The sequence below is a fragment of the Haliotis rufescens genome, unplaced genomic scaffold (assembly GCF_023055435.1).
Source record: "Haliotis rufescens isolate VD_foot unplaced genomic scaffold, xgHalRufe1.0.p SCAF_149, whole genome shotgun sequence".
Lineage (NCBI taxonomy): Eukaryota > Metazoa > Mollusca > Gastropoda > Lepetellida > Haliotidae > Haliotis > Haliotis rufescens.
The window spans coordinates 193,471-337,649 of NW_025963834.1; the positions used below are offsets into that span (position 1 = coordinate 193,471).

At 39.9% G+C, this 144,179-nt stretch overlaps 2 protein-coding genes and 1 long non-coding RNA gene across 3 annotated transcripts; all 3 read right to left on the reverse strand.

The window, feature by feature from the left end:
- Positions 1-1,206: 1,206 nt before the first annotated feature.
- Positions 1,207-3,281, reverse strand: LOC125379931. The gene is made up of 3 exons (XR_007220968.1): positions 3,263-3,281; positions 1,563-3,155; positions 1,207-1,504 (listed from the first exon to the last, which is right to left on the reverse strand). It is a non-coding gene; the product is annotated as an uncharacterized LOC125379931 (long non-coding RNA).
- Positions 3,282-5,335: 2,054 nt separating this feature from the next.
- Positions 5,336-111,911, reverse strand: LOC124123099. The gene is made up of 20 exons (XM_048395829.1): positions 111,895-111,911; positions 110,778-110,842; positions 109,877-110,161; positions 101,478-101,622; positions 100,697-100,722; positions 49,647-49,691; positions 47,102-47,167; positions 41,927-44,140; positions 39,955-39,958; positions 35,826-36,211; positions 34,244-34,247; positions 30,295-30,485; positions 28,713-28,716; positions 24,569-24,954; positions 22,987-22,990; positions 19,038-19,228; positions 17,261-17,264; positions 13,312-13,502; positions 11,551-11,554; positions 5,336-7,792 (listed from the first exon to the last, which is right to left on the reverse strand). Exons 2-20 carry the CDS (start codon positions 110,806-110,808, stop codon positions 5,677-5,679), a joined length of 6,297 nt encoding a protein of 2,098 aa, XP_048251786.1. The 5' UTR covers positions 110,809-110,842; positions 111,895-111,911; the 3' UTR covers positions 5,336-5,676.
- A 4,182-nt stretch (positions 111,912-116,093) lies between these two features.
- Positions 116,094-121,821, reverse strand: LOC125379932 (multiple epidermal growth factor-like domains protein 6). The gene is made up of 4 exons (XM_048395830.1): positions 121,768-121,821; positions 120,377-121,561; positions 119,777-119,888; positions 116,094-119,573 (listed from the first exon to the last, which is right to left on the reverse strand). Exons 1-4 carry the CDS (start codon positions 121,814-121,816, stop codon positions 118,550-118,552), a joined length of 2,370 nt encoding a protein of 789 aa, XP_048251787.1. The 5' UTR covers positions 121,817-121,821; the 3' UTR covers positions 116,094-118,549.
- Positions 121,822-144,179: the final 22,358 nt, after the last annotated feature.

Below are 144,179 nucleotides of genomic sequence, written 5' to 3' on the forward strand. Positions count from 1 at the left end.
ACATCCAGATATTACGCAAGCCACGGTCCTATTCTGTTTCATGGTGTATTGTACACTACGTCTCGGGGCATGGGTGGCGTGTTTGTCTCAGATATATACAGAAGCCGGTATCCTTCTCTGTATCAAGGTGTATTGTACACTACGTCTCGGGGTGTGGATGGCGTGTTTGTCTGTGATATCTACAGAAGCCTATATCCTACATAATATTGTAGTACTGGACCATTGAAACACCATGCTAAGGACTGACGCTTTATTGTCTTCCTTTAGTCGTTATTAATTAAACCCTTATTATAACTTATTATAAACAGACAGACAGACAGACAGACAGACAGACACAGTGGCAGCTACTGTAAACAATTGCCATCAACATTGCTATTTATATATTTTATTCACTATAGAACAAGTTCTTAGCAAAAATGAAACAAGTAGCTGTTAACCCATAATGTTTCTAAATATACAAACATTATCATGTCATTGCTGCCGTGTGCGCCATGGATATATCATAAATTCAGAGTTGGTCAAACATGACATTAACACAAATCACTTACCTGTTACTTAACCAGGGAACTAAACGTAGTTCGTTATTTTTAATATGAACGATTTACAAGGAACAAAGCGGTATTCTCTTAAGTATGTGGATACATTTAACAATAAGATCAAACTTGTTCAAAGAGCAATGCGGCTCTGGTCAACTAACACCTCTCTGGTCTTGACTGGGAATAAACAAATTCAAGTGAATGAGGTAGCAGTGTCATGATGGCAGAAACCAGACATTCACTTTACACGTCCGGATTCGAACTGAGACCTTGAGTGAGTGAGTATGGTTTTACGTCGCTTTTAGCAATATACCAGCACTATCACGGCCTGGGACACCAGACATGGGCTTCACACATTGTACCCATGTCGGGAATCGAACCCGTGTCTTCGACGTGACTAGTAAATGATTTAAGCGCTAGGCTACCCGACCGCCCCGACTGACGAGTGAACGTCATAGATGTAACTAATGTTATATTTGGGATAAAATTTTCTTAGTAAAGTACAGATTCTAGTACTTTTTTAGTACTTTTTCGGGGTTGAGTCCCGTCCGGGATTCGAACCCACACCTGCCAGGGTGAGGCACCTAATCACCAGCACACAAAATCAGCGTTTTAACCCACTCAGCCACCAAGGCTTCAACTAAAATGAAAGTCCTACAACTGGTCACGTACTTTGAGTACCCCCCTGACAAGAGTAGATGTAGATGAATTCGAAGCACAGGAGGAAATGTATTCAAGCTTTCAATTATTTATTGCTGATTGTAAAGTATACACAAACTGTTGTAACCAAGACATAAAAAAATGATAACATTCTGGTTCTTGCTCTGGCATATTGTAACGATTTCATAACATACAGCATATGCCAAAACTAAAATGAAATATGGATTTCACAAATCCCTTCGTATCAAACACCATCTGCTGTGAAAGGATATGACATTTAGTAAATTGTTTAGCGTTGGTTCTGTTACCTTGTTATGCACACACTTAGAGTTAGTTCCCCTGCACACTTATCTAACGTCATGTAACCTTGGTATGCACACACTTAGACTTAGTTACCCTGCACACTTATCACACAAGATAAACACCTGATTTAATTACAAAGTATACCTAAACTACAATAACACAATATGGCATAGACAATTTGTTTGTTTCATCGCAGCTCCTTGCGCGATGTTGAATGCTTATATATGGAACAGAGTTGCTTTCTACTATTTTTATTTGTTGATTTTGTTAATAACATTGGAGTTAATAAGTAATATCATTTCTTGTTATATGTCCAAAAACTTAAAACAATGAACAAATGGGACGAAATTGAGTAGTTATGTGTCTATGACCAAATCTAAATATTAAAAGTCGGGAATATTTAAAATCATTGATGATAAAGCACCATAAAAATAAAATAAAATGTAATACAACCTGCAATTCTTAAACTGTCAATTAATCACAAGAAGCACGTCCTTGTTATGCACCGATACGGGGTCAATAACCCTGCAAGGCTATCTAACCCCTAGGAGAAACATTTTAATTTATGACAACATTGACATGATATTTTCATTGCCAAAACATGCATACAAATCAAATTTGATGTACAAAGCTAATACACGATTACACATTATGTTAGGCACAGAACGTTTCTATACACGGCTTGGTACTTATATTTGATTCTCAGCACAGAAGCTTTTTTTTTCAGAATAACGGAATCTGATACACCTGCTTCTGGTATACATCACATGGTTGTGTGAGAGTGCTGGGCAATTAACGCCATGTCATAAAGACGCCAAATAAAGATTATTTACATTGCATAGCTAACTATCCATTTACAAGTATCATCCTGTGTGTTTTTGGAAGCATGGGTAGAACATAGAGTGAAAGGATAAATACAATTGTCCAGTGGCAACAATTCAGTAACATTGTGTATACAGCATATGACAAAATCATCTAAAGTAAATATGAAGTATAGTATATATTATGTTAGGAAGCCCCTATAATGTATCAGGTACTACTGTTTGTTTCGTGGGTGTACACAATGCTGGGTATTCACCATCAAGAAGGAGTAAACTGTCTGGTGGTGGCCCTGGTACCTTGAACATGGATTCTTCCACGGAAGCTGTATTTCACACATTGTGATACAGCTGCTTCTGTTATACATTTGTCAGTGTAATGCTTTTGTTATATTATGTGTCATTGCAATTCAGATTAAGCTTCAAAGTATATACAATATTTAGACTTATACATTATTTTTTACAGCACAACAAACAATACAACGTTTAACATTTTTTTCCGGTGTTGCATACATATAATGGCTATATACGTAACTAATCATAGACTATCGTTTTTACATAACTGCTCATTTACAAAAATACAGCCTTATCACTGCTGCATTCATCGCTGGTGTCCAGCCCTTATGACAAGTCACACGGGAAGTATATTCGCATGTTTTGTTTCAAACATATTAAACATATGTAATGCTTCTCACACCGGAACCCGTGCACAATCCATATTGGTATGCATCCCAATATAAAAAAATGAAAATCAGGTTCTAGTTCCGTTATTTTATCAACACTTATCGTCATGGCCCCACACGGGCCGCCATCATCACCGGTGTCCAGTCACACCGACCTCGGACGTTGATGCAAAGGATGGGAGCAGATACTCAACACATAGCTGGAAGACATCATCACGGCTACACACAGCCGCCATCATCACCGGTGTCCAGTCACACCGACCTCGGACACAAACACAGACTTCTAGAAAGTGTTCAAACTTTGTACATTATGTACAATTCACATGTACATATGTACAATACATGTACAATATGTAGCGTAATTCAATTCAACTACTACTTCAAAACTATAGAGGGCATGACAATAACACAACTTATACATCCAGAAGCATTTAACTTCCGATTGTCACAAGAGTGGTCCTTGTTAAAATCTACGATGGTATCCAGTGTTCAGTGTTCGGCCTGTAATTGTTCTAGCGCATGCGGTGTACACTTTTTATCCGACAACAGCATGAGACACTTGTTTCTGCGATGCATCACTTGTCATTTACAGTCTTGGCAATTACATGTAGGACGACCTTCCATGTTATTAACTATCTCAAACAGTTATGTACACAGCAGAACTTGCTATTCATTTATGAATATAATTGCTTTGCAGCTACTTTATGCTGATATTGTCTTTGAAATATATTCCACAAAGTACACAAAGCAATTATTGTGGCAAAACAAATATACCAACGGAAAAGAAGTGACTGTGCTTCACATAAAGTTAAATAAATATATATTTATTCTAAATTAAATAATGCACAGTTTACACGTGCACACACTTGGAATGTTTTCGTGTTTGTTGGGCCGGGGAGTGATACACAAGTTAGTGTTTTTGATCAGTGAGTGAGTGAGTGTGTATGGTTTTACGCCAATTACAGTAATATTCCAGCAATATCACGGCGGGGGACATCAGAAATAGGCTTCACTGTTGTTGTTTTCAAATGTGAACAGCACACAATGCTATCTTGTGCTCATGAAATACTTTTGATATCCGTAAATGAAGGCCGTTCACGTGTGACCTCACGTCAGCAAGGCAGACGTATTCGGTTGGTGCATCTACGTAATCGATTCCAAACTGCCAGATTAACAGCTCAAACCGTTCCCAACCGGTTGAGGGAGCACAACATCCGCTCCCGACGTTCCAGCGATATGCCAAATTTTGCTTTCGAACTTGGTGTAGACAGCATCTGAGATTTAGAGTAATGAGTGAGTTTGGTTTTACGCCGCTTTTACCAATATTCCAGCAATATCACGGCGGGGGACACCAGAAATGGGTTTCACACATTGTACCCATGTCGGGAATCGATCCCGGGTCTTAAGCATGACGAGCGAACGCTTTAACCACTAGGCTACCCGACCGCCCCCTGAGATTTAGAAGAACGGAATGTTCACAGAGTCCAGGTTTTGATCTTGACAGGTCTGATGGTCGTACACAGGTCTACATGCGTCCAGATGAACGTGTTAGCGACGCTTGCATTGCTCAATGTCATTAGCTTAGGAGTGGAAGTGTTATGGGATGTCGATGCCTCACAACTCATGGGAGAACGCAACTCATCAGTTTGACTGGCAATTGGAACAGCGTACGCTACCGGAACGACTACATTATGCTCTACCCCTTGTGCAAATACAGGTACACACGTCCACGTACCGTGTGTGCCGCTCCACACACGTGTTGTAACATACTTTTTGAGACGGTATACCAATGACAATGTCATGGCTGTCTGTTGGTGCAGACCTCTGCAACACTGTGCCCAGCTTAGTTGGGCCAATCTTTGGTTGACATTTAAGACCGCATTCCCCAGGTTGTTTTAAATCATCGGGTGTCTTTAACGCTTTGCCTCCTCTCCATTAACGCAAATGATATTTATGTGGATTTTTTAGGGCGTGTCGCTCTGTCTCGTGTTACTAGGTATGGGTTTTGTCAATTATTTTTTCGTGATAAAACATTAATCAGACGGGTGACTAAATAGTGTGCTGTTATTTTCAATAGCATAACATTTACACCACTTTACATGAAGCACAGTTACTTTTCCCTGTTAGTACACATATATGTAGGTGACAACTCTTACATATCGTCTATGAATGACTGTTAAGGGTAAATATAACTCTGTGAAACTGTTGATTCACTCGGGACAACGTTCATAACATAATACCCATTATATTAATGAAATAAGTATTATCTAGGAATGAGAGTCGAGGGCACAACTACTTGCAAATAAGCTTCATCGCATTATTTCAAGACTCTCCAATAAGTACTGGACAATGTCGTCGTTGTTGCCCCGACGAGCCAGGGTGGTGATACCTTCTTTTGTGTTTGAGAGCAGAGAGAGATCTGCCTTGTGAGAGACCAGTAGCTGGAAGACATCCTCACACAGCCTCCATCATCACGGGTGTCCAGTCATACCGACCTCGGACATTGATGTCATAGGATGGGAGCAGATACTCCACACACTGACTCTTCGCTCCTCGACAGGCCAGATGTAGTAAGCTATCTCCAAATTGGTCTGTCTGAACAAGGTCAGGACTTTGTTGTGAATATTTCTTCAGGTGGACCATTCTAGATTCCACAAGTGACTTCATCAGTTTATTTCATGGTGTGATGCTTTTCCCTGAATGTTCCTCTCGTCCTAACTCCTTGATGATTCCCCTGCATCCTCCCTTGAGGGCCAGAGTATACACATCATCTCCTGCCCTGTCTGCCAGTGTCACATCTGCTCCTAGGCCTTTAAGATATTTAAAAACAGCAAATTTTCCCCCCACAGCTGCCATTGTCAACGGTGTCCAACCAAAGTTATCTATCAGGTTAATATTAGAATATGACACAACATGCTTCACCATCTTCAAGTTTCCTTTCTCACAAGCCAAATGGAGGAGACTATCTCCATCATTGTCCACCATGTGGACGTCAGCACCATAATCAACTAGGAAGTCAACTACATCTTTGTGACCTCCACACACAGCTAGCATCAGTGGCGTGTGACCATTCCAACCTCGTGTGTTGATGTCAAAGTCGCCGATAACATGTCTAACAATGTCAATGTTTCCACCTTCACTGGCTGCATGGAGTAAAGTATCATTGTCATCACCAGTGAGTGATGGGTTAGCTCCCTTGGAGAGAAGTAGTTCAAATGTATCCTTTTTCCCACTGTAAGCTCCTTTCATTACTGATGTCCACCCTCTCTTCCCGTGACAGTTGATGTCCATCTTTGGCAGAAGATCTTGTACTAAGGCCTTATTTCCACCTTCGCAGGTCAGATGAAGAATGTCGTCTTTGTCGTCATCAATCAGTGTGATGTCAGCTCCCTTTGACATAAGGAAGTCAAACACTTCTCTCTTTCCTCTCCAGGCTGCATTCATTAGTGGTGTCCGTCCAATATTTCCTCTTATGTTTATGTCAGTCTTTGGCAGTATATATTCTACTAACGGCTTATTTCCTCCCCGACATGCAAGATGAAGAATGTTGTCATTGTCATCATCAGTCAGTGTGATGTCAGCTCCCTTTGACACAAGGAAGTCAAACACATCTTTCTTTCCTCTCCAAGCTGCATTCATTAGTGGTGTCCGTCCAATATTTCCTCTTATGTTTATGTCGGTCTTTGGCAGCAGATATTCTACTAATGACTTATTTCCTCCCCGACATGCAAGATGAAGAATGTTGTCATTGTCGTCATCAGTCTGTGTGATGTCAGCTCGCTTTGACACAAGTAAGTCAAACACAGCTTTATTTCCAATCCAAGCTGCATTCATTAGTGGTGTCCGTCCAATATTTCCTCTTATGTTTATGTCAGTCTTTGGCAGTATATATTCTACTAACGGCTTATTTCCTCCCCGACATGCAAGATGAAGAATGTTGTCATTGTCATCATCAGTCAGTGTGATGTCAGCTCCCTTTGACACAAGGAAGTCAAACACATCTTTCTTTCCTCTCCAAGCTGCATTCATTAGTGGTGTCCGTCCAATATTTCCTCTTATGTTTATGTCGGTCTTTGGCAGCAGGTATTCTACTAATGACTTATTTCCTCCCCGACATGCAAGATGAAGAATGTTGTCATTGTCGTCATCAGTCTGTGTGATGTCAGCTCCCTTTGACACAAGTAAGTCAAACACAGCTTTATTTCCAATCCAAGCTGCATTCATTAGTGGTGTCCGTCCAATATTTCCTCTTATGTTTATGTCAGTCTTTGGCAGTATATATTCTACTAACGGCTTATTTCCTCCCCGACATGCAAGATGAAGAATGTTGTCATTGTCATCATCAGTCAGTGTGATGTCAGCTCCCTTTGACACAAGGAAGTCAAACACATCTTTCTTTCCTCTCCAAGCTGCATTCATTAGTGGTGTCCGTCCAATATTTCCTCTTATGTTTATGTCAGTCTTTGGCAGCAGATATTCTACTAATGGCTTATTTCCTCCCCGACATGCAAGATGAAGAATGTTGTCATTGTCGTCATCAGTCAGTGTGATGTCAGCTCCCTTTGACACAAGGAAGTCAAACACATCTTTCTTTCCTCTCCAAGCTGCATTCATTAGTGGTGTCCGTCCAATATTTCCTCTTATGTTTATGTCAGTCTTTGGCAGCAGATATTCTACTAATGGCTTATTTCCTCCCCGACATGCAAGATGAAGAATGTTGTCATTGTCGTCATCAGTCAGTGTGATGTCAGCTCCCTTTGACACAAGGAAGTCAAACACATCTTTCTTTCCTCTCCAAGCGTTGGTTCTGTTACCTTGTTATGCACACACTTAGAGTTAGTTCCCCTGCACACTTATCTAACGTCATGTCACCTTGGTATGCACACACTTAGACTTACTTACCCTGCACACTTATCACACAAGATAAACACCTGATTTAATTACAAAGTATACCTAAACTACAATAACACAATATGGCATAGACAATTTGTTTGTTTCATCGCAGCTCCTTGCGCGATGTTGAATGCTTATATATGGAACAGAGTTGCTTTCTACTATTTTTATTTGTTGATTTTGTTAATAACATTGGAGTTAATAAGTAATATCATTTCTTGTTATATGTCCAAAAACTTAAAACAATGAACAAATGGGACGAAATTGAGTAGTTATGTGTCTATGACCAAATCTAAATATTAAAAGTCGGGAATATTTAAAATCATTGATGATAAAGCACCATAAAAATAAAATAAAATGTAATACAACCTGCAATTCTTAAACTGTCAATTAATCACAAGAAGCACGTCCTTGTTATGCACCGATACGGGGTCAATAACCCTGCAAGGCTATCTAACCCCTAGGAGAAACATTTTAATTTATGACAACATTGACATGATATTTTCATTGCCAAAACATGCATACAAATCAAATTTGATGTACAAAGCTAATACACGATTACACATTATGTTAGGCACAGAACGTTTCTATACACGGCTTGGTACTTATATTTGATTCTCAGCACAGAAGCTTTTTTTTTCAGAATAACGGAATCTTATACACCTGCTTCTGGTATACATCACATGGTTGTGTGAGAGTGCTGGGCAATTAACGCCATGTCATAAAGACGCCAAATAAAGATTATTTACATTGCATAGCTAACTATCCATTTACAAGTATCATCCTGTGTGTTTTTGGAAGCATGGGTAGAATATAGAGTGAAAGGATAAATACAATTGTCCAGTGGCAACAATTCAGTAACATTGTGTATACAGCATATGAAAAAATCATCTAAAGTAAATATGAAGTATAGTATATATTATGTTAGGAAGCCCCTATGATGTATCAGGTACTACTGTTTGTTTCGTGGGTGTACACAATGCTGGGTATTCACCATCAAGAAGGAGTAAACTGTCTGGTGGTGGCCCTGGTACCTTGAACATGGATTCTTCCACGGAAGCTGTATTTCACACATTGTGATACAGCTGCTTCTGTTATACATTTGTCAGTGTAATGCTTTTGTTATATTATGTGTCATTGCAATTCAGATTAAGCTTCAAAGTATATACAATATTTAGACTTATACATTATTTTTTACAGCACAACAAACAATACAACGTTTAACATTTTTTTCCGGTGTTGCATACATATAATGGCTATATACGTAACTAATCATAGACTATCGTTTTTACATAACTGCTCATTTACAAAAATACAGCCTTATCACTGCTGCATTCATCGCTGGTGTCCAGCCCTTATGACAAGTCACACGGGAAGTATATTCGCATGTTTTGTTTCAAACATATTAAACATATGTAATGCTTCTCACACCGGAACCCGTGCACAATCCATATTGGTATGCATCCCAATATAAAAAAATGAAAATCAGGTTCTAGTTCCGTTATTTTATCAACACTTATCGTCATGGCCCCACACGGGCCGCCATCATCACCGGTGTCCAGTCACACCGACCTCGGACGTTGATGCAAAGGATGGGAGCAGATACTCAACACATAGCTGGAAGACATCATCACGGCTACACACAGCCGCCATCATCACCGGTGTCCAGTCACACCGACCTCGGACACAAACACAGACTTCTAGAAAGTGTTCAAACTTTGTACATTATGTACAATCCACATGTACATATGTACAATACATGTACAATATGTAGCGTAATTCAATTCAACTACTACTTCAAAACTATAGAGGGCATGACAATAACACAACTTATACATCCAGAAGCATTTAACTTCCGATTGTCACAAGAGTGGTCCTTGTTAAAATCTACGATGGTATCCAGTGTTCAGTGTTCGGCCTGTAATTGTTCTAGCGCATGCGGTGTACACTTTTTATCCGACAACAGCATGAGACACTTGTTTCTGCGATGCATCACTTGTCATTTACAGTCTTGGCAATTACATGTAGGACGACCTTCCATGTTATTAACTATCTCAAACAGTTATGTACACAGCAGAACTTGCTATTCATTTATGAATATAATTGCTTTGCAGCTACTTTATGCTGATATTGTCTTTGAAATATATTCCACAAAGTACACAAAGCAATTATTGTGGCAAAACAAATATACCAACGGAAAAGAAGTGACTGTGCTTCACATAAAGTTAAATAAATATATATTTATTCTAAATTAAATAATGCACAGTTTACACGTGCACACACTTGGAATGTTTTCGTGTTTGTTGGGCCGGGGAGTGATACACAAGTTAGTGTTTTTGATCAGTGAGTGAGTGAGTGTGTATGGTTTTACGCCAATTACAGTAATATTCCAGCAATATCACGGCGGGGGACATCAGAAATAGGCTTCACTGTTGTTGTTTTCAAATGTGAACAGCACACAATGCTATCTTGTGCTCATGAAATACTTTTGATATCCGTAAATGAAGGCCGTTCACGTGTGACCTCACGTCAGCAAGGCAGACGTATTCGGTTGGTGCATCTACGTAATCGATTCCAAACTGCCAGATTAACAGCTCAAACCGTTCCCAACCGGTTGAGGGAGCACAACATCCGCTCCCGACGTTCCAGCGATATGCCAAATTTTGCTTTCGAACTTGGTGTAGACAGCATCTGAGATTTAGAGTAATGAGTGAGTTTGGTTTTACGCCGCTTTTACCAATATTCCAGCAATATCACGGCGGGGGACACCAGAAATGGGTTTCACACATTGTACCCATGTCGGGAATCGATCCCGGGTCTTAAGCATGACGAGCGAACGCTTTAACCACTAGGCTACCCGACCGCCCCCTGAGATTTAGAAGAACGGAATGTTCACAGAGTCCAGGTTTTGATCTTGACAGGTCTGATGGTCGTACACAGGTCTACATGCGTCCAGATGAACGTGTTAGCGACGCTTGCATTGCTCAATGTCATTAGCTTAGGAGTGGAAGTGTTATGGGATGTCGATGCCTCACAACTCATGGGAGAACGCAACTCATCAGTTTGACTGGCAATTGGAACAGCGTACGCTACCGGAACGACTACATTATGCTCTACCCCTTGTGCAAATACAGGTACACACGTCCACGTACCGTGTGTGCCGTTCCACACACGTGTTGTAACATACTTTTTGAGACGGTATACCAATGACAATGTCATGGCTGTCTGTTGGTGCAGACCTCTGCAACACTGTGCCCAGCTTAGTTGGGCCAATCTTTGGTTGACATTTAAGACCGCATTCCCCAGGTTGTTTTAAATCATCGGGTGTCTTTAACGCTTTGCCTCCTCTCCATTAACGCAAATGATATTTATGTGGATTTTTTAGGGCGTGTCGCTCTGTCTCGTGTTACTAGGTATGGGTTTTGTCAATTATTTTTTCGTGATAAAACATTAATCAGACGGGTGACTAAATAGTGTGCTGTTATTTTCAATAGCATAACATTTACACCACTTTACATGAAGCACAGTTACTTTTCCCTGTTAGTACACATATATGTAGGTGACAACTCTTACATATCGTCTATGAATGACTGTTAAGGGTAAATATAACTCTGTGAAACTGTTGATTCACTCGGGACAACGTTCATAACATAATACCCATTTTATTAATGAAATAAGTATTATCTAGGAATGAGAGTCGAGGGCACAACTACTTGCAAATAAGCTTCATCGCATTATTTCAAGACTCTCCAATAAGTACTGGACAATGTCGTCGTTGTTGCCCCGACGAGCCAGGGTGGTGATACCTTCTTTTGTGTTTGAGAGCAGAGAGAGATCTGCCTTGTGAGAGACCAGTAGCTGGAAGACATCCTCACACAGCCTCCATCATCACGGGTGTCCAGTCATACCGACCTCGGACATTGATGTCATAGGATGGGAGCAGATACTCCACACACTGACTCTTCGCTCCTCGACAGGCCAGATGTAGTAAGCTATCTCCAAATTGGTCTGTCTGAACAAGGTCAGGACTTTGTTGTGAATATTTCTTCAGGTGGACCATTCTAGATTCCACAAGTGACTTCATCAGTTTATTTCATGGTGTGATGCTTTTCCCTGAATGTTCCTCTCGTCCTAACTCCTTGATGATTCCCCTGCATCCTCCCTTGAGACTATCTCCATCATTGTCCACCATGTGGACGTCAGCACCATAATCAACTAGGAAGTCAACTACATCTTTGTGACCTCCACACACAGCTAGCATCAGTGGCGTGTGGCCATTCCAACCTCGTGTGTTGATGTCAAAGTCGCCGATAACATGTCTAACAATGTCAATGTTTCCACCTCTACTGGCTGCATGGAGTAAAGTATCATTGTCATCACCAGTGAGTGATGGGTTAGCTCCCTTGGAGAGAAGTAGTTCAAATGTATCCTTTTTCCCACTGTAAGCTCCTTTCATTACTGATGTCCACCCTCTCTTCCCGTGACAGTTGATGTCCATCTTTGGCAGAAGATCTTGTACTAAGGCCTTATTTCCACCTTCGCAGGTCAGATGAAGAATGTCGTCTTTGTCGTCATCAATCAGTGTGATGTCAGCTCCCTTTGACATAAGGAAGTCAAACACTTCTCTCTTTCCTCTCCAGGCTGCATTCATTAGTGGTGTCCGTCCAATATTTCCTCTTATGTTTATGTCAGTCTTTGGCAGTATATATTCTACTAACGGCTTATTTCCTCCCCGACATGCAAGATGAAGAATGTTGTCATTGTCATCATCAGTCAGTGTGATGTCAGCTCCCTTTGACACAAGGAAGTCAAACACATCTTTCTTTCCTCTCCAAGCTGCATTCATTAGTGGTGTCCGTCCAATATTTCCTCTTATGTTTATGTCGGTCTTTGGCAGCAGGTATTCTACTAATGACTTATTTCCTCCCCGACATGCAAGATGAAGAATGTTGTCATTGTCGTCATCAGTCTGTGTGATGTCAGCTCCCTTTGACACAAGTAAGTCAAACACAGCTTTATTTCCAATCCAAGCTGCATTCATTAGTGGTGTCCGTCCAATATTTCCTCTTATGTTTATGTCAGTCTTTGGCAGTATATATTCTACTAACGGCTTATTTCCTCCCCGACATGCAAGATGAAGAATGTTGTCATTGTCATCATCAGTCAGTGTGATGTCAGCTCCCTTTGACACAAGGAAGTCAAACACATCTTTCTTTCCTCTCCAAGCTGCATTCATTAGTGGTGTCCGTCCAATATTTCCTCTTATGTTTATGTCAGTCTTTGGCAGCAGATATTCTACTAATGGCTTATTTCCTCCCCGACATGCAAGATGAAGAATGTTGTCATTGTCGTCATCAGTCAGTGTGATGTCAGCTCCCTTTGACACAAGGAAGTCAAACACATCTTTCTTTCCTCTCCAAGCTGCATTCATTAGTGGTGTCCGTCCAATATTTCCTCTTATGTTTATGTCAGTCTTTGGCAGCAGATATTCTACTAATGGCTTATTTCCTCCCCGACATGCAAGATGAAGAATGTTGTCATTGTCGTCATCAGTCAGTGTGATGTCAGCTCCCTTTGACACAAGGAAGTCAAACACATCTTTCTTTCCTCTCCAAGCGTTGGTTCTGTTACCTTGTTATGCACACACTTAGAGTTAGTTCCCCTGCACACTTATCTAACGTCATGTCACCTTGGTATGCACACACTTAGACTTACTTACCCTGCACACTTATCACACAAGATAAACACCTGATTTAATTACAAAGTATACCTAAACTACAATAACACAATATGGCATAGACAATTTGTTTGTTTCATCGCAGCTCCTTGCGCGATGTTGAATGCTTATATATGGAACAGAGTTGCTTTCTACTATTTTTATTTGTTGATTTTGTTAATAACATTGGAGTTAATAAGTAATATCATTTCTTGTTATATGTCCAAAAACTTAAAACAATGAACAAATGGGACGAAATTGAGTAGTTATGTGTCTATGACCAAATCTAAATATTAAAAGTCGGGAATATTTAAAATCATTGATGATAAAGCACCATAAAAATAAAATAAAATGTAATACAACCTGCAATTCTTAAACTGTCAATTAATCACAAGAAGCACGTCCTTGTTATGCACCGATACGGGGTCAATAACCCTGCAAGGCTATCTAACCCCTAGGAGAAACATTTTAATTTATGACAACATTGACATGATATTTTCATTGCCAAAACATGCATACAAATCAAATTTGATGTACAAAGCTAATACACGATTACACATTATGTTAGGCACAGAACGTTTCTATACACGGCTTGGTACTTATATTTGATTCTCAGCACAGAAGCTTTTTTTTTCAGAATAACGGAATCTTATACACCTGCTTCTGGTATACATCACATGGTTGTGTGAGAGTGCTGGGCAATTAACGCCATGTCATAAAGACGCCAAATAAAGATTATTTACATTGCATAGCTAACTATCCATTTACAAGTATCATCCTGTGTGTTTTTGGAAGCATGGGTAGAATATAGAGTGAAAGGATAAATACAATTGTCCAGTGGCAACAATTCAGTAACATTGTGTATACAGCATATGACAAAATCATCTAAAGTAAATATGAAGTATAGTATATATTATGTTAGGAAGCCCCTATGATGTATCAGGTACTACTGTTTGTTTCGTGGGTGTACACAATGCTGGGTATTCACCATCAAGAAGGAGTAAACTGTCTGGTGGTGGCCCTGGTACCTTGAACATGGATTCTTCCACGGAAGCTGTATTTCACACATTGTGATACAGCTGCTTCTGTTATACATTTGTCAGTGTAATGCTTTTGTTATATTATGTGTCATTGCAATTCAGATTAAGCTTCAAAGTATATACAATATTTAGACTTATACATTATTTTTTACAGCACAACAAACAATACAACGTTTAACATTTTTTTCCGGTGTTGCATACATATAATGGCTATATACGTAACTAATCATAGACTATCGTTTTTACATAACTGCTCATTTACAAAAATACAGCCTTATCACTGCTGCATTCATCGCTGGTGTCCAGCCCTTATGACAAGTCACACGGGAAGTATATTCGCATGTTTTGTTTCAAACATATTAAACATATGTAATGCTTCTCACACCGGAACCCGTGCACAATCCATATTGGTATGCATCCCAATATAAAAAAATGAAAATCAGGTTCTAGTTCCGTTATTTTATCAACACTTATCGTCATGGCCCCACACGGGCCGCCATCATCACCGGTGTCCAGTCACACCGACCTCGGACGTTGATGCAAAGGATGGGAGCAGATACTCAACACATAGCTGGAAGACATCATCACGGCTACACACAGCCGCCATCATCACCGGTGTCCAGTCACACCGACCTCGGACACAAACACAGACTTCTAGAAAGTGTTCAAACTTTGTACATTATGTACAATCCACATGTACATATGTACAATACATGTACAATATGTAGCGTAATTCAATTCAACTACTACTTCAAAACTATAGAGGGCATGACAATAACACAACTTATACATCCAGAAGCATTTAACTTCCGATTGTCACAAGAGTGGTCCTTGTTAAAATCTACGATGGTATCCAGTGTTCAGTGTTCGGCCTGTAATTGTTCTAGCGCATGCGGTGTACACTTTTTATCCGACAACAGCATGAGACACTTGTTTCTGCGATGCATCACTTGTCATTTACAGTCTTGGCAATTACATGTAGGACGACCTTCCATGTTATTAACTATCTCAAACAGTTATGTACACAGCAGAACTTGCTATTCATTTATGAATATAATTGCTTTGCAGCTACTTTATGCTGATATTGTCTTTGAAATATATTCCACAAAGTACACAAAGCAATTATTGTGGCAAAACAAATATACCAACGGAAAAGAAGTGACTGTGCTTCACATAAAGTTAAATAAATATATATTTATTCTAAATTAAATAATGCACAGTTTACACGTGCACACACTTGGAATGTTTTCGTGTTTGTTGGGCCGGGGAGTGATACACAAGTTAGTGTTTTTGATCAGTGAGTGAGTGAGTGTGTATGGTTTTACGCCAATTACAGTAATATTCCAGCAATATCACGGCGGGGGACATCAGAAATAGGCTTCACTGTTGTTGTTTTCAAATGTGAACAGCACACAATGCTATCTTGTGCTCATGAAATACTTTTGATATCCGTAAATGAAGGCCGTTCACGTGTGACCTCACGTCAGCAAGGCAGACGTATTCGGTTGGTGCATCTACGTAATCGATTCCAAACTGCCAGATTAACAGCTCAAACCGTTCCCAACCGGTTGAGGGAGCACAACATCCGCTCCCGACGTTCCAGCGATATGCCAAATTTTGCTTTCGAACTTGGTGTAGACAGCATCTGAGATTTAGAGTAATGAGTGAGTTTGGTTTTACGCCGCTTTTACCAATATTCCAGCAATATCACGGCGGGGGACACCAGAAATGGGTTTCACACATTGTACCCATGTCGGGAATCGATCCCGGGTCTTAAGCATGACGAGCGAACGCTTTAACCACTAGGCTACCCGACCGCCCCCTGAGATTTAGAAGAACGGAATGTTCACAGAGTCCAGGTTTTGATCTTGACAGGTCTGATGGTCGTACACAGGTCTACATGCGTCCAGATGAACGTGTTAGCGACGCTTGCATTGCTCAATGTCATTAGCTTAGGAGTGGAAGTGTTATGGGATGTCGATGCCTCACAACTCATGGGAGAACGCAACTCATCAGTTTGACTGGCAATTGGAACAGCGTACGCTACCGGAACGACTACATTATGCTCTACCCCTTGTGCAAATACAGGTACACACGTCCACGTACCGTGTGTGCCGTTCCACACACGTGTTGTAACATACTTTTTGAGACGGTATACCAACGACAATGTCATGGCTGTCTGTTGGTGCAGACCTCTGCAACACTGTGCCCAGCTTAGTTGGGCCAATCTTTGGTTGACATTTAAGACAGCATTCCCCAGGTTGTTTTAAATCATCGGGTGTCTTTAACGCTTTGCCTCCTCTCCATTAACGCAAATGATATTTATGTGGATTTTTTAGGGCGTGTCGCTCTGTCTCGTGTTACTAGGTATGGGTTTTGTCAATTATTTTTTCGTGATAAAACATTAATCAGACGGGTGACTAAATAGTGTGCTGTTATTTTCAATAGCATAACATTTACACCACTTTACATGAAGCACAGTTACTTTTCCCCGTTAGTACACATACATGTAGGTGACAACTCTTACATATCGTCTATGAATGACTGTTAAGGGTAAATATAACTCTGTGAAACTGTTGATTCACTCGGGACAACGTTCATAACATAATACCCATTATATTAATGAAATAAGTATTATCTAGGAATGAGAGTCGAGGGCACAACTACTTGCAAATAAGCTTCATCGCGTTATTTCAAGACTTCTCCAATAAGTACTGGACAATGTCGTCATTGTTGCCCCGACGAGCCAGGGTGGTGATACCTTCGTTTGTGTTTGAGAGCAGAGAGAGATCTGCCTTGTGAGAGACCAGTAGCTGGAAGACATCCTCACACAGCCTCCATCATCACGGGTGTCCAGTCATACCGACCTCGGACATTGATGTCATAGGATGGGAGCAGATACTCCACACACTGACTCTTCGCTCCTCGACAGGCCAGATGTAGTAAGCTATCTCCAAATTGGTCTGTCTGAACAAGGTCAGGACTTTGTTGTGAATATTTCTTCAGGTGGACCATTCTAGATTCCACAAGTGACTTCATCAGTTTATTTCATGGTGTGATGCTTTTCCCTGAATGTTCCTCTCGTCCTAACTCCTTGATGATTCCCCTGCATCCTCCCTTGAGGGCCAGAGTATACACATCATCTCCTGCCCTGTCTGCCAGTGTCACATCTGCTCCTAGGCCTTTAAGATATTTAAAAGCAGCAAATTTTCCCTCGACAGCTGCCATTGCCAACGGTGTCCAACCAAAGTTATCTCTCAGGTTAATATTAGAATATGACACAACATGCTTCACCATCTTCAAGTTTCCTTTCTCACAAGCCAAATGGAGGAGACTATCTCCATCATTGTCCACCATGTGGACGTCAGCACCATAATCAACTAGGAAGTCAACTACATCTTTGTGACCTCCACACACAGCTAGCATCAGTGGCGTGTGACCATTCCAACCTCGTGTGTTGATGTCAAAGTCGCCGATAACATGTCTAACAATGTCAATGTTTCCACCTCTACTGGCTGCATGGAGTAAAGTATCGTTATCATCACCAGTGAGTGATGGGTTAGCTCCCTTGGAGAGAAGTAGTTCAAATGTATCCTTTTTCCCACTGTAAGCTCCTTTCATTACTGATGTCCACCCTCTCTTCCCGTGACAGTTGATGTCCATCTTTGGCAGAAGATCTTGTACTAAGGCCTTATTTCCACCTTCGCAGGTCAGATGAAGAATGTCGTCTTTGTCGTCATCAATCAGTGTGATGTCAGCTCCCTTTGACATAAGGAAGTCAAACACTTCTCTCTTTCCTCTCCAGGCTGCATTCATTAGTGGTGTCCGTCCAATATTTCCTCTTATGTTTATGTCAGTCTTTGGCAGTATATATTCTACTAACGGCTTATTTCCTCCCCGACATGCAAGATGAAGAATGTTGTCATTGTCATCATCAGTCAGTGTGATGTCAGCTCCCTTTGACACAAGGAAGTCAAACACATCTTTCTTTCCTCTCCAAGCTGCATTCATTAGTGGTGTCCGTCCAATATTTCCTCTTATGTTTATGTCGGTCTTTGGCAGCAGATATTCTACTAATGACTTATTTCCTCCCCGACTTGCAAGATGAAGAATGTTGTCATTGTCGTCATCAGTCTGTGTGATGTCAGCTCCCTTTGACACAAGTAAGTCAAACACAGCTTTATTTCCAATCCAAGCTGCATTCATTAGTGGTGTCCGTCCAATATTTCCTCTTATGTTTATGTCAGTCTTTGGCAGTATATATTCTACTAACGGCTTATTTCCTCCCCGACATGCAAGATGAAGAATGTTGTCATTGTCATCATCAGTCAGTGTGATGTCAGCTCCCTTTGACACAAGTAAGTCAAACACATCTTTCTTTCCTCTCCAAGCTGCATTCATTAGTGGTGTCCGTCCAATATTTCCTCTTATGTTTATGTCGGTCTTTGGCAGCAGATATTCTACTAATGGCTTATTTCCTCCCCGACATGCAAGATGAAGAATGTTGTCATTGTCGTCATCAGTCAGTGTGATGTCAGCTCCCTTTGACACAAGGAAGTCAAACACATCTTTCTTTCCTCTCCAAGCGTTGGTTCTGTTACCTTGTTATGCACACACTTAGAGTTAGTTCCCCTGCACACTTATCTAACGTCATGACACCTTGGTATGCACACACTTAGACTTACTTACCCTGCACACTTATCACACAAGATAAACACCTGATTTAATTACAAAGTATACCTAAACTACAATAACACAATATGGCATAGACAATTTGTTTGTTTCATCGCAGCTCCTTGCGCGATGTTGAATGCTTATATATGGAACAGAGTTGCTTTCTACTATTTTTATTTGTTGATTTTGTTAATAACATTGGAGTTAATAAGTAATATCATTTCTTGTTATATGTCCAAAAACTTAAAACAATGAACAAATGGGACGAAATTGAGTAGTTATGTGTCTATGACCAAATCTAAATATTAAAAGTCGGGAATATTTAAAATCATTGATGATAAAGCACCATAAAAATAAAATAAAATGTAATACAACCTGCAATTCTTAAACTGTCAATTAATCACAAGAAGCACGTCCTTGTTATGCACCGATACGGGGTCAATAACCCTGCAAGGCTATCTAACCCCTAGGAGAAACATTTTAATTTATGACAACATTGACATGATATTTTCATTGCCAAAACATGCATACAAATCAAATTTGATGTACAAAGCTAATACACGATTACACATTATGTTAGGCACAGAACGTTTCTATACACGGCTTGGTACTTATATTTGATTCTCAGCACAGAAGCTTTTTTTTTCAGAATAACGGAATCTGATACACCTGCTTCTGGTATACATCACATGGTTGTGTGAGAGTGCTGGGCAATTAACGCCATGTCATAAATACGCCAAATAAAGATTATTTACATTGCATAGCTAACTATCCATTTACAAGTATCATCCTGTGTGTTTTTGGAAGCATGGGTAGAATATAGAGTGAAAGGATAAATACAATTGTCCAGTGGCAACAATTCAGTAACATTGTGTATACAGCATATGACAAAATCATCTAAAGTAAATATGAAGTATAGTATATATTATGTTAGGAAGCCCCTATAATGTATCAGGTACTACTGTTTGTTTCGTGGGTGTACACAATGCTGGGTATTCACCATCAAGAAGGAGTAAACTGTCTGGTGGTGGCCCTGGTACCTTGAACATGGATTCTTCCACGGAAGCTGTATTTCACACATTGTGATACAGCTGCTTCTGTTATACATTTGTCAGTGTAATGCTTTTGTTATATTATGTGTCATTGCAATTCAGATTAAGCTTCAAAGTATATACAATATTTAGACTTATACATTATTTTTTACAGCACAACAAACAATACAACGTTTAACATTTTTTTCCGGTGTTGCATACATATAATGGCTATATACGTAACTTATCATAGACTATCGTTTTTACATAACTGCTCATTTACAAAAATACAGCCTTATCACTGCTGCATTCATCGCTGGTGTCCAGCCCTTATGACAAGTCACACGGGAAGTATATTCGCATGTTTTGTTTCAAACATATTAAACATATGTAATGCTTCTCACACCGGAACCCGTGCACAATCCATATTGGTATGCATCCCAATATAAAAAAATGAAAATCAGGTTCTAGTTCCGTTATTTTATCAACACTTATCGTCATGGCCCCACACGGGCCGCCATCATCACCGGTGTCCAGTCACACCGACCTCGGACGTTGATGCAAAGGATGGGAGCAGATACTCAACACATAGCTGGAAGACATCATCACGGCTACACACAGCCGCCATCATCACCGGTGTCCAGTCACACCGACCTCGGACACAAACACAGACTTCTAGAAAGTGTTCAAACTATGTACATTATGTACAATCCACATGTACATATGTACAATACATGTACAATATGTAGCGTAATTCAATTCAACTACTACTTCAAAACTATAGAGGGCATGACAATAACACAACTTATACATCCAGAAGCATTTAACTTCCGATTGTCACAAGAGTGGTCCTTGTTAAAATCTACGATGGTATCCAGTGTTCAGTGTTCGGCCTGTAATTGTTCTAGCGCATGCGGTGTACACTTTTTATCCGACAACAGCATGAGACACTTGTTTCTGCGATGCATCACTTGTCATTTACAGTCTTGGCAATTACATGTAGGACGACCTTCCATGTTATTAACTATCTCAAACAGTTATGTACACAGCAGAACTTGCTATTCATTTATGAATATAATTGCTTTGCAGCTACTTTATGCTGATATTGTCTTTGAAATATATTCCACAAAGTACACAAAGCAATTATTGTGGCAAAACAAATATACCAACGGAAAAGAAGTGACTGTGCTTCACATAAAGTTAAATAAATATATATTTATTCTAAATTAAATAATGCACAGTTTACACGTGCACACACTTGGAATGTTTTCGTGTTTGTTGGGCCGGGGAGTGATACACAAGTTAGTGTTTTTGATCAGTGAGTGAGTGAGTGTGTATGGTTTTACGCCAATTACAGTAATATTCCAGCAATATCACGGCGGGGGACATCAGAAATAGGCTTCACTGTTGTTGTTTTCAAATGTGAACAGCACACAATGCTATCTTGTGCTCATGAAATACTTTTGATATCCGTAAATGAAGGCCGTTCACGTGTGACCTCACGTCAGCAAGGCAGACGTATTCGGTTGGTGCATCTACGTAATCGATTCCAAACTGCCAGATTAACAGCTCAAACCGTTCCCAACCGGTTGAGGGAGCACAACATCCGCTCCCGACGTTCCAGCGATATGCCAAATTTTGCTTTCGAACTTGGTGTAGACAGCATCTGAGATTTAGAGTAATGAGTGAGTTTGGTTTTACGCCGCTTTTACCAATATTCCAGCAATATCACGGCGGGGGACACCAGAAATGGGTTTCACACATTGTACCCATGTCGGGAATCGATCCCGGGTCTTAAGCATGACGAGCGAACGCTTTAACCACTAGGCTACCCGACCGCCCCCTGAGATTTAGAAGAACGGAATGTTCACAGAGTCCAGGTTTTGATCTTGACAGGTCTGATGGTCGTACACAGGTCTACATGCGTCCAGATGAACGTGTTAGCGACGCTTGCATTGCTCAATGTCATTAGCTTAGGAGTGGAAGTGTTATGGGATGTCGATGCCTCACAACTCATGGGAGAACGCAACTCATCAGTTTGATTGGCAATTGGAACAGCGTACGCTACCGGAACGACTACATTATGCTCTACCCCTTGTGCAAATACAGGTACACACGTCCACGTACCGTGTGTGCCGTTCCACACACGTGTTGTAACATACTTTTTGAGACGGTATACCAACGACAATGTCATGGCTGTCTGTTGGTGCAGACCTCTGCAACACTGTGCCCAGCTTAGTTGGGCCAATCTTTGGTTGACATTTAAGACAGCATTCCCCAGGTTGTTTTAAATCATCGGGTGTCTTTAACGCTTTGCCTCCTCTCCATTAACGCAAATGATATTTATGTGGATTTTTTAGGGCGTGTCGCTCTGTCTCGTGTTACTAGGTATGGGTTTTGTCAATTATTTTTTCGTGATAAAACATTAATCAGACGGGTGACTAAATAGTGTGCTGTTATTTTCAATAGCATAACATTTACACCACTTTACATGAAGCACAGTTACTTTTCCCCGTTAGTACACATACATGTAGGTGACAACTCTTACATATCGTCTATGAATGACTGTTAAGGGTAAATATAACTCTGTGAAACTGTTGATTCACTCGGGACAACGTTCATAACATAATACCCATTATATTAATGAAATAAGTATTATCTAGGAATGAGAGTCGAGGGCACAACTACTTGCAAATAAGCTTCATCGCGTTATTTCAAGACTTCTCCAATAAGTACTGGACAATGTCGTCGTTGTTGCCCCGACGAGCCAGGGTGGTGATACCTTCTTTTGTGTTTGAGAGCAGAGAGAGATCTGCCTTGTGAGAGACCAGTAGCTGGAAGACATCCTCACACAGCCTCCATCATCACGGGTGTCCAGTCATACCGACCTCGGACATTGATGTCATAGGATGGGAGCAGATACTCCACACACTGACTCTTCGCTCCTCGACAGGCCAGATGTAGTAAGCTATCTCCAAATTGGTCTGTCTGAACAAGGTCAGGACTTTGTTGTGAATATTTCTTCAGGTGGACCATTCTAGATTCCACAAGTGACTTCATCAGTTTATTTCATGGTGTGATGCTTTTCCCTGAATGTTCCTCTCGTCCTAACTCCTTGATGATTCCCCTGCATCCTCCCTTGAGGGCCAGAGTATACACATCATCTCCTGCCCTGTCTGCCAGTGTCACATCTGCTCCTAGGCCTTTAAGATATTTAAAAGCAGCAAATTTCCCCTCGACAGCTGCCATTGCCAACGGTGTCCAACCAAAGTTATCTCTCAGGTTAATATTAGAATATGACACAACATGCTTCACCATCTTCAAGTTTCCTTTCTCACAAGCCAAATGGAGGAGACTATCTCCATCATTGTCCACCATGTGGACGTCAGCACCATAATCAACTAGGAAGTCAACTACATTTTTGTGACCTCCACACACAGCTAGCATCAGTGGCGTGTGACCATTCCAACCTCGTGTGTTGATGTCAAAGTCGCCGATAACATGTCTAACAATGTCAATGTTTCCACCTCTACTGGCTGCATGGAGTAAAGTATCATTGTCATCACCAGTGAGTGATGGGTTAGCTCCCTTGGAGAGAAGTAGTTCAAATGTATCCTTTTTCCCACTGTAAGCTCCTTTCATTACTGATGTCCACCCTCTCTTCCCGTGACAGTTGATGTCCATCTTTGGCAGAAGATCTTGTACTAAGGCCTTATTTCCACCTTCGCAGGTCAGATGAAGAATGTCGTCTTTGTCGTCATCAATCAGTGTGATGTCAGCTCCCTTTGACATAAGGAAGTCAAACACTTCTCTCTTTCCTCTCCAGGCTGCATTCATTAGTGGTGTCCGTCCAATATTTCCTCTTATGTTTATGTCAGTCTTTGGCAGTATATATTCTACTAACGGCTTATTTCCTCCCCGACATGCAAGATGAAGAATGTTGTCATTGTCATCATCAGTCAGTGTGATGTCAGCTCCCTTTGACACAAGGAAGTCAAACACATCTTTCTTTCCTCTCCAAGCTGCATTCATTAGTGGTGTCCGTCCAATATTTCCTCTTATGTTTATGTCGGTCTTTGGCAGCAGATATTCTACTAATGACTTATTTCCTCCCCGACTTGCAAGATGAAGAATGTTGTCATTGTCGTCATCAGTCTGTGTGATGTCAGCTCCCTTTGACACAAGTAAGTCAAACACAGCTTTATTTCCAATCCAAGCTGCATTCATTAGTGGTGTCCGTCCAATATTTCCTCTTATGTTTATGTCAGTCTTTGGCAGTATATATTCTACTAACGGCTTATTTCCTCCCCGACATGCAAGATGAAGAATGTTGTCATTGTCATCATCAGTCAGTGTGATGTCAGCTCCCTTTGACACAAGGAAGTCAAACACATCTTTCTTTCCTCTCCAAGCTGCATTCATTAGTGGTGTCCGTCCAATATTTCCTCTTATGTTTATGTCGGTCTTTGGCAGCAGATATTCTACTAATGGCTTATTTCCTCCCCGACATGCAAGATGAAGAATGTTGTCATTGTCGTCATCAGTCAGTGTGATGTCAGCTCCCTTTGACACAAGGAAGTCAAACACATCTTTCTTTCCTCTCCAAGCGTTGGTTCTGTTACCTTGTTATGCACACACTTAGAGTTAGTTCCCCTGCACACTTATCTAACGTCATGACACCTTGGTATGCACACACTTAGACTTACTTACCCTGCACACTTATCACACAAGATAAACACCTGATTTAATTACAAAGTATACCTAAACTACAATAACACAATATGGCATAGACAATTTGTTTGTTTCATCGCAGCTCCTTGCGCGATGTTGAATGCTTATATATGGAACAGAGTTGCTTTCTACTATTTTTATTTGTTGATTTTGTTAATAACATTGGAGTTAATAAGTAATATCATTTCTTGTTATATGTCCAAAAACTTAAAACAATGAACAAATGGGACGAAATTGAGTAGTTATGTGTCTATGACCAAATCTAAATATTAAAAGTCGGGAATATTTAAAATCATTGATGATAAAGCACCATAAAAATAAAATAAAATGTAATACAACCTGCAATTCTTAAACTGTCAATTAATCACAAGAAGCACGTCCTTGTTATGCACCGATACGGGGTCAATAACCCTGCAAGGCTATCTAACCCCTAGGAGAAACATTTTAATTTATGACAACATTGACATGATATTTTCATTGCCAAAACATGCATACAAATCAAATTTGATGTACAAAGCTAATACACGATTACACATTATGTTAGGCACAGAACGTTTCTATACACGGCTTGGTACTTATATTTGATTCTCAGCACAGAAGCTTTTTTTTTCAGAATAACGGAATCTGATACACCTGCTTCTGGTATACATCACATGGTTGTGTGAGAGTGCTGGGCAATTAACGCCATGTCATAAATACGCCAAATAAAGATTATTTACATTGCATAGCTAACTATCCATTTACAAGTATCATCCTGTGTGTTTTTGGAAGCATGGGTAGAATATAGAGTGAAAGGATAAATACAATTGTCCAGTGGCAACAATTCAGTAACATTGTGTATACAGCATATGACAAAATCATCTAAAGTAAATATGAAGTATAGTATATATTATGTTAGGAAGCCCCTATAATGTATCAGGTACTACTGTTTGTTTCGTGGGTGTACACAATGCTGGGTATTCACCATCAAGAAGGAGTAAACTGTCTGGTGGTGGCCCTGGTACCTTGAACATGGATTCTTCCACGGAAGCTGTATTTCACACATTGTGATACAGCTGCTTCTGTTATACATTTGTCAGTGTAATGCTTTTGTTATATTATGTGTCATTGCAATTCAGATTAAGCTTCAAAGTATATACAATATTTAGACTTATACATTATTTTTTACAGCACAACAAACAATACAACGTTTAACATTTTTTTCCGGTGTTGCATACATATAATGGCTATATACGTAACTTATCATAGACTATCGTTTTTACATAACTGCTCATTTACAAAAATACAGCCTTATCACTGCTGCATTCATCGCTGGTGTCCAGCCCTTATGACAAGTCACACGGGAAGTATATTCGCATGTTTTGTTTCAAACATATTAAACATATGTAATGCTTCTCACACCGGAACCCGTGCACAATCCATATTGGTATGCATCCCAATATAAAAAAATGAAAATCAGGTTCTAGTTCCGTTATTTTATCAACACTTATCGTCATGGCCCCACACGGGCCGCCATCATCACCGGTGTCCAGTCACACCGACCTCGGACGTTGATGCAAAGGATGGGAGCAGATACTCAACACATAGCTGGAAGACATCATCACGGCTACACACAGCCGCCATCATCACCGGTGTCCAGTCACACCGACCTCGGACACAAACACAGACTTCTAGAAAGTGTTCAAACTATGTACATTATGTACAATCCACATGTACATATGTACAATACATGTACAATATGTAGCGTAATTCAATTCAACTACTACTTCAAAACTATAGAGGGCATGACAATAACACAACTTATACATCCAGAAGCATTTAACTTCCGATTGTCACAAGAGTGGTCCTTGTTAAAATCTACGATGGTATCCAGTGTTCAGTGTTCGGCCTGTAATTGTTCTAGCGCATGCGGTGTACACTTTTTATCCGACAACAGCATGAGACACTTGTTTCTGCGATGCATCACTTGTCATTTACAGTCTTGGCAATTACATGTAGGACGACCTTCCATGTTATTAACTATCTCAAACAGTTATGTACACAGCAGAACTTGCTATTCATTTATGAATATAATTGCTTTGCAGCTACTTTATGCTGATATTGTCTTTGAAATATATTCCACAAAGTACACAAAGCAATTATTGTGGCAAAACAAATATACCAACGGAAAAGAAGTGACTGTGCTTCACATAAAGTTAAATAAATATATATTTATTCTAAATTAAATAATGCACAGTTTACACGTGCACACACTTGGAATGTTTTCGTGTTTGTTGGGCCGGGGAGTGATACACAAGTTAGTGTTTTTGATCAGTGAGTGAGTGAGTGTGTATGGTTTTACGCCAATTACAGTAATATTCCAGCAATATCACGGCGGGGGACATCAGAAATAGGCTTCACTGTTGTTGTTTTCAAATGTGAACAGCACACAATGCTATCTTGTGCTCATGAAATACTTTTGATATCCGTAAATGAAGGCCGTTCACGTGTGACCTCACGTCAGCAAGGCAGACGTATTCGGTTGGTGCATCTACGTAATCGATTCCAAACTGCCAGATTAACAGCTCAAACCGTTCCCAACCGGTTGAGGGAGCACAACATCCGCTCCCGACGTTCCAGCGATATGCCAAATTTTGCTTTCGAACTTGGTGTAGACAGCATCTGAGATTTAGAGTAATGAGTGAGTTTGGTTTTACGCCGCTTTTACCAATATTCCAGCAATATCACGGCGGGGGACACCAGAAATGGGTTTCACACATTGTACCCATGTCGGGAATCGATCCCGGGTCTTAAGCATGACGAGCGAACGCTTTAACCACTAGGCTACCCGACCGCCCCCTGAGATTTAGAAGAACGGAATGTTCACAGAGTCCAGGTTTTGATCTTGACAGGTCTGATGGTCGTACACAGGTCTACATGCGTCCAGATGAACGTGTTAGCGACGCTTGCATTGCTCAATGTCATTAGCTTAGGAGTGGAAGTGTTATGGGATGTCGATGCCTCACAACTCATGGGAGAACGCAACTCATCAGTTTGACTGGCAATTGGAACAGCGTACGCTACCGGAACGACTACATTATGCTCTACCCCTTGTGCAAATACAGGTACACACGTCCACGTACCGTGTGTGCCGTTCCACACACGTGTTGTAACATACTTTTTGAGACGGTATACCAACGACAATGTCATGGCTGTCTGTTGGTGCAGACCTCTGCAACACTGTGCCCAGCTTAGTTGGGCCAATCTTTGGTTGACATTTAAGACAGCATTCCCCAGGTTGTTTTAAATCATCGGGTGTCTTTAACGCTTTGCCTCCTCTCCATTAACGCAAATGATATTTATGTGGATTTTTTAGGGCGTGTCGCTCTGTCTCGTGTTACTAGGTATGGGTTTTGTCAATTATTTTTTCGTGATAAAACATTAATCAGACGGGTGACTAAATAGTGTGCTGTTAGTTTCAATAGCATAACATTTACACCACTTTACATGAAGCACAGTTACTTTTCCCCGTTAGTACACATACATGTAGGTGACAACTCTTACATATCGTCTATGAATGACTGTTAAGGGTAAATATAACTCTGTGAAACTGTTGATTCACTCGGGACAACGTTCATAACATAATACCCATTATATTAATGAAATAAGTATTATCTAGGAATGAGAGTCGAGGGCACAACTACTTGCAAATAAGCTTCATCGCGTTATTTCAAGACTTCTCCAATAAGTACTGGACAATGTCGTCGTTGTTGCCCCGACGAGCCAGGGTGGTGATACCTTCTTTTGTGTTTGAGAGCAGAGAGAGATCTGCCTTGTGAGAGACCAGTAGCTGGAAGACATCCTCACACAGCCTCCATCATCACGGGTGTCCAGTCATACCGACCTCGGACATTGATGTCAAAGGATGGGAGCAGATACTCCACACACTGACTCTTCGCTCCTCGACAGGCCAGATGTAGTAAGCTATCTCCAAATTGGTCTGTCTGAACAAGGTCAGGACTTTGTTGTGAATATTTCTTCAGGTGGACCATTCTAGATTCCACAAGTGACTTCATCAGTTTATTTCATGGTGTGATGCTTTTCCCTGAATGTTCCTCTCGTCCTAACTCCTTGATGATTCCCCTGCATCCTCCCTTGAGGGCCAGAGTATACACATCATCTCCTGCCCTGTCTGCCAGTGTCACATCTGCTCCTAGGCCTTTAAGATATTTAAAAGCAGCAAATTTCCCCTCGACAGCTGCCATTGCCAACGGTGTCCAACCAAAGTTATCTCTCAGGTTAATATTAGAATATGACACAACATGCTTCACCATCTTCAAGTTTCCTTTCTCACAAGCCAAATGGAGGAGACTATCTCCATCATTGTCCACCATGTGGACGTCAGCACCATAATCAACTAGGAAGTCAACTACATCTTTGTGACCTCCACACACAGCTAGCATCAGTGGCGTGTGACCATTCCAACCTCGTGTGTTGATGTCAAAGTCGCCGATAACATGTCTAACAATGTCAATGTTTCCACCTCTACTGGCTGCATGGAGTAAAGTATCATTATCATCACCAGTGAGTGATGGGTTAGCTCCCTTGGAGAGAAGTAGTTCAAATGTATCCTTTTTCCCACTGTAAGCTCCTTTCATTACTGATGTCCACCCTCTCTTCCCGTGACAGTTGATGTCCATCTTTGGCAGAAGATCTTGTACTAAGGCCTTATTTCCACCTTCGCAGGTCAGATGAAGAATGTCGTCTTTGTCGTCATCAATCAGTGTGATGTCAGCTCCCTTTGACATAAGGAAGTCAAACACTTCTCTCTTTCCTCTCCAGGCTGCATTCATTAGTGGTGTCCGTCCAATATTTCCTCTTATGTTTATGTCAGTCTTTGGCAGTATATATTCTACTAACGGCTTATTTCCTCCCCGACATGCAAGATGAAGAATGTTGTCATTGTCATCATCAGTCAGTGTGATGTCAGCTCCCTTTGACACAAGGAAGTCAAACACATCTTTCTTTCCTCTCCAAGCTGCATTCATTAGTGGTGTCCGTCCAATATTTCCTCTTATGTTTATGTCAGTCTTTGGCAGTATATATTCTACTAACGGCTTATTTCCTCCCCGACATGCAAGATGAAGAATGTTGTCATTGTCATCATCAGTCAGTGTGATGTCAGCTCCCTTTGACACAAGGAAGTCAAACACATCTTTCTTTCCTCTCCAAGCTGCATTCATTAGTGGTGTCCGTCCAATATTTCCTCTTATGTTTATGTCGGTCTTTGGCAGCAGATATTCTACTAATGGCTTATTTCCTCCCCGACATGCAAGATGAAGAATGTTGTCATTGTCGTCATCAGTCAGTGTGATGTCAGCTCCCTTTGACACAAGGAAGTCAAACACATCTTTCTTTCCTCTCCAAGCGTTGGTTCTGTTACCTTGTTATGCACACACTTAGAGTTAGTTCCCCTGCACACTTATCTAACGTCATGACACCTTGGTATGCACACACTTAGACTTACTTACCCTGCACACTTATCACACAAGATAAACACCTGATTTAATTACAAAGTATACCTAAACTACAATAACACAATATGGCATAGACAATTTGTTTGTTTCATCGCAGCTCCTTGCGCGATGTTGAATGCTTATATATGGAACAGAGTTGCTTTCTACTATTTTTATTTGTTGATTTTGTTAATAACATTGGAGTTAATAAGTAATATCATTTCTTGTTATATGTCCAAAAACTTAAAACAATGAACAAATGGGACGAAATTGAGTAGTTATGTGTCTATGACCAAATCTAAATATTAAAAGTCGGGAATATTTAAAATCATTGATGATAAAGCACCATAAAAATAAAATAAAATGTAATACAACCTGCAATTCTTAAACTGTCAATTAATCACAAGAAGCACGTCCTTGTTATGCACCGATACGGGGTCAATAACCCTGCAAGGCTATCTAACCCCTAGGAGAAACATTTTAATTTATGACAACATTGACATGATATTTTCATTGCCAAAACATGCATACAAATCAAATTTGATGTACAAAGCTAATACACGATTACACATTATGTTAGGCACAGAACGTTTCTATACACGGCTTGGTACTTATATTTGATTCTCAGCACAGAAGCTTTTTTTTTCAGAATAACGGAATCTGATACACCTGCTTCTGGTATACATCACATGGTTGTGTGAGAGTGCTGGGCAATTAACGCCATGTCATAAATACGCCAAATAAAGATTATTTACATTGCATAGCTAACTATCCATTTACAAGTATCATCCTGTGTGTTTTTGGAAGCATGGGTAGAATATAGAGTGAAAGGATAAATACAATTGTCCAGTGGCAACAATTCAGTAACATTGTGTATACAGCATATGACAAAATCATCTAAAGTAAATATGAAGTATAGTATATATTATGTTAGGAAGCCCCTATAATGTATCAGGTACTACTGTTTGTTTCGTGGGTGTACACAATGCTGGGTATTCACCATCAAGAAGGAGTAAACTGTCTGGTGGTGGCCCTGGTACCTTGAACATGGATTCTTCCACGGAAGCTGTATTTCACACATTGTGATACAGCTGCTTCTGTTATACATTTGTCAGTGTAATGCTTTTGTTATATTATGTGTCATTGCAATTCAGATTAAGCTTCAAAGTATATACAATATTTAGACTTATACATTATTTTTTACAGCACAACAAACAATACAACGTTTAACATTTTTTTCCGGTGTTGCATACATATAATGGCTATATACGTAACTAATCATAGACTATCGTTTTTACAAAACTGCTCATTTACAAAAATACAGCCTTATCACTGCTGCATTCATCGCTGGTGTCCAGCCCTTATGACAAGTCACACGGGAAGTATATTCGCATGTTTTGTTTCAAACATATGAAACATATGTAATGCTTCTCACACCGGAACCCGTGCACAATCCATATTGGTATGCATCCCAATATAAAAAAATGAAAATCAGGTTCTAGTTCCGTTATTTTATCAACACTTATCGTCATGGCCCCACACGGGCCGCCATCATCACCGGTGTCCAGTCACACCGACCTCGGACGTTGATGCAAAGGATGGGAGCAGATACTCAACACATAGCTGGAAGACATCATCACGGCTACACACAGCCGCCATCATCACCGGTGTCCAGTCACACCGACCTCGGACACAAACACAGACTTCTAGAAAGTGTTCAAACTATGTACATTATGTACAATCCACATGTACATATGTACAATACATGTACAATATGTAGCGTAATTCAATTCAACTACTACTTCAAAACTATAGAGGGCATGACAATAACACAACTTATACATCCAGAAGCATTTAACTTCCGATTGTCACAAGAGTGGTCCTTGTTAAAATCTACGATGGTATCCAGTGTTCAGTGTTCGGCCTGTAATTGTTCTAGCGCATGCGGTGTACACTTTTTATCCGACAACAGCATGAGACACTTGTTTCTGCGATGCATCACTTGTCATTTACAGTCTTGGCAATTACATGTAGGACGACCTTCCATGTTATTAACTATCTCAAACAGTTATGTACACAGCAGAACTTGCTATTCATTTATGAATATAATTGCTTTGCAGCTACTTTATGCTGATATTGTCTTTGAAATATATTCCACAAAGTACACAAAGCAATTATTGTGGCAAAACAAATATACCAACGGAAAAGAAGTGACTGTGCTTCACATAAAGTTAAATAAATATATATTTATTCTAAATTAAATAATGCACAGTTTACACGTGCACACACTTGGAATGTTTTCGTGTTTGTTGGGCCGGGGAGTGATACACAAGTTAGTGTTTTTGATCAGTGAGTGAGTGAGTTTGTATGGTTTTACGCCAATTACAGTAATATTCCAGCAATATCACGGCGGGGGACATCAGAAATAGGCTTCACTGTTGTTGTTTTCAAATGTGAACAGCACACAATGCTATCTTGTGCTCATGAAATACTTTTGATATCCGTAAATGAAGGCCGTTCACGTGTGACCTCACGTCAGCAAGGCAGACGTATTCGGTTGGTGCATCTACGTAATCGATTCCAAACTGCCAGATTAACAGCTCAAACCGTTCCCAACCGGTTGAGGGAGCACAACATCCGCTCCCGACGTTCCAGCGATATGCCAAATTTTGCTTTCGAACTTGGTGTAGACAGCATCTGAGATTTAGAGTAATGAGTGAGTTTGGTTTTACGCCGCTTTTACCAATATTCCAGCAATATCACGGCGGGGGACACCAGAAATGGGTTTCACACATTGTACCCATGTCGGGAATCGATCCCGGGTCTTAAGCATGACGAGCGAACGCTTTAACCACTAGGCTACCCGACCGCCCCCTGAGATTTAGAAGAACGGAATGTTCACAGAGTCCAGGTTTTGATCTTGACAGGTCTGATGGTCGTACACAGGTCTACATGCGTCCAGATGAACGTGTTAGCGACGCTTGCATTGCTCAATGTCATTAGCTTAGGAGTGGAAGTGTTATGGGATGTCGATGCCTCACAACTCATGGGAGAACGCAACTCATCAGTTTGACTGGCAATTGGAACAGCGTACGCTACCGGAACGACTACATTATGCTCTACCCCTTGTGCAAATACAGGTACACACGTCCACGTACCGTGTGTGCCGTTCCACACACGTGTTGTAACATACTTTTTGAGACGGTATACCAATGACAGTGTCATGGCTGTCTGTTGGTGCAGACCTCTGCAACACTGTGCCCAGCTTAGTTGGGCCAATCTTTGGTTGACATTTAAGACAGCATTCCCCAGGTTGTTTTAAATCATCGGGTGTCTTTAAAGCTTTGCCTCCTCTCCATTAACGCAAATGATATTTATGTGGATTTTTTAGGGCGTGTCGCTCTGTCTCGTGTTACTAGGTATGGGTTTTGTCAATTATTTTTTCGTGATAAAACATTAATCAGACGGGTGACTAAATAGTGTGCTGTTATTTTCAATAGCATAACATTTACACCACTTTACATGAAGCACAGTTACTTTTCCCCGTTAGTACACATACATGTAGGTGACAACTCTTACATATCGTCTATGAATGACTGTTAAGGGTAAATATAACTCTGTGAAACTGTTGATTCACTCGGGACAACGTTCATAACATAATACCCATTATATTAATGAAATAAGTATTATCTAGGAATGAGAGTCGAGGGCACAACTACTTGCAAATAAGCTTCATCGCGTTATTTCAAGACTTCTCCAATAAGTACTGGACAATGTCGTCGTTGTTGCCCCGACGAGCCAGGGTGGTGATACCTTCTTTTGTGTTTGAGAGCAGAGAGAGATCTGCCTTGTGAGAGACCAGTAGCTGGAAGACATCCTCACACAGCCTCCATCATCACGGGTGTCCAGTCATACCGACCTCGGACATTGATGTCATAGGATGGGAGCAGATACTCCACACACTGACTCTTCGCTCCTCGACAGGCCAGATGTAGTAAGCTATCTCCAAATTGGTCTGTCTGAACAAGGTCAGGACTTTGTTGTGAATATTTCTTCAGGTGGACCATTCTAGATTCCACAAGTGACTTCATCAGTTTATTTCATGGTGTGATGCTTTTCCCTGAATGTTCCTCTCGTCCTAACTCCTTGATGATTCCCCTGCATCCTCCCTTGAGGGCCAGAGTATACACATCATCTCCTGCCCTGTCTGCCAGTGTCACATCTGCTCCTAGGCCTTTAAGATATTTAAAAGCAGCAAATTTCCCCTCGACAGCTGCCATTGCCAACGGTGTCCAACCAAAGTTATCTCTCAGGTTAATATTAGAATATGACACAACATGCTTCACCATCTTCAAGTTTCCTTTCTCACAAGCCAAATGGAGGAGACTATCTCCATCATTGTCCACCATGTGGACGTCAGCACCATAATCAACTAGGAAGTCAACTACATCTTTGTGACCTCCACACACAGCTAGCATCAGTGGCGTGTGACCATTCCAACCTCGTGTGTTGATGTCAAAGTCGCCGATAACATGTCTAACAATGTCAATGTTTCCACCTCTACTGGCTGCATGGAGTAAAGTATCGTTGTCATCACCAGTGAGTGATGGGTTAGCTCCCTTGGAGAGAAGTAGTTCAAATGTATCCTTTTTCCCACTGTAAGCTCCTTTCATTACTGATGTCCACCCTCTCTTCCCGTGACAGTTGATGTCCATCTTTGGCAGAAGATCTTGTACTAAGGCCTTATTTCCACCTTCGCAGGACAGATGAAGAATGTCGTCTTTGTCGTCATCAATCAGTGTGATGTCAGCTCCCTTTGACATAAGGAAGTCAAACACTTCTCTCTTTCCTCTCCAGGCTGCATTCATTAGTGGTGTCCGTCCAATATTTCCTCTTATGTTTATGTCAGTCTTTGGCAGTATATATTCTACTAACGGCTTATTTCCTCCCCGACATGCAAGATGAAGAATGTTGTCATTGTCATCATCAGTCAGTGTGATGTCAGCTCCCTTTGACAAAAGGAAGTCAAACACATCTTTCTTTCCTCTCCAAGCTGCATTCATTAGTGGTGTCCGTCCAATATTTCCTCTTATGTTTATGTCGGTCTTTGGCAGCAGGTATTCTACTAATGACTTATTTCCTCCCCGACATGCAAGATGAAGAATGTTGTCATTGTCGTCATCAGTCTGTGTGATGTCAGCTCGCTTTGACACAAGTAAGTCAAACACAGCTTTATTTCCAATCCAAGCTGCATTCATTAGTGGTGTCCGTCCAATATTTCCTCTTATGTTTATGTCAGTCTTTGGCAGCAGATATTCTACTAATGGCTTATTTCCTCCCCGACATGCAAGATGAAGAATGTTGTCATTGTCGTCATCAGTCAGTGTGATGTCAGCTCCCTTTGACACAAGGAAGTCAAACACATCTTTCTTTCCTCTCCAAGCTGCATTCATTAGTGGTGTCCGTCCAATATTTCCTCTTATGTTTATGTCAGTCTTTGGCAGCAGATATTCTACTAATGGCTTATTTCCTCCCCGACATGCAAGATGAAGAATGTTGTCATTGTCGTCATCAGTCAGTGTGATGTCAGCTCCCTTTGACACAAGGAAGTCAAACACATCTTTCTTTCCTCTCCAAGCGTTGGTTCTGTTACCTTGTTATGCACACACTTAGAGTTAGTTCCCCTGCACACTTATCTAACGTCATGTCACCTTGGTATGCACACACTTAGACTTACTTACCCTGCACACTTATCACACAAGATAAACACCTGATTTAATTACAAAGTATACCTAAACTACAATAACACAATATGGCATAGACAATTTGTTTGTTTCATCGCAGCTCCTTGCGCGATGTTGAATGCTTATATATGGAACAGAGTTGCTTTCTACTATTTTTATTTGTTGATTTTGTTAATAACATTGGAGTTAATAAGTAATATCATTTCTTGTTATATGTCCAAAAACTTAAAACAATGAACAAATGGGACGAAATTGAGTAGTTATGTGTCTATGACCAAATCTAAATATTAAAAGTCGGGAATATTTAAAATCATTGATGATAAAGCACCATAAAAATAAAATAAAATGTAATACAACCTGCAATTCTTAAACTGTCAATTAATCACAAGAAGCACGTCCTTGTTATGCACCGATACGGGGTCAATAACCCTGCAAGGCTATCTAACCCCTAGGAGAAACATTTTAATTTATGACAACATTGACATGATATTTTCATTGCCAAAACATGCATACAAATCAAATTTGATGTACAAAGCTAATACACGATTACACATTATGTTAGGCACAGAACGTTTCTATACACGGCTTGGTACTTATATTTGATTCTCAGCACAGAAGCTTTTTTTTTCAGAATAACGGAATCTGATACACCTGCTTCTGGTATACATCACATGGTTGTGTGAGAGTGCTGGGCAATTAACGCCATGTCATAAAGACGCCAAATAAAGATTATTTACATTGCATAGCTAACTATCCATTTACAAGTATCATCCTGTGTGTTTTTGGAAGCATGGGTAGAACATAGAGTGAAAGGATAAATACAATTGTCCAGTGGCAACAATTCAGTAACATTGTGTATACAGCATATGACAAAATCATCTAAAGTAAATATGAAGTATAGTATATATTATGTTAGGAAGCCCCTATAATGTATCAGGTACTACTGTTTGTTTCGTGGGTGTACACAATGCTGGGTATTCACCATCAAGAAGGAGTAAACTGTCTGGTGGTGGCCCTGGTACCTTGAACATGGATTCTTCCACGGAAGCTGTATTTCACACATTGTGATACAGCTGCTTCTGTTATACATTTGTCAGTGTAATGCTTTTGTTATATTATGTGTCATTGCAATTCAGATTAAGCTTCAAAGTATATACAATATTTAGACTTATACATTATTTTTTACAGCACAACAAACAATACAACGTTTAACATTTTTTTCCGGTGTTGCATACATATAATGGCTATATACGTAACTAATCATAGACTATCGTTTTTACATAACTGCTCATTTACAAAAATACAGCCTTATCACTGCTGCATTCATCGCTGGTGTCCAGCCCTTATGACAAGTCACACGGGAAGTATATTCGCATGTTTTGTTTCAAACATATTAAACATATGTAATGCTTCTCACACCGGAACCCGTGCACAATCCATATTGGTATGCATCCCAATATAAAAAAATGAAAATCAGGTTCTAGTTCCGTTATTTTATCAACACTTATCGTCATGGCCCCACACGGGCCGCCATCATCACTGGTGTCCAGTCACACCGACCTCGGACGTTGATGCAAAGGATGGGAGCAGATACTCAACACATAGCTGGAAGACATCATCACGGCTACACACAGCCGCCATCATCACCGGTGTCCAGTCACATCGACCTCGGACACAAACACAGACTTCTAGAAAGTGTTCAAACTATGTACATTATGTACAATCCACATGTACATATGTACAATACATGTACAATATGTAGCGTAATTCAATTCAACTACTACTTCAAAACTATAGAGGGCATGACAATAACACAACTTATACATCCAGAAGCATTTAACTTCCGATTGTCACAAGAGTGGTCCTTGTTAAAATCTACGATGGTATCCAGTGTTCAGTGTTCGGCCTGTAATTGTTCTAGCGCATGCGGTGTACACAGCATGAGACACTTGTTTCTGCGATGCATCACTTGTCATTTACAGTCTTGGCAATTACATGTAGGACGACCTTCCATGTTATTAACTATCTCAAACAGTTATGTACACAGCAGAACTTGCTATTCATTTATGAATATAATTGCTTTGCAGCTACTTTATGCTGATATTGTCTTTGAAATATATTCCACAAAGTACACAAAGCAATTATTGTGGCAAAACAAATATACCAACGGAAAAGAAGTGACTGTGCTTCACATAAAGTTAAATAAATATATATTTATTCTAAATTAAATAATGCACAGTTTACACGTGCACACACTTGGAATGTTTTCGTGTTTGTTGGGCCGGGGAGTGATACACAAGTTAGTGTTTTTGATCAGTGAGTGAGTGAGTGTGTATGGTTTTACGCCAATTACAGTAATATTCCAGCAATATCACGGCGGGGGACATCAGAAATAGGCTTCACTGTTGTTGTTTTCAAATGTGAACAGCACACAATGCTATCTTGTGCTCATGAAATACTTTTGATATCCGTAAATGAAGGCCGTTCACGTGTGACCTCACGTCAGCAAGGCAGACGTATTCGGTTGGTGCATCTACGTAATCGATTCCAAACTGCCAGATTAACAGCTCAAACCGTTCCCAACCGGTTGAGGGAGCACAACATCCGCTCCCGACGTTCCAGCGATATGCCAAATTTTGCTTTCGAACTTGGTGTAGACAGCATCTGAGATTTAGAGTAATGAGTGAGTTTGGTTTTACGCCGCTTTTACCAATATTCCAGCAATATCACGGCGGGGGACACCAGAAATGGGTTTCACACATTGTACCCATGTCGGGAATCGATCCCGGGTCTTAAGCATGACGAGCGAACGCTTTAACCACTAGGCTACCCGACCGCCCCCTGAGATTTAGAAGAACGGAATGTTCACAGAGTCCAGGTTTTGATCTTGACAGGTCTGATGGTCGTACACAGGTCTACATGCGTCCAGATGAACGTGTTAGCGACGCTTGCATTGCTCAATGTCATTAGCTTAGGAGTGGAAGTGTTATGGGATGTCGATGCCTCACAACTCATGGGAGAACGCAACTCATCAGTTTGACTGGCAATTGGAACAGCGTACGCTACCGGAACGACTACATTATGCTCTACCCCTTGTGCAAATACAGGTACACACGTCCACGTACCGTGTGTGCCGTTCCACACACGTGTTGTAACATACTTTTTGAGACGGTATACCAATGACAATGTCATGGCTGTCTGTTGGTGCAGACCTCTGCAACACTGTGCCCAGCTTAGTTGGGCCAATCTTTGGTTGACATTTAAGACAGCATTCCCCAGGTTGTTTTAAATCATCGGGTGTCTTTAACGCTTTGCCTCCTCTCCATTAACGCAAATGATATTTATGTGGATTTTTTAGGGCGTGTCGCTCTGTCTCGTGTTACTAGGTATGGGTTTTGTCAATTATTTTTTCGTGATAAAACATTAATCAGACGGGTGACTAAATAGTGTGCTGTTATTTTCAATAGCATAACATTTACACCACTTTACATGAAGCACAGTTACTTTTCCCCGTTAGTACACATACATGTAGGTGACAACTCTTACATATCGTCTATGAATGACTGTTAAGGGTAAATATAACTCTGTGAAACTGTTGATTCACTCGGGACAACGTTCATAACATAATACCCATTATATTAATGAAATAAGTATTATCTAGGAATGAGAGTCGAGGGCACAACTACTTGCAAATAAGCTTCATCGCGTTATTTCAAGACTTCTCCAATAAGTACTGGACAATGTCGTCGTTGTTGCCCCGACGAGCCAGGGTGGTGATACCTTCTTTTGTGTTTGAGAGCAGAGAGAGATCTGCCTTGTGAGAGACCAGTAGCTGGAAGACATCCTCACACAGCCTCCATCATCACGGGTGTCCAGTCATACCGACCTCGGACATTGATGTCATAGGATGGGAGCAGATACTCCACACACTGACTCTTCGCTCCTCGACAGGCCAGATGTAGTAAGCTATCTCCAAATTGGTCTGTCTGAACAAGGTCAGGACTTTGTTGTGAATATTTCTTCAGGTGGACCATTCTAGATTCCACAAGTGACTTCATCAGTTTATTTCATGGTGTGATGCTTTTCCCTGAATGTTCCTCTCGTCCTAACTCCTTGATGATTCCCCTGCATCCTCCCTTGAGGGCCAGAGTATACACATCATCTCCTGCCCTGTCTGCCAGTGTCACATCTGCTCCTAGGCCTTTAAGATATTTAAAAGCAGCAAATTTCCCCTCGACAGCTGCCATTGCCAACGGTGTCCAACCAAAGTTATCTCTCAGGTTAATATTAGAATATGACACAACATGCTTCACCATCTTCAAGTTTCCTTTCTCACAAGCCAAATGGAGGAGACTATCTCCATCATTGTCCACCATGTGGACGTCAGCACCATAATCAACTAGGAAGTCAACTACATCTTTGTGACCTCCACACACAGCTAGCATCAGTGGCGTGTGACCATTCCAACCTCGTGTGTTGATGTCAAAGTCGCCGATAACATGTCTAACAATGTCAATGTTTCCACCTCTACTGGCTGCATGGAGTAAAGTATCATTGTCATCACCAGTGAGTGATGGGTTAGCTCCCTTGGAGAGAAGTAGTTCAAATGTATCCTTTTTCCCACTGTAAGCTCCTTTCATTACTGATGTCCACCCTCTCTTCCCGTGACAGTTGATGTCCATCTTTGGCAGAAGATCTTGTACTAAGGCCTTATTTCCACCTTCGCAGGTCAGATGAAGAATGTCGTCTTTGTCGTCATCAATCAGTGTGATGTCAGCTCCCTTTGACATAAGGAAGTCAAACACTTCTCTCTTTCCTCTCCAGGCTGCATTCATTAGTGGTGTCCGTCCAATATTTCCTCTTATGTTTATGTCAGTCTTTGGCAGTATATATTCTACTAACGGCTTATTTCCTCCCCGACATGCAAGATGAAGAATGTTGTCATTGTCATCATCAGTCAGTGTGATGTCAGCTCCCTTTGACACAAGGAAGTCAAACACATCTTTCTTTCCTCTCCAAGCTGCATTCATTAGTGGTGTCCGTCCAATATTTCCTCTTATGTTTATGTCGGTCTTTGGCAGCAGATATTCTACTAATGACTTATTTCCTCCCCGACTTGCAAGATGAAGAATGTTGTCATTGTCGTCATCAGTCTGTGTGATGTCAGCTCCCTTTGACACAAGTAAGTCAAACACAGCTTTATTTCCAATCCAAGCTGCATTCATTAGTGGTGTCCGTCCAATATTTCCTCTTATGTTTATGTCAGTCTTTGGCAGTATATATTCTACTAAAGGCTTATTTCCTCCCCGACATGCAAGATGAAGAATGTTGTCATTGTCATCATCAGTCAGTGTGATGTCAGCTCCCTTTGACACAAGGAAGTCAAACACATCTTTCTTTCCTCTCCAAGCTGCATTCATTAGTGGTGTCCGTCCAATATTTCCTCTTATGTTTATGTCAGTCTTTGGCAGCAGATATTCTACTAATGGCTTATTTCCTCCCCGACATGCAAGATGAAGAATGTTGTCATTGTCGTCATCAGTCAGTGTGATGTCAGCTCCCTTTGACACAAGGAAGTCAAACACATCTTTCTTTCCTCTCCAAGCTGCATTCATTAGTGGTGTCCGTCCAATATTTCCTCTGATGTTTATGTCAGTCTTTTGCAGCAGATATTCTACTAACGCTTTATTTCCTCCCCAGCATGCAAGATGAAGAATGTTGTCATTGTCGTCATCAGTCAGTGTCATTTCAGCTCCCTTTGACACAAGGAAGTCAAATACATCTTTCTTTCCACTCCAAGCTGCAGTCATTAACGGTGTCCATCCCATATATCCTCTTATGTTTATGTGAATCTTTTGCAGTACATATTCTAACAACGCCTTATTTCCTCCCCGACATGCAAGATTAAGAATGTTGTCATTGTCATCATCAGTCAGTGTGATATCAGCTCCCTTTGACACAAGGACGTCAAACACATCTTTCAGTCCACACCAAGCTGCAGTCATTAGTGGTGTCCATCCCATATATCCTCTTATGTCTATGTCAGTCTTTGGCAGTAGATATTCTACTAAGGCCTTTTTGCCACCTTCGCATGCCAGATGAAGAATGCTGTCATTGTCGTCATCAGTAAGTGTGATGTCAGCTCCCTTTGACACAAGAAAGTCAAACACATCTTTCTTTCCACCCAAAGCTGCAGTCATTAGAGGTGTCCGTCCAATATGTCCTCTTACGTTTATGTCACACATTGGCAGTAGATATTCTACTAATGGTTTATGTCCCCCCCAACATGCCAGGTGAAGGCAGCTGTTATTGTCCTTATCGGTCAGTGTGATGTCAGCTCCCTTTGACACAAGAAGTTGAAACACATCCTCTAGCTCCAGCTTCGCAGCTAGCATTATTGGCGTCAAACCATCTGCTCCTTTACTGTTGATGTCACAAAAAGGAAGGAGTTGGCGTACAAGGTATATATTTCCCGTGTAGCAGGCATAATGAAATACGTTGTTACCATGTTCATCTGTCACTGATGTGTCAGTCAGGTAGGGTTTGAGTTCAGCAAGGACCTTATCCACTATATCATGTCTTTCCAAAATAGGATGCATGATAGACAACCGATAGATCCCCTCTCTCACAGCCCCTGCCAATCTTGAAGCAATGATGTCATTGTAGGCATCTGATACATAGATGACATGCCTATCCTCATCAGTCTCACATGCAGGTACTGTTTGGGCCTGAACACGTTCATATAGGAAGTGTATGCTGCAGTGTTGTAATACAAAAGCAGGATTGATTTTGCAATAGACAAAGGCACAGGCATCATAGATTGCTGGGTGTGAAAAACTGGTATTGTCTGCTTTGGTAAAAAATGTACCGAAAAATCCCTTTACACAACTGATAACCTTTGCACGGTCAACACCACCAACTACACTTGAAACTGTGGAGAGATGTTTCTCCAGAGCTTGGCTGCCTGATTCCAATTGGCAAAGGTTCAGGTTACCTTCACAAAGCAACATCAGGATCAGTGCTGCCGACTTGTTATTCCTTTTTTTTAGCAGAGACTCCAGTTCTGCCCTGAGATAGGTTAAAGGCGTCTTAAAAAAATCTTCATATTGATCATGTGATTTGGGAAAACTGAAGAACAGTTTGCATGTGAGCGGGAAGCCAAACAGTTGATCCTTAATGCCACATATTTTGTCTAAATCAAAATAACTACTGTTACCGTTATAGTTTTTATGTTTTTTAAACATTTGTTTCTTTTCGTCTACTGTGTAGCGACACTCAGTCTGCGTAAGATCAATTACCGAATCTCCTTTGAAAAACACATACTCATTTTCTCCGAAGTGTAATTTTCCCAGCTCAAGATTGTATGATTTTGTGGTAAATATGACATGAACGTTTCCCATGTAGTTCTCTCTATGAGTTGAATGCGAGTTAAGTTTCCCATTAGATTGGAACGGTTTAGAAAAGTTAGATGCCACCTGCTCCAGCCAAGTGTTGAGAATATCTAAAATCCGTTTGAGGTGAGGTGAATCGGTTGATATTCCAACTGTTCCAAATATGTCATCAAATACAAAACACAGATTTTTACCTAGTCTTTCACTACATAATTTGAATTCTGAAATGTTGTTGACAAAATATAGTTCATATCCTTTCTTCAGGTATTCTGATCCCAACATCAGCGCTATTGACGTCTTTCCTTCCCCTGAAGCACCAGATATGGTCACATGTCTAAATTTATCTAAACGTTCCTTGACCTTATTGTAGATAGCAGTCTCTTCAAATAATTCTTCTGTCTTCTTGATCTCCCACTCCAGCACACCTGGAAGACAACATGGAGACATTCAGAGAACATTACAGATAGACAAAGTGATCATAATCAGCAAGGTCCACTCAACCCCTAGGCGAATAATCTACTCCCGGTCGACACTTGTGTTTTTCACAAAACACCAGAGATGCATAGAAACACTATGTACGCATCTCGAAACTGTATTATTGACATATTTTACTTGAATAATTTAGGTCCGTGGTTCTTTGCAGTTGCCTATAGCAGAACTCGCGAACAAATAGGTTTGAAATAAAGATAGTGTACTGACTTTCACTTTGCATTTTTGTCGTAGTGTGAGTGTTGTGGAATCATTCAGAGCCTCAGTAATAAACAAAACATTATGTCAAAAAATCGTCACAACAGACTAACAGAGATCGCCGCGTCTAATTACGACCATGAACTTAGTGCCGTAAACGCGAGTAGCGCCCTTGGACCAAGTGGACAGTCGTTAGTCATGTCGTCCTCATGTCAACCGTTGCAATTTTTCGTCGTGAATCATTCGTGCTCCGACATTGAAGAGATGGTGTAGCCTAACAGTAATTACCACCAATTCTATAACAGATAAACAACATGCTGGTTCGCATGAAATCACACAGTCAACATGAAGTGACTAAATCGTCTCGCGAGCTTCCTTCACGGCTCATCTTTACTAAACCTACTTTGAAGCTGAATTTCCGTTAGATACAAATGTTATTCGGTGATGTCTGTGTATTTAAATGCTATTTCGACACGAATTTAGAATCGGCATCAACTATTTCGTCTCATCAATCTTTGAGGAAGCTGCGCACTTTATTTCCAGGGGGCACTTTGAAAGAACAAACTACGCTGGAATCATCAGCTACGAATGTTGTAATCATACGCCACTTTTTAACAACGACGTCGTTTTTCAACATAAAACTTAGAGAATATGTAAAGTTTAAGTGAGTTACAAATAAATTACTACATTCGTACCCGTTAGATAGCGTTTATATTACAACACATACATTTCTTGCACAAACACTGTCACTGCGTCACGTTAGCGCGTTGCAATGACACTGGTAACAGTCACAATAAATACAAATATTAATCATATACATTGCTTTACCTCCTTAAAGGTAGACACAAGGTTGCACTTATTAGTTTCGTCATTAGCTTTACGATTTACTCTACATAGCGTCAGCTGTATTCATTTGAAAGAACAAAACCTGACTATTCAATATATCCTCTGAGTATCTGTCGATGTGAGCGCTGAGGGAGACGCAACTTGTTTTGAGGTCCCTTTTGGCCGTCCATGGCAGGAGTAATGCTTTGCGGCGTCACGCAATAAATACCAACCTTTTTACGCAAATTGTGTGAATTGGATGATACTATCGGTATGGCAAGGACGTGCTTCCAATCTTCCCAAACACATTGTGTTATCACTTATTTCCACGAGGGGCGTTCAATAAGTTCAATAAATTTTCAACTTTGCCATTTGTGAAGTCAGTAAATCGTCTCGCGGGTTTCCTTCACGGCTAACCTTCACTGAACAGAATTTGAAGCTGAATTTCCGTTAGATACAAATGTAACTCGGTGATGTCTGTGTATTTAAATGCTAACTATTACGGACACGAATTTAGAATCGGCATCGAATATTTCTTATAATCAATCTTGGAGAAATCTGCGCACTTTATTTCCAGGGTGCACCTTGAAAGAACATTCTATGCTCGAATCATCAGCTGCGAATGCTGTAATCATACACCAGTCTTTAACAACAACGTCTTTTTTTCAACGTGACATTTTTAGAATATGTAAAGTTTAAGAGAGTTACAATTAAATTACTAAATTTGTACCCGTTAGATATCGTTTATATTACAACACATATATTTCAAGGCGTATCTTGCACAAACACTGTCATAGCGTCAGGTTAGCACATTACAATGACAGTGGTAACATTCACAATAAATACCAATACTCATATACATATACATCGCTTTACCTACTTAAAGGTAGACACAAGTTTGCACTAATTTGTTTCGTCATTAGTTTAACAATTTACTCTACATAGCGTCAGCTGTATTCATTTTAAAGAACCAACACTGACTATTTAATAAATCAAATTCCCAATCTTTCTGAGTATCTGTTGATGTGAGCGTTAAGGGAGACACACCTTGTTTTTGGGCTCTTTTTGGCCGTCCATGACAGGAGTAATGTTGTGCGGGGTCACGCAATAAATACCAACATTTTTACACAAATTGTGTGAATTGGAGGGTACTATCGGTAGGGCAGGACGTGCTCACGATCTTCCCGAACACCTTGCGTTGTCACTGATTTCCACGAGGGGCGTTCAATAAGTTCAATAAGTTTTGCAACTTGGCCATTTGTATTTACGCAAAGAATGTCAACTATTGGCAGGTGTGACACTAACAAGTTCCGGACACAACAATAAGTTAGATGTGATGGCTTCATTCCCCTAAGGATGGTCGCAATCATGGATTCTCTCAAACCAGAACAACGCGCTGTAATAAAGTTCCTTATATGCTCCGGTTCACAAGTCGAGAATTACACAGGCCGCCATATGTGAATGTGGATTCGAACAGTTAAATCACCCAATCCTACAGCCCAGATTCAGGCCCCAGTGACTATTCTCTGTTCCGGCAAATTAAATCTGCCCTACGTGGAAGACTGTTCCAGAATCACGAAGGCATAAAGGCTGCCACAGAGGCGAGGTTAGAGGGCCTATCTGCGGATTTCTATAAAATTGGTATTAAAAGCTTGAAGGACAAATGGAATAAGTGTATTGAGGTGAATGGAGATTATATTGAACAATAAAAGTGCAAAATATATTTTGCGACTTTGTCTTATATTGAAGTTGCAAAACTAATTGAACGCCCGTCGAATATGAAGCCTACCTGTACGTGTGTGTGTGTGTGTGTGTGTCTGTGTCTGTGTCTGTGTCTGTGTCTGTGTCTGTGTCTATGTGTGTGTGAAACCTACCTCTCTCCATGACACCTGCATACTCATCTTTCTTTTGATTATTGATGTGGGAAAGCACATTATATCCTGAAGAAAAACCAATTAGAACATGATTCATGTCAAATCTCATCTGAAACGGTACATTGATTTTATCACAATTTTGATTCAATGTTTTATATAGTACCGTTGGAATTCAGATTTCAATGGCTACAAGAATAAATGTAAAACAACACATTCAGGATACGCCACACCACGGCCTACTGCACAACATAAGTATATCAACATGGTAATATAATTATTCGGGTTTTAGCGAATTAGTTACATGTGTATATAACACTTTATTGAACAAAACCTTCAGAAGGAAATAACTAGTGTTGAAGAATTATGTAATGCTACAGGAATGAATATCGATCTTAAAACAAGAAGGGGCGGACCACTTAGACATTATGATAAATTATATTTTAAAGGGGAACAGATAGAAACTGTGAATAACTATACATATCTTAGCACTTTGCTTCACTCCCAAACTCTCATGGTCAAAATATACAATTATGTTTAGCAGAACAGGCTACCAAAGCATTATCATCAATCAATTGATTGAATCAAAACCTTGGACATATAACCAGTGATGAAAGGTTTACTTTTTTTGTGGGCATTTAAGCATGATATGTCAAATAAATAGGTCAAGAGATTGGTGATATGAAATATTTTTTTAGTATTTCTAACAAAGAGTACATATGACAGTCTCGCCCAAATGTGCCATCTATCCCTGAACACTTGATAAATGTCAATACTACTCGCAATACAAGTCCTCACTCAGTGTAAAGAGTGAGTGAGTGAGTGAGTTGGGTTTAACGCCGCTTTTAACAATATTCCAGTCATATCGCGGCGTGTCAGCTTAATGTGGGCGGAAAGCCCGAAGTGATGTAGGCCTCAGGCGTTTACCACTTCGGTGAAACCCACTAACACGGGTATGGTACTGACAAACCTAGAAACATAACTGAGGTGAACCGGGATTCGAACCCGCAATCATAGGTTTCTGGCTTGCCCAAGGGACGCAACTCTGCACAGCGAATCGCGGCGTCTTAGACGACTGGGCCACCCCTGCCCCCCAGGGTAAAGAGAGATACTTATCTGAACTCCCACTGTATTATCAAATAAGTATTTAAAGTATGACATTTTACAACTTTCCATTAACAATTGAGTGTGATGACACTGGACCCCCTGTGAGGACCATGCTAAGCTTTTGCTTTTGAATGTTTTTTTACGTTTGACGAACGCTCTGTTTTTATCAACAGTTCCCCAAAACTTGTGGCTCGAAATTAGTTTAACGTCAAACGATTTAGATTGTCCTAGATACAAATTTGGCTTTGAAAGCATGAAATGAATTGTGTATAAGTTTGTGTTATTGGCCAGAGGCCTTGAATACTGATTGTACTCTGTCTGTCTGTCTAATTTAAGATCAGATTTACTCAAGTACATTTTGCCATTGAACTGTCCTCAATTGCCCAAAACATTCCCAACAGAACCATGTCTCATGAACCGTTTCACTTTACCAAGTGCGGAGGAAGATGACCTCATCGATATCATAATGTTATGAAATGCCCTAAGCCACCCTAAACACAAGGTATAAACATTCCCGGTTTTGTAACGTTATTTTGCTTTGAATATGTACATGTCCATTGCAGTACAGTACAGTAATTATGTCCATGCCGCAAACATGATACCAAATTTCTCAGGATTCACAACTTAATTACATCCCTTTCAGCTTTGAAAGTGTTCGCCCAATGCAATGTAATTAACGAAAGTTCAATTCCTATATCATCCTCAAGATAAAGGTGTTAGCACTTTTGGTTTATCATTATGCCTTCTCTTCAGAAAGATGCATGTCCACTGCAATAACTCCAAGAACCAAATAAACCACAAACAACTTTACAAGTTAGTATGCTCCTTCAGTCTCACATACTCAGATGTACCCACCCCAAGCAACATTGATCAAGTTTATCGGGAGCTTGTTGCACCCTCAACACAGTACACATTTACTTCTGGTTGATGCCTAACTAATAAATTGGCGTCATCCTGCCCATGTCCTTGAATGTAGGCGGGAATCAACAACCACCAACTCATTAGTGGTACACATGAGTTCAGAAGTAACATGATGTTTTGTATAACCCCAGCTGCTGCTACATTACTTATGACACATATACCGTCATCATCATCTACGTCTCTACAACTGGGGGGCGGTGGGGTAGCCTAGTGGTGAAGTCGTTCGCTCATCACGCCGAAGAACCGGCCTCGATTCCCGACATGGATACAATGAAGCCTATTTATGGTGTCCCCGGCCGTGATATTGCTTGAATATTGCTAAAAGCGTCACAAAACCACACCCACGCACTCACTCTCAATACAACTGCAGTGCTGAAGGTAAGCTTTCATTAGGCATTGACAAGGTGAAAGTCAAGTCAAATTCTATTGATGTTAGTTTTCCTTTCACAATGTTACGGAATAAGTGAGAATACATATAACGTCATTGTTACAACATCACCCTGTTGTTATGGTTACCTACTTGGCAGTAAAGGCACGTCTTCAGGATTCTCAAGGTCAGCACCAGCTGGGAAAGAAAATAAAAATGGAACATCAAGGGCATAACATGCAATAATATCCTTAGGAAGTTAATCTAAAAATAATTTTAAGATTTAATGTAACCTATTTTGTGATTCAGTGGAATTAGAAAAAAAAAGTTACCAGATGGTGCTGAGTCAGTGAGTAGGCTCATCAATATAACATCAATTGACAATGGAAGAGAATAACGCACCTAGATTTTGTTGTATAATTGATTCAGGAAATGTAGAATAAGGGTTTTAATTCACACAGAGCACATTGCATACATGCAGGCAGACACATTGAAACTCCCCCCTTTCTTACGCCCTAACTGAAGAGTACATTTTATAACATAATCTGTCTGGAGTTATCTCCCCCAGACTATACCATGAACACATTAGGCCGTCCGGAGTTATCTCCTATAGACCACTACATTGAGTGTACATAGTTTCCCCTTTGGAATAAAAGGCTTACTTACACATTGAACTAATACAGCACAAACTTCTAAACGACATACAATCCTCTGGAAACATGCACGTATAACTATCAATGAAAATATTCTGAACTACATAGCTGTACTAGGAAAAATTTAAACTGGTGTTTAGAGTCCATGATAGATTCTACTCTAGTAATACTGTACTCTAAAATATCTCTCCCTGAACTGTAACACATGTTGGAAGATATATCAAAACTGCAATTAACCTGAAACTGATCACTTTAAGTTCAATTCAACATAAACAAGTTAACACACAATAACTTTCATGGGGACAGTTCCTATCAGTTCATGACAAAAGTATATGGTCCATCCCGGAGATTTGATTTCTCTTGTCGATCGTCTTGGTTCTTGATTTGATGTTTTATCACAGAAGGTAACTCTGGTGCCTGAGCTCGTGACTTTACACTTGCCAGACGTGATGCATTCCACACCTGACTTCCCTGTTCACTCTGAGTGATGAATGTGGCAGGTTCTTTCTGCCCAGTTATTACTGTAGGACCTGACTGTCTGTTTTCCCCTTTTGGTACATGACCAGGTTTCTTTATCCTTACTTCATCACCAACTGAGAAATCTTGAGTTTTTGCGCCTCTCAAGTTATATGTTAGCTCCTTGTACTACAGCTGCTTTTCTGCGACTCGCGTCCTGACGACAGGACTTTTGTTAGGAGCCTTTGTCAAGACCTGTTCTCATCTTCCGACCATGTAGCAGGAATGAAGGTGATTCTTCAGTAGTTGCATGAGGAGTTGTGCGGTAAATGCAGATAAATTCTGTCACTAAAAGCTTGAGTGGTTTACTTCGGATTTTAGCAAGCTGTATGCAGCTTTTCAGATTCCTGTTGAAACGCCCAACAAACCATTTCGCTTGTGGGTAGTACAGAGCAGATTCAGAAATTGTTCAAACTGAGTGGAGACAAATTTTGGGCCATTGTCTGACACAATTTCAAGAGGGTATCCTTCCCGTCTTAAGACTGTATGTAAACATTTGATGACAGTTTCTGTTGTAACACTTGCCAAGAATACTACTTCTGGCCACTTACTGAAATAGTCAACCAACGTAATAGCAAAACGACAGTCAGCAGGGGCTTTTTCAATTGGTCCCACGATGTCCTTCAGGCAATGCTGTTGGAGCAGATTTATCACTGGCGTTACATATCTCACATTTTCATAGCTTCTCTTCGACTTGACGATCTCTTCCTGGCCACCAGTAGAGATCACGTAGTCTTGCTTTGGTGCGTACAATGCCTTTGTGTACTTCATGACCCCCAAAAATGAGGGTGCGTCTGCAATTAGTACTTGTACTCCTCTGAAAACTAAGCCGTTGCACCATGAAAGTTCATCTCGGACTTGAAAGAATGGTTTCATTTGTTCATCAAGTTTGACTTTTCTGGGCCACTCAGACCGTAGACATTGGGATATTTAAATCAGAACTGGATCTTGAATTGTTGCTTGCTTTAATTCACTTGCTGTGGTTGAAGGAACTACATTGGACATAATCATGTTGATTATATCCTCCTCAACCGGATCTTCAGAAATTTCTTCATGCACTAGAAGATGTGACAAGGCGTCTGCAACATGGTTTCCTTTGCCTGGCGATTGTGTAGTCATAGTTCAGAAGGCGTGCATTCCATCTTGCAATGCGCATATGCTGATGTCTTGTCCCTGTAGTCAGGAGTGTAGTTAGTGCTTGATGATCTATGATCAACTGGAACTTTCGTCTACTTTTCACATGCCCATACACAGGCTAAATCTTCTTTCTCTCCCACTGAGTATTTCCTCTCAGCTTCTCAGTACGAGATGCAAATGCAACTGTTCTTTCACCAGTGCTTTCTCTCTCAGAAAGAACTGCACCCAGACCATATCCCGAGGCATCTCTTGTAACACATGTATCCAGGTCTGGATCAAAGAGAGCTAAGGCAGTTCTGAACTAGATAAATGCCTTTACTTTCTCAAAATGATGGAACAAACTTGGAGCGTACATAAAGACATTACAGATGTTCTGTCAAAACAGATTCAATTTGGCGTAAAGGGCAAATAGATGTCGAAATTGTGTGAATGGGCCACTGAAAATCAGTGATGACACAAGCTGTTCGCAAAAAGGGTAAGTATGTCCTGACCTACCGGTAGAACCCGCCATTCATATAAATTGCATAGTTTGTATTTCCTGACGCCACACAGCAGTACCCCTGCCATGCGACGTCAGCCTGTAAACAAACCAGACAACCAAGTGATCGATGAACTGATAAATCTAGTGACACAAGAGTACCATTACTGATCTTGTTGAAACTAAACAGTATATTATTGTTAGGACCTTTCTTTTTGCGAGTTTGTGTTCATGATAGTTGAAAACATGCTTAATGCAATTGTTGCAACTGTTATGACTCAAATATGTAGTAAAGATGATAATGTATGGATGAACAACTTCTTTATTACAAATAGGAGCGACGTCAAATTATTTCAACTTAAGCGAGACAGCTCACAACATCTGTTCTACGAAGCAACAACATCTGTTCTACGAAGCAGCACCTAACCACTGAACTAAGCCACCTCAAACAAGTATTTCCACAGTATAACCTCTACCTTGAGCAACAAGTACAACAGACGATACAGAGCTTCACCAAGAAATTTCAGAAATCTCCCCGTCAACAGTCTGCACCCTTTGTGATCAGCCTCCCCTACTTTGGAACAGTTAGGCACAAAATCAGGAGACTCTTAAAGAAACAGGCCAACATTGATGTAGTTTTCAAAATAAGTCATACCATTCAGAACACAATAAAATCCAGCCACAAGCTGGAACCACCAGGAGAAGTGTACCACATTCCATGCTTACATAGGAAAAACATCTCGGCCCCTCAAAGCCCGAATTAAAGAACATCAAAGTTCAGTCTCCAAAGATGAGTCTAAATCAGTTCTATCAGACCACATCCGTGAAAACCCAAGCCACAGCATTAAGTGGGATAAAGTCAAAGCATTAAGTGGGATAAAGTCAAAGATTTCAAAATCAGAAAACTACAAGAAACCATCAACATCAACAGACTCCAACGGTCAATCAACCGTGACCAAGGCTATTACATACCCCCGGCGTACCATCAACTCATCAAAGACCCCAATCAGCCATAATCCTGTGGTTTATATTACTGGCTTCATTCTTTGTTTATGTCACTGACTCCACCGATGGTTGTCATTACTACCCTTGTGTGTACGTAACAGGCTTCTCCACTTCAGTATAATTACATCTCATATCTACTCTTCTGTATAAACATTGCCTTCTACTTGTATATATACTTGTCAACCATACCACTTGCACTAGCCGATACACTAAATAAACAGACCGATCCTAACATCGCTAAAACCACCACACCAGCAAAATTGGCCAATTTGGTGTCACATTTACACAGACAGATCCTCAGAACAGAACTTTATTACGCTCAGGCCGAGATCCTCGGCATATGAGGTACAAGATGACAGCATTATAATAGCGGATATGTGGTTAGCCGGAAGATTTTACAATTTGCATTACATATTTACAGAATTTACTAAGGTTTTTTAATACAGATATCTCTTTACAAGTGAAAAGCCTTTGAAATTTAATCATATTAGGTCTTTTAGAATATGTAGGTGGGATATACAAAATTCTTTCTTTAGTAAAATATGGACATTTAAAAATATAGTGAAATTCATCTCCAATATCATCAATAAAACACAGTTTACATTATCTTTCACAAATAGGTATCCCATTCCATCTTCCTTTTTCAATTGGTAAGTGGTGGCATGAAGTACGAAATAAAAGTAGAGGGATAGCTTTATTTAGGGGTAGGGACGTCAGATAATTTTCTAATTCAAATTGTAGTTTCAAGAGAGAATAGACTACACTTTTTTTTTAATTTTCCACCTCAGAGCTCCAGGTTTGTTTAGCATGATCAGTTAAAATAGAGTGAGCTGTTGCTTTGAGCCAGGAAGATGAAACAGGAGACTGTGACAACCATACATAACTTAAACCAATATTGTTTAGAACATTTTGAATACATGAAATCCAGTCATAGTTGTAAACACCTGTATTATGGATGTTATATACAATAGAGTAAATGATTGAAGATATTTTGCTGGATTTATCTGTAAGTAATTTCGACCGAAAGGTTAACATACGGGTTTTAACATCAACAGATAACGGAACTCTACCTAGTTCACCGTAAAGCATGCACAAAGGGGTACTCTTTTTAACAGGTAATAATTTTCTCATGAAACAAATATGTACATTTTCAATTTGTTTTAGATTAACAAAACCCCATCATTCACAATCATATAATAAGATTGGTTTGACCATTGTGTCAAAAAGATATAATTGGCATTGAATTGATAAATTAAGGCTTCGGCTTTTACGAAGTACGAAATACATGGATTTTGTAGCCTGCTGACATAGATTAGCAATGGATGCTTTAAAAGAACACTTTTTATCAAATATAACACCAAGATATTTGTATTCAGTGACATATTCTAAAGGAACACCATGGAGATAAATATCTTTACTCATATCGTTTTTATTACCACCAAATATTAAAATTTTAGTTTTATCAATATTGATAGTTAATTTCCAAATTTTGCAATATGATTCAAAATGCTTGATAGCTTTTTGGAGATTCGTTTTTGAGGAAGCGAGAAGGACAGTGTCATCGGCATATAAAAGAGCAAACAATTTAATAGATAAATCTAGCATGGAATGTGTTATTTCTGAGTTAATTAACAGACCTGGACAGTCTTTGGACATTAAAAATGTTTCTAAGTCATTTAGAAACAAAGAAAATAGAACAGGTGATAAGTTTTCTCCTTGTCTAACTCCTACAAGGCAAGGGAAAAAATATGATTCAATGCTATGTACCTTTACACACGATTGTATACCACTATACATGGATTTTAAAATTCTGAAACATTTGCCATCTATACCTTGGCTGAACAGTTTACTCCACAAGGCAGTCCTTCTTACATTATCGAAAGCCTTTTTAAAATCAATAAAACAACAAAATAATTTCTTTTTTCTTGATTTAAATAAATCTACAAGGCATTTAAGGGTGAATATGTGATCACTTGTAGAATATTTTTTTACCGAAACCAGTCTGCGCTTCGGATAAAATATTTTGGTCTTCTATAAAATTTTGGATTCTATTACTAATAATGCTTGTAAAGAGTTTGCCAAAACAACTTAAAAGACTGATTGGTCTATAATTTTCTGGATCATATTTGTCACCTTTACCTTTATAAATAGGACGAATTATACCACTGAGCCACTGCTCTGGATAAACACCATCATCTAAAATTTTGTTAAATAACCTTACATATACAGGTAGCATAATGACTTGAGTGGTTTTAATATATTCATTAATAATTTCATCAGGGCCACATGCTTTATTATTTTTCAAATTTGCTATGGCAATCAAAATTTCATCACGTGGAATGGCACCATTCAAAACAGAGTTACAATCTTCAATGTTTATATCAAATTGAGCAGTGAGATCATCAGACTCTTCATCAGGTGCATCATTTAATTTCTGAAAATATTTAAAAACTTCCTCGAGTGGTGGTAAATCTTTATCTTTATTATCATTCCGCAACAGTTTCCAAAATGATTTAGAGTCCTCTTTACGTAATTTAAATAATTCGTCCTGTATGTCAGATCTATGAAGGTTATGATATTTTGCCAAAGTGTTTTTGTAAGCCTTGCTTGCATTGATTAGCCTTCTTTTGTTTTGGACACTTTCATGTTTTTGAAATATTGATTTAGCCTGATGATATTTACCTCTACTGATCTTACAATCACGACCAAACCAAGGCTTTTTCTGTCGCCTTTTATGTTCAAACATAGAATTGGTAGGTTGTCTAAAACCAAACACAGATTTGGCACATTCAATAAATACATTGTTAATATTGTTTACTAGATTGTTTAGAGCTTCTTGGTCCTCGGTTGCACAGTTATCAATGTCCGAAACAATGTTGTCGATTTCACCCTGGCGAGAATTAATTACATCATGAAATTGAGAAGCATGTCGTTTGTCCCAGCGTCGGTAGGTGCACGTGGAGTCCGTGCTGCTGTCAGCTTCTTTTCTTGATTGACAGTTCATGTTGACGTCACACATGTTGATACTCAATGTCAAAGCACAATGGGCATCAGACAGAATAGGGTCAAAATCTAGGACACTAAAATCACATATTCTTTTCAGTAAATTCAATGAACAAATACTATAATCAACTAAGCTACAACCTTTACAAGTTGCTTTACCAATGTGTTTGTCATCACCAAAACGACCATTTATGATAAACAGATTATTATTTCTACAAATATCAATCAATCTGTAGCCATGGTTGTTTGCCCTACCCACATCTGATGAGTGTCTATTGATGTCTATTCCAAGTGATCCGATCTCAAAACACACAGATTTCGGAGTCCACATCGCACAACCAACCAAAAACACACAATCTTACCGACTCCCAAACAACCAATCCATATTCACGGCCGAACTAATGGCCTCAGCACTACACAATCAGCAATCTAAAAAACACCAACAAATCCTCATCCTAGCCGACTCCCTCAGTGGACTACAAGCCCTCAAAAATAAAAACACTAAATATCGCCCCAAACTAATAAATCAAGTTCTCAAAAGCTCAAACAACTTAACTAAGGCAGTTCAACTAAAGAGTTCATTTGGATCCCCGCCCACGTAGGAATGTTTGGAAATGAAAAGGCAGATAAAGCAGTAACATTTTCCCTTAAACTCCCAGAAATAAGCTTAAACTTACCCAGCTCAAAATCAGAAATCAAAAGTGTCACTAAACAAAAAATGACAAAATATATACCAAAACTCAAATAGCCAAATCAGGAAAGTACTAAAAAAAAAAAAAAAAACCTAAAATACTGCACCCATCCCCAAAAATCGACAGAATAATTACTAAACTACAAACAGGGCACGCCAAACTAAATAATCACCGTAAAATAGCTAATCTACACACAACAGGAAACTGCCCACATTGCAAACAACAAGAAACACCAGAACACGTACTCATTCACTGCACACACTACCAAACACACCGAACAACACTACAGACCTACCTAAATCTTCAAACCGCACTTACACTAGAATCAATCCTAAATCCACAAAATAAATTAGAAAAATTCAAAGCCTTAGGCATATACCTAATTAAAACAGGACTAATTAGTCAAATTTAAACCCCAAATACAATATTAAAACCAAAACTACCTTATCTAACAACCACCGAACACACACAGCTCCCTTAGTTCGTCCCCCACCTTCTCTTGGCATTCATTCCAAATCTCAAAATTTCAAAATTACTATATAAGCAACCCCTAAAGCCCCCTCCTGGGTTGCACAAACTCACTTTTCCCCCTTTTGGAAACACATTAAATGGCCTGGCCGGGCCCGTGTGCGACATACGCTTGCAGTCGGAAAGCGCAGGTTAAATCTCAAATATAAGTAAGTAACTTAATGATAAACGATCTATTCGAGGGCATATCCCCTAAAGTAAACACATCAAAATTCGCGGATTATGGAGCCATCTGGATCCGCACTAAAAGCATGAAAATGGCCCAAAATTTACTCCAAAAATATCTTAATAAAATACAACAATGGGCTGACAAATGGGGCTTCTCCCTTAACTCAGAAAAAAAACAACAGGAATAGTTATTCAAAGATAAAAACATGAAACCCGCCTCCACAATCCTCCAGCTAAAGAACCAAACAATCAAATTTCAAAAACAAACCAAATTCTTAGGATTTATTTTCGATGAACATCTCATCTGGGATGCTCACATCCAAAACCTAACAACTAAATGCAGTAAAGACCTAAACACCCTAAGATGCCTAACTGGCTCTAACTGGGGAGCCTTCAAAGATACCGTCCTCTCTATGTATATGTCATAGCTTTCTTCTAACACCAAATTCCTATTAGAAAATATATATCAATCGACCTATATCGGTAAACTAATCTGACTATTCTTAAAGTAAATTCAGTATAGCGAATGCACTAACTGACCGCCGCATACAAGATATTTTATGTTTCACATATGCGGCTAAACTCACGGTCACTCCAGCTGTGAGACAGTGGCTCATTATGCTAGTCTGCCCAGCCAGGCTGACACAAAGGGTCACTCTCTCTGAGAACCAGTGATTAGTGAGGTAACTTCACGTCACAGGGCCGGCATACATGGTCAGTCCGACAGTGATGTAAGGCCGTGTGCGAAATACGCATCAGTCGGAAAGCGCACGTTAAATCTCCAAAGTAAGTAAGTAAGTAAGTAAGTAAGTAAGTGATGTAAGGGTCAGTTAGGCAATACAACAACCTACTTGAATAAATCCGTAAATAATGACACACCCACCCATTGTTACAGTCGATCAACCGCTGACACCTGGGATGTTGTGATCTTTAGTTATGTAACGTAATGAAGGCCTGAGTTGTATATATACGGCGGTCGGTTGTAGCAAACTTCACTCTGCTTCCACCAATAAACGCCACCAACTCAACAGCCTTCTCTGTCCTTCAAGGTAAGTCACTATTTACTTAACTGTTAACTTATTTTGTCAGCTACGATCTTAATACGTTAGGTATAGGTTAGATCTATTTCGACTATATCGTAGCGTTGTGAAAATTATCATTGACTTAATATCCAGACAATACTTCCTCTCGCGAACATATATTAGTATATTAGTATATTAGTATACTAGTTGCACGGCAACATCCCAATATGAGTATGTGTACCAATGTCAATAACTTGTACGTTCCTACATTCAGTGACACATACTCATAGCAATGATTTGCCTGCAACTTAGTAACATTGAAAACTGAGTCGGCCAACATGTATTTATGTTGTCTCTTATAACAGAATATCCACGCATGACTGTTTTTCTACTGTTTTCTACCAGACATATTTTTCGCGTAATTAATGCCTTTTAGTAATCATCCGTTACACAAATATATTGTACATCTTTACAGTCATGTTATTACCGGTTGTATGCCGATTGTATTATTATGATCGTACGTGTTGTACACGTATTGAATTGTTATAATTACATGTATGCAATTAGATGAATGTGACTCAACCTCTTATATATATTATCGTGCCATTACAATTAAATGTACTTCTGTGTAGACTTCACTCTGCTTCCACCAATAAACGCAACCAACTCAACAGCCTTCTCTGTCCTTCAAGGTGATAGCCAGTCGTGACCGCTGCTACCGCTAATTCCCCCAATTAAGTAGTACACCCCAAAAGACAAGCGACGTCACCCTAAAACGCCCTACGTCAACTGGTGAGAGGATCCTTTCTTGGACCAGGTCAACGACTGGCAGAACACCGAAGAATCACAGAGAAGAGCTGCAAAAGTCAGGCACCAGTCAAACCATACGCCTCAAAACAAGTCAGGCACCAGTCAAACCAAACGCCTCAAAACAAGTCAGGCACCAGTCAAACCAAACGCCTCAAAACAAGTCAGGCACCAGTCAAACCAAACGCCTCAAAGCAAGTCAGGCACCAGTCAAACCAAACGCCTCAAAACAAGTCAGGCACCAGTCACCTCAGTAGTTCCAACAATCGACTCCTGAGCAGGGCCGTGATCTTCTAACATCCATATCGGATGATGTTGCACAGGTCCCAAAATGCTCTAATGTCACCAGGTCAACCTTCTCGCAAGGACCTCAGCCAACGGAACTGCCACGATCAAGCCAATCGTAACCTCATCACCCAGACAGGTAGAAAACGTAACCATAACATTTTCGTAAATCATAAACTTCCATGTCCAACCAATATATCTACGTGAGAATGATGTCAACATTGTGGTGAAATGAAGGGTTAACCAAGGTAACTCAATGATACTGATCCCATCATTGCTTCACTTTCTTACCCTAATTTTCTTTACAGCATTACCATCACTATCGCAGGTATGCTTCGAATTTTGTAGGGCCACACAAGCCCTTGTTTCCAAACTTCCTCATCACCAAGTGCTCTTGCCCAACTATTCGGTCTTTATGTTTTCTCATATCTGTCTTGAACATCGCAACAACAAAAACTATTAATTAGAACAAATAATAATGATGATAATCCATTTTGTACCAGAAATGATTATGACCATTATCGTTGATGAACATTAATCAAATGTTATGTCTTTTTTGCATTGTATTGCCATGTCTGTATCACATTTATTGTTTTTTGCATTGTATTACCATGTCTGTATCACCGTTTATCCTTACCTAATTATGTCAATTCTATTTTTTTGCTTTTGAGGACAAAAGCTTCCTGTCGCAGAGGGGTATTGTCATAGCTTTCTTCTAACACCAAATTCCTATTAGAAAATATATATCAATCGACCTATATCGGTAAACTAATCTGACTATTCTTAAAGTAAATTCAGTATAGCGAATGCACTAACTGACCGCCGCATACAAGATATTTTATGTTTCACATATGCGGCTAAACTCACGGTCACTCCAGCTGTGAGACAGTGGCTCATTATGCTAGTCTGCCCTGCCAGGCTGACACAAAGGGTCACTCTCTCTGAGAACCAGTGATTGGTGAGGCAACTTCACGTCACAGGGCCGGCATACATGGTCAGTCCGACAGTGATGTAAGGGTCAGTTGGGCAATACAACAACCTACTTGAATAAATCCGTAAATAATGACACACCCACCCATTGTTACAGTCGATCAACCGCTGACACCTGGGATGTTGTGATCTTTAGTTATGTAACGTAATGAAGGCCTGAGTTGTATATATACGGCGGTCGGTGGTAGCAAACTTCACTCTGCTTCCACCAATAAACGCAACCAACTCAACAGCCTTCTCTGTCCTTCAAGGTAAGTCACTATTTACTTAACTGTTAACATATTTTGTCAGCTACGATCTAAATACGTTAGATGTAGGTTAGATCTATTTCGACTATATCGTAGCGTTGTGAAAATTATCATTGACTTAATATCCAGACAATACTTCCTCTCGCGAACATATATTAGTATATTAGTATATTAGTATACTAGTTGCACGGCAACATCCCAATATGAGTATGTGTACCAATGTCAATAACTTGTACGTTCCTACATTCAGTGACACATACTCATAGCAATGATTTGCCTGCAACTTAGTAACATTGAAAACTGAGTCGGCCAACATGTATTTATATTGTCTCTTATAACAGAATATCCACGCATGACTGTTTTTCTACTGTTTTCTACCAGACATATTTTCGCGTAATTAATGCCTTTTAGTAACCATCCGTTACACAAATATATTGTACATCTTTACAGTCATGTTGTTACCGGTTGTATGCCGATTGTATTATTATGATCGTACGTGTTGTACACGTATTGAATTGTTATAATTACATGTATGCAATTAGATGAATGTGACTCAACCTCTTATATATATTATCGTGCCATTACAATTAAATGTACTTCTGTGTAGACTTCACTCTGCTTCCACCAATAAACGCCACCAACTCAACAGCCTTCTCTGTCCTTCAAGGTGATAGCCAGTCGTGACCGCTGCTACAGCTAATTCCCCCAATTAAGTAGTACACCCCAAAAGACAAGCGACGTCACCCCAAAACGCCCTACGTCATATATATCACTAATTAGGTCAAAACTAGACTACGGCTGCGCCATATACAACAGCCTAAACAACTCTCTATCTAAAAAACTTGAATCAATACAATATTAGGCTCTCAAACTAATTACACGCACCCAACATGGCACCTCCTACACTTCACTTCAGGCCTTAACAGGAGAAATGCCACTAAGTCTACACAGGGAACAGCTAAGCTTAAATTTCTGGGCCGCGTCCCAATCAAACCCGCTCATCAAAAACTTAATAAACCAAAAACATCAGCCCCAAAAGTCAAGCTCTAGCTCGTAAACACCCCTTACTTACCCCAATATCCCAACGAATAAAGAACTACCTAAATGCACACCAAATTCAAAATCTTCAACAAAACTGCAAACAAATATCTTCACCCATAAACTTAAAATTCACAAAATAGACACAACACTAGCTAGCCAAATAAATAAACAAACCGACCCAAACATAGCTAAAACCAACACACTAGCATACATACACGAAAATTGGCCAAATTGGTCTCACATTTACACGGACTGATCTTCAGTTCCGACCAGAAAACCCACAGGTTTTGGAGTCCATACCACACAACCAACAAAAACCACACAATCCTTCCGACTCCCAAGCAACCAATCAATATGCACGGCAGAACTAATGGGCATGGCCTCAGCCCTCCATAATCAAGAATAAAAAAAAAATCCTAATACTTACCGACTCCCTAAGTGGACTGCAAGCCCTCCAAAACAAAAATACCAAAAACCGAACTAAATTAATAAATCAAATACTTAAAAGCTCCAACGACCTAACTAAGGCAGGCAAACAAATAACCTGCTTGCGGAAACACGCCCACGTAGGGATATACGGTAATGAAAACGCCGATAAAGCAGCTAAATATCCCTTAAAATCCCAGAAATAAGCTTAAACTAACCCATCTCAAAATCAGAAATTAAAAGTGTAAACAAGCAAAACATCCCCAACAAATGGCATAACCTATATCTAAACTCAAATAGCCAACTAAAAAAAGGTACTAAGCAAACCACTAACCAAACCAAATATTCTCCATCCATCAAAAAAAATCGACAGAGTAATCACTAAACTCCAAACAGGACACACCAACCAAAATAACCACCTAAAATTAAAAAAATAAACACACTACAGGTAACTGCCCACACTTCAAACAACTAGAAACTCTAGAACAAGCACTCATCCACTGCACCCACTACGTGACACATCGAACCGCATTACAAACCACCCTCAATCTAAACAAGTCTCTCACTCTAGAAGAGATACTAAACCCACAAAATAAACTAGAAAACTTCAAGGCCTTAGACGTATTCTTAATCTAAACGGAACTAATAAAACGCATTTAAAAACACAATAATCTACCAAATCAAAATCACATAAACAAACAAACATCCACCATACACAGCTCCATTAGTTCTCCTCCCCAACCCCATCAGCATCTATTCCAAATCTCAAAATTCCCAAATTCTATATAAGCAACGCCTAAAGCCCCCTCTTCGGTTGCACGTGCCACTTTCGCCACTTTCGGAAACACATTAAATGGCCGGGCCGGGCCCCTGTGCGAAATACGCATCAGTCGGAAAACGTAAAGTAAGTAACCACTTGCTCAGTTGCAGTTTGTACTCCAAGCTTGCAACACCTCTCCAGCCTTCCAAGCCTTCCAAGCCTCCCAAGACAGCACAGCTTCGCCTGATAGCCAGCCCAAGGACTTACTTACTTTAGATATTTAACGTGCGCCCAAGGAGAACCTCACGGTAATTACAAACTCCCAAACACTACTCCACACAAACACCCAAGCCACGTTTAAAACCTTAAGCCACAAAACAAGCATCCGCTCTCTCCATAAACCTAAATACCCCACTTAAAACAACAAAACACATAAATCTAAACTTAAAACACATCTCACCAAGCCAACCACTCAATCAACACCTCACTTCCCAAATAACTCACTCTAAACACTGCTCACCAACTACAATCACACCACCCAAACACATCTCAACTCACCCAAACCAAACACTCCAAAACATGACAGACACACTCATCATCTCACACGCAGACACCTCATATCCTGACTTACTCACACCCGTGGAAGCGCACAACACTTCCGGGAGGACAGTCGTAAACTGTCCCGGACGAGTATGGCTCACATGGAACATACCACCCTACCCAACTCGCCTCCACAAAACACAAACCCCCCAAAAAGGCACGTTCGATTTATCCACTCCACCACCTTCTCCCACACCCACCCCAGCTTCCTTCATCACCACCTTCGCACTATACTTCTTCGCCGCAGGCTCCTAACTAAACAACTCTCAGAAGACAGGATAGGTTTATGGTTTAAACGCGAAAAAATCCATTACAGCAACATCAAAAAAACAAATAAAGGTTACCAAATAATATTCCTAAATCAAGATTCCTTCAATGCAGCAAAAAAAAATAGTACAAATATTTCACGTAACCATTACAAAATAAATTCCTAATTGGCAGCAATTCACCCGAGGGGTAATAAGAGTAAACCCCAGATAAGTCTACACCCAAGAAGCAAACACAAATCAATACTTAAACCCTCAACCCCAAATAACCAGCACCCGCAGGATAACCGCAAACAGAAAAGGCAAAACGGTCCCTTACTCAATCGTTATTGTTAACTTAAAAAAAATGCTAAATGTCTTGAAGCCCCTAAACACATCTCTTTCGGTGCCCACACTAAACTTGAAGTTAAACCATACATCAAACAGGTCAAACACACGGATATAACACAGATATAACCACACGGCCACACAATGTACATTAAAAAAAAACTAAATGTAAAAAATGCGCCCAAACCAATTGCCCAGGCACATGCTCTCCCTGGTGCATCCATTGCAAATGCATAAAACATAAATCACTCTGTGATATAAACATATATATTTCCATAAAGTTGAGGGATTGGCAAACAAGCAAATTGTGCTTATCTGAATGCCTCTCCCAAACATGATACATATACAAATAGCAATGTATTGATAGTGAAATGAGAAATAGCAATAGCATACATTGTATAATTGGCATTCAAAATAAGCATTGTTCTGTAAGTGCTTAATAACTGGATTATCTTCCATAACTACAGTTACAATATTATTTGCATTCATCACAACAACATCGCAGTATCATATAGCAAAGCCATCATCTCAGACAAAATCTCTAAATCCACAATAAGATAGGATAAAACTGTGCACCGATTTCATAATTTCAAGATTTGTTACTGTCGTTACATTTGAATTACCATTTAGAACTGAATTTAAATCGTAGCCTTTTACGAAATAATACAAATTTTGCCTTACTGTACTGTATAAGGGATACGTAAGAAAGAAATGAAGTGCATCTTCCGTATGATAGCCACCACAACATCTCGGGCTGTCGGATATAAATCTGGCAAATTTGTCTGCGTTTAGATCCGTTCGTTTTGTGAATACATAGCTAGTTCCAAGAGCTCTCATAGTATATCTATATCACTCCCTTCTCCATCGGCATCTCGAACAAACAAATACCAGTGGAGTCGGACAACTATCAAGCCAAGCCGGCAGCCATCTTGCCTATCGCCTCACCCCCAAGAGCCACCTCACGGACAATCAGATCTCAGCTCACGAGCCGCTAAGTCTCCTTATATCTATCTCCCTCTCCCCTCTAATTTATCTTAGATCCATTATAAATCCTTATTCTTATATTACACTATTATTATATTGATATATCATATTGATTTAAAGCTCAACTTATCACTAACTTTGTATCTCATCTATTGTTTTGGTTCACCACCCAGTGTCATATTACCAAATCACTACCAACTTCACACCACCCATCCACTCAGACACCCATTTCCCAGGACTCACGCCCACCCACAACCAAAACCCTGTCCCCTTTGACTTTGGACTCGATTTCCAAGAATTCTCCTTTGATCAACCCCATAGTAGCATCGCCTCCCCGAGCACTCACCCTCCCCCCCCCCCCCCCCCCCCCAACTACCCCCCAACAAAACTAAATCAGCCCCCAAACCCCCATCCCCAAAACCTACAAAGCGCCCACACCACTCCCCTGCAGACTCATCGCTAACAACCAAAAAATAATGTGCCTCCCTCCATCTCAACAACTACCCAGGCTACAGCACCCAAACAAACAAAACTTATACTACTAGCCTTCTCAACCACAACAAAACAATGCTAAACGACACTTTTTCAAACAACAAGTTTGCCCTCTGCTTTCAAAAATCCCAAATATCATACAAATACAAAAACAGATGCGGCAGAGGGTTCAACGTCACCTTCCCTTCGCAAGATACTCTAAATCAAGCTCGCAGACAAACAATGATAGACGGTCTAAACATCACATGGCAAACTCCCAAATGGCTTACATCAATACACGGGGTCATATAGATAGATCACAGGGACACACAGGAAGACATACTGGAATACATACACACAGCAAACCAACTCCATACACAACCTGACATTACAGACTACAAAAGCATAAACAACAGAACACCGATACCTGTCAGAACAACTACACAAACAATATTCCTCACCTTTAAAGCCACTACAAAAGCCACTACAAAATACAAAATCAACCCAAAAAGAAAATGCCCCCCTCAATGCAACATATGTCATTCATATAATCACATCACTGCTACCTGCCCCCAACCGCCCATGCGCCAGAAATGTGGATCTCTCAGACATAAAACCACAGAGTGCACATGGGCGGCATACTGTATTCAATGTGATGCCGAAGGACACACAGCCACGCAAAACACCTGTCCCCTAAAACAAAAACACATCCTTCGGCTAAACAAACATATTAAACAAGAACATCTCCCAAAACCGGCCAGACTCATCCAAACATACAACAGCCTACCAGAGTACGAAGACATATCAGATACATCATCCTCATCATCATTACCTGTTCCCACCCCCCCTACCCAACCCCGGCCCACCCAATCCAAACGCAAACAACTCTTCTCCACCCCATTACCAACACCTCAGACCCACACCCTACATACAAACACCATCCCCCCCACCCCCTCACTAAACATTGCCATACCCCAATTAACCATCCCATCACAACCCTGTCCCCCACCAGCAGTACCCCCACCCACAAAACCAAAGACCCTCCACAAGGTCTCATATGCCTTAATGACAACAGAGCCACTAGATTTCCCTCCAGCCACCTCAAATCCCCTACAGCAGTTGACCTATCCATCTCCACTCCCCATCTCTTCCATAAGCTCACCTGAGACCCTCACAGTGATACCTGGGGTAGTGATCACTACCCCATAAAAATCTCCCTTAATATCCTTCCAAACCAGCCCCCTTCTGATCCCAACCCCACTTCAGACCACACTCAACAAACTAAATTTAATTTCACTAAAGCTGACTGGCAGGAATTCACCACACTATGCAACAAAATAGACACCAACAACATACACAATGCTGACACCGACATTTTTAATTCAAAATTCCGGTAAGGTGTCCATGGCGAGAGGCCGCTAATTTCGTCTCGCTCACGGCAAACTGCCTAACCAACTAAAACATGTCAAGTACTAGGCGAGGGGGTACTCGAAACAAACAGCAAGACGAAGCTACTGTTGATAACCAGTCGACGGGTATCTCAGTAAGGCGAGGCAAACAGCGGACAATGTCGACAGTCGTGATGATACATTCGACCCGAGTCCACCCGTCAACATGGCGGCCGAGTTGAAGCAGTTTATAAGTAATACACTTCGCAGGCAAACGGATGAAATTGGTAGCCAAATTGACTCGCTGAAAACGGAGTTCACGCAACTTCGAACCACAACAGCTGATATACTAAAGACTGTGGAATTTAACGCGGCACAAATTGAGACCAATAAAAAGGCCATTAAAACAACTGCCGACGACATAGCAAGTCTTCGTGAGGAATTCGAGAAACGACTGCCTACACAGGAACTATACAGCAGGAAGCTCAATCTTCTCATCTATGGTACCCCGACTACAGAGGACCCGGAGATAACTACCAGAAAATTGTTTGAAGATATTGGAATTGACAACGCACGCGAGATGCTGTTAGTGAACGTGCATAGACTGCCTAGACATGGTACAGACCCAACATGGCCGTCCTCCGGGCCGGGACCCGTGATTGTCAAGTTTGTCAGAATGACAGATAGGCAGAATGTATTCTACGCAAGCTTCAAACACTCCATTGTGCTCAGAGATCAGAAGAAATCAATTAGATCGGATCTACCCGTAAAACTGAAAAAACTGAGGAGCAAACTTGTCGCAAAAGGAAAAAATCTACGAGAAACTCACAAGTCCAAACCCGGATATTCGAGAAAGGTGGTGATGTGATGCTACAATATCGATATGACAAGGAGTCTCGGTGGCATAATATCAGGCTAGAAGAACGCTTTCCCCTTTAATCTATTGTCAGACTCTGAAACCGTGCGAGCTTTCCAGTGGCTACAGTCGCCCAGTGCAGGGATGCTGGAAACTTAAGTCAAGATCTGACTCTATGGGGGTATAAATACCTTATATGATCAAAATGCATCTTTATTTTTTGTTAAATGACAGTGGGAAAAATTGCGAACGTGAATTATGCTTTGTTTTTTCTCGCTAACAGCTGACTGGAAGGATTCGCTCCTAGTGTTTATACACGCGATGTTCAGAGTGTTCGGCGTTGTAAGGAGCTAACCCTCGGATTTGTTTACTTCCGGTGTCCTCACAGTGACTCTTTATTTCTTTTTCTTTTTGCCTTGGACTTGGCTTGTATCCATCTAGTCTTTAAAAAAAACGAAGGCAGTTTTCCAGGGACAACATGGTTGTGTGTAATTTGTCTCATTTTATTTTCCAGGTGTGCTTGATGTACGAAAGGTATGAATGTATGCTGCTAGAAACTTTAGATTTTTTTCACTCGATTTTAGAAAATGGCTAATAATTTATGTTTTGGATCTTTAAACTGTAGAGGGCTTGGGGATATAAATAAGAGAAGAGACATATTCAACTTTCTGCATTCCAAAAAATGTACGTTATATTTTTTGCAAGATACACATTTCACATTTGGGGAAAAAAAATATGTAAGATCCATGTAGGGCTATGATGTGATTCTTAATTGTCATTCTAGCCAAGCTAGAGGTGTAGCTCTGTTATTAGACTGTAATGTAGAGTATAAGATTCACCATGTATTTAAAGATGGCTCCAGCAACTTTTTATTGATTGACATAACTTTGAATGGTAATCGAATGTCGGTTGGAACTATTTATGGCCCAAACACCGACACACCTGGTTTCTATAAGATGATATTGACAAAATTTAAGGAATATGGAAATAGCAGTTACATATTAGGTGGAGACTTTAATCTGGTGCTTGACCCTGATAAAGATACAAACAATTACAAAAAAAATAACAACCCTAAGGCCAGAGAACAGCTTTTAGAACTGATAGGAGAACTTAACCTAATTGACATATGTCGAGATAATAACCAAGACTCAAGGCAATATACATGGAGACGTTCAAATCCTATAAAACAGGCCATGTTAGATTTTTTCCTTGTTTCTGAAAATCTGTGTAGTAATGTTACCAATGTCAAGATAAATCCAGGGTACAGAACAGACCATTCATTTATAAATTTTACCATGAATATTGAAAGAAACACCAAAAGGAAAACCTATTGGAAATTTAACAACTCCTTGCTACAAGATCACAAATATGTTGAACAAATATAACAGGTAATATCTGATGTAAAGAAAGAATATGCTATACCAGGATGCCATTGACCAAGTCCCTAATGATAACCTGCAATTCCAGATTGATGATCACCTTTTTATGGAAACTCTCTCATGAAAATTGGGGGCAAATCAATAGCCTATTCTTCATTTATAAAAAAACCAAATGATCAAAAAAGAAAATGACTTAACAGCAGAAATTGATGTACTAGAAAACAATTATGATGAAAATACTGCTAATGATCTAGAAACTAAAAAGATTGAATTGCAACAATTGCGAAAAAAAAGATTAGATGGTATATTAGTGAGATCAAAGGCAAGATGGATAGATGAAGGTGAAACTATAAGTAAATATTTCTGTAATCTGGAAAGTAGAAACTATAGCAACAAAAATATGAAGGAAATAGAAACAAAAGATGGAACTGTACTAAATGACACCAAGGATATTATACATGAAGCAACCAATTTCTATCAAAACCTGTATACTTCTAGAGATCACATGATTAATGATATAGACTTTGATGATTTACTTCTAGAATATGATGTTCCTAAACTTAAAACATCTGAATCTGATCTTATCGAAGGATGTATTACTAAGAATGAGTTGCTAGCAGCTCTTAAAAGATCCAAGAATAACAAAAGTCCAGGGTCAGATGGTTTTTTCATATGAATTTTTCAAAATGTTTTGGCTTGATCTGGGCGACTTTATACTGAGAACAATTAATTATAGCTATGAAACTGGAAACTTGTCAACCACCCAGAAGCAAGGCATCATCACCTGTATCCCCCAAAAAGATAAACCGAGACAACTCATAAAAAATTGGCGCCCGATTACCCTGTTAAACTCCATATATAAACTTTTATCTTCTGTGATTGCAGATAGATTTAAAAAAGTATTGCCTCAGATAATCAGTGAAGACCAAACTGGCTTCATGTCTGGAAGATATATCGGAGACAACATCCGACTGATATATGATCTACTCTTATACACAGAATCTAAACAAATGCCAGGTATGCTACTTCTAGTTGATTTTGAGAAAGCATTTGACTCTGTCTCCTGGTCTTTCATCTTTAAAACATCTTTAATTTTTTTTGGATTTGGCGAACGTATTTCTAAATGGATATCTATACTCTATAAAGATATCAGGTCTAGCCTAATTATAAATGGAAATATGTCACCTTGGATACCAGTCGGCCGTGGCTGTAGGCAGGGGGATCCATTATCTCCTTATATTTTTCTGCTTTGTGCAGAAATTCTCGCAATTCTTGTGAAAAAAAATAAAGATATTCAGGGCTTAACTATAAACGGTAAAGATTATTTAATTGCGCAATATGCAGATGATATAGAATTTCTTTTGGACGGTTCTAAGAGATCCTTCGAGGCTACCATAGACACTCTTGATATCTTTGCAAATATCTCTGGATTAAGAATAAATTTTGATAAAACTCAAATAATCTGGATAGGCTCCAAGAAGAATAGTAATATCAAATTTAGACAAGACTTAAACCTTGAATGGAACCCTGAAACCTTAAGAATTCTAGGCATAATTTTTTCAACTAATCGAGATAAAATGATTAAACTTAACTTTGAAAGCAAAATCTTTGAAATTGAACAAACCATCAAGAGATGGATAAAAAAAATTATAACCCCATTAGGCAAAATTGCAATTATCAAATCAATGCTCATTTCAAAACTTAATTTCCTTTTCCTTACCCTTCATAGTCCCCCAGATGAATTCCTAAGAAAGATAAATACTATTCTTTTCAAGTTTTTATGGGATAATAAACCAGACAAAATAAAGAGAACAGTTGCCTGTAAACCTATTTCCCTTGGAGGACTTGGTATGAAAGATAATTTTGCATATGTTGACGCTTTGAAAATAATCTGGATAAAAAAGTTACTAAATGTTGATTTGGAAAAGAAATGGAAAATTTTAATGACTGATACTACTCCTGAATGTCCTGATCTACTATTTATGGGAAGTGATTTTCCACTTAAGCTTACTAAAAAAACTAAAAACCAATTTTGGAAAGATTGTTTTACTGCCTTTTCTAAATATAGCAATAAAATAAAACCCAATAATTATGAAGAGTTCCTCAGGGAACCTCTGCTATACAATAAAAATATTACTATAAATGGCAAATCATTAGATAACAGAACCTTTCATCTCAATAATATACACAGCATACATTGTTTGCTAAACAATGATGGAAATTTTATGACATTGCAACAATTCTGTAATAAATACTTCAATATAAATTTTATTTCTATTGCCAATCTCTTTTCATGTAAAAAAGGCTCAAAGAAATATTACTATGTAATAAGTCAAACCGATGAAAGCTTAAAAGTTATTGACAAGTGGGAAGAGGAACTTTTAATGGATATGAACTGGCCTAGCTTATTTATAACATGGCACACAAAACTACTCCAGACCGTAAACATAGATGGTTTCAGCTTAGATTGCTCCATAGAATTTTACCTGTTAATACTTATCTACTCAAGATGCATATTGTTGACAACTGTCTATGTTCTTTCTGTAATACCGAGCCAGAATCTATCCAACATCTGTTTTGGGACTGTAGGGTAAGCAAAAATTTCTTGAAAAGATTTTCACAATGGATTGAATCCAAGTGTCCACATTACCAACTAGAAAAATATAGACACTTTAATAAAGCCAAACAGACTGAATTCTATACGAAATGGGCTCCTTATGAAAACCTTTTGAAAATATAAACATTTGCTATTCCAAAACTTTTCTAAATATATATATTGCATTATGTCTTCAGAAGTACTAAAGCTTCTAGTGAGTGTGAATGTGTGTATGGGTGTGTGCGAATGATATGTACTTTCTTAAAAAATCCTGGTCATGTACTTTGACTCTTATCCAAACATGATGTACTTTTACCAGGAACAATAAAAAATAAAAGAAATAAATAAAAAAAATAAAAAAATAATTCAAACTTTAGCAATACACTATACAACATAGCCAGGAAATGCATACCCACCACCAAAAAAAAACATACACACAACATAGTACCATGGTGGAGCTCTGAAATTATAGAATCTAGAAAACTCAGGAAAAAAGCATTAAACAAGGCAAAACATGATAAAACTAAACTTCATTTGGCCCACAAACAAAGAAATATCACTAAGGAACTAATAAAGACAGCCAAAAGAAATCACTGGCAAACATTTCCATCAACCTTGAGGATGGGCAAACAAAATTCAAAAATACTATGGAAAAAAACTTAAAGCAATAAAAGGCAATGCCAATACCTTTAACATGCCCAAATTTCCCCTGCTTAAAACAGAAAAAAGGCTAATGCCATGGCTGCCCATCTCTCGGCCGTTAGCAGCTCCACCAACCACTCCAAACACATACAAGACACCATAAACACTCAACCCACATTCCAAAACAGAACCCCACACTCACATATACCAATCAATGAACTCATTAACATTAATGAACTACAAACTGCATTAAAAAACAAAAACACAGCCCCAGCCACTGGATTAGACAACATTAGCTACAACATTCTCAATCATGTCCCCATCAAAATTCAAAAATTAATACTACACACTGCAAACACGAAAACGTCGGTTTTTTCCGTATATGGTCATTGGACGGAAAAACGACTAAAAATTCATTAAAATTGATTAATTGGTCAGCGTCTAGAAAGTGTCCAGAAAAGGGTCGAGTTTTTCTAGCGTAAAATGGACGGAAAAACGATGCTTTTTGCTCTGCCTTGTACAACTGTTAACGGCCAATCAGATGGCGCTGGTCCCCCGACGCACGTGATGTCCAAGGCTTCCTTTCGGAAGCTTTAGGTTTCGTATTTCTGGCATGCCTTGCTCTAGTATCTGTCGCGCGCAGTGCAGCGAGATTTGCTGATAAGCTAGTTTTAGGATATGTTACATGTTAATGGAATTCAGACACGCGCCAAGAAGTCAAACCAAACAATGTTACTAAGTTTATTGTGGTAATGGCTATTTACAGTTACCCCTATCGGATAATGGGTTGTGTTTCATTTGGTTATAACAATAACTAATTTTTTAATATGAAGTTTACAAGATATACGACTTGGACGCGAGGTCGGTCACATGACGTTCTTCACGTGACTGTATTCTTGAAAAGGCGTAAACACTGACTACTTCCACATTCCTGGGGAAAACCCTTGGAATTCCCTGGTACGAATTCATACAGAAGCGTGGTTGCAAGCCCATTTAAGGATACCCTCGCTACAACCCATCTCAGAGAGAAAAAAACAGGAAAAAAAATCCAAACTGTCGCAGTGACAATTTACAGAAATCTATGAATTTACCTCAGTATCTATTTGACACAACTTCACAATCACCTTTCAATGATCGGCCAATTGATCAGTGATGCCAAAGGCTTGAAATAGCCACAGGTTAATTAACAACTTCGAAAATATCTCCCGTCACGTTTATCGTGTCGGCCATTTTGACATATTGTACTTGATGTAAATGTATTACGACGCTCTGTCATTGTAATTGACTTCCTGAGGTAATTCTGTAAAAGATCTTCTCATCTAATGAGGATATTGTTTGGAATATATTTCTTGTAAACATACTAAAACATATGTTCCTCGCTTTGGGGGGAACTGTTTTATTCCGGGGTGGCCCATTTAATCTAGTAGTAAGTCAAGGCACCATGCGTGATCTGTTATTTTATGTGTTTAAATTACGATTTCGGGTGTTAATAAAATACACTGACGCAAGTATATTCTATTCAAATCAATTGGCTAATTGAATATGCTTTCTTTTACATATTACATAACATCACTGCACAAAATATGAACAGTTGCAGTAACACACTACGGTAATTGCATTAAACATCATTTTCAACTGTACAGTATTTCAGTATTTCAGTTATATCAGGGTGTATCAGACTGGTGTGGGATAAAAATCCGAAGTGGTTCAGGTCATCCAATGGGTGTTCGGGAAAAGGTGAGCGTATCCTGCCACACAAGTGGCACCAGTCACAAACACATGCAAGGACAAGTCAATTGTTCACCTGAACAAAGCACGGAAACACACAATGATGCCCGTCCTCAGTTTTACCGAGCATGTAAATTATTTTGTTCGTCAAAAACATGGACGAGTATAAACAATATGTTCATTCACGTAATACATGTCATATATTTGACAAAATGTATTGACTCGGAGCATTATTGTTAATCACAGCGTATGCAGTTGAACTCATCACCTATCCCATTATTGATAATCCTTCTTGAAGATCTATGAAATCAGAAGCTGCAACACTCTATCTTTTAACTGGCATGTCAGACTTCTATTTCATTACTCAGTTTTATTTGCACGGATTACTATGGAAGGGACATTGTCTCGTTGTCGCATTGTCGCATTGACGCCTTTACAAAAACAAGCAAAAGTTGTCAAAATTAACAAAAGCGCGACAATTGGCCATTTGTCGCATTGTCGCGTGTTCGCATTGTCGCTCTTAGATAATCCTTTTCTTTATTTTACAAAAGGGCGACGATGCCGTAACGCGACATTTTCAAGGTCAAAATATGTCGCATTGTCGCCCCATCACAAATGTGTATAAAAGGCGTAAAGTTCAGTTATTGTTACAGTTAGGAAGTTCAACCTGATAAATGTAGGTCTTGAAATGAAAACACAAGTCCGTCCGCGAGTCCATAACGTTTTATTGTGAGCTCTTCTCTAAAGTGCTTAGTGTTCAACTCCCAGTTCCAAACACGTAGTACCTCCTCAATAATCCACATACCTCCAGTGCAGGGGTCTTCCGGAAGATCTTACTCTTGACCGTATTAGACAACTGACGAGTGCTCGCCTGACCTGTGACCTCGTTGCAACCCTCGTGATGTGTTTGCCGAAGGGAGAGGTGTAGGAAATGTGTGCTCCAGCCCAGCGCAGAGCTCGCGACACACTGTATACTGATGTATACAGTATATTTCAGATGATATACTGTATACTGCATGTGATACTTATTTGCGGAAATGTTACAACTTTTAAGATTCAATATTCAATTTGCATATATTTCATATACTTCAGACCGCCGTCATATATCAATGGAATACTGCTGAGAGCGGCGTTAAAACAATTTGTTTTCATAATGGAGCGCTGCAGTCATTTAAAATAGAACCGTATACATATGTACATGTAGTACCAACTCACTCTATTTGTTTCGAATATTCAGCAGAAAATATATTATTAACCAGGTCTTTGGGAAAAGATATCAGATTTTTATAAGCAGCCACATAGGGATGATAAAGGACCCCTCGCTGATTAGGTTCTTGTTTACTTAAGAGCAGAGTTGGCCATGTTAGATGATATAACCAAAATCCAGGAGCTCCGGCGGGGGGCAAACTGGTCTTGTTAGTGTATGGTATGAGCTATGACGTTGACCCAGGAGAATAATGTAAAACTTGAGACCAACTGAAGTCTATAATGATTGGGAAAGTCTAGATTTCCACAGCTCTAGCCTGAAATTAAGAATTGTTCTATGCTCCATTTTAATTGTATTAGTTTCATTTTGTAGACATGGATGGACCAACCAGGAAAGAAATTGATGGAATATTAATATCACATGTTACCACTGATCCAGTTAAATTCATCACACAATAATAAATTAGTATTTGACATTACGGCATTTGATTATTAGGGCATGATCATGTATATGTTCACTGTAGTAATGTACACACCAGACAACTTGATTATAAATTTTATCAAAGTGTAGCGTGGCATCAACGATTACTTTATGATATCCTCACTTGTCATCGATGTATTGACATCGAACAATGGACGGCAATTCGAAATTCTTATGGATAGCTTCAATAGGGACAGCGCCGGTGTCAGTACAATTTTCCTAGTTAAAATAAGTATCTACAAAATATAATTTGAAGCAGACAAGAACAATATTTTTTTATTAATGCTTACTTTCATGGATAGAATTAAGGCAATCTAGGCTTGCCAAATCGTTCTAGACTTGAGCTGGATTCCTTTTAAATTTATTTTGTATGGTCTGGGAGACGAACGGGCGTCAGTAGCGCATTGAGAACTGGGACAGACTTAATCAGTGTAATCGGATATGTTGTGGAGTTTCGGTTTTGGGCTGTTTGCTGAATATATAGAATTGCGAGTTATGTATACTCTGTATTCTTTCATGGTAGCATATATATTTTCTATGTTGCTTTTTGAGTTATCCACAAATAATGAGAACTAGAATGTAAACCTCTCTCTGGAGATATGCAATAATACTACTGAAGGGCATATCTGAAAAATGGGACTTCTCGACAAATATATCTTTCTTAAATACTACCCGTTACAGGCATTCTGATCATAATTTCATACTGTGTACAGTTTAAAAGTCAAATAATGGCAAATTGTGTATCTTTCTACATTTTGAATTAATTATATTTTCTGAAATGAAACCTTAGCATCAGATAGTGATATACACGAATATGATCTATACTTTTATAAATGAATTATCAATTTCGTATTATGAATTAGATAAAGAGAAATATGATAGTAAAACAAATTATTTTAATCTATTCTTGTGAATAGAAATAACGAGAGAACTAGGCATTTATGAAAAATGAAATATTAAAAGTTTAGGGGTTTGAACATGCACATTGAATGACAGGGAAGAAAGCAACGCAATAATTAAATTATGAATCAAATTATGTTATAAATATAACAGAATATTTAGAAAATCTAAGTTTAATTTCTCATTGTTGGAAGGTGTTTAATAATTATATAGATTTTGTTTGATTGTTTGTTGTTTAACGCCGCACTCAGTAATATACCAGCTATATGACGGTGGTTCGTAAATAATCCAGTCTTGACCAAACAATTTAGTCATTATCATCAAGAGCACCGATCTACGCATTTGGGATACGATGACATGCACCAACCAAGTCAGCGAGCCAAGTCGCCTTTGTACAAGCATGGGTTGTTGAATGCCTATTCTAACCCGGATCTTCACGGGTATTTTTTTAAATAATAAGGTACAATGAAATTTTGTATATGTCCATAATAAGTGTGTATAAGTAGATGGATAATATGTCCATACACGCCAAGTAAATGGTATATGCATTAATTTAAATGCAAATGATTCAATGATGAGTTCTTTCACAAGTCCATATTTCAAGGCATGTATTTGATATTCATAATAACTCCACAAAAGCTTCACAATGGCAACAAAACGGAACCAGCATCACCTATACCAATAATACATGAGATACATATAATTACTTTAAAGTTAAAACATGTATCTAATTAGAAAATTAGAAGGATACACTTCCGACATATTTCGTATTTTGTTTTCGTTTGGAGAGAGAAGTTGTGATTGGTATCTGATGGGTGCAAACAGGTGTTCCCTTCCGCCCAGGTCTTGCGGCAATGCTATAGCCCAAAATGAAACAAGCCTTGTTCAAGAGGTTCAGACTCAAATTTCTATCCCACTTGGGCTCCTTTTAAATTTAAATATAATTTCTCGTGTCGATATGTGTCAGAAGAAATGAAATATTACAGCATTGGTGAATAGGTTATATGCGCATGTCAGCGTCGATCCTATAATATCCTTTTATGCAAAATACATATATACTGATGAATTAAGGTAGTAATACTACGCAAATATATGTCCAGATGCATACATCAGTATCATCTCGTGATCTTAATTCGTGCTTTGAGCCCTTTTTTCTACCGGAGATTCTGGGGTGTTACATCATACCAGAAAGCCAGGTCCAAATTCAAATCATAATTTCATGGTCCGTCTTGTATGTTGGAAACCAATATCGCAATATGGCTAAATATTGCTGAACGTGGTATTAACCCGATTACTCACATACTTATTCCATTTTCTACAGTCATCTACGAACACTATCTTTAAGGAAGTATATCTGTATCATCCAAATGTCCATACATATATGTCCACATTTATATGTATAAAGCAAATCGTCCTGCACTCTTCCTTAAAAGATAAATGTTAAGCATTTCCTCTGTATGTATTTATATAATGTAATATCGTTTTAATGTAATGCTGATGCAGTAAAGCTACCACAGATCTAATGCTAGAATAACATCTAGTTTCTGAAATGAACATATTTTACAGAAAAAAACAGTTGTTTAAACAATACTTATAAAATATAAGAACAAGGAGCTAAGAGCCAAATATTGGGATGTGTTGGACATATTTGATTCAGGGTCTTATGACAGACAAACCTGATGCCTTTAGGTATAAAGATAAGTAAGTATAGATGTTGTACATATTCAAATATGTTCGTGATTAACCCAACCTTGAAAAATATTCAAAGATGAGTGGTAACTATTTATGCCATTATTTCAAATTAGAATGAGAGCACATCAGGAAAGCATGGTACTTTAATATACGTATCTTGTTAACCCAATATTCTTTTTTAAGTAAGAGCAACATGTATATTGAGAGTATAGGTTTGTTGCGTGACTTATCACACAGTACTTTCAGAAAGTGTGCATATTCTGTTTATCGGCAATAAATAACATAAGACGGTTCATACGGGTTAATACCATTTATTTCAGAACTAGTATAGATTATTTAAGGTTAGGGGGAAATGTATGTAATTAACAGAACTTTGGCCGGGTTTGAAGGATTTGGGTCCTGGCTTGGGCTTTGTGTTGGACGTGTAGACGGTATTCCAGGTTTGACGTATCAATGACAAACATGATGTCAGATGCAATTCTCTGCCTTTTCGGGTGAACAATTGGCTTGCCTTTGGATGTGTTTGTGGCGGATGCCACTAGTGGATCGGAATGAGCTCGCGTTTTTGCGAGCATCCAATGTCATCATTTATTATGATGAATCATGAAACATGCTCCTGATGTTGTCACAATGGTGCAGTTGGCGCTACTTTTGGCAAGGGTTTCTCGTGATAATGGAAATGCTTATGTCGCTTTTGTTGACCGATAAACATGAAAATATATAATGTTAGTGTATATGGTCATGTAATTAAGAAACAAACGACGAGTGGGAGTTGTTTATTGTACGATAAACAACGACCGAGACTCGTTTATTTCTATATGAGATATCAACATTACGTACAGCCTCTTTTAGGGTGTTAAATTAGGAAAAAATACACGCTTTATAATATTTACCCGTACTTAAATAATGATGATTCCTTGAATAGAATCCGACAGCGGCCATGCTAGATAAATCCATTTTAGGATTTGAGTTTTGTCCCGCATATTCTTACAATTTTCTCGTCAATCATCTTTTCCTTTTCTCCCAATACCGATTGTCATATCACTCTCACTTTCGGATTCTCCAGCAATATTTATTGGGAACAACTCACTAGACACAAACCTCTCAAAAATAAGGTCAAATTTACAAATTTTACTTTTCAAGTTGCGAGTGCATGTTCGAATCTCAATAAAGGACGTCATGATAGAACAATGTTTTATCGTGAAATAAATATCGCTTCCTTCTTTGTTCTCTGTGATTTATCGCGTAGCTATCTTATATCATCAAATGCCAACTTCTAATTGCTTTATCATGACGTATCCGTGTCATGTAGCAATAACATACACAAATATCGTTGACTTCGACGTTGAATAGTGTCATGAAATATGATTATCCTCTTGTGTGCAATATTTCTGGTTGATAAATCTAACATATTCTTACTTTAAGAATAGCGACTATACATTATTATATATCCCTTATCAGGTCTCTGTAACATTTGCAAAATGATACAAATATAAAAATACAACTGAACCTAAATGTAATGTTTTAATATCCTTACGTTGCTGAGTGCAGCATTTAACAACAAACAAACAAAACATAATATCTTTAAGAATTATGCTAACAATTCCGATGCTAAAAATAATCTCACAATCTCCATACCTCTTTCTCTCTATGAAAACATAATAACTTTTTTTTAATAATCTGAAGGAATAATAATGGCAATCTAATCATAATTATCATCATTATTTATGTTACTTATCCCCAAGTGAAGTATTCCTCCACACTATACATCCAGTGAAGAAGCCCATGAAGATATTAACTGTGTAACATACATTAATGGAAATTAGATGAACAGTTGAAGTTAGCAAATGATATTATTCGGTCGAACGTCTATCAGCCATCTATTCTATTCATGAAGAACATTTCACGTGGGACCAACAGAGGGAATTATGACTATCGACTTGCTAATTATTTTCTTATATTCATGCCAGCTCAAACGATCTATTGGCTTGATTTATTGTTATGGTATCCACAAAATAAGTAGGATCCGATTTTTTTCCGTTTTGTTGAAATAAAACTGAATAATATTTGCTGTTTACATATCAAAGTTTGCCAAAATGTTACAAAATGTTTGCCCACAGCAAGGCTACGTATCCCCAACATATTGTGCTAGGCACAGTATCACTGGACTTAGGGAGGGCGGTATTCCTCCTTGTGGGTCACCTGCTTGGCAATATGGGACGGGAAAACTGCAGGGGGTGAGGGCAGTTAAGTTGATGGTACAGACAGATAAGAGAGATCATTTTACAAATGTGAAACCTCAGTCCACAAAGGAAGAGGCGAAAGCTGAAACTTGGTGAGGTTTACAGAACAAAGGCAGTTATTTCTAGTTTCTTACTGACTCTCGAAGATACATTTAATAAAACAACTAATGCGTGTGTGTGTGTGTGTGTGTGTGTGTGTGTGTGTGTGTGTGTGAGGTAGAAGAAGAATTGTACACCATAAAAATGGCTACGTTTGTAGTTGGGGTAGATATGTTGAATGCCCTGCCATTATGACCTTTGAGTCACTACAGTTTCAGTCATTAAAATGCGTAAAACAGTATTTGAGTGAAAGAAAACACTATAAGTGAGTGAAACAAAAGACCTCAGTACAGGCACACCCAGTCCCCCAGCCCCAAGTCTGCATGTACCAATACTTATACCTGCCACATCCTCAACCACTTAACTTACTCACACAATCATCTGACAACATGTTCGCCAACTCTCGTATCACATTCTTCTTTCCCCACCATTATGTCTACGTCAGCCATCATGGATCCATGCGCATGCTTTCATACATAATCCATCCTCCCACCATTCCCCAACATCCATCGCAGTATAACTATGACTATAACCGCCTTCGTGCATCCGCACTTATGTTCACATTGCATTGCATATGCATCGACTTACACGTTTAAAATATCGTAAATATTTTACAACATGTACATATTATATATCAGCAAACAGAGATTATTATAACGCAATAGATTTCATCCGTCAAAACATCACAGAAAGAGGGGCAGCCTGGAATTTTACAATGGCATCTGAATGCACTAAGACGTTCAACTGGTCAGGAGGTGCGAGTTGCGGAAGATTACGGTAAACTTCAGTTACAGATCTCCATTACGAATATCTACAGATCATAGCTTGCTATGACGGTACTTCATGTCTGCAGAATTAGCAATGTCCTTAGCTCTAAATTGTATGTCTAAATGCTTATGTAGACAAAGACCCAAATGTATATAGGCATGACCATAATATATTCTACGCAAATATCACCACATTTAAAACCAAAGATAGCTTGAGTCTTTGAATGGCATTAAGAACAGATACACACAAGGAAAAATATTTATGGATGTCAACGGGGGAACACTGAGTTTCGGAATATATACTTTCTCCTTCATCAGGTGCATATAATTAAATGCTATGAGGCAGAGAACATAAATTTGTACCTGTAAGAACAACAACAGTAAAAAGATAGCAAAGAAGGGAACGCAACAGGGAAAGCCAACAGATAACTGTCGTGGCGCTGATTACCCCGCCTCCCGTTTGCCCATTGTCCATTTCCCATTACCAATCATTCATAAGTTAAGTTTTTGCTTAATTTTTTTTGTCCATTGATAATCAACCATCAACGTCTATTATCTCCACCCTAAAAATATGTAGTTTACTGAGAAAGTGGTATCCAAATATAATGTGTGTTACTGTTGACCACTTTCTTAAAGGCATTGTTGGTTCAAAGCTTTCGGTCTTAGAAGCCGTGCCATTTTTCTCTTGTCAGAGGAGTACACAAAGTATACGTCATCTGGACTAACATTTTTGGTTCGGTGGCTGGGTTAGATCGCCAACGTTGTGTTCTGGCGATTGGGTGCCTCACTCACAGTGTGGGTTCAAATCCCGGACGGGACTCAACCCAAGAAAGTACGAGAATCTGTACTTTACTCAGAAAGTGTTATCCCAATTATAACATTTGTTGTCAAGAAAACACAATAACTGTATATTCGGCTTTGGATGGGTAATGATATCACAGACATACGGATATTGATGATGACTTGGAGGAGCTTCGTAACGCACGTCTTCTCAATTCAGGGATGGGTAATTCCAAATATGTGTGTGCGCGTGCGTTCGTGCGTGCGTGCGTAAATGTGGGCCTGTTGGATGGTACATAAAACATTTATCTTGAGCGGGATGATAGTTCGAGTTGCATTAGCATGTTAACTATATGATCTTCTTTAGGCAGAGAATGCCGCGCATGAATGTATTGATGAAATTCCTAGGTACATGGGGCCTTTTCGTCCCCAGGAATACCAACAGTGGAGACTTCAATGGGGATAGGGTGTACACAATGTGGTACCTGGTAGATTGTGTGTCATCAGACCGGGCAACGTTGGTCTTTGACTGATTGTGGCGTAAAACACACTAATTCATTTACTTATATCGGAAATTGAATGTTCATCTTAATTGTTATTGTTGAACATGTAATATATTTTTAAAGAAATAAAACAGTGACATAATAACTACAACTTTATGTGAGCGCGAGTAGCTTTTTTGGAATGAGATGAATAAGTCTTATAAAGTTGTAAGCTTCTTCACAACCGTGTTACTATGAATTGACTTTATTGGGTAATCAAAAAAGAGATAGGACCTGAAATAGCCAAATTTCATACGATTTCACTTGTCCACCATCTTGGATGCAAGGCGAAAACATTTCAGCGCGTTTGAAGCCACTGAGAATGCCCCCTGCAGAGTTGGACGAACATTCTGCGGTGGCGCGGTTGAGTTGACCAGAGGCTATCAGCAGTATTTCCCGTCCAGGTTATTTAGGTCAGTTTGTGTGTGTGTGTGTGCGTGTGCGTGTGTGCGTGTGTGCGTGCGTGCGTGCGTGCGTGTTGGGTTTTGGGGTTGGGGGGGGGGGGGGGCGTGGGGGGTGAGATTGGGGGGGTAGATGATAGATTTAGCAACAAGTAAGGTCATCTTGAGTGGGAGGGTATTCGCAGATGGTTGAGCATATGAACTATGATTCTCTTTAGGCAGAAAATGAGGATCCACGATGTTCGACCTGGTAGAAGTGTGTTATCAAACCTCTCAGCATTGGTTTTTTGTAGCATCAAACAAACTCATTCATTTACTTGAACTGAATGTTCATCTTAATTGTTATGGATAGTCACGGAGCCATGATCCACAGTACAGGGTGTCATTAGATAGAAATAAACTAAGTAATAATAGGATTACCAGAAAAACGGGGTTTTACACACAAGCCAATAAACTTCGCTCATTAACACCAGAGTAAGTCAGTACAAGATTGAAAACTGCCCCATAATTATGTATGACATGCTTGTCGGGTATTGATACATATATATGTGAAAACAAAGTTATTAAAATGAAGAGCAAAACTGATGAAAGTTAACAATAAACCTGTATACGTGTTATATCGTCACTGCAAAAATAATGATTGTTTGTCTTTAGTATTAACATTCAAATACGTTATATCTGTATTAGCGATATTGTCTTTGTTCCACCGGTGAGTCAGCGTTAGCCGTACTATCTCGTAGTATAATTGTATTTCGGAAGACATCACGATACAGTTTTTACGATGCATCACGTCTACTCTAGCGCTTGATAACAGCCTTGTGTTTGGGTGTTTCGGTGGTTTAAATCGCTGCAGGTGCAGGTGCCCATAGTAGTGATGTTGTTTTGTTTGTTTCTGTGATATTGTTATGTATATCTATAATATTGCTTATAATGTCTTGACGTGATTTAGATGTTTTGTTTTGAATTTGGGATAATGAGCCTAATGAGTCCGAGATAATTAGAAAGTTAGTGTCATTAGATTGTTTGATATAGTGATGTGCACATTGAATGGCAAGTAGTTCTGCAGTAGTAGTGTGTGTATAGTTTGTATAGTGGAAGTTTGTGGTGATTGGGACTGGCTGGGTGACTTGAATTCCTAGGCCTGTGATATTGTCATTGTTTTGTGAGGCGTCAGTGTAGATATGTGTATGATGAGGCCAGTTTTGATGTATGTATTGGTTTGTTTTTTGCAGTTTGTCTAGTTTGGTTAAGTCGGGTTGGGAAGTAAAGAGTTTGTGTAATGAGCAATCAGTGTTGGGAGCCGGTTTGTCGTTAATGAAGGTGTGGCAGGGGGGTGTATGTTTAATATTTTCAAGTTTGTGGGTTTTAATGAGTCTGTAAAGGTGTGTCAAAAATGGAGCTAAGTTATGGTTGTTTTTGAACTTTTTGAGTGTGGCAGGTCTGAGATTTGTGTTTTTGTCTGTGATTTGTTTGTATATGGGGTTATGTGGGCCCCAGCCCAGTAATTTAGTGTGGTTTGATCGCGTCTAAGCTTGATTGATATAGTTCCAGAGATTAATAGAAGTGAGTTGAGAGAGGTACCGGTTCTGGTCCCCAGGGCAATTTTTAGGGCCTTATACTGTTTTTGGTTTAAATTATCTATAATAGAGTGGAGAACCGGGGCTGCATAGTCAATGTTGGATAGTATAAGTGATTTGTATATGTTAAGTAGAGTTTGTTTGTCAGCACCCCAATCAGAGCAACTTATGGCTCTCATTAGATTTAAATCTTTTTGACATGATGAGACCAAGTTATAAATATGGGGAGCCCATGTTAATTGTTGGTCGAACGTGACTCCTAGGAATTTTGCTTGGTTTTTGAATATGATGGGTTCTTTATTAAGAGTGAGTTTGGGTGTATAATTTTGCATGCGTTTCTTTTTGAAAAGTAAGCCAATGGTTGTCTGTGTATTAATGTTGAATCCCCAGTGGAAAGCCCATTTTTGAATTTGATCTAGGAGGGGTTGAATTCTTTTTTGAATTTGTTTAATTGATGTAGACGACGTCCAAAATGAAATGTCATCAGCGAATTTAGCAGTGGTGACATTATTATGGTTAGGGAAAATATGTCGTCTATCATGAAGTTAAATAGAGTTGGGGAGATGATGCTTCCCTGTGGGGTGCCATTTTCTAAAGGATGTAGATCAGAGAGTGAATTGTTAGTTTTTATTGTAATATTTCTGTCAGTTAAGAAGAATGGATGAAATTTAGAATCCTACCATCTATGGCTTTTTCTTTAAGTTTTTGAATCAGGCCGTTATGCCAAACCATATCAAAAGCTTTACTAAAATCAATGAAAATGGCCAGAGTGTATTGTTTCTGGGCGAGTGCTGTTTTGACGTCGTGTTCCAAATGTAAAATATGGTCTAGTGTTTGGCGGTTTGACCTAAAGCCGCTCTGGTCCTCTTTTAGAAGGTTTTGGGATGAAATTTGGAATTTTAATCTATTATTAATGATGGATTCCATGATTTTACAGATATGGGATGTAAGGGAGATGGGCCTATAGGAATCCGGATCTCGTGAGGGTTTCCCTGGTTTGAGAACCGGTACCACCTGGGCTGTTTTCCAAGAGATGGGTATAGTGCCAGAAGTCCAGATTTGATTATATAGTTGAAGGAGTAATTTTTGAAATTTTAAGGGGAGATGGTTGAGAATGACATAACTGATATTGTCTGGTCCTGTGGCTGGGGCTGTGTTTTTACTGTAGATTGCTGTTTGTAATTCATGTAGATTAATAATTTTGTTGAATGCCTTATATGTGAGGGGGGGGGGGGGGGGGCTTTGTGTGTAGGTGGGGTGTTTTTTAATTATGTTTTGCATGTTTGGTGAGTGGTTGGTGGAGCTACTTGTTGCCGAGAAGTGAGCGGCCATGGCATTAGCCTTTTCTTTATCTGTATCTAAGTTAGGAAAAGTGGGGGCCGAATGGGCTTTAGAGTTAGCTTTTATTGCTTTAATTTTTTTCCATAAAATTGTGGTGTTTTGTTTCCCCATTTTCAAGGTACTTCTCAATTTTGTCCAATGGTTTCTTTTGGCCGCTCTTATTAGTTGTTTTGTAGAGTTTCTAAGGGCTTGGGCAAAGGGGATTTTTGTCTTGTCCCGCTTAGCTTTATTTAGTGCTTGTTTTCTTAATTGTCTTGAATTTTGAATGTCAGAGCTCCACCAGGGAACAGGTATGTGGTTTGGTGATGTTTTGATGGTAGGGATACATTGGATTGCTATTGTGTGTAGGGAGTGGGTGAAGTTTGTATTAAATATGTCGTTGTCTTGATTGTGTATGTCGTGGATGTCTGTTTGGTTGCACAGAGTCTTAAATTTGTTCCAATCTGCTTTTTTAAAGTTGAAAGTTTGTTTCTGGGAGGGGTTGTCTGAAGGGGGGGGGGGGGGTTGGATTGGAGGTGTGGAGTGCTAAGAGAAAGATCAATAGAAGTGGGAGATTGGAGAGGATTGAGAGGGATTCTAGTTGGTTGGTTGTTATTAAGACAAATAAGGTCGTTGGTGTCAATCCAGGTATTTAAGAGAGTGCCGTATTTATCAGTATAGTTTTTAGTGCCCCACAGTGGGTGGTGGGCGTTGAAATCACCAAGAAAGAGTGTATTTTGGTCAATAAATTTTGTTAGTATATCTAGATCCTCAACTGAGAAGGGTTTCAATCTGGAGTGGTAGACATTGATTATGGTAATATTGGTTTTATTGATAGTAGTTTTGATGGCCAGGCATTCAAGATTTGGGGTAGATATGTCAATTATGTCATAGTCGAGGTGTTCTTTAATAAAAATGCCCAACCCACAATGTGGTGGGCCCGGGATATTTAGTGGACGTGGTCTGTCCTTCCGAATAAAAACATAGCCTGGAATTTTGAAGGCTTTTTTGGGTGAGATTTTAGTTTCTTGAATTGCAATTATTAAAGGTTTGATTTTTCCAAGGGCTATGAGTGCCTTGAGCTCATGCCCATTGGAGGTGATTCCATTACTGTTCCACTGCAAGAACACCATTATCGGGTTTTAAAATGGGAGGAGATTTGAAGTCTGAATGGAATGGTGTTCTGGGGCTAATTTTGAGGGTCTGAAATGGGTATGGTTTTATTTGAGTGCTCTGATAGCTGCTTGAAAGTTTTGGAAAGTTTTTTGGTATAGAGTGGAGAGGAGGGCCAAGGAGTCAATTTTCTTGGGGGTAGGGTTTTTGAGAAGAAGAGCTGCGGTTAGAAATCCAATGAGTTTGTTTGTATTGTGGTGAAGTTTTTTGGGTGTGACTGATTGTGAGGGGGCTGTCTTGAGTAGATTGAGTTTGTGGTTGAGGAGCTGTTTTCTTGTTGTATTTATTTTGTAATTTATTTGTCTGTTTTTTGCTAGTTGGTTGGAGGGTACAGGGATGGCTGATCTGGTGGGGTGAGGGGCTTGGGGATGGGGGAGGGTTGGTTGGGGTGGGGGGGAAAGAGTGAGGAGGGGGGTGGGGTCGGGTAGGGTGGGGAGGGTGGGGTGGGGTGGGGGGGATAGTGAGGAGGGGGGGACGGGTAGGGTGGGGCTGGAGTTGGCGGGTTTGGGGCGGATGTAAGCTGGGATGCTACAGGGGTGAGTAACAAGGCCCTTTTGGGGATATGTTCCCTGGTGGGCCTGATTGGGGGGGTTGGGCTAGGGAGCTGGCCATGGAGTCTGATGAAGTGTTAAGGTCATAATAGTCGGGGATGCTTCAGTGGATGGGAATGACTGCTGGTTTGGGTAAATGTTCTTTGGTGATGTGTTTGTTAAGTTTGAGTATATGTGTTTGTTTGATAGGGCAGGTATTTTTGGTAGCTGTGTGGCCTTCTACTTTGCATTGGATGCAGTATGGGGCCCATGTGCATTCAGGGGCTTCGTGTCGATACGATCCACACTTTTGGCACATGGGCGGTTCACGACAGGTGGATGTAGGGTTGTTGAATGAGTGGCAGATGTTACATTGTTGGGGTTTTATCGGGCTGATTTAATGATTTTACGTCCGCTTCGCATTTATTGCATTTCGCGGACGGGGTAGGTGGGGGAGAAATAATAAATATATCGAATAAGAAAAGCACCATACCCAAAAAACTGTAACTAACCGAGGGAGTAACCTAGACTAGGCTATGAGAGTACTGAAGGGTATTATTTAGGGTTTGTTTGCGTATAAAAATTATAGGCCGTAATTTTATCTTACCGGGGGAAAGTTTGGTCAGTATAGCAAAGTTGGGTTTTGTGGTAATGCAGTTATGCTGCATTATTAATATAAGGGGAGTTGAGTAGGAAAAGAAAAAGGGTTTAATGGGGGGACTGTATAATCCGGAATTCCCGGGGGGTGGGGAGATGAGGGGGGGGAGGGTTATATCTTGGTTAGGTAACGTGCGTTGTGGGCTTGTGCCGGGAGCTGGCTGGCTAAACGAGAGTCTAGGTTTAGTGTGTGGATAACTGAGTTTGTGGCGCGGACGTCGGAGAAGACGACTCGCGGTGAGAATTTGGATCCCGATCCGAAAGTGACAGGAGTTAACTGGCTAGTAAAGTAATTAGATTTTTAAGTTTTATTTGGGAGGATCTAAATTTTGTCGAGGAGTTCGGCTTTAATGATGAATTGTGTTATGGCGTTGAAGATGTAAGGGGGATTGGAGGGGTTGAAGAGAAGTGGGAGGTTTTGTTTGTAGTTAGGGGGGATAGCTTGGTAGAGTTCAGAGTGAAGAGAGTTGTAGAAAGGACAGCTGTTAAAAATATGGTACAAGTCTTCAGGTTTTTTACAATATGTACAGGTTCCGTCTGGATGTCTTCCTTGTTTGTGTAGTGTTTGGTTGAGAGCTGTGTTGCCGCTAATAATTCTGGAAATGATGTTGTCTAGGTGGTTGGATGTGTTGAAATTGCGACATTTAAGATTGGGACGGGTGAAAATTGATCTGAGCCATACGGAGTTGCAGTTTTGTATAATACTATGGTAATTATGGAGTTTAATGGATCTCTTGATTTTATTCTTAATTTCTGCCTTGGACGTGTGAAAGTATATTTCTAGTGATGGTTGTTGGGTGGCTACTTTGGCTGCGGTGTGGGCTATGTTGTTACCTTGTATATTGGTGTGTCCTGGGGCCCAGAGTAAGTTGATATGCTTGTTTTTATCTTTAAGTTGGTTGGTGAGGGTGATTATATTAGCAATGAGGTCAGGCCGGGTTCTGGAGTGTTTATTTTGTATTTGTTTGAGAGATGATATTGAGTCGGAGATAATTAGGAATTTTTGTTGGTTGATTGTTTTAATGGCGTGTATTGCTGTTAGAATGGCTAGTAGTTCCCCGGAGTCGTTGTTTGTGTAGTTTTTATAGTGGAAATTAGTAGTGAGCGGGGGTGTTTGATCTATGTGTATTCCTAGGCCTGTGATGTTGTTTGATTGAGATGCGTCTGTGTAGATGTGGGTGTGAGTGGGCCAGTTATTATGGATGTGGGTGAGTGTTAGTTTAGCCTTGTTTTCAGCTGGGATGCCATTGATAGGAGTGAACCGTTGGTGAAGGGTAGTATCTACAGGGGGGGAGGGGAGGTCTGCTATGAATTGATTTGAGGGGGGGGAGTGAGTTATACTGTATAGATTGTGGGTGATTAGTAGTTTATGTAGGTGGGTGATGTATGGAGCCTTGTCGGGGGTGTTTTGAAATTTGTGTAACGTCTGTTTGTTGATGTTGTCGTATTTTTGCTTTATTGTTTTGAAAATTGGGTTGTGTTGGGCCCCAGCCCAGTAGTTGAGGATGGTTTGTTGGATTCGGTGTTTGATGGAGAGTGTATTGGTAATTAGTAGAAGGGCGTTGTGTGAGGTCCCAGTCCTTGTGCCGGTGGCTAGTTTCAGGGCTTTGTATTGTATTGATTTGATTTTATTATAATTAGTGGTTGTGATGCCGCTTAGGACCGGAGCGGCATAGTCAATGTTTGATTGGATGAGTGTTTTGTATATGTTGAGGAAGGTTTGTTTGTCGGACCCCCAGTTATTACCTTTGATAGCTCTCATTAAATTTAGATCTTTTTGGCAAGAGTTGACCGTTTTCAGTACTTGGGGGCCCCATGTAAGGTGTTGGTCGAATGTAATACCTAGGAACTTGGCTTCTTTTTGATAGGTAATATCTTGATCATTAAGGTGAAGTGTGGGTGTATAATTTTGCATATATTGTTTTTTAAATAGCATGCCTATGGGTTTTTTGTGTTTATTTGGAAACCCCATTTGGAAGCCCAATTTTGAATGTTATTTAGGACAGATTGGATTCTTGTTTTTAATAGATTAATAGAGGCCGAGGAGCTCCAAAAAGAAACGTCATCTGCAAATTTGGCAGTTGTGATTTTTTCCGAGCATTTGATATCTGAGAAAATGTCGTTAATCATGAAATTGAATAAAGTTGGTGATATGATGCATCCCTGGGGGGTGCCGTTTTCAATGGGGTGGGTGTCGGAGAGAGTTTGATGTGATTTTACAGTGATGTGTCTGTCTGTTAGGAACGAGTGTATGAAGTTTAGTATTCTCCCATTGATTTGGTTGTTTTCAAGTTTGTTTAGAAGGCCAGTGTGCCAAACCATGTTGAAAGCTTTGCTGAAATCTATAAATATGGCCAGTGTGTATTGTTTCATTGAATGGGCTGTTCTAATGTCTTGTTCTAGGTGAAGGATGTGGTCTAGTGTTTGTCTGTTATTTGTGGAGCCGCTCTGGTCTGGGCTTATAAGTGTATTGTAAGAGATGTGATGCTTTAATCTGTTATTTATAATGGATTCTAGGATTTTGCATATGTGGGATGTAAGGGATATGGGACGGAAGGAGTCGGGGTCGTTAGGGGGTTTCCCGGCTTAAGGACTGGGATGACTTTTGCGTGTTTCCATGTTTGGGGTGTGGCGCCTGAGGACCATATTTGGTTGTATAGCTGTAGTAGTAGTTGTTGTATATGTGGTGGTATTTTGTTGAGTATTATGTAGCTTATGTTGTCGATTCCGGTGGCTGAGGCTGTATTTTTGTTGTGTAGTGCATGTAGAAGTTCGTGTATATTGATGGCTTTGTTAATGGGGAGATGGGCTAGGTCGTGGCGTTTGGTAAAAGGGGGGTGTTTTTTAATTGCCTGTTGAAATAGGGGGAGGGGGTGGGGGTGGGGGGTGGGGGGGGGTGGGGGGGGGGGGGGGTGGGGGGGTAGTTGGCCGTGCTACTGGTGTTAGCAAAGTGGTTGGCTAGGTGGTTAGCTTTGTCTTTATTGGTTGGGCAGTTTTTGAAATTAGGTTGGGCGAATTTCCGGGAATTACCTTTGATTGACTTTAGCTTTTTCCAAATTTTCCTGAGTTATTGTCTCCAATTTTTAGGGTGTTACAGAAAAGTTGCCAGTGTTGTTTTCGGGCTGTTTTTATGAGTTGTTTGGTGTGGTTTCTTAGATGAATAAACTCTGGAATCTTTGACTTGTTTCTTTTACTTTTATTTAGGGCTCTTTTTCTTAGATTTCTGGCTGTTTTGATTTCGTCATTCCACCAGGGGACGGGGTTGTGGGCTGGGGTTGGACTGGAGGTGGGGATGCATTGTTTGGCGATGTCGAATAATGTGTTGGTGAGGTTAGTGTTGAAGGTGTCGATGTTGCTGTTGTGTATTTTTTGGGGGTCAGTTTGATTGCAGAGTTTTGTGAAAAGTAGCCAGTTTGCCTTTTGAAAATTAAAGTTGATTTGTTTGGTGTTGCCGGGTGTGTGTGTGTGTGTGTGTGTGTGTGGGGGGGGGGGGGGGGGGGGGGGGGGGGGGGGGGGGGGGGGGGGTTGGGTGTAGGAGCTGAAGGATGAGTCCAGATCATGATCGGTGGCAGGGTAGGGATCATCTGGGTTATAAACCGAGTAATATTGTAGGAGGGGGATTTTGGCTGGTTTGGGAAGGTCCATTGGCTTGAGATTTTTATTTAGATTAAGTATATATTTATGTTTTGTTGGGCAGGAGTTTTGGTTTGAGGTGTGTCCCTCGGCCTTGCAGTTAATGCAGTAGGGGGCCCAGGAGCACTCCTGAATGGTATGGTTTTCTGAGCCACATTTGGGGCATAGGGTGCGTTTTTTTGCAGTTGGATGACTTATGATCAAAGGAATAGCAGTAAATACACTGGGAGGTTTTTTTCCTGATGGGGTGTACTTTATAGTTTAGTGCTCCAAAGGTGATGTAGTTGGGAAGGGAAGTAGTTTTGAACGTAAGAAAAATGGTTTGTTTGGTGATTTTACCCTGGGTGAGTTGGCGTTTATTTATGGCTCGGAAATTTGTTATTTGGGGTTGTGTGGGGAATTGGTTTGATATATTGATATAGTCTTGGATGTCTTCTTGGGTGTCACGTGCGTCCAGATAAATGATCCCTTGTATTTCAGTCTGCCATTTAGGAATTTGCCAATTTATATTTAGCCCATCGATTATGGGGGTTCTGATTGCTGAGTTGAGCGAAGCTTGGTCATGGAAAGTGATTTTAAAACCTCTCCCGCAGGAGTTTATAAATTTGGAGTTGAGGGCTGCTTTTTTAAGGGAAACTGCAAATTTATTTGCAGAAAAGGTTTTGTTGAGTGGGGTGGTAGAGTTGGCGTGAAAAGCTAGTAGGAGTGGTTTGGTAGGTGCTGGATTGGAGGTGTTGTTTTGGGTGTGTGTTTGTTTATCACAGGTTTTTTTGGTATTTTGTTTGAATTCTGTAGGGGAGTCAATGGACCTTTTGTTATTTTTGGTGGTATTTGTTTTTTGGGGGGATAGGGGTTTGGTGATTGGTCTGGAGGGGGTAATGATTTTCAGATCTAATCCGAAGTTGGGGGGGATGATATTAATATTTTGGGTGGCTGGGAGTCCTGGAAATTCTTTGGGGTCGGGGGTGGAGAAGATAGAGGTGGATAGGAGTGGGGAGGTGAGGTCCCTAGGGGGCGAAAACGGAGAGTCCATGGTGTGGGTGGGTGTGGGTGGGGGTGATGAGGGTGAAGGGGGAGTATATGTACACGACAAGGTAATATACAAAACAAGGCAATATAAAAAAATGATGAAACATTGGTTCTATTTACAGTCTATTTACATGTAAGGAGCATTGGGCTTTTTAAGGCGCAAGCAAAAACATGAGGGAACATACAAATTGGGAATATATAGCTGCTGAGATGGTAGGGGAGATAAGGTAGATTGTCCCGAGTCTGTTTGGGGGGGGGGGGGGGGGCTCCCAGTGGACTAGTAGGGTTTACGAGTTGTTGATTCCAGTGGTTAGACTGTTTGATAGACTAAGTATATAAGTGTGTCCTATGACAGTTAATTAGCTTTCAAGGCCCGTATTGGGAACATGACTTATCGCTCCAACGTATAAATAAACAATGACGACGACCACGTGTGTGTGTTTTAATGGTTTTACGACCGCATCAGCCGTAGGCTATTTCGCAGTCGGGGAAGGTGGGGAAGAAACAATAAATAGTATAACAATAAGCATAATCACCATTCCCAAAATACTATAAAGGTAGGGGAATAACCTAACACAGTGAGGAGAGAAGAGATAGCAGTATCCTAGTCTTACAAAATACCCTACCTAATGTATAGCATAATGGGCGGTAGAAGCAGTTAAGCTGCTATTTAGTTATATGGGGTTTAGTAAACAAAGAAAAAAGGAAGAAACCTAGCGTAAGGCTAGATACGCTGGGGTGGGGAGGGGGGGGTTACGGTAGGACTTGGTTCGTGTGTCGCGCATTCTCGCAGTGATTGATAAGCTTGGTTGTATGGTTAAATGGAAATGAGTTTGATTAGACTGGCTTATTGGGTTTGACCGCGCTGACGTCGGAGAAGACAGTCCGCGCTAGGAATTTCGATCCCGATCCGACCGGTAAATGTTGTTTACATTTTTAGGTTGACAATTTTATTTGGGAAGTTCTAAACATTTAGGCTGTGATTAGGGCTGTGGTTAGTGTTTGTTTAAGAGACGAAGGTGGCAAGGCGGTAGGAAGGGCACGTAGAGTTTAAGGGATGGAGGCAAGGGAGCCGCTGAGGAGAAATTTAGTAAGTTTATAGTCGTTTAATGAGAGCGGGAGATAAATTTTTTTAGTGAAGTGAGCCGAGGTGTTAGAATTGAATTGTGGGGTCAGCTGGATGCCCTGTTCTTGGATATCTATGAAAAATTAATTTAGATCTTGGATTGTGGTGATTTCATGTTCGAAACGTTCTTTGTTTAGATACTGGGTAATGGTAAATTTAGCTCGTTCCTGAGTGGATTTGTAAATTTTTTATTCCAGGGGCTTCAAGAGGTAGTGGTGTTGGTAGCAAATAGTGGGATGAAAGAATTTGGTCAGCGTGCCGTGTCAGATCAGATGTTAGTTGGGATTCAGAGATAAAGTTTTTTTGAAAGGGGTCTGTTTGAGTAGGGGTGGTAGACAGATTAGTAGCCTTGTTAGGCGAAGTGTGGGCGTCTATGGTGGTGGCTTGGGGGTGTGTGTGTGTGTGGGGGGGGGGGGAGGGGGTTTCAATTACCAGTTGTTTGGTCAAAACAGGGGGTATTGGGAGTGGGTATAGCTTTAGTCTGGGTAGCATGATCAGAGAGGGGGGTGGGGGTGGTGATTCTTTTCCGTTTTTTCTCCTGGGTGGGAGCGGCAGAGGGGGTGGAGGTGGAGGTGGGGGTGGGGGGGGGGGGGGGGGGGAGGGGGAAAATTGGGCTAGAGGGGGAGGGTAAAGTTTGAGTGATAATATTCACGTGTGACGCAGTGTCATTGGCTTGAGCTTGGCTTGGTTGAGGGCGGGTGGGGTAACGAGCCGGAGCCGTATCCATGGCTGGGTCCTGAGTAATCCGTTGGGGAGAGAGGTGAGCGGGTACTCTCCTGAATCGGGGAAGTTTAGGTTGGTTGCCATCAAAGGTGATGGTAAGCACCTTAGTGCCGGCCGACAGATCGGCGTTTAGGGAGTAGTTAGCTACCCTATACGCTAGCAGAGGGAGTATAACTCCAACGAGTTCCCTTGGGAGGGACTTGTTAATCGTCCTGTCTGAGGATGACATAGCTAGGTTGATTTTAGCTCGGTTGATTAGCGAGTGATCACGGTGAACGTGAATGACTGAATACCACCACGACGACCAACGACGACGCGACGACCACGACGACGACGGGGGTTTATCAAATAATCTCTTCTCTTTACAGCAATACTTTAGATTCGGATCGGGATCCAATTTCTCAGCGCGGGCTGTCTTCTACGACGTCCGCGCCCCAAAATCTCAGCGCGGATTGTCTACATTGACGTCCGCGCTCCAAACTCCTGGCGCGGATTGTCCCCTCCGACGTCCGCGCCTCAAACTCTCCCATATCCACACAAAATAATAACATAGCCGTTCAACCAGCCAACCGCTCAATGTCAAGGACAACACTCTCACTGCCACACTCGCCGACACATAGCCCTTACCCGCCCACCCCCCGCGCTAGCCCCCTGTTTATTAGCTTAGGTTACCTACTTCTATCCACTTAACCCTCTTCTTTTTTCCCCAGCCATTATCTATTTATTATCTTTTTATTTACTTTCACATCAGCTTAACTGATACCTATTTCCTCTCTACCTCTCTTATTTATTTATACTCCCCTAGACCTTGGTTAACGTAGGACTTTCTCAATCTCAGTTATGGCCTCTCACTGCCTCTTCAACCCATATCGTTCTCTCTCGTATTTTATCCCCCTTCATTTACAGTTTTTTGGGCTAGACGTTTATTATTATTCCCACTATTTTTGATTGTATAAGACCCGTCTGCCCCGAGTGCGAAATAGCCAGAGGTTGAAGCGCTCGTAAAATCTCCCAACTATTGACTGATTGCGTTTAGATCACTGCAGCCAAGCCTGAGATGGGAGTGTAAAACCTGACAGAATCTTGATCCATAATTTGTATCAAAGTATGAACCATTCCTATCATTGCTTTTTATAAAACTTATAAAACTTCCTAAGCTACTGGCATTGGTGTATTCAATAGGTAGTGAGTTCCAATTATTAACTTATCTGGAATAAATGATTTGGCATAATTATTTGATTTACATTTTGTGGCTTGCAGCTGTGAGCAGTTTCTCAAATTATAATCACTTGCATCCGACACTCTATTTGGAACTAAGGATGAGAGATAGTCCGGTACTAGATTGTTAACCATTTTATAAAAAAAATATTTATCTTTTAAAAATGCCTTCTTTCTTTTTAATGACGTAAGATTTTGTTTCTTTATAAAGTTTACCGTGACTTGTGCCATGGGCAGCCCCACAAATAGTTCTGAGTGCATCTAGATTTATTTTTTTCAAGTAGTAACGCCTGTTCTTTTGTTCAGTTGTCCCATATGTGGCAACAATAGTCAAACATCGGTAATATGAAAGATATATACATAATTTCCAGTGTTTTTTTTCTATTTAAGCGATACTTGAAACTCATGAGACAGTTAATCATTGGACTGACTTTCTTGACTAGGCTATCAATGTGATCGTTCCACATACAATCTTCTTGGAGAATAAGTCCTAGATGTTTATGAGAATGAACTTCCTGAACAGTAGGTTTACACATTTTCAAAACTGTTTTTTACATTTGGAGAATCGTCCGGGAAAATTGGATAGATACTGTTTTATTAGGATTAAAATCGACCTGCCAATTTTCTGCCCAAGAGGGTATTCTACTTAGATCGTTATTCAGACAATATGGTGCTGTATTCGGGTCATTTACCACGACATATAGGGATGTTTCATCGGCAAACAATCTTATATAACTATCAATATCGTCTATAATGTCGTTTATGAAAATTAGAAACAGTAGCGGTCCTAAAACTGAACCTTGTGGAACTCCGGCCGTAACTTGTCATAAGTCTGAACTATACCCATTGAAAACAATCCGTTGGCATCTATGTTTTAGGTAGCTTTCAAACAATCACAATAATTTCCTTTCAATACCATAGGATTTGAGTTTATGGATAATGCCTCTGTGCCAGACTTTATCAAAGGCCTTGATAATGCCGCAAAAGACTGCTCTAATGTCTTTGCCTTTATCCAATTCTCTAGCAATAAAATCAGATAAGTAAGTCAGCTGGTTAGCGGTAGAATCTCCTGGCATGAAACCTGATTGAAGATTTGTAAGCAAATTATTATATCTTAAGTAATTAAAAAACATATTTGAAAACGCATTTTTCGAATATTTTAGCCACACAACACGTGAGAGCTATAGGTCTATACGTACTACATTCATTAATGTTACCTTTCTTATAAATAGGCATAACGGAAGTTTATTTCCAACTTACCGGAAAAGTAGACTTATCCAGGGATACATTAAATAAGTAAGCCAGTGGATATGATATCGCTGAAGTACTTAATTTCAATAATATATTGCCGTTACCGTCGGGCCCTGTTGCCTTAGTTACATTAACAGATAGGAGAACATCTTGAACTTCCTTTGTTGTTAGAATGATAGTAGAGAGCGATTTTTCTGTTTTAAAATTAATATAAGGGAGTTTTATCAGGATATTTAACAGATGCCTGGTCAGAGAAATAATTGTTCATCACTTTTGCAATATCTCTTGTATCATCATATAGTATATCGTGGTAATTAATGGGAGGACATTTTGTATTACTGGTGCCCCTCAGACATTTTTTAACAAGCCGCCACCTTACTTTTCCCCGTACGCATCATTAATTTTACTGTCAATCTTGAGTATCAATAATCTAAAAAACACCAAAAAATCCTCATCCTAACCGACTCCCTCAGTGGACTACAAGCCCTCAAAGATAAAAAACACTAAAAAACGCCCCAAACTAATAAATAAAATACTCAAAAGCTCAAACAACTTAACTAAGACAGGTAAATAAATAGAGTTCATTTCGATCCCCGCCCACGTAGGAATCTTTGGAAATGAAAAGGCAGATAAAGCAGTAAAATTATCCCTTAAACTCCCAGAAATAAGCTTAAACATACCCAGCTCAAAATCAGAAATAAAAAATGTCACTTAACAAAATATCAACAAAAAATAGCAAAATATATACCAAAACTCAAATAGCCAAATCAGAAAAGTACTAACAAAAAACCTAACCAAACCAAAAATAGTTCACCCATCCAAACAATTGGACAGAATAATTACTAAACTACAAACAGGCCACACCAAATTAAATAATCACCATAAAATAGCTATTCTACACACAACAGGAAACTGCCCACATTGCAAACAACAAGAAACACCAGAACACGTACTCATTCACTGCACACACTACCAAACACACCGAACAATACTACAGACCAACCTAAATCTTCAAACCGCACTTACACTAGAATCAATCCTAAATCCACAAAATAAATTAGAAAAAATCAAAGCCTTAGGCATATACCTAATTAAAACAGGACTAATTAGTTGCATTTAAACCCAAATAAAATATTAAAACCAAATCTACCTAATCTAACAACCACCCAACACACACAGCTCCCTTAGTTCGGCCTCCACCCACTCTTGGCATTCATTCCAAATCTCAAAATTTCAAAATTACTATATAAGCAACCCCTAAAGCCCCCCTCCTGTGTTGCACAAACTCACTTTTTCCCCTTTTCGGAAACACATTAAATGGCCTGGCCGGGCCCGTGTGCGACATACGCTTGCTTACGGAAAGCGCATGTTTAAATCTTCAATATAAGAAAGGAAGACCACTTGCTGTGTTGTATATCACATGCTTGATAAAGATGCTAGAACCAATACCGAAACGTCGATCTTAATTGTAATAAAGAAGTTATTCATCCATAAATTAGTATCGTTACTTAGTACTCCAACTTCTAAATCCCTATCAAAGAAGACTCAACTATTGACAGAAGCATGACTACAGTTTTGGGTGAGTTGACGTCACGTAATGACTGGTACACGTCAAAGTAGGGAGATGCATTGCCTTTAAATATTTGTTGCTGGTGCGTCAAATTTGGAAATGTCCAAATAATGAAACGTTGGAATATGTCATTAAGCTCAATTCAATGAGGATTATGGTGTTTTTTAATTAATTAAAGTGTTAATGTAAACTAGTATTGATTGTGACATATATTTTGTCTTTATGTGTCATGTTCTTTGTCAATCTTTTTTTTCAAGAATGGACTGACCCTGAGGACAAGGGTTTTCCCCGGAACTAAATGATGTGGGTCTGTGCATAATTGAGACTGGAACAGACAATCTAGTGACTGACAACATGATCATCGATCTCCGCAAATGGGGAACGATGGTATGCACCTTCTCAGTCAGCAATGCTGATCATCTTTACGACAAGCTTGTGTTGCTGAAGACCAATTACATCCTAGACCTTTACAGAAGTAGGTTACAATGAGGACCGAAGAGATACAACTAACGTCAACCACCAACCCGACCCTACTCTGTACATCAGCCACTCAAGGAGATAACAGAAGTGCATCTTGCTAACTATGAATTTTGTTGTGTTGCATAAAATCAGTCTCCATCCATCATTGTGGGACAATGAAATATTGAGTACAGTTCTAGAGTTGAAAATATACATGTTGGTTGGTTGGTTGGTTGGTTGGTTTGTTTAACGCCGCACTCAGCAATATGCCAGCTATATGACGGCGGTCTGTAAATAATCGAGTCTGGACCAGACAATCCTTTGATTGATATCATAATCATCGATCCACGCAATTGGGATCGATGACACGCATCAACCAAGTCAGCGATCCTGACCACCCGATCTCGTTAGTCGCCTTTATATGACAAGCATAGTCGTAAAAGGCGACTCACGGGATTGGGTGGTCAGGCTCGCTGACTTGGTTGATGCATGTCATCGATCCCAATTGCGTGTACGTGCTAGATGTTAGTTTAGGCCTACTGTTGCCATCGTGAAAAAAATCGACCCAAGACACACAACAAAACATAAGCAAAATATCCTACTAAAATAGGCTCACTAAAAGCGGTTCATTGTACGAGTACTAATATATTTCTGAGTCAATTTCAAATAGTGATGATGCCTGGTGTTTGTGAAAGGTTTTGGGGTCAGTTTCCCAGAGGGCGGGATGCGGAGTTGGACATAAAAATGGTGGTGTTTTCCAGGTTCAATTACCAAGTGGCAGTTACCATGTGTGAAGATATCTGGCCCTCTAATGTCTTTTGCTACATTACCTTTTGGCCTCCCGGTTGACTTTCTTCTGCAATTAATAAGAACATATCATTAGTTCTGAGACTAATTTGATAGACACAAGCATGGTCATCCAGTGGGTAACAAGTACACTATACATCCACTGATGTATAGGTCACAAGAAGTAAGTTTATTGTAAGGAATCACGACTGTCTCATCCACCTTCCCACAAACTAGAATTGTTTTACCATCGCGTGACATTGAGGTTATTCAGACGGTTATTGTCAGAGATGTAAAGTTAAACCTATTATGGGAACAGCTCTTTAGGAAAAAGAAAAACAACAACAGCAATTAGACAGCGCTGGCAATGTTATTCATGTCCACTTTACTAAGGAACAATTGTTGTCATACGTGTGTAAAAGAACAAGTATCATTACTGATTCACTTGAAAAAAATAGAGGGTATTTAAGCTGTGTTTAATATATTGCTTTATATTATTGGCGTTGTTCAAATTTTCACTTCTGGCATCGAGGACGTGATAATTCCAAATGATAACCTGTTTTTCGAAATGTAGTAGAACTGAGTACATGTATTAGAACCCCACCGTCACCATTCTCGACAGTATCAATAATAATTCATCATGACTCATATTTTCACTGCAACAAAAACATAACTTGCATTTGTATTTTTACTCCCTAGTCTCAGTACTATCAAAGAGTCATCTTCTTTTAAACTATGTAGGCTCTGGGTAAGAGTACACAGAAATAATCTAAGAAATGCAAGTCACGCTTTCATGAAGATTATATGAAATGTTGTTTTACTTACCTCTGGCGTTGACGCTTCATGACGATGGTTACGACGATGATAACAATAATGGCCACAAGGGGGATTGTGATGATCACTGCGACGTGTGCCGTTGACAGTCCTGTTGTTTCATCTGTTGTCACCTTGACGTCTGTCCTTATTGATACTGTCGAAATAAACGTTGCCTATTTACATCCGTACAATTACATCACTTTATTAATATAATGTATGTGATAAATGGCGGTTTTCCTTGTAGTATGTTATTCTTAATGCTAATGTTCTTATAAAAACACGTCCCATTTTAATTCTGGAAATACAAAAGTCCAGAAACTCTACGCTCTTTGCCCAGTCTCGGTTAAAGGTATTACAAAATTAAACATGCCGTTTTCATGGGAACATACCAAGGAAGAAAAAAATGAAAAAAAATTTGTTTAAAAACTCAATATTTAGACTATGTCGCCCATGGGCCTGCCCATGGGCGAAGTCTGGCCCATGGGTAGGCCCATGGGCGAGAATATGTTCCTTTACTTAAAACTCATGATTTTGTTTCGCAAATACATTTAATGTATTCATTCAAGTATCATGACACAAAATTTAACTCATTTTAACTTAATTCAACGATTTTATAGCGATATTGAAATATTTCGCCCATGGGTGAGAAAAAGGTTTGGCCCATGGGCGAGAATATGTTCCTTTACTTAAAACTCATGATTTCGTTTTGCAAATACATTTAATGTATTCATTCAAGTATCATGACACAAAATTTAACTCATTTTAACTTAATTCAACGATTTTATAGCGATATTTAAATATTTCGCCCATGGGCGAGAAAAAGGTTTGGCCCATGGGCGAGAATATGTTCCTTTACTTAAAACTCATGATTTTGTTTCGCAAATGCATTAAATGTATTGAAAGAAGTATCATGACACAAAATTTAACTCATTTTAACTTAATTCAACGATTTTATAGCGATATTTAAATATTTCGCCCATGGGCGAGAAAAAGGTTTGGCCCATGGGCGAGTATATGTTCCTTTACTTAAAACTCATGATTTTGTTTCGCAAATACATTAAATGTATTCATTGAAGTATCATGACACAAAATTTAACTCATTTTAACTTAATTCAACGATTTTATAGCGATATTGAAATAATTCGCCCATGGGCGAGAAAAAGGTTTGGCCCATGGGCGAGTATATGTTCCTTTACTTAAACTCATGTTTTTGTTTCGCAAATACATTAAATGTATTTATTCAAGTGTCATGACACAAAATTTAACTAATTTTTACTTAATTCAACTATTTTACGGCGTTATTAAAATATTTCGCCCATGTTTTCGTCAGTCCCTTTCAAGCATCAACTTACTGTTTGCAAAGTATATTGTATAATGTGAAATATACTTTATATTATATCATTACATTACTATTTAAAAAGGGCATTCGGTTGGATGTTTCCTTTAGTTCTACAAATTTCACCTGTTTTACATTTTGTAGCGATCTTTAATGAACCCGGCCTTACCTCTTGTAACGTTTTGACAGTTTATCATACGAATTCATGTGCGTGTACTCCAATTCATTGGAGTTATTTTCCACAACATTAACACTAGGTATGCATATACAGGTACGCGTGCGCGTATTTTAATGAAAAAACTATTCGTCTTTTATTGCATAACGTTTGGCTGAATATCTTACATTCTAACGAAATCTCGAAATAATTATTTAATTACATGCGGTTTCGAACTGACCAGTGGGAATTATGTTTCAATGCGATTGAGGAAAACGTGAGTGAATATTGTGACACTAAAGCAACTTTTAACTGCATTGTCACTTTTGGTATGAAAATGGTAACAGTTCAGAAAAAAACAACAGCCTTCTTATGATAATTATCATTAGTACGTTGTATCTAATTACAGTGTCGGCCTTATTTACAGGTGATTCTACAATACCTGCTCTCAGTCAATTACAATCTACCACACCACGCGTGAATAAACAGTTATGCAGGTGTTGCTGTGGGCAAATACCTAGCCTGAAAATGTTTATTTTTTTTAGCATACATGTTTTACAAATGTTCGTTGATATGTGGATATATTAAGCACAAAGACAAAAAAATGTTTATGAAGGATGAATTAGTGCCTTTATATATATTGATCAAGATGTGTATCATCGTTTAATGGGGTCATTCAATAAACGTATGTTTGGAGGAGATATCAAAGGAGCCACTCAATATACACAGCGTCGTCCGGTGAACTACCACCCCACCCTTTCCATTAGAGTTATGTAATCGGTACACAAATATATTTGATGCGGTGTCAGTGCGGAAGGAGTTTGAATTACGTCCGCCACTTGCCACAGAAATCCTCAAAGTATAGAAACAATAAACAAGGTCAATCCGTACTAATTACCTAGTGACGCACGTAACAACGACTGTCAATAGGGAAAATGGTGAAAACAAATTGAAATAGATTTTAATAAAACATTATTGTACTAAATAACTCGCAAAAGCGGTGCCTAAAATTGTTTGACCGTGTTATGTGTGTTGTAAACTGACGAATAGCAAGTAATTGTCATGCTGTACGCATGGTTCCATATACAAATTCAGTTATACAACCGGTATGAAACTGAGAACTGAGATACCAAGTACAACCTGCATTCACACACGGAAGCAATATACTTGTGTGTATGCCCTCTCCTCTAAAAAATGTATCACTAAAGTATTTGCATTGTAATAAATATAGTAATGATAAAACTTGGTAATTTGGTAGGTCTCCGACAGATATGATTTTCAGTTTTTTTACACCTTTGATTGATAAGGATTACGTACCTGTAGTCTAGTCACTGTCTCTAATGTATCTGCTTGTTAGAAATTTCAAATGTCTTGTTATAGCACTGTTCCTAAAATACGGCAGTTTCCGTTTTATCGGGTATAAATAGTTGATTCGTCTTGTCACGCAGTCATTTTTACTTGATCGAATGATTTCCACAAAAAAATACGGCAGAGAGTTTTGTATTTTATTACATTTTTAGAAGATTTTAGAAGATGCTTACATCACTGTATCTCAGAACGTAAAACTGATAACATTCAAACATGTAATTAGTACACAGTTAATTGTTTCATATAATTTCCTGCTTATTCCTTTTTGAACAAAAAGCCTACATGTATACTGATATCGGTGTCCACTGTTAAAAGGGTATTAGTACAGTCAGCCATGGTAAATAGAGAGACAATAATAAGGTGATTAATTATAGTCTGTTGCAGAATATGCGGTATAAGTGTAGTCATTGATACATATACACATTACACATATACAGATGAAATACACGATATGATGCAGTGCAAGAACAAATTAAGATACGGTTCCTATTAAAAATAATTATACGATTTTGGATTTAATTAACATGTTTAAATTTTCAGGCCAACACGGCTGAGATACAGCATCGGCATACTCAACTGGAGTTGTTTTCTGCCGGTCGTAAGTTCATAGTTTGACTGAGCACACTCGTGTCGGGGTTGCGATATTTTCTTCTCTTTGTTGGCAGCCTGCCACCGGTCTGAATTTTGAGAAAGGTATCAGCATGGGACTGTTAATTACTTCTTAATGATGTCTACAAGCTTACAAACTTGTAGATGTTGGGTGCGGTTAGGACCAAACTTTTTCAGCTCAGAGTGTTAGTGGTCCTGGAACCCATAGTGTCAAACAGGTTCTGCACAAAACGTCCATCAGATTCTACTGTTCAGCAACATTGTCACTGAATTTCAGAACTCTGGCATGATATAATAATCAAGGATTTCGAAGGTGAACGAGGGGAAAGGCAGACGCACGTGGATTTACCCTCAGGTTATTATTGTCTGGAGTTCACATTTTGGGGCATTTCATATACTAATTGAACAGAGTTCACCTGCACATGTCCACTTTAGTGATACAGACTGTAACCAAAAATGCAATGAGCCGTAGCTCTTAATCCCTCATAACAACGGTAACAACAACCAGGGTGAGTACACAGTAAGGTTAAACCGTGTCCAACAGTCAATCTGAGGTGGCTATCTCCCATCAAGTCAGCTCTGTTTTTAAGCGCATAGTTATGTTTTTACATATTGAAATAAAATGAATTTAAAAAATTATATTTAACAAACCTACACATTACCAAATACAAAACTTTATAACCCTTTCTAGACTTCGTTCCAATTAACCTGGATCATTCAACTCGCTCGCGAAGGTCGTATGCGACATTAAAGTGAATACGTCTACAGTGTACAAGTAACTTTTAACTGTATCATATATACTCATGATAAGCAATTATTTTCGTTCCTAATTCGAATGAGCACATTCTGAGGCTAAATCTGCAAAAGGACAGATAAAATATTTCTTTGTGCAATGCAAACGATACAAACGTAGCGGCTGATAATAGAGACAATGATTTAATAATCTGCAACATATCAAGTGTTCTCGTTCAATCTATTGTACATATTGAAGTGATTGTAAAGTTTCAAGGAGTACTAAAATGTTGTGGTATTATGAATGTATTTAGAATATGAATAGCGAAAAACAGTCACCATATAGGATGTACATGTATAACTTGTCTTCCAACACCACGCTTGTGCCGAGGCTCATGGTCATAAAACTAATCGGTCCCATAAAAGGAGCAAATAGTTTCGCAGATACTTCTTGCTATGGTTCACTCCCAATTGTCAGACGACCTAATCATCAGTCAGACCAGTCAATTGTGACCAGCGTACCTGCCTGGTTTTGGCTCCTAATTACTGAACTGCCCAATACTGTCATACTGTGGGCAGAGTAAGCGGCCTCGTTGAGTGATACAGACTAACCAGATTATGATTGTGTTTGTAAGTTGCGTTTAATCTGTGTCGGGTTGCAGTTGTTTTATTAGTCAAGACTAGGGGTAGTTTTTTCAATGAAACCTTTTAGCCGTTGAGTTTGTTTTGAATTCATTTCATTAAATACATTGTTAGGTAGAATAATAACACGTTATATGGATTAAACATCTCCCTAATCTGAGTATAATCTCACATGTACTCTAAGTACCGTACTATATTACTTTGCGGAGACACTGAGTATATTTTTTTAGTTGGCATTGTATGCTGTCTGATGACTTTACACAAATCCCTGCACTCGCTGACTTGGTTGATGCATGTCATTGTATCCCATTTGCGTGGATCGATGCACATGATGTCAATCACTGGATTGTCTGGTCCAGAATCGATTATTTACAGACCGCCGTCATACAGCTGAAATATTGCTAAGTGTGGCGTTATACAACTAACAAACAAACAAAACACAAAAAGAGAAAGTGTGTGAGTACTAAAACTTGCAATAGATATGCGTACCCTACGTACACACATGAGTCCCATTCGACAGTCTACAACACACGAATAACTGTCAAACAAGTTTGGGTACCCCTTCTGTTCGAGCAAGTTATTTAGTTCGATAAGTTTGTATTAAAATCCTTTTCAATTTGTTTTCATCCTTTTTCCCTACTCCATGCATGTTTATGTTGCTACATCTTATTGCTCATGTTTCCAAGTATTGTAAAACACTTTAATGTTTCTCCTTCTTAATCTAACGTTATAACCTATCCGGTCATTGCCATCATCTAATACACAAGAGATGATACCAAGACATATTTTATTCGGTTTTATGGTCTATGCGGTCTTACAATTGATTTTATTAATCTTTAAATCTTATGTCTAGTAAATATTTTCACAAACAGGGCTGTTAACTGATATAAGGAATGTGACATCCAGTTGAGGACTGAATACGACGTACGTTAGTCTGGTAACGACATTTCTACAATAATTTTTTGAATAAACCGTTAATACGCCAGTTGTGACAGGGATGATGGTATGGTAGATGTAGCAGACATATTGACAGCCGTTGTTACGCGAGTCACTAGGTTATTAGTAAGGCAATGGCCTTGTTGATTGGTACTATACTTTCTGTGGCCACTGGCGGACGTAATTCAAACTCCTTCCACACTGACATCGCACCAAATATATTTGTGTACCGATTACATAAGTCTTACTGACAGGGTAGGGTGGTAGTTCACACGAAACGGACGACACTGTGTATATTGAGCGGCTCCTTTGATATCGCCTCACTACATACTTTGAATGAATGACCAATTAAACGATGATACACATCAGGATCGCGGAGAAAATACAAGCTTCGTTCGCGTTGAATATATATATCAAGGAATAAACATTTTGTGTCCTGGTGCTTAATATATCCACATATCAACGAAAATATGTAATACATGTATCCACAAAAATATACATGTACAGGCTAGGTATTTGCCAACAGCAACACCTGCATAACTGTTTACTCACGCGTGGTGTGGCAGATTATAATTGACCGACAACAAGTATTGTAGAATCACCTGTAAATAAGGCCGACGCTGTAATTAGACACAACGTACTAATGAGAATATGAGAATTATCATAAGAAGGCTGTTACGTTTTTCTTAACTATTACCATTTTCATACCAAAAGTGACAATGCAGTTAAAAGTTGCTTTAGTGTCACAATATTCACTCACGTTTTCCTCAATCGCATTGAAACATAATTCCTACTGGTCAGTTCGACACTGCTTGTAATTAAATAATTATTTCGAGATTTCGTTAGAAAGTAAGATATTCAGCCAAACGTTATGCAATAAAAGACGAATAGTTTATTTTCATTAAAATACGCGCACGCGTACCTGTCACGTAATTGCACAGTGGGATGTATCAACGGGTCATAAAATGGGAAATGAAATAGAAACTAACTAAAATTTAATGTTGTACACGCACATGAATTCGTATGATAAACTGCCAAAACGTTTTGAGAGATAAGGCCGGGTTCATTAAAGATGTTGGGTGCGGCTAGGACCAAACTTTTTCAGCTCAGAGTGTTAGTGGTCCTGGAACCCATAGTGTCAAACAGGTTCTGCACAATACGTCCATCAGATTCTACTGTTCAGCAACATTGTCACTGAATTTCAGAACTCTGGCATGATATAATAATCAAGGATTTCGAAGGCAAAACCTTTTCTCGCCCATGGGCGAAATATTTCAATAAATCTGTAAAATAGCTGAATTGAGTAAAATTGAGTTACATTATGTGCCATGAAAATAGTAAGAACACCTGCATGTATTTGCGAAACAAAAACATTAGTTTTAAGTAAAGGAAAATATCCTCGCCCATGGGCCAAACCCTTTTCTCGCCCAGGGGCGAAATATTTCAATATCGCTATAAAATCGTTTAATTAAGTTAAAATGAGTTAAATTTTGTGTCATGGTACTTGAATGAATACATTAAATGTATTTGCGAAACAAAAACATGAGTTTTAAGTAAAGGAACATATTCTCGCCCATGGGCCTGCCCAATGGCCTACCCATGGGCCAAACCTTTTTCTCGCCCATGGGCGAAATATTTCATTATCGCTATAAAATCGTTGAATTAAGTTAAAATGAGTTAAATTTTGTGTCATGATACTTCTTTCAATACATTTAATGCATTTGCGAAACAAAATCATGAGTTTTAAGTAAAGGAACATATTCTTGCCCATGGGCCAAACCTTTTTCTCGCCCATGGGCGAAATATTTCCATATTGCTATGAAATCGTTGAATTAAGTTCAAATGAGTTAAATTTTGTGTCATGATACTTGAATGAATACATTAAATGTATTTGCGAAACAAAAACATGAGTTTTAAGTAAAGGAACATATTCTCGCCCATGGGCCTGCCCATGGGCCTACCCATGGGCCATGGGCGACATAGTCTAAATATTGAGTTTTTAAACAATTTGTTTTTCATTTTTTCTTCCTTGGTATGTTCCCATGAAAACGGCATGTTTAATTTTGTAAATACCTTTAACCGAGACTGGGAAAAGAGCGTAGAGTTTCTGGACTTTTGGGTTACCAGAATTAAAATGGGACGTGTTTAAAAGTTATTGATGTATTAATATTGTATAATTATTAATACACTAATAGATGTATTTGTTTGACTAAATACTATGTACTTATGACTGAGAAATAGGAAACAATGAAAACACTGATAAATGTTTATATATGTTACAAAACACACGTATGGGTGTTCTGAAATGAGTACTCATTCAGGAACAAACCACATCCACTTTAGATCTAATGTTAGATAAGATCTGATGTGGCTGGGGGATTGCTGAGTGAGGCTTTATACAAAAACAAAGAAATGAGATAATAAATAATTCAGACTTTTTAAACTAAAAGAAACCACAAACATATTTCTAACACGATGGGTGATTTTCATATTTTATTTACGGAAATTAAAATGCCCAACAGTTTATCTTTTGCCATCCGTCAACTTCGAGGTGCCTATCAAGAATCGTAGATACACCTGATGAAGAGACGTTTTCGATTGAACAATGTGAAACCGTTTATCATCCCATACCTTCAGTGACCTCACAGAAATCCCCTGTTTTGTTTCCACTGCATCCCTTTGTACACTGTCCATTCTGATGACTGCAGACGTTGTCCAGACAGTTCTTGCTGCAAGGTTGGTCACATTGAGCAGCATACCATCCAGGGATGCAGCCATCGGAGCACTCTCCTGTTTCCTTGTTACAGTGTATGAGGTACCTCTGAAGATTAACTTGACAGTTTGGGGGGCAGCGTTTGTCACAATTCTCCCCATGTTTGCCCCACTCGCATGCTGCGACTGTATTAATCAGAAATGCTGAAAATATGACAAAATAGAGATGAATGAAAGTAAGAAAGACACCCAGACGCTGTATTAAAAAAAACGCACATCTAGTACTGATACTGTGCAAACGTGTAACTACTGTGTAAATATTTGATGCGTAAAACAATCATAGAGCTGTTTGCTCACATGCAGACAACCACTTCATGCAATAACCATCTATCACTGACTGTGCCATTGATTGATGTATTGTCTTATCGCATCCTTAAAACAAATCAGTTATGCACATGTATTGTGTATGTTGATATAAATTTAAACGTGGCTTCATATACTAAAATGGCTGTGCTAAAGAACACAAGGTTGTGTTTACATTTTATTGAATGTAAAATATTTACTGCAAATCTTAAATAACAGAATATCGACCATATTTATTGCCATGTCATTATATCTAGAACAGGGTGATATAGATATATACGGTAATAGTATTTACTGTTGAATATTGTGTCACAGTTAGGCACAGGTTCAAATGGACAATATTCATGAATGCTCTTGTGGGTTTCTAGAATTACACTTTTTCATTGACGTTACTGTACGAAACTCACAGTAACCTGGACGTTTGTTTGATCATGTAGTGATGAAAAGATGTACTCACTGAAATACAGAACTGTGCTTGTCCTCAGCATGGCTTGAAGAGTTCTCTACTTGTTCATATGAAGCCTGCTTGGAAGAGAATGTATGTATACACCTCTTATTCACGACTTGATTCTTCTATTGAACCGGTTTACATGCATGCAGTAGTGTCAATTATCAAAAACAGAAAATGTTCATCAAATACACTGATAAGCTGTTCGTTGAACTCAACACTTTGAGACTCTCTGAGAAGGATGGTAGCATTACATAGTCAGAAAATACAGCAACACCAGCTAGATCTCTCCCTTTGTTCTCACAAGTGTCCTTCCATAAACTGACAAGGTCCAGCTATGTTACATGTAGATTTATCCACTCTCAATGTAACATTTGAAACCTCGCTCTGCTGTTCAGTTTAACATACATTTCACACTCATATATATGCATACTATGTAGATATGTTTGTACATATGAAGATTTATTTTTATTCATTTCAACTTAAGATCGTTTATTATAATTGACTGATTGTCACGGAGTGGCGATTTCGTACTTTTGAAAATATGTTACTAAATCTGACTAATCGTGACTAAAAATATTTTTCAAGAGTCGATTCGTCTTTATATCTAGTATTTCAACACTGTTGTACTAAAAAAATGGATATGACTTGCATGTATGCAATGCTGTGACATCAACGTGTGAATCATATCATATGAGAGTATTGACCACAGAGGTGGTGCATTATGTCTACCACAAATGACGTGTGAAAATAATTGTACAGGGACTTACATCCTTGTAAACGAAATCCAGATGCAGATTAAAAAAAACACCACAGCTGAAGTCTGAAGGATGCATTTAAAGAATCAGAAATATAAGCCCTGGTACATTTTCACCCGTACCCCTCCCAGTCAACCCCGATACTCACCGCAAACACCCGGAGCTTCCAAACACAACCCCGCACCTGTCCACCTACCCGTACACTCAACCCCCCCCCCCCCCATCCCCCACCCCCCCCCCCCCCCCCCCACACACACACACACACACACACACGCACACACACACACACTAATCCCATACTCTCCCACCTCTGACTTCCAACGCCCCCGTGCCTCCCAAGCTCGGCCACGCACACAACACTTACCTACCCAGCTCAATCCACACTGCTGACTATCCCCACATATCCAGGTACATAGTGACAGAACAGTCAAATGCACCCCTGCACAGACAGCCCAGGCTTCCAGTGACGGTCTTATTTCCCGGGAAAACAGCATGGGTGTAGCCTACTCTGGGTTAGGGAATGACTTGGCCTAGATTACGCTTCATATGTGTGGGGTGTCAACTTGACATGACTCTCCGTCAGTGGCAGATTGAAATCCTCGAAATCACTTGCGTGAGACTGTAATTGGAATTGCGAAAATCTATACATGCATTGACGTGCACTGAATATGTTTGATATCATGAAGTCAAAGAGAAGGGCACAGTCACACATTTACAACATTCATACTACTGTGTCCGTGCTCTATGCAAGTACTTGTGATCAACATGGCTTCTCACGCCGACGTTTCAAAATGTAACCCATAGGACACACCATTTCGTGTCAGTTGTTAGCAATTTGATCACCAGATAACAAGTGAATGTTGATTCACGGCGGCCTGTAAGTACTCGATTCTGTTCCTGGTATCTCAGTGGTTGATATCATGAACACAAACACATATGTCAGTGGTTGTTAGGATGAACAACTTCAGACACGTCGATGGTTAATGACATACGAATGCCCAGGTAGTTAAGTGGTTGATAGCATGAGCATATCCAGGTAGTTCAGTGATTGATATCATGAACACAATAACATACGTCAGTGGTTGTTAGCATGTGCAACTTCAGACACATCCGTGGTTGATGACATAAACATGTCCAGGGAGTTAAGTGGTTGATGGCATGAACACAAACACATACGTCAGTGGTTGTTAGGATGAACAACTTCGAGACATCCGTGGTTGATGACATGAGCATGTCCAGGTAATTTAGTGGTTGATAGCATGAACACAAACACATACGTCAGTGGTTGTTAGGATTAACAACTTCGAGACATCCGAGGTTGATGACATGAGCATGTCCAGAAAGTTCATTGGTTGATAGCATGAGCACAAACACATACGTCAGTGGTTGTTAGGATGAACAACTTCGAGACATCCGAGGTTGATGACATGAGCATGTCCAGAAAGTTCATTGGTTGATAGTATCAGCACTTCCGGGTTCAATCTGCGGCTGCTGGCTGGCAAATTCTTAGAAACCCGCAGATGATCGAATGAACAACTCCAGATGATTCAGTGTTTGATAGCATGAACTCATTCAGGAGTGACATGACCTGCATTGAAATCACTGAAAGTACTTGCTTGAGACTGTGATTGGAATCGCGAATACCTGCACATGCATCGATGTACACTGAATATGTATTATGCTAACATAGAAGGGCATAGTCAAACAGCCATGTCATGCTTTCTATTTCCTGTGCTCGTCATCAACATTACCAAATGTAACCCACAACACACACACTGTCAGCTGTTATCAATCACTAGGTAACAAGTGAATGTTGAGTCATAACGGCATGTGAGTGATCATACTGATCGATTCCACTCCAGGTAAATAGGTGGTTGGTAGCATGAACACAATCCATGCTGTTCAAGTTTAAAATGCATGAGCTTCTTGTGCAGAAATAGTGCTAAATAATAAATGGCGATTTTTTTTAAAACAAGTAGATACTGTATAGGTATACATACACTTTCAAGTTAGAATTAAAATGCAATACACACAGTTAATATATTACATGCCCTGGTAAGACCGTCGGAATTCGTTAAAGTATTAAGATATATTGTTTGCGTATCCGTTTCACAGTAGTATATCGTCGGGTCCCAAGATGCTAAATTTCGTTCCGGTTCAAGTACTTGTCCCAATCCCTGTTTCAGAAAGTGAACAAATGATGAAATAACGTACATGCACCAATAACAGATTGAACTCACCACAGTGATGCTGATCATCCGATTACGCAGCTATATTCCAGCTGTATGACTGGTTGTAAATAATCGAATCTGGACCAGACACTCCAGTGATGGACGCAATCAGCATCGACCTATGCAATTGGGATTCGATGACATGAATGAACCAAGTCAACACCCGATCACGCAGTCAGTGAAGAAAGCAGGTAATCGCGGAAAGGGCAAGCATGCCATTATTTGAGTTGAGATATAACCATCGGGAAACAATATTTTTTTTAGGGATAAAGAAACAGCTGAAATAACATGTAGCATGGATGGATTTGAAAATAAAGACTAACTTTGAAAGAAGGCCTATTGTCAAATGTGTAAGGAGAATCTAATGCGCTTAACATAATATACATGAGAGTGTTCTTGAAATTTTGTTTTGATAAGAGTTTGACTGGAAAATAGACCAAACCTGAAAACTTTTGAAATTCTTGAAGTTTGTCGAAAATGAATAATGGTTCTATAAAGGCGTACACATAGACAATGTTTCTTGGAAGAAACATATAGCTATTTTATAGAGTAGGTCACTCGTATGGACTAAGTCAGATAAAATAAATATATGACTGCAGGCTAAACAAGTATTATTTGGTAGGCTTAGGTAGGCTTAGATCACTGTAAATTCTTAAGACGTCTCCCGTTGCGATTTTTGTATACCCAAATTTACTATATACGATACTGTAGCTAGATACTGCACTGACAGTAGGTATCCCAGATGCTCTATCCAAACAGCGTGACACATGCATTTCCTTCTGTATTTGCTTTTGTTTGTAAATTTGGGCTTTTGGTTCAGTGCAGTTTACACATGTCCGAACAGATGGTATGATACATGCCTGTAATCTACTTTATAGGTTCCAAAGAATATATATACCTGTAGGACCTGGCATGAAACTAATTAAGAGGAGAGATCCAACTGCTTTTGACAGCGCCTCATTGGCCCTGACACGTACATACCTACTAGAACATACCTACTAGTACATACCTACTAGTACATACCTACTAGTACATACATACTAGTACATACCTACTAGTACATACATACTAGTACATACCTACTAGTACATACATACTATAACATACATACTAGTACATACTACTAGTACATACATACTAGTACATACCTACTAGTACATACCTACTAGTGCATACATACTAGTACATACCTACTAGTACATACATACTATAACATACATACTAGTACATATATACTAGTACATACATACTAGTAACATGAAACTTAGTCATGGTCTCACAGCTGTACGAACTCATAGAGCTGACAGAGTTTTGCCTTTGACCCAAAATAAAGTATTGACTCCAAGCACATGTTGGACATGATGACGAGTCAGCAGTATCATCATGATCCAGTGCTGATGACAGCTGTGATACCATGCAATTTGTAGGAGTTTGATGACCCCAAATGAGGTCCTTTTGAACCTTGGCATCTGTTCTCCTGCCAAACATGAGTTACATCCAAGGCAATTTCCAAATTGAGACGCCGCTGCAAGGATTATCGTCAACGGAACTAGTCCAGTGGTAAGCTCTTCCGGTAAGCAGTGGAAGTGGCTGATGTGCAAGGATTATCACTAACATAAATAGTCCTGTGGTAAGATCTTCCAGTAAGCAGTGGAAGTGGCTGATGTGCAAGGATTATCACTAACATAAATAGTCCTGTGGTAAGATCTTCCAGTAAGCAGTGGAAGTGGCTGATGTGCAAGGATTATAACCAACAGAAATAGTCCTGTGGTAAGATCTTCCAGTAAGCAGTGGAAGTGAGTGATGTGCAAGGATTATCACCAACAGAACTAGTCCAGTGGTAAGCTCTTCCGGTAAGCAGTGGAAGTGGCTGATGTGCAAGGATTATAACCAACAGAAATAGTCCTGTGGTAAGATCTTCCAGTAAGCAGTGGAAGTGGCTGATCAGTCTGACTCAGGGCGATCGTTATGTAAGCATGCCAATATGCAAGATGGGATCCTCGTCCTGCACATAATCCACACGGCCCTGGCTTCCACCATCAAGGGTCCACTGTCAACTGTTCAGTGATGTCATCAAGAGTGTTTTGGGAGAACTGTCAGCACATTCGCAAACTTTTATCAAAGGGATATATTGGTGGAGGATGTACCAGTTCAAACCGCTATTGGCACAGTAGTAGACTGCTCCGCATCATGTATCACAAGTGTTTTCCTTATCTGAGTAAGTGTCGTTAGAATAATGCATAGGGCAACCGACTCGTGTAGTACATAGTGTTATTTATACTAGTTGTAACATAAGGTACAACTTTGCATAAAACTGAAGTCCCTGTGTGTTGCTTGAACGTGCACAGCAGTACCCCTACCGTACGGCCTGTGAACAATGGAGTCTTGATCGGGTAATCGAGCAATCTTGAATCAGACATGACAATTGCACATGTGTACATTTTATTTACAAGAAGACATAACTTTATAAAGGAATCGAGACACACATTAATTAGTTGGTACATATCTGAGTAATGTATAACAAAATACGTAGAGTGAGTAGATATCAAAATACTCAGGGTGAGTGTAAAAATACTGTCCATTTCTTGGGTAATTCAAAATGTAATATATAGAGGAATTTACAAGGCGATATATAGAGTCATGTTTGGGGCAAACATGGGAGAATGCATAGAGCAATACATTAAAATAAAGAATTATATACAGCTTTTAAAGCATAGCATAATACACAGCATAACATAAACAGTGAGGATTAGATTGGTGTAATTGGCCATAATATTATGCTGGGCATATCACTAGGGAGATACTTTGTGTACTATTTAGAAAGTCGAGAAATCGAAAAGCATATGCAAGGCTTCTTTTAGGGGAGACCTAAAAGCCCAAATTTGAAGAAAATAGGGAATTGCATCAGACATCATTAATGTCACTGATGCGTCAAATTTGAACAAATAAAACATAAATATTCACTGAGGCATTCAATGTTGTAACCTATAATTTAACTTGTAACCTCTGTATCCATAGATCAAAATATGAAACAGATGTGAATGTTTCATTGGTGTCATATTTTCTAGTTCAGGTGGGTAAAACAGGGGAAGAGCATTGGTATTGATATCAGTTCATAGATTACATACTTAAGCTTAAGTTAAACTTCGTGGCAAAATAGCCCTGTTTTGACTTTGCCAATCCGAGCATAAATTCCGATGCATATGCATAAAGAAATAGATTCTCAGGAAGGGGAGCGCAATTAATGCCCATGGGGATGCTTACGTTTGCCTCAGTGTCTCATCTTCCAAAATTTTACATGGATGTTATCAATGAGGAAGTCCAGCATGTCGCATATCATTCTCTCAGTGAACTTGCAATTTACTTTCAGGTTTGACAAATTGGCTCGAACCTCTGAATATAAATATGTAACTTTACCTTAGCTCTCAGCGATTTATAATAAAATCCCAATGGATCAAGGAATGAAGTTTTACCTTATGTTAGGTGACATGTGGGATAGTGGTGAACAAAGTTGAAAAATCAAACGTTTTCACAAAATTGTACCTGGTTCGTTTCTCAGCGAGCACAATGTCAAACACATCTTTTGAATATTTGAGAATTCAAATGGTATTTATTCCACTGGTCACAAATGTTTTCATCAAATAAAAAATAAAGTACTTCCTGTGATGTATTAAGGGTTATGGTTAATCTTTGAGTCAAGGATTTGGTGGTACCTTTGCTGGACCCAGCAATATATGGATCTTTGAACGGATTGTATGAACCTCTGGAATCCAGTACAAAAAAAGAGATGACATCTGGGTTTTTTAGAGTCAAGTTAACGTTTGATAATACTGATGTATTGTTGTTGCAGATGTCTTCCTCAGTTAAGACACTGGCCTTAATACTAATATAATGGAAAAAACTACACACATTTCATGTAGGGCAGCTTCATTGATGGCAGCTGGCTGGAACAGAATGGGTTCGTTTAATTTGTGTTTTCTCTTTTTCAGTTTGTGCATTCGTCCATTGACAACATCACATACTGAAATAATCCACTCTGAAACACATTCAACAGGTTCTGCTTCTCTTTCAAGACGCACCTTCCTGTTCTGCTTCTCTTTCAAGACGCACCATTCTCAGTGAACAGCATAAGCGATTTCCAGGCATTAAGCATTGGTATTTCTGATTGATGGAAGTTAGGTTACCACATCAACACAATTCATGTATCGCGGTCTGTGATAACGTTGGGTGGCCGAAACGCATTAGGTCTAACTTCGAAATTAGTTCCATGAAACAAAATATCATTTTTCTACAGCCACACAGTCTCTAGGTGTTCTCTTTTGATAAAACTTGGCAACATTGACCACTGTGCTGTATATCTAACTGAAAGGGTTAACTCCAACAGCAACCAATTGCCTCAACTTTAAGAGATGAACAGCTGCAATTAGGAGGGAATGAAAAGCCTCGAAAAAATGATACATAAACTAGAAGACCTTCAAAAGCCACAATAAGGAAAACAACACATGACAAGTATTTGAGCATGCAGGGTTCCAAGGCATCTGAATCAAAGACGCTCGAGGTTCATCATCTCTCTTGAAAATGTATATCATTTTGAAGTAGAACCAGCTGATTTTGAAAGATCAGTAAACCTTGATAATAGGTCGTGTGTCCAACAGTTTCAGCGACGTAGCACTTAGTGCATGCATTATCAGCTCACGATGCCAAACATGATGTCTTCAAAGTGAGCTGAATATCAGATTTGAATTACAGACAAAATACATTAGAGACTTACAGTAACATAATACATATACATTTATTTATGAACAGGTGATATATAGCTCACGGCTGTCTTGGGATCATCAACAAAAACATCACGCAAGAGTCGGGTGTAGGACTGAGCATCACTTGCAGAACTGTGGGACGAATCAGAATCTGCCATGTCCCGTGACATATGCGTGTAGGAACAGGCATCTCCGGCAGAACTCTGGGATGATTCGCCGTCTGAAACATTCTTTGGCATATGAGTGGAGGACTGGTTATCTCCGGCAGAACTCTGGGTTGCACCACTGCCTGTAACATCCTGTGGTATATGAGTGTAGGACTGTGTGTCTCCATCAGAACTCTGGGTTGCACCACTGCCTGCAACATACTGTGGTATATGAGTGTAGGACTGTGTGTCTCCATCAGAACTCTGGGTTGCACCACTGCCTGCAACATACTGTGGTATATGAGTGTAGGACTGTGTGTCTCCAGCAGAACTCTGGGTTGCACCACTGCCTGCAACATCCTGTGGCATATGAGTGTAGGACTGTGTGTTTCCAGCAGAACTCTGGGCTGCACTACTGCTTGCAACACTCTGTGGGATACGAGTGGAGAACTGTGTGTCTCCAGCAGATCTCTGGGTTGCACCACTGCCTGCAACATCATGTGATATATGAATGTAGGACTGTGTGTCTTCAGCAGAACTCGGGGATGATTCGCCGTCTGAAACACCCTGTGATATATGAGTGGAGGACTGGGTTTTTCCAGCAGAGCTCTGGGTTGCACCACTGTCTGCAACATTCTGTGGCATATGAGTGGAGGACTGGGTTTCTCCAGCAGAACTCACGGATACATCATTGTATGTTCCACCTACTGTTGTACAAAAACATTCTGCCAACACTGGCATGGAGAGCCTATGCCCACATTCCTCTTGCTTCACAGCTGGTGGTACACAGGATATGCCTATATCTTCATCTCTGATCTGCCAATATCTGTTTATGGCCTGGTATTCTACAGAATATATATCATCCTGAACGCCTTCCTCGTTGTGTTGAACAATTGATGATTGTTGAGCTCTGCAACAATAAAGAGGAAGATTAGACAGCAATACAAGCTGTGAAGTGCCTTCACAAAATTGAGTGAACTAGCGTATTGATTCAAGTATACAGAGTACATTTCAATAATTGTCAGGTTTTGTCTGAATTAGTGTTAAGATAATTGCGAATCATTAGCCAGCTATTGCAAGAGATACGGAACCATCTGCCTGTCATGTAGGTACCTTTTAGTTCTCCAACGTTTGATGGAATGCAGGCATGCTAGCATTACAATCACAATGCCCACAGGTGTAAGCCCAGTCCACAGTCCGATTGCCTCGTTCATCCCATTCTCATCTGGAAAGCCAATATTTGATAATAATGGTATAAATCTGCTCTGTGCAATATGTTTTAGAATATAGTATTACAATATTAAGTATCTCGACTATGACAGATACACAGCTATTGTATCACTGATGTGTTACACTGTCACATTAAAAAAAGAATATTGTGAGCACAAACATATTGTTTTTAAACGTATAGGCAACAAATGGCAGTTTCACGGAAATATGTAGCACCCCTTAATGCTAAAGAGGAACCATCTTTTTTACGCCTTTTGGTCCGACGCGTCGGGGATGGAACTCCGGACCTTCCACTCTCTGGGCGGACACTCTACCACTAGACCATGTAGGGGGTTCATTTACAAAAGGAAATATAAACGACCTTGATCTGTGTGGCATAACCGCAAAACATGATGCATTGCCATTAACCTACATACTTTTGATTCATCATTTATATTTCAATTATGATGCACATCGATGTGCTTTCCCTTGATATTAACTCACCCTGACATGATCGGCAATCATCCACAGTGCAGTTGTTCCTGCAGATAGGTGTGCATTTGTGTCCGGTTGTGTTGCAGCCTTTGAAACACATTCCTGTCATCTGGTCACACTCTCCATCAAGGCAGAATTCACACGTGTTGTTACACGATTGTCCATAGAATCCATTAGTACATCCATGAACACAAGTTCCATGGCTTGTATGACATGTGTGGTTGATACAGTTGTCAGGGCATGGTATACAGTTTCTTCCAAAATGATGAGATGCACACCCATCTACACAGTCGCCTGTATCATTACATCTCCCATTCCTACAGTTACCGTTACACTGTAAGGAGCAGTGTGGACCAAACCATCCATCTACACACCCATCTACACAGTCCCCTGTACCGTTACATCTCCCATTCCTACAGTTAACATTACACCGTGAGGAGCAGTGTGGCCCAAACCATCCATCTACACACCCATCTACACAGTCGCCTGCATCGTTGCATCTCCCATTCCTACAGTTAATATTACAACATGAGGAGCACTGTGGCCCAAACCAGCCATCTACACACCCATGACGACAGTCACCACTGTACTGATTGCATTCAACTGTGTCATTAATTACAGGTCGTGTGTCTCCAGTTTTATTGCCTATCATCATTGGGCTGAAACCACAGTTTGTCTTGCATTCCTTCTCACAGGCAGTACCATAAAAGCCAGGTACACAGCCATCCAGGCATCCAAATACACACGTGTCCCTACAGTTTTCACATAAATACTCGCAGTTTGGTCCAAAATATTGTGAAAAACAGTCCTCACACATCCCTGTAAAGCCATTGCATGTCTTACATCTACTGGAACATTCTTTACAGTCAGACCCATAGTAGGAACCATTACATCCTGATACACAGGATGAATTAAGCTGGCAGTATCCTCCATCACAACCACCTGGACATGCTTTACAGTTACCTCCTGGACTTTCACATGGTATTTTGCACCTTACGCCTTGAAATCCTGGAACACAACCCTCTGTGCACACTTCTGTGCCACCGCTCACGGGTTTACATTTCTTATTTTTACAGCTGCTGCTGCAAAGAGACCTACATTTAAGGTCGTAATAGCCACTGTCACACGTGGTTAGGCAAAAGCCACTCCTGCTGTCACAGTCTCGGCAGTGTTGATTTTCACTGCAACTGGCAGCTGGAAACCAAACACAAAGTAAATCGTGAAGTACAGACAGGTATTATTATCTCACACACCAAACAAATATATTTAAACAGATTTAGAACGCATGGGTAGATGACTCGTGATAGGATGTTTTATGCTTTTTATAGGGATTAATATCGAAGCTGGGAGAAGTCTTCAGGAGTTGTTCAGAAGTAGTAAGACCTTATCTGAATGTTTACCTGCAGATGTGACCAGGTAAGCAATGGACACTACCATCAGTGCAGGCATGATGCAGCTGTAATTAAGAAGATGACATATACAATATAAAGTCATTGAAAGGCATTTAGAATTGATACACATAATGTATGAGAATGTATGGATGTCGTCGTCTTTATAATGAGGAATACAACGTTTTGGAGTATTATATTTACTCCTTCACTCCTTTACTAAATGTTAGGAGGCAATAAGATAACAGAGGAGGAAACGTTGTAAAGGATGCCAACAGATAATCGGCACTGATGGGTTATTGGCAATGGACAAATGGAAGCTAACACTCGGCTTATAACTGGTTGGTTATAGGCAATGGACAAATGGAAGCTAACACTTAACTTATAACTGGTAGGTTATAGGCAATGGACAAATGAAAGCTAACACTTAACTTATAACTGATTGGTTATTGGCAATGGACAAATGGAAGCTAACACTTAGCTTATAACTGATTGGTTATAGGCAATGGACAAATATAAGCTAACACTTAGCTTATAACTGATTGGTTATAGGCAATGGACAAATGGAAGCTAACACGACGGGGTGGGGAGGGTGGGGGAGGGGGGTGGGGGGTGGGGGGTGGATAATTATCAGTGATAGGTCATAGAAAGAAAATGACAATAGACAAATGGAAGCCAGCAGGACAATAAGCACCGACAATGATGCACTAAATACTAGGCACTGGGAAGAGGGATTCACATGTCACAAAACACATGTGATGAACTGAGAACATGAGTGTACCACAAGCCAGCACACATAGAAATAGATGTCATATACAACATGCCCAGATACACAATACACACTTACACATATATGCATGGTATGATACTGATTAAAGAAGTGGTAATGCAACTCACTTGTGTGATCAGCGTAGCGTTAATGGGCGATGTGTTCATCTGCTGGCTCAATAAACCTATGAGGTTGACTCATGGTGACCTAATTTACAGGATCTAGCTTTTCCTCTTTACACGGAAGATATTATTACTAATAGTATACTGGATATTAGTTTCAACATGTGACATATCATATTGTATTCAGAAACAATAATTAATTCAGATGTCCGAATATTTTGGCCAATGAAAAATTTCGAGCTCACACACACATGCGCTGTCACTTCCTTCACATATAACATGTAAGAAAGTAATAATAAGCACATAACCTTCACCTTCACGACTTATATTTCGCTCAAATATCAGCACAGTCTGTAAGCAGTGAGTTTTGAAGAGTTCAGTTTTTTTATTTCAAGATCAGATGGAATAATCAAAGTTTGACTATTGTCAGTTCTTACTTTTGTACGTGTTACTGTGCCTTTCTATTGCTATCAAAAACTAGTTACAGCTAAATGTTGTATAGACTACATAACATTTCAACACCTTTCTGTATGGTGGCCTTTGTGAAAAGAAATAATAGTGTTTTGTGTCTCAGCTTAAATTGTGAACAATCCAACATTGTATTTGACAGTTAACATCAGCAAACACACAACTCTTTTGCAAACTACTAAAATTAAACATATCAGTCGCATGCAGGTACTTGCACATCACCAGCAAACACAAATATCTGTGTTGACACATTCAACTAATCTGAGCCAGTTTGTTCCATGCATGTATCAACTTCCCTGTATTCTGGATATTACACTTCGACCTCGAGTTAATATTATGTTGATATCTGCTGCTTGCAGTGAGACAAATATGGAAAAAATATTGAACGTGTGACTATTTGGACATACGCATTCCATTATAATTTGTAAGCGTTAATGTGGCTCTCAACATATCAAAAGCATACTTTTGCAATGACGATATACTGGCTAACAAAAATATATACATGTTGCCCTTTATAAACAAGTCATTGCCTAAAATCCTAGTATGATAACAAACCAGGCATGATAAGGGATAATGCATTTATAGTTATGATAATTTTACATGTGTTTACAGTTATTGTTTATGTAGTTGCTGCAGGAACCTCATGACAAGTCACGTGTTAGCCTAACCAACGACGGGAACATAAGGCAAAATAAGTTGAAATCATTTTGTAGGTAAACTGCGTCAAAAGAAATTGAAAATTTATTCCACATGACTGTCTACCATAAACAGTTTTTCAAAGCTTAAGGAAGGCATTGACATCTTTGTTAAAAGAGCATGTTCGATTGTACCTCAAACTAAAGCCTTGAACTTCTGAAACATTGCTTGATGTAAAAGGGAAGTTGACTTTTGAAACCATTCCTCTTTATTTCTTAACATTTATACATAGGTTATGGATTTGATATTTGACATTGACGCTTTGTTGATCGATCGTAAATGTAAGCAAGGCACCTTAAGTTTGATAATTCGCCCTCACATGGTCAAAGTCACAAAGGTTATGTGGACAGGCAAGTTGACTAACTAATGTGTGTGTAATAGTATGCCTATCGAATATCGGTTGAACTTGTCACAGTATGTTAAGCGTCGTCAAATCACAGAAATCAGCAAGTGAGTAGTCAAGAAAGAACGTATTGAAACATGCACTGCTACATTATTTAACTTGAAAGTATTTATACAGCTCCTCAATGGTAATGTGTTTGGCTGTACATATTATATACATTGGAATAAACACAAACGAGTGACATATTCTCTCCTTTGTCACAACAGTTAGGTGGGAAATCAGAGTGTGAAACATGGTCGCCCACAGTAGTTTGGAACGGCTCTCTGATCAATTATCTTCATGTCACTGCTTCATACGCTGCCAGTGTTGGTGGCGATATTTCTTAGACATTTTTTCCAAGGGGAAAATGGTGTACACTGAGAACATGTCACGTTCACCCACGTACCAGCACGCACAAAAACTGACATAGTGAAGTTGGTTTGTCGCACAACAGGTATGGTTTATGACTACAGTTCTTGAGAAACCCCGCAGTTCCTTTGTATATGTCTTTACCAGCTAACACTAAGGGATCACACACAGACAGAGAAGCATGTTTATTTATATGTGCACCTACAAAGCATCTTATATCGCATACAAGTTACAAAGCAGTTAAAATCTCACACATTGATACATTGACCACTTTACTAAAAACAAATGTGTAAATCCAAAAGAACAATAAATACAGCAGAAGGATGGAGTAAATGTGTTTTGATTCAATTTGCTATTGGTGAGAATGTATGTATGTGCCCAGCCATATTTAAGAATAACAAGGACTACAACAATTCATAAATAGTCAGTGCTGTAGAATATGGATGAGGTTTATATCCTACACATCGTTTCTGTCTGTAGATTTCGTATTCGTTTGCAGCAGAATAACCATCACATGTAACGCTTAACTGGTATCTTAGCCAAGACGTTAAACCTTGTACATGGCTAAATCAAAGAGTGAGTCCCTCAACCTTTTACATCCTACTTATAACTACCATTCCTCACCTATGTTAGTTACTGTTATCACCGTCATTACCTACATCATGAGCATGTAACATATCAATATGCCATGTTCCCTCAAGCTTGGATATATTCTTTCAGAAGTGTAGTTTTTGATTAGCTATTTAAAACATTTTAATATGAATTAGCCATGTTCATTGTAACCTGCTTATATTATTGTTGTAAACATCTCTATATATGCTTTGTTCGGAAGTTCACGATTCAAACGCAGCCGAACATGACCAGCATGGAGGGGGTTCATTTATGATTTGGGTTGGATCAGTAGATGAAGACAACAGGAAACGTCCCAAAAGAGATCCGGGCCTTGAATCTGATGATAGCAACTTTGTTTAAGCTGATGCTCCATTAATGTTACAAATTAAGGATGTATTGCCCGGCGCCGACAGCAGGACCCCTGCCAAGCAACAGTTGTCGGGAAACAGACCAGACAATGAAGTTGTTAATGAACAAGGAAGTTCAGTGACATGCCAGTGCATTTACTGTTTTTGTTGAAACTAATAAAATTATATGTTTATTTTGAACCATATCTCCTGTGTACAGGTGCAGATATTCTGCTGGTTATATGTAAAGGCAAACGCTCAAGACATGTATCAGTTTTAAAAAATATGGGCAGTATGAACGCAAGCATTGTATTAAGGCACTGGGAAAAGTTTTCCATTAGTAAAACTGTTTACATGTCGTAATGGCTGCAGATTATTAACACGTTTTAATAGCTCCTTTATTAATCATCCATATATTAATTTATTGTATTGTAAACATGTTTTCTAATTTTGTAAGGCAGTAGCTATCCCTCGTTTGGTCATGCAAACAAGAAAAACGCGTCCTCTCAATTATTACGAGCTTAAATAGAGAATCATTAATTCTCAACACTAAAATATGGTTGTCATGTCCACATTGAAGTTGATTAATGTTTAGATCAGACGGGTTGTTTTGTTACTCTCTGCTCTTTGTTTTGTCCTTTAGTTACTGACGAGGCTGAGTAGTCACCATTACATCCCATCTATTTTGCATGGATGTTGAGTTCTGCTACGAGATAAGATGTGATCAGAACAATTGCACTGGTAATTTATCCAATAGTTAAAACACACATTTTTACGATTTTGATTATACTGTGTCAGTAGTTGAATTGTAAGTTTGCGTGTGCCTACAGATAGAGCTCCATATGATAACATCAATCAAACTTTTCTCAGGATTATGAGGTTGTTCATTATTTACGTTTTTATAAACCAAATGGACAATAGAAACCCTAAACAAAACATACATATTATATGAAGCAACATATGTGAGGCTATGTGCTGTTCATTGGTGTTTTGTAAGCGCAACACATTTTACTTTTGCAAACAAACAAACAAACAAACATGGTTTTAAAGGTGATGTTGAATGAAGGTCTTTTGCGATGAGTTCCTTATATTTTTCAAAACTTATGAGAATGAATTGTTGCATGTTCAGTTGCAATTTTCACAATGTCAATGTAATTACAATGTGTCATCTTCCCACACATCTCCCAGATATCTACTCCACATCTGTTTATTTGTTCATATGAATGTATCAAAACAAAACTGCTCAGTGAAAGTCATGCTTCTGTAATGTTGGGCACAGAAAATACAAACAAAACTATTGTAAGACTGTGATCGTAGTTTTAGTGGATGAGCATTGACTTACTTACTCCGACAATGTACTTAATGTGTCACGAATATGTCATCTGACCCAGGCTGAAGCTGACAACAGTCACAGTGCCAGCACAATTGCATCATGATACAGTCATCTTTGCTGTGGACTTTGGAACTGTCAATGAATGTGACGCACACCTCATTTATGTTTCCTTTAGTGTCCCCATGTGGAATCATCATTGGACGATTACAATGTTACTATCTCAGTAGGACACTGAACATATAACTGTCAATAAACTTTCCATATTCATATTCAATCTCAACAAAATACACACAAAGGCAACTCGTATGGCACGATTTATAATCTTTTTAGAAAGGACTTGGTCGATTGTATCTCAGCAGTAAAGACATACAGAGACCAGAAGTTGGAACATGGTTTGATATTCTGTGTCATTGTTTGTGACGATCGATTGTGGTTACAACTTTCCACAACAGGATACTTGTCGTCAAAACACAGAAATCAACAAGTCAGTAGTCAAGGCAGAACGTATTGAGCAAAGCACAGCTGAAGCGTTTCACTTATTATCAGCTGTGTCAGAGTTTGTAAGGTTGAAAGTGAAACGTGCAGGAAACATTGTGGTTAGGAATGGCTCTCATTGAACACTGGACAAGTGTCAACATGTCTCTGCTGCAAACATTGGCCGTATGTGTTTCGGCATTTCAATCACATTGCGTCCAAAGCAATATCGTTAAAATTGAGATCATTTAGAGCTCAAACATGTATCGACGAGCACATACACAAAGGTTTTTTTATCGCACGAAATGCGAGGGTTGTGACTACAGTTCTCGAGAAGCTACGCAGTTAGGTTCTACACACCTTTGCCAGTTAACAATAAGGGCTGAATTCAAAACAGCCGAACATATTTGTATGTGCTCTTACTAAGTGCACAAGCTACAAAGCACGATAAAGAAAATTGTCAGCACGCATTTAGCAACTCCGGCAATATCTGTACACCACCCTTGATGTGTCAGACATGTGACGGACACCGCCATCAGTGTATATATCATGAGTCACACATTGTATCAACTTTAAATAAATACGAAACAGGGACATAAACTAACACTTTATTTATAATTATCAAAATGTTATAACAGTGTTAGAAAATTCAAAATATCATATTTTTAATACCAGGCCTTTCATTTCGACACGCTGAGTTCATTTGTATGAACGAAGTGCACGGACACGAACCTTCATAATGGAAGTTGATACAAAGTATTCAGGCTACAAAGCAGTTAAAATCTCACACACTGATACTTTGAAAACTATGAACGATTGTGTAAAACATTGAACACACCCGAAAGATTAAGTAAATGGTTTTAGGTTCAGTTTGCTATTGGTGGGAATATGTCGCGTGTGTATGTGCTAAAACATATTCAATGATAAATAGGACCACATTGATTCATAAATAACCATTGATGCAGATTGCTGGGTAGATGAGGATATTTCCTACACTGACATCGTTTCTGTCTGTAGATATATTATCAGTATACAGCAGAAGAACCAGCATATGTTACACTTAACTAGTATCTTAGCCATGCCTTAAAATCTCGCTTGGCTAAATTAGAAATTCAACATAGTCAAAATGTGTTTTGCTCAGGGGAATAATACTCTACCGGGCAAAATAAACTTATTGCCTTGTTCAGCAGCTCCATTAAAAAAAAAGCAAAGAGAGGTGTTATCTTATTGATAATTAGTTTAATGAAAGGAATAAGTTTCCGAGGTCTGTACAAAATAACAATGCTATATTGATTGCTCACTTCCCATAAGCCGAGCGAGTGACACATGGGGTCAAAATAAACGAAAATACACGAACACAAGTCAAACAGAGTCCACTCATTAGGTGCTCATAAAGTCAAGACATGTCCTTAGTAGCGTATGTGACGACCCCTGCATTAATGCACGCCAAAATAGTCTCCTCATGGGTGTCGTCAGTCGCTGGATGACGCCTGCAGTAAGCCTGCGCCACTCATCCAATAAAACCTGTTCAAACTGCTGTCGCTTTGCTGGAGGAGGTACGCGTTGTCTCAGATGCGATCCCAGAATACTGTATGGGATTCATGTCTGGTAGAGGCAATATGTTGACGTAAACTTTGTGCAGAAATTGTTGAACATGTCTGGCGGTATATGGTCGTGCATTATTCTGCTGCAAAGGGGTACCCCTTGGCTGTCCACGTAAAAATGACATTACAACAGGTCGCAACGCTTCATCTCTGTATCTTTGGCAAGTCAGATTTCCACAGATGATGACAAGCCTTGTTGTCCACTGACCGCAAATACGGCCCCATACCATGACGCCGCCTCCACCATAACGTGCACATCTTGGATGCATTTATGTGACAGTCGCTCTCCCCTACGTGATAAACACGGACTCGGCCATCATTTCGGAGTTAAAGCGTCTTTCATCTGTGAACAGCACCCTTTCCCAATCACGCCGCTGCCACCGACGTACGTTTCTTGCCCATTGTAATTCGCGGTTACGGTGTAGAGGGGTCAAGGCCATTCCACGGAATGGTGGGTAGGCTCCGATACCAGCAATGTGTCCAAGTGTCTTCGCCGCCGTTGGCGTCGCCGTCATGTACCGGTTCTGCAGATGGAGTGTCTTGATGTAACGGTCTTCAACTGGCGTTGTGACCTTTGGTCTTCCCGATCTTGGACAGTCTTGCATCAGGCCTGTTTGCTGATAACGGCTCAACAAGTTGCCGATAATGGTTTGACTGCAGTTAAAAGTTTTTGCAATCTGCCTTTGAGAGGCCCCCATATCGACCATACAAATAGCTCTGTCACGTTCCTCTTGTTTGAGTCTCGGCATTTATCTGATGTTCTTTTTGAGGCTGCATCCTTGCTCTGCCCAACGACGGTATTTATGCAAAAATCATGCACGAACATTTTTATCAGTTCAAAATCCTGTTTTTCCCATGTTACATGACTGCACAGTATCCTGCAAAAAGTGACATTTATTCGAGCACAAGGAGTGTTTCTTTTACTGTTTTCTGATAGCGTTCTAACTTATCACATCGTCTTTAATTCAGATAAAACTTTATTTACAAGTGATCAGTTTATTTTGCCCGGTAGTTTAGAAGTAGACGTGGGAACATACATATCACACGGTTGTAAGTGACACAATCCAGTGCAGGTGCACCATTCACACATACAAACACAACTCTCAGCCAACCTACCCTACATCTATATGTATTCTAAACACAACTTTAAATCACAATGGTGTTTTTATTGGCGAAGTTTATGAACAGTTGCAAAGTCGATACGTCTCGAAATGTTTTACCCCACTATGCCACAACAAGTAAGTAGCGACTGAGAGAGACCAACATATCAACAAGAGACAAATGTATTTCCTTTATTATGTTTCCACAAACGATTCATCGTTGTCACAGCAAATGTAAACAGTGAGTGGTAAACATTGAAACTGAACACACGGAAACTGAATAGTCATCGGTTTGCTTGTATTCACCATTAACAGTCATTTGTCAAAACACATAATGCTGGTGTTAACGCCAGGCGTGAGAACACGCCGTCATGAAAAGGTATCATTTCAAAATATCGGCTAATTTCAAGAGGTAGCAGTTTAACGTTTTAAATACGACTTATAGCTGACAGTAATGTCTTTTCAATTACGCTTGAAATGTTTGTCCTGTATGAATATCTCCCTGTTTCATTATGAATTTGTTTACAAGATGACACTAAGAACGCAGCACGACAGGAGTATTTCTATGTGTGCGAATAAATTGTCCACACAACCGTATGCAAGGGATTATAAAGGCAAGCGGTGACAGACGTTACTGTGTGTGTCACACAAACATCACTCGCGACGGACATATGTCCGACATTAAAATCATCATTCTTACGTTTTTGTCTCTTTGTATGAGGCGTTGAACGTATTTGCGTGTAATACATTACTGTCGATTTGTTAGTGTATTTTGTGAGTTCATGAAACTGTAATCACTTATTTAAAGATTAGTAGAGTTTCAGATAGTTAAATGAATCAGCCTCTTTAATGATGATGTTGTCGTATACGTGATCAGTACTTCCCGTTTGTAATATCCGAGGTGCTCAATGCTTCACGTTTGTAATATCCAACGTGCTCAATACTTCACGATTGTAATATCCGACGTGCTAGATTATTTCACGTTTGTAATATCCGAAGTGTTATATTATTTCACGTTTGTAACACCCGATGAGCTCAATACTTCACGTTTTTATACCAGACGTCCTATATCATTTCCCGTTTGTAACACTCGACGTGCTCAATAATTCACGTTTGTAATATCCGACATGCTTCTTCAGTTCATGTTTGTAATATCCAACGTGCTCTATTATTTCACGTTTGTAACATCCGATGTGCTCAATACTTCACGTTTGTAACACCCGCAAGCTCAATATTTCACGTTTGTAACACCCGATGTGCTCAATACTTCACGTTTGTAACACCCGCAAGCTCAATATTTCACGTTTGTAACACCCGATGTGCTCAATACTTCACGTTTGTAACACCCGCAAGCTCAATATTTCACGTTTGTAACACCCGATGTGCTCAATATTTCACGTTTGTAATATCCAATGTGCTCTATTATTTCACATTTGTAACACACAACGTGCTCAATACTTCACGTTTGTAACACCCGACGTGCTCAATACTTCACGTTTGTAACACCCGATGTGCTCAATATTTCACGTTTGTAATATCCAATGTGCTCTATTATTTCACGTTTGTAACACACAACGTGCTCAATACTTCACGTTTGTAACACCCGACGTGCTCAATACTTCACGTTTGTAACACAGGACGTGCTCAATACTTAAAGTTTGTAACACCCGACGTGCTCAATACTTCACGATTGTAACACCTGACGTGCTCAATACTTCACGTTTGTAACACCCGACGTGCTCAATACTTCACGTTTGTAACACAGGACGTGCTCAATACTTAAAGTTTGTAACACCCGACGTGCTCAATACTTCCGTTTTTATATCCGACGTACTATATTATGTCCGGCGTGCTATTTCAGTTCACGTTTGTAACACTCGACGTGCTCAATACTTCACGTTTGTAACACCCGACGAGCTCAAAACTTCACGTTAGTAATATCCGACACGCTATTTCAGTTCACGTTTGTAATATCCGATGTGCTCTATTATTTCACGGTTGTAACACCCGACGTGTTGTATTATTTCACGTTTGTAACACCTGACGTGCTCAATACTTCACAATTGTAACACCCGACGTGCTCAATACTTCACAATTGTAACACCCGACGTGCTCAATACTTCACGATTGTAACACCTGACGTGCTCAATACTTCACGATTGTAACACCCGACGTGCTCAATACTTCACAATTGTAACACCCGACGTGCTCAATACTTCACGATTGTAACACCTGACGTGCTCAATACTTCACGATTGTAACACCCGACGTGCTCAATACTTCACAATTGTAACACCCGACGTGCTCAATACTTCACGATTGTAACACCTGACGTGCTCAATACTTCACCATTGTAACACCCGACGAGCTCAATACTTCACGTTTGTGACACCTGACGTGCTCAATACTTCACGATTGTAACACCCGACGTGCTCAATACTTCGCGTTTGTAACACCCGATATGCCCAATACTTCACGTTTGTGCAACCCAACGTGCTGCTCTGTGTCTCTTGTTTGTAACATCGGACGTGGTTTTCAGGATCTGTGACTGGTTGCGAGGAACGTTTCGCATGTTTTTGTGCACTGGCTGCCTCATCCACATTCAATTCAACCTGTGGGGATATAGTTGGGGTATTGCTGACATCGTTCTCACCCTCCCCGGGAAAGGCGGCGTCACCTTAAGGCACAATGATCTGAGTGAGAGACGCGTGTCCGTTCTTCCTACCCTTCTCTTTTGATGCCCTTAGATACTACTTTAGTTTTCAAGGACTTGCTGATTGTGGGTTTAAATTATGGATTGTTTCACAGTTCCACAGCGTCACCCAACCTACTCACTCACTCATTAGGTGTATTTTACGCAAGGATATCACAACGCTTTCTTTCCAAGAATTATACACACTGATTGTACGCCAAAACAAATATCCCATAGACAAGTGCCTCATGCTAAAAATCTGAGTTTCACTTATAATTCCGCCCATGTTCCTTAAGCCACGTGCCTAATAGTTGATACAAACCACGATGATCAAACAGTGTCACACCGTTATACATTACTCGTATATAAGGGAGACATTAGAAGTGTGTAGCACAGCTGCCGTGTAGCTAAAACCCGTAAATAAAGTTACATCAATCCCTGAAATGTTTCTTTACACACTACACGTCACTATTATATCGTCGGCTCATTCATTCGTCAAGTCTAATGTAGATAGTACCCAATTCACAGCTCTCTGGCGTCCAAAAACTAGACATGAGCATTCTAAGTCAATTTCCATTCTAAGTTCAATTTCCTGTCAAAGATGTATTGTCACATTTACTTTGCATATTGTATTAACTCATCTATGACTGTTCATAGGATTGTTTAGACTTGCCTACCCACAACACATAGGATAGAAGTGCTTATCCATAAATGTCGGACTTCGTTGGTGACGTGGGCGTCAAATCAGCTGTGTCAATCAGTTGTGGTTATTGTAACTCGAAACCTCTTACTGACCTATTTAGAGACGAAAACTTTCCAAATTCTTGTTAGGATTATACGTTATGAATTTTCCCTCGTCACTGACTGGTCAAATGGATTTTGTATGAGAGGTCACGTGATTCATGACCATCAATTCAATGGCTGATCAAACAAAACATGGGTAGCTATTTTTAGTGTTTGTATCACAAACATAATGTGGTTGTGTCATTATTGGTGTCTGCATTCAATCTACAAATAGAGACATCTTAAGTGTTTGAATTGAGAGTCACATCAATGACAGTTCTTAAATTTAATCAAAAGGTTCTGCGTTGTCACAACACATGTAAACAGTGGGCGTCAAATATCGAAATTGAACACAATGAATTTGGATAGTAATGGTTCGGCTTTTATTCATCACTGAATTCGCCATTGAACGTATTATGATATGGTGTTGCCATTTGTCACAGCTAATAATGCTCGTGTCATCGCAAGTCGTGAGAACCCGCTTGTTTAAAAAGGTGTCAGCTCAAAATAGGTGCTGCTTTTCAAGAGGTAGCAGTTTAACGTTTGAAACATGACTTGAAACTAACAGTAGTGTATTTTGAATTACACTGGAAACGACTGTCTTGTGTGACTAATCCTACACTTGTATTATGTACTTGTTTACCAGCTAGCGTCCATCGAGGAACATCACGTGCATACCGAGAGTCAGGAGTAGCTATATGTATAGTATAGATCGTCCACAAAAGCATGTGTAAAGCATAATATAGACAAAATGTTGACATACGTTCAGTCAATATTCCCATCATTGTGCATGTAACACACATTCCCTTGTGACAACTATGTAATGCTAATTATGTCACCGCAATCTGCATGAGCCACGTCTGACAATTCATGTGTGTAAGCCACGTCTCATGAGTATTATGTGTGTGTGTGCTATGTTTCCCGGGTCATCTGTGTAAGCCACGTCTCACGAGTATTATGTGTGTGTGTGCTATGTTTCCCGGGTCATGTGTGTAAGCCACGTCTCACGAGTATTATGTGTGTGTGTGTGCTATGTTTCCCGGGTCATGTGTGTAAGCCACGTCTCACGAGTATTATGTGTGTGTGTGCTATGTTTTCCGGGTCATGTGTGTAAGCCACGTCTCATGAGTATTATGTGTGTGTGTGCTATGTTTCCCGGGTCATGTGCGTAAGCCACGTCTCACGAGTATTATGTGTGTGTCCTATGTTTTCCGGGTCATGTGTGTAAGCCACGTCTCACGAGTATTATGTGTGTGTGTGTGCTATGTTTCCCGGGTCATGTGTGTAAGCCACGTCTCACGAGTATTATGTATGTGTGTGCTATGTTTTCCGGGTCATGTGTGTTAGCCACGTCTAACGAGCATTATGTGTGTGTGTGTGCTATGTTTCCCGGGTCATGTGTGTAAGCCACGTCTCACGAACATTATGTGTGCGTGCTATGTTTCCCGGGTCATGTGTTTAAGCCACGTCTCACGAGTATTATGTGTGTGTATGCTATGTTTCCCGGGTCACGTGTGTAAGCCACGTCTCACGAGCATTATGTGTGCGTGCTATGTTTCCCGGGTCATGTGTTTAAGCCACGTCTCACGAGTATTATGTGTGTGTGTGCTATGTTTCCCGGGTCATGTGTGTAAGCCACGTCTCACGAGTATTATGTGTGTGTTTGCTATGTTTCCCGGATCATGTTTGTAAGCCACGTCTCACGAGTATTTGTTGTGTGTGTGCTATGTTTCCCAGGGCCATGTGTTTAAGCCACGTCTCACGAGTATTATGTGTGTGTGTGCTATGTTTCCCGGGTCATGTGTGTAAGCCACGTCTCACGAGCATTATGTGTGTGTGCTATGTTTTCCGGGTCATGTGTGTTAGCCACGTCTAACGAGCATTATGTGTGTGTGTGTGTGCTATGTTTCCCGGGTCATCTGTGTAAGCACGTCTCACGAACATTATGTGTGCGTGCTATGTTTCCCGGGTCATGTGTTTAAGCCACGTCTCACGAGTATTATGTGTGTGTATGCTATGTTTCCCGGGTCACGTGTGTAAGCCACGTCTCACGAGCATTATGTGTGCGTGCTATGTTTCCCGGGTCATGTGTTTAAGCCACGTCTCACGAGTATTATGTGTGTGTGTGCTATGTTTCCCGGGTCATGTGTGTAAGCCACGTCTCACGAGTATTATGTGTGTGTTTGCTATGTTTCCCGGGTCATGTTTGTAAGCCACGTCTCACGAGTATTTGTTGTGTGTGTGCTATGTTTCCCAGGGTCATGTGTTTAAGCCACGTCTCACGAGTATTATGTGTGTGTGTGCTATGTTTCCCGGGTCATGTGTGTAAGCCACGTCTCACGAGCATTATGTGTGTGTGCTACGTTTCCCGGGTCATGTGTGTAAGCCACGTCTCACGAGTATTATGTGTGTGTATGCTATGTTTCCCGGGTCACGTGTGTAAGCCACGTCTCACGAGCATTATGTGTGCGTGCTATGTTTCCCGGGTCATGTGTTTAAGCCACGTCTCACGAGTATTATGTGTGTGTTTGCTATGTTTCCCGGATCATGTGTGTAAGACGCGTCTCACGAGTATTATGTGTGTGTGTGCTATGTTTCCCGGGTCATGTGTGTAAGCCACGTCTCATGAGTATTTTTTGTGTGTGTGCTATGTTTCCCGGGTCATGTGTGTAAGCCACGTCTCACGAGTATTATATGTGTGTGTGTGCTATGTTTCCCGAGTCATGTGTGTAAGCCACGTCTAACGAGTATCATATGTGTGTGTGCTATGTTTCCCGGGTCATGTTTGTAAGCCACGTCTCACGAGCATTATGTGGGTGTGCTATGTTTCCCGGGTCATGTATGTAAGCCACGTCTCACGAGTATAATGTGTGTGTGTGCTATGTTTCCCGGGTCATGTGTGTAAGCCACGTCTCACGAGTAGTATGTGTGTGTGTGCTATGTTTCCCGGGTCATGTGTGTAAGCCACGTCTTAAGAGTATTATGTGTGTGTGCTATGTTTCCCGGGTCATGTGTGTAAGCCACGTCTCACGAGTATTATGTGTGTGTGTGCTATGTTTCCCGGGTCATGTGTGTAAGCCACGTCTCACGAGTATTTGTTGCGTGTGTGATATGTTTCCCGGGTCATGTGTGTAAGCCACGTCTCAAGAGTATTATATGTGTGTGTACTATGTTTCCCGGGTCATGTGTGTAGGCCACGTCTCACGAGCATTATGTGTGTGTTTGCTATGTTTCCCGGGTCATGTGTACGCCACGTCTCACGAGTATTATGTATGTGTGTGCTATGTTTCCCGGGTCATGTGTGTAAGCCACGTCTCACGAGCATTATGTGTGTGTGTGCTATGTTTCCATGGTCATGTGTGTAAGCCACGTCTCACGAGTATTATGTGTGTGTGTGCTATGCTTCCCGGGTTATGTGTGTATGTATGAATTTGTTTACAAGATGACACTAGGAACGCAGCACGACAGGAGTATTTCTATGTGTGCGAATAAATTGTCCACACAACCGTATGCAAGGGATTATAAAGGCAATCGGTGACAGACGTTACTGTGTGTGTCACACAAACATCACTCGCGACGGACATATGTCCGACATTAAAATCATCATTCTTACGTTTTTGTCTCTTTGTATGAGGCGTTGAACGTATTTGCGTGTAATACATTACTGTCGATTTGTTAGTGTATTTTGTGAGTTCATGAAACTGTAATCACTTATTTAAAGATTAGTAGAGTTTCAGATAGTTAAATGAATCAGCCTCTTTAATGATGATGTTGTCGTATACGTGATCAGTACTTCCCGTTTGTAATATCCGAGGTGCTCAATGCTTCACGTTTGTAATATCCAACGTGCTCAATACATCACGATTGTAATATCCGACGTGCTAGATTATTTCACGTTTGTAATATCCGAAGTGTTATATTATTTCACGTTTGTAACACCCGACGAGCTCAATACTTCACGTTTTTATACCAGACGTCCTATATCATTTCCCGTTTGTAACACTCGACGTGCTCAATAATTCACGTTTGTAATATCCGACATGCTTCTTCAGTTCATGTTTGTAATATCCAACGTGCTCTATTATTTCACGTTTGTAACATCCGATGTGCTCAATACTTCACGTTTGTAACACCCGCAAGCTCAATATTTCACGTTTGTAACACCCGATGTGCTCAATACTTCACGTTTGTAACACCCGCAAGCTCAATATTTCACGTTTGTAACACCCGATGTGCTCAATACTTCACGTTTGTAACACCCGCAAGCTCAATATTTCACGTTTGTAACACCCGATGTGCTCAATATTTCACGTTTGTAATATCCAATGTGCTCTATTATTTCACATTTGTAACACACAACGTGCTCAATACTTCACGTTTGTAACACCCGACGTGCTCAATACTTCACGTTTGTAACACCCGATGTGCTCAATATTTCACGTTTGTAATATCCAATGTGCTCTATTATTTCACGTTTGTAACACACAACGTGCTCAATACTTCACGTTTGTAACACCCGACGTGCTCAATACTTCACGTTTGTAACACAGGACGTGCTCAATACTTAAAGTTTGTAACACCCGACGTGCTCAATACTTCACGATTGTAACACCTGACGTGCTCAATACTTCACGTTTGTAACACCCGACGTGCTCAATACTTCACGTTTGTAACACAGGACGTGCTCAATACTTAAAGTTTGTAACACCCGACGTGCTCAATACTTCCGTTTTTATATCCGACGTACTATATTATGTCCGGCGTGCTATTTCAGTTCACGTTTGTAACACTCGACGTGCTCAATACTTCACGTTTGTAACACCCGACGAGCTCAAAACTTCACGTTAGTAATATCCGACACGCTATTTCAGTTCACGTTTGTAATATCCGATGTGCTCTATTATTTCACGGTTGTAACACCCGACGTGTTGTATTATTTCACGTTTGTAACACCTGACGTGCTCAATACTTCACAATTGTAACACCCGACGTGCTCAATACTTCACAATTGTAACACCCGACGTGCTCAATACTTCACGATTGTAACACCTGACGTGCTCAATACTTCACGATTGTAACACCCGACGTGCTCAATACTTCACAATTGTAACACCCGACGTGCTCAATACTTCACGATTGTAACACCTGACGTGCTCAATACTTCACGATTGTAACACCCGACGTGCTCAATACTTCACAATTGTAACACCCGACGTGCTCAATACTTCACGATTGTAACACCTGACGTGCTCAATACTTCACCATTGTAACACCCGACGAGCTCAATACTTCACGTTTGTGACACCTGACGTGCTCAATACTTCACGATTGTAACACCCGACGTGCTCAATACTTCGCGTTTGTAACACCCGATATGCCCAATACTTCACGTTTGTGCAACCCAACGTGCTGCTCTGTGTCTCTTGTTTGTAACATCGGACGTGGTTTTCAGGATCTGTGACTGGTTGCGAGGAACGTTTCGCATGTTTTTGTGCACTGGCTGCCTCATCCACATTCAATTCAACCTGTGGGGATATAGTTGGGGTATTGCTGACATCGTTCTCACCCTCCCCGGGAAAGGCGGCGTCACCTTAAGGCACAATGATCTGAGTGAGAGACGCGTGTCCGTTCTTCCTACCCTTCTCTTTTGATGCCCTTAGATACTACTTTAGTTTTCAAGGACTTGCTGATTGTGGGTTTAAATTATGGATTGTTTCACAGTTCCACAGCGTCACCCAACCTACTCACTCACTCATTAGGTGTATTTTACGCAAGGATATCACAACGCTTTCTTTCCAAGAATTATACACACTGATTGTACGCCAAAACAAATATCCCATAGACAAGTGCCTCATGCTAAAAATCTGAGTTTCACTTATAATTCCGCCCATGTTCCTTAAGCCACGTGCCTAATAGTTGATACAAACCACGATGATCAAACAGTGTCACACCGTTATACATTACTCGTATATAAGGGAGACATTAGAAGTGTGTAGCACAGCTGCCGTGTAGCTAAAACCCGTAAATAAAGTTACATCAATCCCTGAAATGTTTCTTTACACACTACACGTCACTATTATATCGTCGGCTCATTCATTCGTCAAGTCTAATGTAGATAGTACCCAATTCACAGCTCTCTGGCGTCCAAAAACTAGACATGAGCATTCTAAGTCAATTTCCATTCTAAGTTCAATTTCCTGTCAAAGATGTATTGTCACATTTACTTTGCATATTGTATTAACTCATCTATGACTGTTCATAGGATTGTTTAGACTTGCCTACCCACAACACATAGGATAGAAGTGCTTATCCATAAATGTCGGACTTCGTTGGTGACGTGGGCGTCAAATCAGCTGTGTCAATCAGTTGTGGTTATTGTAACTCGAAACCTCTTACTGACCTATTTAGAGACGAAAACTTTCCAAATTCTTGTAAGGATTATACGTTATGAATTTTCCCTCGTCACTGACTGGTCAAATGGATTTTGTATGAGAGGTCACGTGATTCATGACCATCAATTCAATGGCTGATCAAACAAAACATGGGTAGCTATTTTTAGTGTTTGTATCACAAACATAATGTGGTTGTGTCATTATTGGTGTCTGCATTCAATCTACAAATAGAGACATCTTAAGTGTTTGAATTGAGAGTCACATCAATGACAGTTCTTAAATTTAATCAAAAGGTTCTGCGTTGTCACAACACATGTAAACAGTGGGCGTCAAATATCGAAATTGAACACAATGAATTTGGATAGTAATGGTTCGGCTTTTATTCATCACTGAATTCGCCATTGAACGTATTATGATATGGTGTTGCCATTTGTCACAGCTAATAATGCTCGTGTCATCGCAAGTCGTGAGAACCCGCTTGTTTAAAAAGGTGTCAGCTCAAAATAGGTGCTGCTTTTCAAGAGGTAGCAGTTTAACGTTTGAAACATGACTTGAAACTAACAGTAGTGTATTTTGAATTACACTGGAAACGACTGTCTTGTGTGACTAATCCTACACTTGTATTATGTACTTGTTTACCAGCTAGCGTCCATCGAGGAACATCACGTGCATACCGAGAGTCAGGAGTAGCTATATGTATAGTATAGATCGTCCACAAAAGCATGTGTAAAGCATAATATAGACAAAATGTTGACATACGTTCAGTCAATATTCCCATCATTGTGCATGTAACACACATTCCCTTGTGACAACTATGTAATGCTAATTATGTCACCGCAATCTGCATGAGCCACGTCTGACAATTCATGTGTGTAAGCCACGTCTCATGAGTATTATGTGTGTGTGTGCTATGTTTCCCGGGTCATGTGTGTAAGCCACGTCTCACGAGTATTATGTGTGTGTGTGCTATGTTTCCCGGGTCATGTGTGTAAGCCACGTCTCACGAGTATTATGTGTGTGTGCTATGTTTCCCGGGTCATGTGTGTAAGCCACGTCTCATGAGTATTATGTGTGTGTGTGCTATGTTTCCCGGGTCATGTGTGTAAGCCACGTCTCACGAGTATTATGTGTGTGTGTGCTATGTTTCCCGGGTCATGTGTGTAAGCCACGTCTCATGAGTATTATGTGTGTGTGTGCTATGTTTCCCGGGTCATCTGTGTAAGCCACGTCTCACGAGTATTATGTGTGTGTGCTATGTTTCCCGGGTCATGTGTGTAAGCCACGTCTCACGAGTATTATGTGTGTGTGTGTGCTATGTTTCCCGGGTCATGTGTGTAAGCCACGTCTCACGAGTATTATGTGTGTGTGTGCTATGTTTTCCGGGTCATGTGTGTAAGCCACGTCTCATGAGTATTATGTGTGTGTGTGCTATGTTTCCCGGGTCATGTGCGTAAGCCACGTCTCACGAGTATTATGTGTGTGTCCTATGTTTTCCGGGTCATGTGTGTAAGCCACGTCTCACGAGTATTATGTGTGTGTGTTTGCTATGTTTCCCGGGTCATGTGTGTAAGCCACGTCTCACGAGTATTATGTATGTGTGTGCTATGTTTTCCGGGTCATGTGTGTTAGCCACGTCTAACGAGCATTATGTGTGTGTGTGTGCTATGTTTCCAGGGTCATGTGTGTAAGCCACGTCTCACGAACATTATGTGTGCGTGCTATGTTTCCCGGGTCATGTGTTTAAGCCACGTCTCACGAGTATTATGTGTGTGTATGCTATGTTTCCCGGGTCACGTGTGTAAGCCACGTCTCACGAGCATTATGTGTGCGTGCTATGTTTCCCGGGTCATGTGTTTAAGCCACGTCTCACGAGTATTATGTGTGTGTATGCTATGTTTCCCGGGTCACGTGTGTAAGCCACGTCTCACGAGCATTATGTGTGTGTGCTATGTTTCCCGGGTCATGTGTGTAAGCTACGTCTCACGAGTATTATGTGTGTGTTTGCTATGTTTCCCGGATCATGTTTGTAAGCCACGTCTCACGAGTATTTGTTGTGTGTGTGCTATGTTTCCCAGGGTCATGTGTTTAAGCCACGTCTCACGAGTATTATGTGTGTGTGTGCTATGTTTCCCGGGTCATGTGTGTAAGCCACGTCTCACGAGCATTATGTGTGTGTGCTATGTTTTCCGGGTCATGTGTGTAGGCCACGTCTAACGAGCATTATGTGTGTGTGTGTGCTATGTTTCCCGGGTCATGTGTGTAAGCCACGTCTCACGAACATTATGTGTGCGTGCTATGTTTCCCGGGTCATGTGTTTAAGCCACGTCTCACGAGTATTATGTGTGTGTATGCTATGTTTCCCGGGTCACGTGTGTAAGCCACGTCTCACGAGCATTATGTGTGCGTGCTATGTTTCCCGGGTCATGTGTTTAAGCCACGTCTCAAGAGTATTATGTGTGTGTGTGCTATGTTTCCCGGGTCATGTGTGTAAGCCACGTCTCACGAGTATTATGTGTGTGTTTGCTATGTTTCCCGGATCATGTTTGTAAGCCACGTCTCACGAGTATTTGTTGTGTGTGTGCTATGTTTCCCAGGGTCATGTGTTTAAGCCACGTCTCACGAGTATTATGTGTGTGTGTGCTATGTTTCCCGGGTCATGTGTGTAAGCCACGTCTCACGAGCATTATGTGTGTGTGCTATGTTTCCCGGGTCATGTGTGTAAGCCACGTCTCACGAGTATTATGTATGTGTGTGCTATGTTTTCCGGGTCATGTGTGTTAGCCACGTCTAACGAGCATTATGTGTGTGTGTGTGCTATGTTTCCCGGGTCATGTGTGTAAGCCACGTCTCACGAACATTATGTGTGCGTGCTATGTTTCCCGGGTCATGTGTTTAAGCCACGTCTCACGAGTATTATGTGTGTGTATGCTATGTTTCCCGGGTCACGTGTGTAAGCCACGTCTCACGAGCATTATGTGTGCGTGCTATGTTTCCCGGGTCATGTGTTTAAGCCACGTCTCACGAGTATTATGTGTGTGTTTGCTATGTTTCCCGGATCATGTGTGTAAGACGCGTCTCACGAGTATTATGTGTGTGTGTGCTATGTTTCCCGGGTCATGTGTGTAAGCCACGTCTCATGAGTATTTTTTTGTGTGTGTGCTATGTTTCCCGGGTCATGTGTGTAAGCCACGTCTCACGAGTATTATATGTGTGTGTGTGCTATGTTTCCCGAGTCATGTGTGTAAGCCACGTCTCACGAGCATTATGTGTGTGTGCTATGTTTCCCGAGTCATGTGTGTAAGCCACGTCTAACGAGTATCATATGTGTGTGTGCTATGTTTCCCGGGTCATGTTTGTAAGCCACGTCTCACGAGCATTATGTGTGTGTGCTATGTTTCCCGGGTCATGTATGTAAGCCACGTCTCACGAGTATAATGTGTGTGTGTGCTATGTTTCCCGGGTCATGTGTGTAAGCCACGTCTCACGAGTAGTATGTGTGTGTGTGCTATGTTTCCCGGGTCATGTGTGTAAGCCACGTCTTAAGAGTATTATGTGTGTGTGCTATGTTTCCCGGGTCATGTGTGTAAGCCACGTCTCACGAGTATTATGTGTGTGTGTGCTATGTTTCCCGGGTCATGTGTGTAAGCCACGTCTCACGAGTATTTGTTGCGTGTGTGATATGTTTCCCGGGTCATGTGTGTAAGCCACGTCTCAAGAGTATTATATGTGTGTGTACTATGTTTCCCGGGTCATTTGTGTAGGCCACGTCTCACGAGCATTATGTGTGTGTTTGCTATGTTTCCCGGGTCATGTGTGTAAGCCACGTCTCACGAGTATTATGTATGTGTGTGCTATGTTTCCCGGGTCATGTGTGTAAGCCACGTCTCACGAGCATTATGTGTGTGTGTGCTATGTTTCCATGGTCATGTGTGTAAGCCACGTCTCACGAGTATTATGTGTGTGTGTGCTATGCTTCCCGGGTTATGTGTGTAAGCCACGTCTCACGAGCATTATCTGTGTGTGTGCTATGTTTCCCGGGTCATGTGTGTAAGCCACGTCTCACGAGTATTATGTGTGTGTGATATGTTTCCCGGGTCATGTGTGTAAGCCACGTCTCACGAGTATTATGTGTGTGTGTGCTATGTTTCCCAGGGTCATGTGTGTAAGCCACGTCTCACGAGTATCATGTGTGTGTGTGCTATGTTTCCCGGGTCATGTGTGTAAGCCACGTCTCACGATTATTATGTGTGTGTCATATGTTTCCCGGGTCATGTGTGTAAG

What these genes read in the sequence shown, in the direction of transcription:
- LOC124123099 (XM_048395829.1), bottom strand. Translation starts at nt 110,808, where the DNA reads ATGCTGAGGACAAGCACAGTTCTGTATTTCA. An exon ending in ATGAAGCGTCAACGCCAGAG is followed by an intron (nt 100,723 to 101,477) that starts GTAAGTAAAACA and finishes TATTAATTGCAG; the next exon opens with AAGAAAGTCAACCGGGAGGC. An exon ending in TGCAGGTGTCATGGAGAGAG is followed by an intron (nt 44,141 to 47,101) that starts GTAGGTTTCACA and finishes GTTGTCTTCCAG; the next exon opens with GTGTGCTGGAGTGGGAGATC.
- LOC125379932 (XM_048395830.1), bottom strand. Translation starts at nt 121,816, where the DNA reads ATGCCTGCACTGATGGTAGTGTCCATTGCTTACCTGGTCACATCTGCA. An exon ending in TTACCTGGTCACATCTGCAG is followed by an intron (nt 121,562 to 121,767) that starts GTAAACATTCAG and finishes TTTGGTTTCCAG; the next exon opens with CTGCCAGTTGCAGTGAAAAT. An exon ending in AAACGTTGGAGAACTAAAAG is followed by an intron (nt 119,574 to 119,776) that starts GTACCTACATGA and finishes TTATTGTTGCAG; the next exon opens with AGCTCAACAATCATCAATTG.